At 37.1% G+C, this 119,112-nt stretch overlaps 1 protein-coding gene and 1 long non-coding RNA gene across 2 annotated transcripts; one reads left to right on the forward strand and one right to left on the reverse strand.

Annotated features, from left to right (window-relative positions):
- Positions 1 to 17,031: 17,031 nt before the first annotated feature.
- On the reverse strand, positions 17,032 to 20,563 carry LOC117666330 (uncharacterized). Its single transcript, XR_004591729.2, has 2 exons — positions 20,390 to 20,563; positions 17,032 to 19,396 (listed from the first exon to the last, which is right to left on the reverse strand). It is a non-coding gene; the product is annotated as an uncharacterized LOC117666330 (long non-coding RNA).
- AIG1 (androgen induced 1) lies at positions 19,962 to 89,741 on the forward strand. Its single transcript, XM_034418942.3, has 6 exons — positions 19,962 to 20,380; positions 29,156 to 29,311; positions 35,360 to 35,461; positions 76,998 to 77,113; positions 81,675 to 81,838; positions 85,408 to 89,741. The coding sequence occupies exons 1-6, from the start codon at positions 20,240 to 20,242 to the stop codon at positions 85,443 to 85,445; spliced, it is 717 nt and encodes a 238-aa protein (XP_034274833.1). The 5' UTR covers positions 19,962 to 20,239; the 3' UTR covers positions 85,446 to 89,741.
- The last annotated feature ends 29,371 nt before the right edge of the window (positions 89,742 to 119,112 follow it).

Consider the following 119,112-nt stretch of genomic DNA (forward strand, 5'->3'; position numbering starts at 1 on the left):
GGTGCAAGTAAAATGCTGGAAGATCTAATCTGTTAGCCCATTTCTCAAAATGGACAGCTAAATATTTCCATTAAACCAAATAAACAAGATAGTAAGTTATATCATTCCTCAATGTTTATTCTCTGAGCAGCAGCATCCAGGACTTTATTTCTGCTGTTCTTTTGGTTATTTTAAAACAAAATAGTAGGAATGGTTGTAAGAACTCTCCATAAGATCTGAAATGCTCCACAAATAGATATGTACTTCAAAGAAAAATGTTATGTTATTTTTATATTCTGTAGCAGCATGAATATGAAATGCTATTCCATTTCAGTGCAATATTGGGGATCTTTATATATCAACATTAAGAAGTGCAACTACCTACATAAAAAGATTAGGAGAAAATAATTTAGTCCAACTAAAATACTTAAACCAAGGTAAACTTTGTGCATTTTATATATGCTAATAATTTCTGTACGTGTGTTGTATTTTGATAATTCTAGTTAATCTAAAATTAAAATTCGTATAATTTTACAGGTATGGGTTATCAACTATAAATTCAACTGCCAGGATCTATCTTCCTTCCTTCCTTCCTTCCTTCCTTCCTTCCTTCCTTCCTTCCTTCCTTCCTTTCTCAGACAGACCTAAAACAACTCTCAGCCACATTATCCTAGGGGAGTACTGCATATGGGCGATCTGGAGTGCTTTAACCCAATGTATCATTTTATCTGTTGTTTCTCTTGAATTCATACACACGAATGCAGATGTGTAGATTATGTTTTCCCATTGGCTGCATATGCAGGTTACTTTTCCATACACTAACAGTGATCTGCAGAATCTATAAACTTCAAACGTTTCATGTCCAGCTTTTCTTGTGGGCCAATTTTTATGTGGACATATGAGTTGTCCCTACGTTTTCTAAGAAATACAAAGAAGAAACATGAAAATTGCACTACTGTCCTTATTATTAGCAAATAAGCTGGAAAACCATAGCACTCTGTGATTTCTCAGCTTTATTCTTTTTTTAAAAAAAAAATAGGAATGAAATTAACAGCAATTATAGTGTGCGAAGCAGACATTCTTAGCACCTATATCCTGCTCCAGACAAAACTTGCCAATGCAAAGAGAGTTGGTATACTGGTGTGAATGCTTGATTCACTGTTGGGTTTAACTAGAACACTTTGTATATCGTGCTTAATTCTTTATATCAAAGTTCTAATCATCTTTACCTCTGAAGTGCAAGGCTGCAAAAAATGAAATAAGTGATAATTTGAAAATATTAGAATTAGTTTTATTTCTTGGACTTTTTGAGAGTTTTGAAAGGCCTGGAGTATGATATATGAAATAAAAACAAATCTAAATACTAAGTTTTGTAGTGTGTGTGTGTGTGTGTGTGTGTGTGAGAGAGAGAGAGAGAGAGAGAGAGAGAGAGAGAGAGAGAGAGGAGAGAGAAAACAAGAGAGACTGAGACAAAGAGAGAGTCAGAGAGTGTGAGAGAGAGACAGAGAGCACTTTTATAAGCACTTATATGTATACCAAAGCTGGTATACCAAACAACTGGATTCAGTTGTATCTGTCCACTGATTAAAAGTAAGAAAATAACACAAAAAGCATGAGCAACATCCTGCTTGATCACACCCTTGCCAGAGGTGGGATTCACTTACCTTCCCTATTGGTTTGCAAATGTGAGTGCCCGCACCTCCTCTGCACATGCTCATGGCCTTCTGTGCATGCGCAGTGCTCGTGCATTATGTCCGGGCAGGTGGGCAGAGCCTCTCATCATCGCTGCTACTAGTTCGCCCGATCCAGAGAGAACCGGCTGAATCCCACCTCTGCCCTTGGCCCTTCTAGTCCAGCATTCTGTTCTCATAGTGGCCAACTTATTGCACAAGGAAGCCTACTGGTCTCCCATCTGATCATTTTTAAAGGCAGCAACACATCAAATCTAATAGCCATTGGTCCCTATGATTTACATGAATTAGTCCAATCCTTTTTTAATGGTAAAGAGCCAGTAGAACTTTCCATGACCAAAAATATTCCCTGCTTCCTGAAGCCTGCTATACCATTTTTCCTGTAGTTCCGAAAGATCCTTCCATCCTTCCATTTTCAGACAGAGATCCAAGACAGGGCATTATGTTTATATAGCTCTGTGAATATAACAAAAATGACTACCAAGCCTTTGATGTGCCAACCATGCACTGTGCCAAAAAAGTCCAGAAGACCTCATCATTTCAGTATGCCTGATGATTGTTGATCACACTGGAAAATTTGGCCACAGTTTTTATCCTGAACATTTCATAATCTGGCTTTCTCTGTGTGAAATTCTGGCTCTGCATGTAGAAGAAATTAATATTTAGCAGAACTCTATTCTGTTGTATTTAGTATTACACTTATGCAGCAAAGAAACTGGGAAGTATTTGTGAAAGTTTATGTGCTTGTTTTCAGACTTCATGATCTTGTCTTTTACTTTCATTCCAGCTATATTTAATGTTATCTATTATTCTTCTCATCTTTTCATCTTTCCTATTACCTATTTCTTATGACTATAACTTTGTTGTATGTATCTCATGATTTATGTTGTCTTTATTTAGTATCCTATTATGATTTATGTTTTTTGCTTATCTAGTATCATGACTATCATTGAGTTTGTATCTTATGATTTATGATTATATTTTATGATTGTGATTTATCACTTGTTGTTTGTATGTACGCTGAGAGCTTATGCACCGGAGACAAATTCCTTGTGTGTCCAATCACACTTGGCCAATAAAGAATTCTAGTGTAGTGTAGTGTAGTGTAGTGTAGTGTAGTGTAGTGTAGTGTAGTGTAGTCTAGTCTAGTCTAGTCTAGTCTAGTCTAGTCTAGTCTAGTCTAGTCTAGTCTAGTCTAGTCTAGTCTATATCGGGGAGAAGAATGGCAGGAAAGATAGGATAGCCATGCAGATTCACTTTCTTTCTCCATATGTACGTGCACATGTGTAAGTATGAATAGATAAGCATCTGAATATACACACACATGCATATACAGTTACATACATTCATGCATTGCTTGGGAGTTTGTGTTATGGAAGATTTTCTTACAGGTCCCGCATGTAAGATACATCCAAGATACATCTGGTGGGTCAGTGTAGAAAGCAAGTTATTAGATTTGATGGTCTTTAGTCTAAAAAATATGGATTTCCTTATGTTCTTATGTAAAGGTCAGCAAGAAAGAGAATTCCCAGTTGTTTTGCAGATTCTTCTACTACACAGCATTACAAACGTGGCTGCTTGCCATGCACATTCCTTGTGGTACCTTGCAGCTGAGGTTAGATAACCTTTTAATCTGTTAAAAAAACTGAATGTTTTTTTGAATTAAACCATGAATATTTGTGTTTCCTTGCTTAAGTTTTTTCTGTTGATAAGACATGCTCAGCAAGATAAAATGAAAGAAAATAGCCTTGCTATTTGTACGCAATTGTAAAGAGAATTTATTTCCAGATTATTGCTCGATTCTGCCTCTCTCTTATACGGTAGTATTCTGAATTTTGTCCTTGCTGAAGTACTAGATGTTGGGTTGAATTCCCCCTTTAGCCCCTCCTGCTCTTCTTATTTTTATCCTCCTCATGCTTTAGTGTTTTTCCCAAGTTCGCCAGAATCTCTCTTTGTTATGCCAAAAATGTCATTCCTTTCTATTAAAATGGGGATTCAGAGCTTTGACTTCATAGTGAAAGGAAGAATTATACTACTGTAGTCACCATCATGCAGCAGAAAAGATTACAGAAGTTTATTGTGAGAAAATGCTGCTATTTTGCACTCGGTATAAATGCTTAATGTGCCCATAATTAAGAATACCTCTCCAAAAAAGTTGAAATTGCTGTTTTAAAAAATCAATTACTACAAATGCACTACAAACATAAACAATAATATTTATGTTTATATCCTGCTTTTCCTTAGTTGCCTCCTCTCATTCAATCACTCCTCACCTTTCTACCAACTGTACTTCCAAAGTGCTGTAATATGAGGTATCATTTAGCCAACAGGCAAGTCTTAAAATGTATCATATGTATGTATGTATGTATGAAGGTAGGTAGGTAGGTAGGCAGGCAAGTATGTAGGGAAAATAATAATGGACAAGAATCCTAACAAGATTGCAAGTGACAATGATCACCCTGAGGTGGAAACAACATAACAATAAGGGTTGAGATTCAGAAGGGCAGCAAAATGCACACAATTATAAAAACTGTCTAGGATCATGGTAATATAATTTAACACTGAGCACTGACTTCTTAATTGTGACAAATCAGCCATATAAATAATGATAGAGCTCAAAAAATATGCCAACATTAAGAACTTTTTTCCTGATCTGCATCTTGTTTGGATTCATCATAGAAAAGTTTGTTTTCGCAAGCATGTTTATGTGCTTATAAAAATTAAGCAAACCACAAATGAACAGAAAATCTTACTCTTGCTAAGTGAAATAAAAATGGACAGGTGGCTTAAGTGCTAAAACTTCTACAGAGAGTTATATATCTCAGAGAATCAATGTGTTACAATATCAGCTAGTAGTAGTCATCCAAAGAAATGCCACCCAGGCTGCATAAAGGAAAAGCAGTGATTAGAAAGAAGAGAGAATGAAATGACCCTAAATTAATTTAAATAATTATTGTAGCATAGTAAATGTTAGTCAGGCATATTGGAAAAAATATGAATCCTTTGGGGGAAAATCCACTTATAACCTAGTGCAAATGTCAACAAATACTTTTCTATGAAAAGTATTATTTCACCCTTTATTATTCAGAGTGTAGTTAACAAATCCTTCCCTTCATTGAGACAAGACAGGACAAATCCTTCCCTTCTATCATATTCAAGTGAACAGCTAACATACATTCCCAAGTTACAGCAGTAGGGCAGGAGAGTTCCTACTGACTACAAAACCCAAGCCTCAAAAAAAGCTGAGTTTGAGACCAAGAAGAGAAAGAAAATTGGGGATGTTAAGGAAAGCAAATCACCTGGGAAAAGTAAGGAGGAAAGTCACCAAAGAGAGAGAAATGGAGACTGATAGAAAATTTGAACAAGATGAAAACTAGAAACAACATGATCGTGGTGAGCTAGTTTCCAGGAGAAGCAGATGCTTTGACAAAAGGAACTGTGGTACCAGCAAAGTTGAATATTTCTAGGACTAAACTTGAAGGACTGTGTCACTTGGAGGCAAGAACAACTTCAGATAGCAAGAAATAAACCCTGTTCTAGGCAGGGATAAGGTAGTGAGTCTAGGTCAGGGGTAGGCAATTGTGGCTCTGTTACAACCTGTGGACTTCAACTCCCAGAATTCCTGAGACAGCTTGGCTGTCTCACGAATTCTGGGAATTGAAGTCCACAGGTTGTAAAAGAGCCACAATTGCCCATCCCTGGTCTAGGTAGACAAAGTAAAGTTGAATTTCATGGAAAGAGCAAAGCAAGGTATCTCTGGGCTGGAGATCAGAGATTGTACCCTTCTGTGACCCAGAAATCTCTAGGGAAAAATGTAGCTGTAGACTCAATCTGTATATAATTGGGCAAAACTCACTTGAGAAATGTCTCACTTAACAACAGAAATTTTGGGCTCAATTGTGGTTATAAGTCAAGGACTACCTGTGAATGATACCCTACTATAGCAAAAGCCTGTAAGATATCCAGAACTTGATGTAACATGAATATTCATATGAAATAGGTACTGTAGTTTTAAGATCGATTTGAACCAATATTTCTCATGAAACTATTCACAAGATTAAAAAAGTTCAAGAGATTAAACACCATGTTTTGGTATCAAATTTACTTATTAATGTTTTTAAAAATTCATTGTATATAGAGACTATGCAATGTTATTTATTCATTTATTTAAGGATTTACAGATTGTGTTTCAACCATAATGCACCATGATCAAATAGTAAACTAAACTAAACAGCATCTGCCTTTAGCTGAGGCAGCTGCCTGAATCCTGAGAGAATTTTGCACTGACTGTAATTTCAGTAAGATCTACCCTCAGTGGGGAAGAAATATTACTGTAATGATCTCAGATACCTCCATATGCCAGAATTATCTAAGTGCGCACTGAATTCTGTGTCACACTCGATTTAATTATTTGAGCAATTAATAATTTTACAATGCAAGCATATAAAGAATACAGATAGTGCCAAGTGCCAGGGAAATCAAGAGATCCAAATAGGTTTAAAGATTTATTACTAGCTTAAGCTCTCTACAATCATCTGAATTACTAATGGTTAAAGCAATTTGGTGGTACATAAGGATTTAATGGTGGGCTGGACTTAGATGACTTGTGGGTACAAAAGGACTCATGACTGATGATGCATTTGACCCCTCCCTCAGGCTCAGCCTGATCATCTCCTACATCTAGTCCTCGACTCACGACCACAAGTTAGCCCAAAATTTCTGTTGCTAAACCATAAATTTATTAAGTAAAGTTTGCCCCATTTTATGACCTTTCTTGCCATAGTTTTTAAGTGAATCACTGCAGTTGTTTAACGTCACAGTTGTTAAGTGAATCTGGCTTCCCCATTGACTTTGCTTGTCGAAAGGTTGCAAAAGATGATCACATGACCTTGGGACACAGCAATGGTCATAAGTATGAACCAGTTGCCAAGCATCTGAATTTTGATCACATGACCATGGGAATGCTGCAACAATCGTAAATGTGAAAAACAATCATGTCACTTTTTTCAATGTCGTTGTAACAGTTTGTTTGTCACTAAACAAACTGTTGTAAGTCAAGGACTATCTGTACTATGTATAATTTTGTTCTCTGCAGAAAAGGGCAATCAAAATGAGAAAAGCTTTCCAATCAGGAAAGGGTATAACATAATTGATTTTGTAATCTGGAAAGACATGAGATAAGAAGTAGTATCTGAATATAAAAACAATACATGGCACGAAAAATCATCTATATATAATGCATATGTATATACAAATAATGTCTGTCTGTCTGTCTGTCTGTGTGTATATGATCATAGATATGTAATATTTTTCTTCCTCTCAGACACAGTGAGATTTGGGACCAGTCACTGAAGTTTACAGTAAAAATATTCAGAATTGCTAAAAGGAAGTTTGCTTTTTTATTTAATATAGTAACAGTAGTTATATTGCTGAAATTATGGCCATGAGATGTGGAGGTACCACTGTTTTTTTTTTTAAAAAAAAAACTTGTCAAATTCTAGAAAACTTCTGTCAGTGGTTATCAACCTTATTACATGTTTTCTTAACACTCATAATATGAGTGCTCTGGCATATTGTCTCTGGATATAGTGTATCCAGGGTCAATATGCCAGAGAATCAGTATAAGAAGACTGTTACCCTTATATCCTCATATTACGAGTGTTCACAAAGCATCTAGTTAGCGTCTGGGTAACACAGAATGGTGGTTGGGGAATTCTGGGAGTTGAAGTCCACACAGCTTAAAATTGCCAAAATGAACAAACTCTGCTGTACAGTATGGCAAACATTCAAACTTAAGAGTTTTGTTCCTGGGTTTTTTTTTTCAGGTTGGTTCATGTTCTTTGAATAAAATGATATAATGAGTTTGGCTGCTTTCCATCAGAAACATCAAACTAAGGCAAAAAATCTACTTAAGTTTTGCCAAAATAAAAGAAGAGATTTGCATATGCATACAACATCAAATAGATACTAAATACAGTGGGCTGGCTGAGGAATTCTGGGAACTGAAGTCCACAGATCTTAAATGTTGCCAAGGTTGAGAAAACCTCTTATAATAAATACAGAAATATAATTCATATTACCAAATAATCTATACTGTTCCACAGTCTACAGTGTATGGATCTTATCTACCACCTCCAGGTCGTCATCGACTTATAACCACAATTGAATTTCTGTTGCTAAGCAAGACAGTTGTTAAATCGGTTTTGTCCCATTTTACAACCTTTCTAATCACAGTTGTTAAATGAATCACTGCAGTGGTTAAGTTAGTAACCCAGTTGTTAAGTGAATCTGGTTTCCTCATTGTCTTTGCTTGTCAGAAGGTCGCAAAAGGTGATCACATGACCTTAGGACACTGTGACTGTCATAAATGCATTCCAGTTGCCAAGCATCCAAATTTTGATCAGATGACCATGGGAATGCTGCTATGATTGTTAAGTATGAAAAACAGTCATAAATCCCAATGCCACTGTAACTTTGAACGATCACTGTAAGTCAACGATGGCTGTAAGTCAAGGAGTACTTATATTCTTTTTGGTCAGAGACATTCTACTCAAGGTGAGCTGTAGTTTCTCTAGTCAAAAAGCCAAAGAATAAAAGTTGCTTCCAGCCCATCGCAGCTATTGCACTGGTGATGAATATCCTGTTTGGCCATGGCATAAGTCAGTGCTTGCTGGGTCTTGTGAACTCACTTTCTCCATCTTTAGAAAACGTAAGAGAGACATGAAGATGAGCTTCCTCTCTGCTACACGTGAGAATCTTCAGGGGAGAAACAGTTGGGAGTAGCCAATATCTGCTGCTAACCACAATACATCTAGATTTGGGTGGCTGAGATGAAATGTTGCCTCCAGTCAAGGATCTTTATAATTAGAACAGTATTTTATTTCCAAAAACTTCTTTAATGCTCCAGGCAAGGGTGTTTCCTACTTATAACTGCATTTATTTCCAAGGTTTGCTTCAAAGCTGAAATTAAACTCTTTTCCTATTCAAAATACTATTTTATTTTATAAATCTGCCTCAGGCCAGGGTATTTCCTATACAGAATGGTAATTTATTATTTATTTTTTTAAAATTGCTGTGGGCCTGAAATAAAGCACTTCCCCTTTTAAAAACAATACTTTACAGTATTTCAAAATCTTATTGCTGCATTATGCCTATCCAGAAATCCAAGCAAAAACATCATGAAATTACATTCTCTCTCTTTAAAGAAAAGAGCCTTAGTGGCACAGCAGACTAAAGTGCTGTTAAATAGCACCAGCTATCTGCAATTACTGCAAGTTCAACTCTCACCAGGCTCAAGGTTGACTTAGCCTTCCATCCTTTCGAGGTAGGTAAAATGAGGACCCGGTTTGTGGGGGCAATAAGCTGACTTTGTATAAAAAAGAACACCACTTAGGGTGGGCCAAAAGCCCTACTAAACAAGTATATACAAAAGTATGAATGCTATTGCTTAACGCATTGTAAGCTGCCCTGAGTCTCCGGAGAAGGGCGGCATATAAATCGAACCAATAAATAAATAAATAAATTCTAAAAAGGGAATTTAAAAAACTGTTTCTAACAGGAAATTCATAACTTTTTTTGCAAAATGTACTTCAGACATTTTAGTATATTATAATAAATTCATGATGTATAGAATTATATGTGGAGCATAGAACAAATGCAAAAATTCAGATAAATTTAACATCCTTCCAGCACAGTACAATAATTGGTTCAATCCACATAATAGAGTGGCAAAAAAATGCAAAATTTTTTAACAGTAATTAATAAAGTTTCTGAAAATCAGAAGATAGAATCTCTCACTCATTATTTGGATGCATTTTAGGGAAAGGCTAATCTCACAAGGACAAGGTCTGCATTAGCTCAATTACTAATGTTTTATTTGGATCTAAGGAAAACAGAATGCATTCTGGGAAAGGAAGGGAAAGCCAATAAATAAAAGTTAACCTACTTCTGATCATAAAAAGTTGGTACATAACTGATGATCAAATATAGAGCCTCACTGTTTCTTCTTCCAGTTCTTTATCATAGATTTTAAGTCATGGTGCCTTAAAATATAGGATTGTTTTCATATAGGGGACATATATGGCTACATAAGGTTGGAACCGTATAGTGAGATATCAATGATGTGATGTCATGAACCAGCTTTGGCATACTGATATCTAAGATTTTAGGTAGAGTGAAATAGAAATACATTCCTCTGATGACATAAAGCCCCTAAAATGACCAGATTAGATGAGATACCCCATTTTTCCTCTAGGAATTTAAGCAAAGCGCTGTCTTCCAACTTTTCCCCCAATTTTTTTCCTATACGATGGGTTGGGGTTGTTTTGAGGGCATGATCCAAAGTCATCTAACAAGTTTCCATGGTAGAGACATGGGCAATTGCCTGGGAAGGCAAAGTGGACAAGTGTTGATACATTCAGGATGGTGTCGTGCAAAATTGTGATATGTACCTACACCAGACATTGCTGTACAGGTAAAAATGACAGCATTTCTTGATTAAATCACAATGTGCATGTGGTCATTTTGATGTAAAATGTCTAGGGGTAGACCTGATCTTGGATCTTGCCAGTCCTGGTGAAACATCTTAAATATTATATTACACTGGCTGTTGGCCTAAAACCTAATATATGCAAAGAGCTTGATATCTTGAAACATTTATTACTAAGTGTATTTTAAAGTGTTACAATAAACAACGACGTTTAATCCTGAACCAAAATGTTTATTAAAATGGTATCAGGAATTCTTTCCATGAGAGGACATAACAAAATTGGGGTATCTTATTGACACGGCTCACTTTTTACTCTTAAAATAGGAATAGAGAATGTTTGACTGTGGCAAATTTTATGCACAAAGAGATTGATACGGGAGACATACTCCAATTTTCAACTCACTCGCCTACCCAGTCTAACAACCTTGTCAGGAAAACCTGCATTTTACAGGTTCTTGCTTTTATTTTTCTGTGATGTGGCTCTTCAGAAAACTATATTGGAATATGTATTTATACTGTAGTATATCAGCCCTTCATTTTTTAGCAGATATGGCCAAAGAGGCTTTTCAACCTATCAAAAGGATCAAAAGTAGCCCTGGGACTACCAAAGACTTATCTGTTATTTAGATGAATCATCCAGAGTTTTAAACATTCAATTCTGAATTCAGAATTTGAATTCCTTTTTAAGAGCAGATCACATATAAAGTAATATTCAATCTAGATATTACAGCATATGAATCAGTGTAGCCAGCCTATCTCTCTCTCTCTCTATCCAGGAAATCTGATTAACTAGATAAAGCAAATCATTAGCTTCATAGATAATATCCTAAAGCATTCGAGAAATAAGATAGAACTCACTGAAATGGAATGCTAGTTGGAAGGGTTGAAGTCAGTGAGACAGAAAGGCAGTTTGCAAACAAGTACAGTAGTCATATGGCTATTGACTTGAAAAAACAAGAGGAAAGACCTGGTTTCACCCAAGTCTAATATATATGAAGGGCAAAATTCATTCCTAGATGTTGTAAAATGGAATACTTTTTTAAGGGTGGCTTCCTCATTTTCTGCAGGAAATCTACTTACTGGTACCTAATTTTGAGCTTGTTAGGTAATGTGGAACAGGAGGAAGGTCTAATGATACAAATCTACCAACTCACACGTTGTTGTTGTTATTTATTTATTTTATTTATTTATTATTTTTTCAAATTTCTATACCGCCCTTCTCCTTTCGGACTCAGGGCGGTGAACAGCCAAGTAAAACATTTTATATACAAAAGTTAAAATAGATTTAAAATAATTAAATAATTTGGCCCATAATTTAAAACATTTCAATTTAAAACCAATTTCAAATTTTAAAAACCCATCATAAAATCAGGACAGCCCGGCTAACTGAAAGAGGTAGGTTTTAAGGGCCCGACAAAAAGTCCGGAGGTCTGGGATCACTCGTATCTCTGGGGGTAGATTGTTCCAGAGGGTAGGTGCCACCACAGAGAAGGCTCTCCCCCTGGGGGTCGCCAGCCGACATTGTCTGGCCGACGGCACCCTGAGGAGGCCCTCTCTGTGGGAGCGAACTGGCCAGTGGGAGGCAATTGGTGGCAGAAGACGGTCCCATAAGTACCACGGCCCTAAGCCATGGAACTCTTTCCATCAGCGTACTGATGGAACTCCACCCCAAAACCATGGATGATCTCACCCAGCGGCTTCACATAAATGTTGAACAGAAGGGGCGAGAGGACCGACCCTTGTGGCACCCCACAAACAAGGCGCCTCAGGGTCGACCGCTGCCTCCCTGTCAACACAGATTGCGACCGGTCGGAGAGATAGGAGGAGAACCACCGCAAGACGGTGCCCCCCACTCCCAATCCCTCCAGCCGGCACAACATGATACCATGGTCGATGGTATCAAAAGCCGCTGAGAGATCTAACAGGACCAAGATAGAGGAATAACCCCTACCCCAAGCCCTCCAGAGATCATCCACCAACGCGACCAATGCCGTTTCCGTGCTGTACCCAGGTCTGAAACCGGACAGGAGCGGATCTAAATAGACAGCTTCATCCAGGTACTGGGGAAGCTGTCGCGCCACCACACTCTCAACAACCTTCGCAATAAAGCGAAGGTTGGAAACTGGACGATAGTTAGCCAAAACAGCCGGGTCCAGGGAGGACTTCTTGAGGAGAGGCCTCACAACCGCCTCTTTTAAGGCGGCCGGCAAGACACCCTCACTCAAAGAAGCATTAATAAGCGTTGTTGTTGTTGTTGTGTTAGCATGAAGGAATCCTTGGTTATCAAAGCAATATAAAAAGCTTTGAAGCCTTCCTCTTCCACCCTTAAAATTAATATTCTCACTCCTGTCAAATTAATATTTTGATATGGCTACCTGTCAGCCCTTGACAGTTCCTAGCTATCTTATGGTTTTCAAAATTCTTCTTGAAATCATAACCTGTAACTGTATTCTGAAATCCATTATGCTTTTAAACTCTATTCCCACCTTCTCTTAAGGACTTGCTAGAGCTCCTGCATATAACTTCCCACGCTTACCTCTGGGTCCCAAATTTCTCATCACCAGACATTAGTCACACTCATACCAAAAGTCTCAAATCTTACTTAAACAATAAGTTACAGAAAGATTTGGCATGACTCACAATATCAGGATTTACTTTTGAAAGCAGGACTTACCACCTTAAGATTAATGTTCATGCCTGATAGTTCACACAGTCTCCAAACAAAAGAAAGGTTGTCACCATTATTCTGTTGTAATGATGAGCCTCCCAGTTCTCAATAGTCAAAACCAAGAAGTTTATGCATTTAAGTTTAATAAAAAGAGATGAACTTTTCCCCATTGAAAAGTAATGTACTGAGAGATCCTATGTAAATATAAATATTTCCACTTAAATTTAAGTATAAGGATTCATTAATACATGCATAACAAAGTAGAGGAATAACATTTCTGGAAAATTATACTAAGAGAAATTGAGGATGATAAAGAAAAAAGAAAAAGAAAATGACTTTAAACAAAATCAACATATTTCCTTAGCATTCTTTTTTGATTGAAAGATACTTCTTACTCTGGAAATATCAAATATAAAGTATATAATTGTTTATTAATAAGGTCATCTGTATATTATATTTAAATATAGTTGATTCATACACAAAAGTATTGGAAAACATTTCCATAAAAAATCAGAATAAGTATTAAATACAACATATGGGTTTAATATGAATTATTATTTTTTATTTTATTTTGATTTATATGCCGCCCTTCTCCGGAGACTCAGGGCGGCTTACAAGGCATTAAGCAATAGCCTTCATACTTTTGTATATTTTATACAAAGTCAGTTTATTGCCCCCACAAACCGGGTCCTCATTTTACCTACCTTAGAAAGGATGGAAGGCTGAGTCAACCTTCAGCCTGGTGAGAATTGAACTTGCAGTAATTGCAGGCAGCTGGAAGCTAAATACTACCTTTAACAGTAGCATTAGTCTGCTGCACCACTCAATTAAATACAACAGATCAGTTATATATCAACAGATATATTGAATTTAGAAATCACATGATTCTATATAATTTTTAAAAAATGCTTTGCGCTATTTGACCATTTGTGGCTCTCAAAAAGAGATTGTCAGGGCCAGAATAAGTTTCTTAGATGTTCTCTGTTGTCTCGGGAAAACAGGATGATCTTTTTTTTTTTTTAGTTAATCTCCACAGAGAACTGGGGCTCGACAGATAATTCATCCCACTGTATTCCTGATACTTTTAGTTGTCAGAAAATTAAGACAGAAAGACAGTATTTATCAACCTCTTCAAAAAAGGAAGCTCGTTGAGGAAGATCCAACATGGAACTAAGAAGAAATTTCCTGAAAGACAGAAAAATCAATCAATGGAACAGTTTGCCTCCCAAAGTTGTGATTCTGTGCCACAAGTTTAATGTTTTTCACATACAGCTAGCTTACCCTCCCTCTCAGGGGTGAAATCTATTTACCTTCCTTACCAGTTCGGAAGTCTGCGCGCATCACAGGCACGTGCAGACTTCTGCGCATGCGCAAAACCTTCTGCACATGTGCAGAAGGTAAAAAACACATTACTTCCTGGTTAAAACCAGGAAGTAATGACACCCGGCTGGGTGGGCAGAGCTATGCTCCGCCATCGCTACTGGATCGCCAAACCACCAGTCAAGATCGTTACCAGATCAGGCGATCCGGTCCAATCCAGGAGCATTTCACCCCTGCTCCCTCTCCAATATCCCTGTCTAAACCCTTAAATCCTCTAGTGTTGTATGTTTCTAATATTGGTTCTGAAAAGTAACATCATTAAATAATAAATAAAATAGATTTTAGAAAGTTGAAGGCAGCATTAATGTTGTATTTCAATTCACCATTACCTTTGGTAAATAACTTTTATAGTCTTTCATATTGTTTTAAAATTCAAGCAACTTGCTCGTCTAAGTTCATAATGGGAAAAAGTAAATGGATGTGAATGCCAGAACAATTAAGTTTTTGTATCATATTATTGTTATACTTTTTAAAAACACATGACTTTTCTTTTTCATAGTTAGTCATGTTACCCATTACCCAGCTTTTATTCACTTTTTATTCTTACAAAATCTGGTTGGAGAAGCCAAATAATTTATGTCATGTTAAGGATTCCCTCATTCCTTTCATATGCCAAATCAGGTGAGCATTTTTCGTGTCATAAGGCAATACCGTAGGTTATCCCTAACAAGTACAAACTTGTAAAACCAGAATGAACTTTACAAATAGAAAGCAAGAGTATTGCAAGTCCAGTAATGAGTTGCCTGCAGCAAATTGCAGACAGAAACAGAAAATAATTTATCTCCACTGTCATGTGAGTAGATTTCCATTGGTGCAATAGAAGTATTCTTTACTTTTCTCTTAGCTTATCCCTCAAATCTGCTCAGGAGGGTCTCCCAACTTCTTGGATTAGATCTATGATGGCATTGCATGGGAACTTCAGTGAGGAAGGAATATTCAGGACAATTTACCAATTCTGTCCATTCTACTGGCAGACAGTCTCAGCCCGATACAATTTAGGGAACTGAATAGACTTGAGATATAGAACAGACTGACAGGTATACAGAGAAAGAATGCACAGAGACATACACACAGACATGTATGTAAGAAAAAGTGTTGATATAAACGGTGAGATTGGTCTTTCAGGGCAACCCAGTTTACCCAAATATGGGACCGAGCATACTGTTTCCGCTTTCGCCTTTCAGTCCCAATCCAGGAGCCTTTGCAGACTGTCGCTTCCATGACAACTATTTTGTGTTAAATTTAAATTTACCAACAAAGTAATAAAGGAAAGTATAGCTATTTCAAGTTTTTTAGCTCTCATCAGCTAGCCATATCCTTCTGGGATTCGAAAAGAAATGTTGATATAAACATTTTCAGACCTGAGCACTTTTCAATAGCACATCTGAAAAACAATGTCAGCCTGGACTACTGTTGTTTATATAAACTATTTAATAAAAAGTGAATTCTCAAAGAGATCACGGGGCTAGGATCCTGCACAATTAGATTACAGATTTCTAAAAGCTATTTACTTGCATCGTCCCTCGGATGCTAGGCTTTCACTTATCTGAGGAACCATTGAATCACAGGCTATTTGCAGACATTTGCTTGGAATGTGTCCATAAAACAGGGTATGGTATCTTTTTATAATTTGATAACACATTTAATTGGACCTGATCTATTAAAAACAAAATGCAATCCAATGCAATATTCTCTGAAAGCAAACAGTGGAGCTCACAGAAGTAACACTTGTAATTTGTATTTTCCTTTCATCTATATTTCTTTTCTTTCATGCAAGAAGAAAATACAGATTTTAGTGCTAATGTTATTCATAGAGATATTTGATATGGAACAAAACTTCTTTTGGACATTAGCTTATTCCTGTCGCTTAAATGTTAAAACCAAAGCATATTACTTTATTTAATCTAAGAAAAAAAGAATGACTCTCAATCACATTGAGCAAATAATACTTGAATGCATATGACATCATATATGTGGGGTATTTGAATGGATTAAGAAAAAAAGGAAATGGTAGTATTAGGAAATATGCATGTGGACATACATTGTGACAACAAAAGTAACACATCCATGTGAATAGAAGAAAATCAATGTTTATTAAGAAAAATGTGTTTCTTATACATTACAAAAATTCATATAGGTACCTATATATCTGGTTAGATTGTATTGGTAAGTTATTTTTTCCTATGGAACTGCCAGCTCCAATTTTGATCCATCTCACTAATGTGAAAAAGTATGCATGTTCCTAATTTGTTTAATATCAATGGATTTTCAATTCACCCCCCCCCCCCAGAAGTAACATACTACTATGAAAACTAGACTTAAAAATGTTGAATGAAGAAAAAAATGATGACTTTAAACTGTAGTGCTAGAGAAAATTGTTCAGACTACCTTGGACTGCGAGAATTAATAATTCAGTAGTACATAAAATAAAACCAGTCTCCTCATTGGAAGCACTAAAATTTAAGATAAAATTTAAATATTTTTGACATATAATGTGAAGACAAGAATCATTGGGAAATGCTATGATCATTGGAAAAATGGGGGGAAATGAAAAAGACATGTGGCTTGATATTATCATTGATGACACAAATGAACTTATATGAGTAGTTGATTATTGATAGATGATCTTAGAGATTTGAAGCATCAGAAATTATTTAACAACAGTAAAGGAAGGAGACTATCAAAGTGCATCATGAGACAAGGGGGAGATGTGATCCAAGAGATTTTAAATTGTTTATATCATGCCTAGATGGTTAAGAGTCAACAATGATTTGATGGCAACTACTTAATTTACTGAAATAAAACAACAAAGGATATTGTGGCAATTTAAGGACAACATTTTTATTGCTTATAAAGTTTTCAGGATGTTAATCACTTTTACCAAATGCATGTAACATACAATATTTCAGAAAGAAGTATTATATATTCATTAATTTAGGATGGACAAGGAAATATTAGCTCATAATATAATGCAATACAGGACCTGCAAGCAATGAAAATTGAGTCATTAAGAAATCAGTGGCTGATTATAATAAATATATTCTTAATAAGTTATCTTAAAAGTTTTTCTTAATATTCAGTCAAAATCTTTCTTTCTGACAGTTAAATTCATTATTTCCCCTCCTACACTTTGGAACAATATTGAAAAGATCCTGACATTCTTTTGTAACATTATTTCACATACATGAAGCATGATAAACTTCTCCCTTTTATACCATTCTCCCCTTCTCAAGGCTAAACACTGCCAATCGTTTAATATCAAATTTGTTTGAACTCTCAAAGTGTGGTGCTCAGAACTGGACTCAAGGGATCTGCCCAATACAGAATAATGCAGCACAGTTACTTTTCATTATTAAAAGCTACTTTAAAAGCTTCTCTTCGTGAAGCCAACATTTTCATTTGTTATTTCTGCAGTCACATCACCCTTCAAGTTACACTAAATTGATAATCAACTACTATTCCAAGATCTTTCTCACAAGTACTACTACGTGGAGAATTATCCCGTCTTATACCTATGCATTTGATTTCCGTTTTCTAAGAGAAAGGTTTTGCCTTTGATTCTGTGGGGTTTCATTCTATTATTTTCAGCTCACTTTGTAAGAACATTTAAAGTGAATACTGAACTACAACCGGATACCCATGAGAAAGAGTTTATTGCACAGGACTGATTTTAAATCTGAATGGCTTACCTTTATATGGGTAATGAATAGTATTCTTTTTTGGTTCTTGGGCTTTGTTGATAGATATTTTCTCTATTTTATTATAGTTTCAAAATGTTCACTAGAATTTTTTTCATTGTTTTTTTGATGCGTTTGAACAGAAATGATTGTATATTATTATTGTCTGCTATGTTCTAAACTAAAGTTCAAAGCAGGCAAATATTCACAATCAAAATTGACAAGATCTTGAGAGATTTCATACAAAAACAAATCTTGCAAAATCTAACCACAGTATCTCATGAATTCTGGGATTTATTGGTAGGTAACTAGACATCATCAAAAGAAGACATACAGAATATGGAACAAGAGTTGGAAGGTACCTTGGAAGTCTTCTAGTCTTCATAAATGCACCACCCCTGTCTACTGTATTGCTGCCCCACATTCCCAAGTAAGGAGATGCCAGAATAACTTTCTCAAAGTATGTTTTGTGCATTTGGGAGAACGTTCTTCAGAAAGTCATATAACTCCTTTTGGCATTCTTCACCATCTGTACCACCTCAATATCTCTAAAATGAGGTACTGGAGCATTGTTTAAATAATCCAACTTCCTTATGGTCATGAGTACTCCCCCTTTATCCACCTCACCAAGAGAAGATTGTTTTTGATATTATAGATGGCTCAATCTTCTGCAATCTTAAGAGGTATGAGATAATAATGCTGTTTGCTAAGTACCCATAACTGTCTGAATGCAACAGAATCATTCTGTATAAAACCTTAGGCATATTGCAACCACCTGAAAAGATCCATTTGGAATTCTGCTTGCAACCATTGTGGATATTTGCTCTGAATGGATGCCATCTCCCCCCCCCCTCTCTCTCACACACACACACACACACACAAATATCTCTCTAATTGATCTATCTAGTTATGTTTATCTATATCTATTGCTTTTAACTGCAAGGCATTTTCTACATAGCTGAATTCTTTTTATTCATAAAATAAACTTCTCAACAGTGAAGAATTTTAGGGATGCCAGATACTACCTGGTTCTGTTGAAGAGTTTATTCAGGGAATAATTCACAGCAGGAAAGTACACAATGGAATAAATGCAGATGGCAGTGTCAGCATCTGGGGGAATTTTGAACTACTTTTATATCCCATTAACTGATTTTTTTATTTATTTTAGTAGCTTTGTGAAAAACAAAAAGGGGGGGGAGCTGGTTTTGAGATGAACATGTGCGTTAGAATAATCCCAGGTTAGGAATAATTTAAGAAGACAATCAGACCCAGAAGGTGACTCTGAGAATGTTTCCGAGTCCAGCAATCGACATCACCGTCCACATCTTGGATATTCTCAGGGTTGAACCGATTCTGAAGTCTTTATGACCCCCTTAATTGTAGTCAGCTACTGTAGAGTTTGGGAATGACGATCTATAAGTCTGAAGACGAAGCTTCCTCCTCCTCCTTTGAATAGTGCTATACGCACTTAAACGTGACGTGCAGGTAAGCGCGCTCTCTCTATAAAAAAAATCTGAAAAAAACCCCCCAAAATTTAGTCAAGCTATAAACAGACAACCTCATTTCTCCGGAAGAAGAAAAAGAAAGGATGTTATTGCAATTGATAATGCAATGCAACATAGTTGTGTGGGTGTACGTGCGTTTAGCTTTTAAATAAATGAAATCTGCTCTGCCACTTTCAATGACTCCGATCAGGCTGAAGACATCAGCCCCTTTATGCTGGCGGAAATTGTGGTTTTATTTCCCTATTTATATGGAAAAGTGAAAGCCGGGCGGGAAATGCAGTCCCCAATTCGATGCAAGAACACCGGTCAAGTTGCAGCAAAGATCTCGTACTCCAAACTTCAACCTGCCGAAGCAACCTCCTTCTGTGTTACACTGGGACTAAAAGCAAATGCAAGTGCAACGGGAGCGATAGAAACTACGGACGCGTTCATTTTTTACTTTCCTGCAACTTTGCATTGTCGCCTCCCGGAGGAAGAGGCGGAAGGACCCTTGCCGCCCAGGTGCAGCCCAAGCCTTCCCTGCTGTTTCCTATGGGCAATTCTCTCTCTCTCTTGGGCAACATTAAAGATGGCGTCCAAAATCACCCCGGAAGTGGGGCACAGTGGGTGGATCTACACGCCAGAAGTTAATACACGCCAGAAGTCTATGGCTCCGCTCGCGTTGCTTTCATCCCCCGCGGGGAACACTTGAGCGGCGCCGAACGCGCGGCGACCTTTTTCGCTCGCGCTCCGCTTCCCAGGCTCGGCGCGCGCCCCTGAACCGCGAACGAAGCGCGCGCCCGTCGCTTTTAGCCGCCCGCTTCGTTCGGCGCTCAGGCCTTAATTGGGGGGGGGGGGGAAGGAGACACAACATGGCGCTCGTGCCCGGGCAGGTGCTGCGGGTCGCCATCCTCCTCTCCTATTTTTCCATCCTGTGCAATTACAAGGCCATTGACATGCCAGCGCACCAGACCTATGGAGGCAGCTGGAAATTTCTGACCTTCATTAACCTGGTAAGTCACCTTGCACGCCGCCACCTCCGCCTCCTCTTCCTCGGGATGTGAAGGATGCGATCCCGTATCCCGGGCAAGGAGAGTGGATGCTTTCCCTGTTTAAAATTTTGCCCCGGGGATGAGGCCTCTTTTGCGCGGAAGGACTGGTGACGGGCAGCGCTTTCAAGGGGACGCCAGAAGGGGAGGTGCTGTGAAGGAAGACGCTGTTCATTCGCACCGTCGTTTTTTTTTTTTAAAGAAAGAAGAAAAAGGCACCGCGGTCGCAACGCTGCCGTTTGGAGATGTCTGTTTATTGACTGCGCACATGAACAGTGCTAGGGAAGAGAGTGAAATATATTAGGATTATTGACTCCCCCGCATTTAGAAATAGCGATACGAGGCACTTCTCCAAAAAAATGAAAGCTGCAACTCTGTAAGGAGAAAGAGAATGATAGGTAGCTGCTGAGAGGATAGCAACCCCAATGAATGACATTATTGTACATTAGGAAAAGGAGAAACCCGAAAGTCCAGTTGTCTCTTGAAAAAAAGCACCTTTGGGATATTGTGCATTATATTATCTCACAAGCAAAATGCTTTCCAAAAAGCAGTTCATCAATTTAAAAAGGTTGGCTAGTTTCTTTTCTTTAGAATTGCCACATATTTCGTGAACATCCAAGTTAAAATGTCATTTACATTCTAACTATTTGTTTGATTATTATTTTATTATATTATTATTATTAATGCAAAGTCACAGTTTACCAGTTCTTTAGCTGGTGTTGGCCTTCCTGCCATCAGTTCTTCCCAAGGATCTCGGTCCTAGGATATTGTAATGGCATAATATATGTGTGAATCTAAGCAGCGTGGCCTTTTGCAATTGATAGTTGGAAACTTCCTTCGTTTGCAAGTTTTCTTAGTGCTGGCCAAGATTTTTTTGGTTACCGCACCCAGTGTAACGATTCATTACTAGGCGAAGTTTTCTTCTAGTAGGAACACATAAAAATATTATTCCAGAATTTCCAGCCACGCTAAAGTATTTGAACTATTATTTATCCTGCCATAGTTAGCTCTGCCCATTCTGGAGGAACTACCTGAAATTTTAAAGAACCTTGCCTTATTTTGTAGTCTAAAGGCTGAATTTGAGTTGCCCATAACTGCCCATAGCTGTCACTGCATATTTATGCTGCAAAGGAGTTGTTGGGTAACTGTAGGTTGCAGATAGCTGCAGATGGGCTGACACAAATACTTCCCAAATCTCAACTGTACATTGTGCAAAGGTGCACATCCTGCTGATTGGTTGATCCGACCTCATGTTTTGTGCTTTGCTGTTTGGGTGCCCCCTAGTCAGAACATTACATTTTCAGAAATGCATACTTCCCCTTATGTGTAGTGCTGGAGAATTCTGCTAGAAGATTAAAATTGTGAGAGTAGGAAGGTTTTGTTCATTTTTTTGACTCTGTATGAGAGCAAGATACCATCTTCCAGTTTAGAAGGTCCCACTAAAGTAGAGTGTCTTTCCCCTAAAGATCTGAGACTCAGAAGTCATAACAGTGATTCATGACTCTTGATAGATAAAAAAAGTGTCAAGTATATCTCCAGTGTTTTAGTCTACCTCCTCAAATCGTCAATCTCCGATCTTGGGTACAGTAGGACTGAATATGGATATAAATAAAAAAGCAAATAATTTGCTTCCTTGACCCAAAGTTCAATACTAAATTTAAGCTCAATCTTTTGCATCACAGAGACTCAAGGTTTGGGTAGTTGATCTGCAAGTGATATTTAAAAGTTTGAATTTTCAATCTTTATGTAAAAATATTACCTAAACTTGTTTTAATCAGTTTTTGATGGTTTTTATTTCCGTTATTTATTTGTAACTATTTATTGTTTTCTATTTTTAAGTGTGTGAGTTGCCCAGAGTCATATATATGAGTTGGCAGTTTATATAAATAAAACGGATAAATAAACAAATAAATCCCTTTCTCAGCATTATGTCTATCTTTTCAAGAATGAAAAAAACTTCCAGGTGACCAGGATAGCCTTGTATTGATGTCATGTCTTCTTTTCAATTATTTGAGGTTAGATGTAATACAGTCTCTTGCTGAGAAAGTGATCCATGTTAAATTGTGTTAAATTGTTCAGAAAAAAGGGGGAAAATAACTACATTTCATAAAGATAACTTTTTGCTTTCTCAATTGATGACAGCACACATTTGACCTTGTCTGGCCTTGGAGGCTAAGTAGTATCGAGACTAGCTGATACTTAGGTGACCTACAAATAGTATCAGAGCTGTGGGTAGAGTGGAAAGTCAAAAATACATCCCAGTAGAAAGTTATGGCAAATTGCTTCCAAATCATTATCAAGAAAATTGCATGAATCTCTCAATGGAGTCACAGGGAGTCAAGCTCAGATCAGAGGAAACTTTATTGTACTTTATTTTTTAATATTCTAACAATACATTGGAAGCCTTCATAAATGCTTAGGGCAGAAAACAAATACTTGATGAAGGAAGTATCAGACTGGGCTTTTCCTGTAGAGTTTAATCTCCAATAAATTGTATTCTTTAGTAGAATAATGTTTCCCAACAGGATAAACCAATTTTACATACTTTGTCAAAGAAGTGTAAATTATAGTGTTCAAATCTGCAACTTATGAGAAATCTTCTGATTTGATAGCACTCTTCCTTTCATCATAACCAAATTACACAATTTTATTTTTAGCACATCTTTCTTCATACCTCCAGAGTTTTGATAATTTATAAAATCGATAAATCACTAGCATTTTGCTAAGCACAGTATTTAAGTCTGTCTAGCTAAGAAAGAAGGCAAGTGAGGGAATACAATAAAATGCATAAAATTATGCATGCTGTAGATAAGTGAACAGAGAAATTTTCTGCATTTTGCATGGAATTGTCTATTAAAGCTGCATGTTCAGCAATTTATGACCAATAAAAGGAAATAATTAGAGTTGTTGGTAAAAGAAGTACAGACATAAAGGAAAAGACTATCCGGTATCAAAACTACCATATTTACCTTCTACTTGCTAGGAGCAATGTTGGAAGAGAGCTATTACACTTACTTTACTCATCCCGAAATGCAGCCTCTTGGCCGCTATATACAATAACATAAATTAAAACAATAGAAAGACAAAAACCATTAAAAATGAAAATGAAATTGAATGGAAATGAGTTTGGATAGGTTTGACTTATTTTGGATGGTTTCAGAGGCTCATAGAATATATCCGAAAAGAACATAAATTGTCCCTTTTCTTCTTAAATATTGCATTACAAAGATATTCTGATACAATACATTTATGCTTTGATACAGAACGGAACAAGCATTAGGTTAATAACATCAATTTTGTCTCTCTGGGAATAGGGATACTAAATCTACAGAGTTTTAGAGACATCAACCAAATTTGTAGAGTGCCACAGATCCTGCTGTCTACATTTTGATGTTGCACATTGGGCTTGTATCATTATGCATATAATATAATATTCAGTTATTTGGCTTTATGCTGATTCACAAAGCAACACACTTTAAAATATTTGACCGTGGTATTTTGATTTCATCTGCAGAAGAGATTTACTAATTTTAACAGTTCTTTTGAGATTGCTTTTGAAAAGGAATTAGTTATTTTTGGACACTTGCCTTGTTCAACGTGGCAGTGGCATATTAAATGTCTACATATTTTTAGTAAACCTGGAAGTGCCTTAATTCTCAATGTTACCTCTACCAAATTACCATTCATAGCTGCTTCTTAAAATAAATAAGATTGCTTGAATGTATATATTTGAAGTTCTTGGAAATTAGCGTACTTGGAATTTTCCTAGGTTCAATTTAAAAAAAAAAATTAGTTCAAGTCTAGTTCTCAAATAATGTGTTCAGGCATTCTAATATATACTTGTATTCTAAGTGGAGGGTATTGTATACCTAATTGTATTTATTGTATTGTATTGTATTTCTAATTAAGACAAATAATATCTGATATGGTAAACTCATGTTTAGTTTATTCATTTTATTTTCCGCCAGTTTTCATAATATTTTCTTAGCAACATTTTTTAGAAGTGATTTGCATTGTCTTTTTACTAAGGCTGAAAATGATTGTCAAAGATTACCCAGTTGATTTCATATCAAAGGCAGGACTAACCCTTTCAGTCTTCCAGTTTCTATCCTAGGGTCTGTAACCACTATACCAATCTGGCTCTTGTTTTGCTATTACTGTCTGTTAGAAGAAATATCCTTCTGGGTTCAGCTCCAAGTTTTGTTTTGTTTTTTTAATTTGATTTATATGCCGCCCTTCTCCGGAGACTCAGGGCGGCTTACAATGCGTTAAGCAATAGCCTTCATACTTTTGTATATTTATACAAAGTCAGCTTATTGCCCCCACAAACTGGGTCCTCAATTTACCCACCTTAGAAAGGATGGAAGGCTGAGTCGACCTTGAGCCTGGTAAGAATTGAACTCGCAGTAATTACAGGCAACTGGATGTTAAATGCTGCCTTAGGAGGCATTAGCTTCCTACGCCACTCAGGCTCAAGTGGGGAAAAAGACACTGGAAATATGGAGACTGCTTGGAAAGATGGTTTAATGGTGGACAGGATCACATGGTTTGAGTTCCTGAACAGAAAAAGGGGCTGAGATGCAGTGAGTCCCCGGGTTTTATGCCTCTCTGGCTTTGAACTTCCTGGGGCCCCGAAAGAGTATCCTGATTGGTTGTCAGACTCCCAGGGGGTGGGGTCTTAGCTAGCCTTGCTGACTGATGTAATCTTCCCAGGTGCCATGTGGTGAATTTCTGTTGCTAGATGGGTCTTATTGTGTTGCAGATGATGGTCCATTGATAGAGATAGAGTTTCTGCCTCTGGCCCATTGACAAAGGGTGGGGGCAGGAAGATGGGAGCTGCTTCGTCTTTAAAACATGCTTCGCCATTTCTCATCCAGGGAAACATAATATTCTGTCTTTTTAATCTTTCCCAAAATATTTCATTCCTCTAGGAAAGGGGTGGGTGTTAACTTCCTACATGTCTTTAAATATTAATAAAGTTAATTCAAAACATCAAAACCATTCTGATATGACCAATAAATATAGGTCGAAATCATTCTTGACGCTTTGTGATTGTCTGGAAAAGCCCTTGCAGTTTTCTTAGCTGCAATTTTTGAAATTGTTTGCCATTGCCTTCTTCCTAGAGGTGAAAGAAAATGAATGGCTCAACTAGTTCTATATTATCACTGTTATTAATTTTCTTATGGTCAATTATAATACTTTGTTTTCCATATATGTATGTAGATATTTAAGATGATGATAATTTACAAAGTAGTACTAATAATATTGCTACAAGATGGTGGGAATATATGTATTCATAAAGATAGACTTCAAGTAAATGGGAAAGTTTAGTTCCCTTTCCAGTTTATTTAGCTTTCTTTTCTCTGAGATAATTCTCCCTCTGTCTTTTTGGCTTCTTGAGACCTCCATATTCTCTTGCACTCAAAAACAGGGAGAAGATTGTTGTGGGGATAATAGGAGGAGAAAGGTGCATTGGACCTATTTGCCACCTTTAGTTATTTTTAAAAATAATAAAGGCAGGCTACAAACAAACAAACAAACCTGAAGTATGTTAAGGAAGAGAAGTAAAGTATTATCTACTGTGCAAAAATGATTACATTTTTACAAAGCTGGATTGATCATCTGGATCACAATCATTTGGGATCGTGTTTCATGTCATTCTGCATCAAGTTTGCCTTTGCGGGTAGATTTTGTTTTGTTTCTAAATATATAAAAAAGACCAAATGATTTTTTCCCTAGGATTTCCTCATGGAAATTTCAGTTTAGTTTGTTTTTAAATTGAATCATTTTAATAGTATTGCATCCTTTTCCTATTCAGCTCCATGCATTCTGATATTATAGAAATGGGGACATAGATGAATTTTGTCAGAACAGTCCAAATTATTTAGTACTGTATTTTGCATTTTTTTCAGTTTGGCTAATTAAATATATACATAACATTTTTATTTCCTGATGATATACAAAGTATGGATCTAAAATTCAGAGATAACAAAAACAAAAATTAAATGTATTTGATGGACAAAAATAATAAATTGAAAGCACTTCAAAGGGAAATCTTGCTGGAAACAGTATTTTCAAAAATTACTGGATTAATTAGGGATGAACAGTCAAAGCTTATGATAATTTTTGGAGTCATAACGTTGTAGATACTTTGTGAATGGCTTTAGGAATTCCTTATCATACTCCCAAGGCTAAGAGTCTAGAAATCTGGCATCTTTGGTGTTTCTCTAATTGCTTCTAAAGTTACTTTGATATAATGTCTCAGACATCAGTGGTCTCTAGCTTTATTGGTGTTCTTGTTTATTACTATTTTGTATTTATTCAAATAGTGCAAGGATGATTACATGATTTTAGTAATACCTTATGCTGTATTTATGGTTTATAGTGATTAAGATCTGCATTAATAAATTAATAGAGAAGAGAAGGTCAAAATGAAATTGAGACATAATCCGCAAGCTGAGGTGGGTAAATGAAAATTGAGTAAAAATAACTGAGCAAGAGGAGTGAAGTAGGCCAGAAAGATCAGAAAGGCAACCAAAAACAGTCTTGTAACATAAACAACACACGCAATACTAATGTACTGTTTGAATTGGTGTGCAACTGATGTGTGGCAAATACCAATTAAATTAACCTCCCTTCTCCCCCATAGAATATTGACTTCTGGTAACAACATGGGTGTGTTGTTTCTATATAGTAATGTAGTTTTATCCAGACCTTTTGTCTTCCTAAAGTTATAAAGCTTCTAGGAATATATGAAAAGCCAAGAATCATTTGAATATGACAAAGTAAGGAAAAAATTAATAAATAATAAAATATTTATTCAAACAGTTACAGATTTATTGTAACATTCTGATGTCACAGGGCATCAGAATGCCAATAAGGCAAGATCTTGCCTTCATCTTACTTAACATTAATTAGGAAAGCCACTTTGCTTTGGACCATGTGGTGCATTCTGTATATTTTAGAATTTTCACATAAATAATTTGTCTGGTACTTATCAGAGAAAGATTTCTCTAAATCATTCTATTTTGGTTGAGTGAACTATTTATTTTAAAACATGATAAGAATTTTAATGTATTGTAAACTTAATATATAAGTACAACTTAGTATAAATATCTGCAATAAATGTTTCTTTCCTTGCTCAACAAGTTAAGCCAAAGTTTACCTAGCTTGTTGATGGCCTTTTCTAGTATTAATTGATGGCCTAGGACAGTGATGGCTAACCTTTTTGCCATCACGTGCCAGGAGAGGGGGGCAGGGGAGGGTCGCGCACGCGCGTGTGCCCACACACATGCGCGTACTAAACCCCACCCCCCACCCCGCTCCTGGCACATGATGGCCTGGTAGGCCCGTTTTTCTTTCTTACCTGGTTCCAGATCCTCTCTATTTATCTGGGAAGGGTGAAACAGCCTTTTTCACTCTCTCGGAGGCCCTCCAAAGGCCTGAAAACGGCCCATTTCCCAACGTCCGGTGGGACAGGAAGTGATATTTTTTGCTATCCCCAGCCTCCAGAGCCTCTCTAGAAGTCTCTAGGAGCCTCTCTAGGAGTCTCTGGAGGCTGGGGACAGCAAAAAAGGTCACTTCCTGTCCCACCGGGAGTCAGGAAATGGGCCCTTTCAGCCTCCATAGGGCCTCCAAGGGAGTGGGAAAGGCTGTTTTCACCCTTCCCAGTTAAATAGAGAGGATCTGGAGCCAGGTAAGAAAGAAAAGCGGGCCTTCTCCAACCCCCCTTCCCCAGGCCCTCCAGAGGCAGGATGAAGGCCCGAAAATCAACTGGCCAGCGCGCGCATACACCCCAGAGCTGAGCTGGCGTGCCCACTAATATGGCTCCGTGTGCCACCTGTGGCACACGAGCCTAGGATATATCACCAATCACAACTCTAATATTGTATGTAATATAAAATATATTTAATTCAAAATAATTGTATATGCTGAATAGGAGTCAAGCAAAATTAAACTTTAGAAAAGATAATATGAGATGTGATCTACCGGTAGTAAAAATACATTCCACATAAACACATATTTGCTAAATGGATAAAAATGCCCTGTATTGTAAACAGGACATGGAAAGTAATAAGGACAGATTTTATACGTACAGTTCAGAAGAAGCAGAAGAAACAGCATATAATTTAGAGCTTTTTAAAACAAAAGGTGATGGTTACTTAAGTAGATGTCAGGGTATTTTTATATTTTTCATATATGGCAAAAGTACAAAGATGTTGACAGTGGGGACCAGAAATGAAATGTTGGTGCATTAAGGGAGAAAAACATCCACAGAGACAGATAGTATAGTATTTTTTTTCAGAATGATGCCAGACTGCCCCTGCCTCAGAATTGGCATTAATACCATAATTGAAGAGGAAGAGTTCAGGATAAATGCACATATCCTGTCTATTCTTCCATGCTTGCTAAGCAGCCCTTTCATCTCTGTATGAAGAAATACACTCACACTTGGTAGAGCAGAAAATGAGAATAATACATTTTCATTGCATATTAGAAATAGTGGTTTGACTTATTAAGCCAGAGTTACTCTGGATAGTAAAGATTCTATTCCTCCTATTTTTTTTATAAAGCAAGGTTTCAGAGTAAGCCTGAACAATATCCAGCCTGAGCATTTTAAAAAGCTCAATAAATTCACTGCTGCCAAATGTCACCACCACTAGGAGGGATCTACAGCTAAAAATGATAATATCGAAACCGAGATATTTATGTTTCAGTATGTTTATATTTCTAATGCAGGTGGTTCAAGCAGTCTTTTTTGGGATCTGTGTACTGACTGACCTTTCCAGCCTTCTGACTAAAGGAAATGACAGCCAAGAACAAGAAAGGCAACTAAGAAAACTCATCTCTCTCCGTGATTGGATGATGGCTGTTTTAGCTTTTCCCATTGGGGTTGTAAGTACCATGGAAAGAAAGGAATTTCCTTCCAATTTGGAGTATACCACCCTTGGTTTTTAATCTGTTTTTTAAAATGTCAGGTATTTAAAGGAAAGCTCATAGTCACCAGTGCAATTTTATAGACTAAAATGTGCCATTTATTTACTGCATTTATAGATAATTCTATTTATTCATTTAATGTAATTGTATTAACAAAAATGTTTAGTACATACTGTAAGAGCTGTGGATAATATAGGACTGCTATACAGAAAAAGAAACTATTTCCCAGCTTTAAATGTATAATTTATCTCTATATGCCTCCAAATTCACATGTAGGGACACTTGTAATATAAAAATAATGATTAAAACAATTAAAAGTACTGATAATCAATTTAAAGTGCATTTGTAAGAGAAACAAAACAGCAAAATAGCATAGAGTACTTAAGAGTTTTTGAATTGTTTTTAATTTTCAAAATTTCAGCATTATGACCTAAAACATGATCTGTTCTTTACACAAATCCTAAAACTAAAGAGGATATAATTAAACAAATGAGTCAAAACCATTAGACTTGTTCATTTATTCTTTGAGGAAAATGATCCCAAGTTACATATTTATGTGTGGCAAAAGTATGTGAACTTTTGCTTTCAGTTACTAGTGTGCTCCTCTGCAGTTAAACATTTCCAATTACTGTTAATAAGTCCTGTGCTTTGGCTTGGAGGAATTCTAGTCCATTCCTCCTTATATATAGCAGCTTTAACTCCAGGATGTTGGTGAGCTTCCTCAGGTCAGTTCTAGGATTAAAGTCAGGATTTTGACTTGGCCTTTCCAAAATATTTATTTCTTCTACTTCAATCATTCTTTGGTTGTGCAACTTATCTATTTAAGGTCATTGTCTTGCTGCATGACCCACTTTCAGCTTCACTTCACAGCAGATACCCTGATATTTTCCTGTAGAATTTTCTGATACAATTCAGAGTTCATGGTTCCCATCCCAATCCATTGATATCTCGTGGTCAATGATGGCAAGTTTCCCTAGTCCTCAAGAGGCAGAAAAGCTGATACAAACCATGATACAACCACCATCATGTTTCACAGATAGGATAAGGTTCTTATACTGGAATAGTGTTTGCCTTTTGTCAAACATAATACTTTTCATTCAAGCCAAAACTTTTCTATTTTAGTCTCATCTTTCTACAGAACACTCTTCCAGTAACCTTCTAACTTTTCCACATGGTATTTTGCAAACTGTAGATGGGCAGCAGTGTTCATTTTGGAGAGCAGTGGCTCTCTCCTTGCAATTGTTCCATGCACACCATTGTTATTCAGTGTTCTCCCAAAGGGGGGGGTGTCTCATGATCACTGGCGTTTGCCAATGTGAGAGAGGCTTTTAGTTCCTTAGACCAGCGGTCCCCAACCTTTCTGAGTTGGCAGCCTGATGAAGAGGGGGGGAGAGAGAATGGTTTTGTGCGAGGGACAGATGCGTGCACGCACACAGCTTCATTTGTGTGTGCATGAGTGGGGCTGTTTGTGTGACCCAATTGTCAATGGGTCCAGCAGCCCAGTAAAGGGCCACAGGCCAGGAGATTGGGGACCCCTGACCTAGATCTTACTCTGGGTTTCTTTAAAAACTCCTAGAGTATTACACATTTTGTTCTTAGTGTAATCTTTGGGAGAGGGTAACATTGGTGTTGAATGGCCTCCATTTCTACATGATTTTCCTGATAGTGAACTGGTAGAGTCCAAACTTTTTGGAAATAGTTTTGTAACATTTTACAGCCTAGCTGTTTCCTCAGAAATGTGACTTTGTTAAAGTCACTCTTCTGTATATCTGTATGGTGAAGATCAGACTTGGTTAATGAATAGCCAGAATTCTGTACTTTAAGTAAGGAAAAACTTTCCACACTCATACCTGCTGAACATGCGATTGATTGAAATGCCTGACTCTAATGTCTCCTTAAAATGAAGTCCTAAAGAAATGCAGGCAGACCAGCAGGGGCTACAGATGGGCTGGCAGAGACTATGGGCGGGTGTTAGGGAGCATAAGCAGGTTGGGGAGGGCTGCAAGCAGAGAGATTGCTGCAGGTCAGTGCACAGTATTAAGAGGAGACTGGTGGAGTGGGTGCTATGGAATACGAGATCTCTGGGACTTTGCTTCTGGGAAGCCATCAGGGAAGGTTACCAATGGCGATCACATGATTGTGAGATGATGCAGCTGTAATAAGTGTGAACTGGTTGCCAAATGCCCAAATCCGATCATTTGTCTATGTGAGTGCTGTGACATCCAAAATTTCAAGTACTGGCTTAAGTACCACTCATTCAGTGCCATCCTAACTTTGAACAGTCACTGAACTGGGGATAGCTGCATAACTTCGTATATTAATCATCTTTGTATATGTGATATTACCAAGATATCACTTTGTATATCAATTTTGTATATCTTGCATTATCAATTTCATTCATTATACACATTCAGAATGCACATTTTGTCCATTAAAAGAGTTTTGCTGCATGAAAAGTCCTTTTCTACTTCTTGAGATGAAGCCATAAAATTTAATAAGTGCAGTTTCTTAAAAAACACATTTTAATGCTATCATTGCAATTTGGGGGCAGTTATGTCTGAGTGAACTTTTAGAAAACTATGTTAAAAAAAAATTGAACAAATAATGAAAATATAAGTAAAGAATCATAAATAGGGAAATAGCAAAGACTCAATTAAAACCTTGGCAGAATAAAAAAGGCTTCAAGCACAAGGGAAGGGCACTAAAGAGAATGTATGAAAATCATATTCTGTTTTATTACATTTTTCTAGATTCCTAGAGTTGATACATCTTAAGGAATTGCTTTGATCCAGATGGGATACTATTGAGTTTTAAGAAATGTTGAATGGGCAACTTGACTAAAATTAGAATAATTTGCTTAAGCATGCTTTTTTGAACCTACCTGTTTCATTAAAGAAGTTCTGGCCACCTGGAGCAGCAGATGGTTGCAACCAATTTTGCATACTTTGGCTGACTTTGACGGGACAGATGGAATTTCTTGTCTTTTCCACTTTTACCTCACAAGCAAGGTCAATAAGCTTTCTGTTCTTCAGAAAATATTCAAATACATGTCAGCTTTTTAAAATCTTCCGTTAATATCAGATTTACTTTTTGAAATCTAGCACTGGAAGTTTCTTTTCTAATGCTTTTGTTTAATATGCCAGTTCATCTTGTTTTCTTAAATGAAATATAATCTTAGATTTCATTGATACAGAATTAAGAGACGTAATCTTGACATGGATCATGTGATCAAAATCACTTCATTTTTCAGGAAGTCACAAAGAAGCCCAGGAAAGCATCCAGGGATTTTCAGGGTTAACTGATTAACTAGACTGTGAATTTGATTTGTGGAAGAACACTAATTAAAAATAAGATTCATGGGAAAATAGCAAGTGGAAGCCATAACTCACTAATGACAACATGGATACTATTCTGTAGTTTGCCATAAAGCACATAGATGACCCCATCCTTCATTTTTTATTTTTGATTTTTGATTAATGTTCCAGAATCAAAAATAGAACCATTCAGATTATTCAGGTGTCATTATGTCTGGCAGAAACCAAGTATTTCAATAAAAATATATCTGTTACACGTGGAAGTGATATTGTCATGGTATATGGAATATGCTTTGCTGCCTCAGAACTGGTATAACCTGCCATCATTAAAGAAAGCATGAATTCTGCTTTATAGTTCCACAGGATAATATTAAGTAGTGATCTGCTGTATTTTAAAGTTTGTGTTGATATGCCTTCCGCATTTGTCATCACCTCCTTAAAGAAGCTCCATCTCTTCCTATGCTCTCACAGTATTGGCACAGTATATTTTCACAGGAAAATATACTTTTGATTTAAGGATGCAATATTTCAAACACATACTTTCCTAGGATCATAGAGTTACTATGCAAGGCAGGAAAAGGCACCGCTTTTTTAAGGAAAGTATGACAAGTGTAGTATATGTGCATCTGCATCAGCTCTTAAATGGATTTCTGTCTTGGAGCATAAACTTCCCTAATATCAACTAACCAATCATAAGCTAAAGCATACATGATTCACGCTCTGATTCCAGACATTCAAGCAAGGCCGCAAGAGAACAGAAGAAGAACAAATGGAGTGTTTTAGAATGACAAAGTCAGACTCCGAATCTAAAGTCCACAGAAAACTTAGAGGTTGTTCAGTAGTTTAAACTAGAAAATCCTCAAATGTAACACTGAATTTTGGAGAAATAAGCCAAAATCCTTACCTATCATGGAGTCTTGACAAGGAATATCCTCTGCACTCATATTGTGCCAGTCACCCATATACCTTCCCTGCCCCACACAGCACCTTTTTTGCACACCCTTGTGTACCCTCTATGATCTATGCCTCGCACATCGTCCTTGATCTATATGGTGCCTGGTGCACACCCTTGCGCGTCACTGCATACCTTCCCTGACGTGTAGCACCTGTCATTCACTCCCTCGTATCTTCATGCACTTTCTCTTCCGTGATCCATGGCATATGTCTTGCATACCCTTCTGGACCCTCACTATGCTTCGCATGTTCCCTCACACATTCGCTTCGAATCACCCCATGCCTTTCTGGCTCCCCCCTACAATTTTGTGAATCCTAACCATGGCATGCCTCGCATGCATCTTAGCCTGGGACTTGCAACCTCCTGCAGGCTTGTCCACAGACTTTGATTGCAGGTTGCCAGGAGGAAGTTGCCTCACCTAATAATACTAATGATGGCAACCAAGACTGCGATAATTGCCATTGCTAAGCAGATTTCATTGCTTAACAACAGAAGGCCCAATTCCATTGTAAGTCAATGATTATCAGTACTATGTCCAGCATTGTACTTACTCCCCTTTTATAACATCTTTATAGTTAGAGCCATTGTGGCACAGTAGTTAGAATGCCATATTACAGGTTAATTCTGCCAGCAGTTCAATTCTCACCTGCTCAAGGTTGGCTCAGCCTTCCATCCTTTCGAGGTCGGTAAAATGAGGATCCAGATTGTTAGGGGCAATATGCTGACTCTCTAATCCATTTAGAGAGGGCTGTAAAGCACTTTAAAGCAGTATATAAGTCTAAGTGCTATTTCGATTGCTAGTGTGCTGCTGTCAAGCATATCTCAAGTAGGCAACTCAGCATCTTACATTAGAATATATAGGGTTCGCATATTTCTCAGGGTCATTTGTTCATAGTTACTCTGAGTGTAAACTGCATTGAGCAAGAATAAACTGTGATACTTATAAAGTGTGGTATAGTTTAGTACTTCAAGTATGTCTATTTAGAGGGATGAATCTGCTAAGATTCAGTTAGTTCATGCATGACCCTAAAGGACCAAATCTAATGGGTTATTTGTGGAAACTACTATATCCAAAATATCACTCAAATTGCATATAATATAGATTGTAGTACAGTATGAATACAGATAATACTCGATTTATGACTATTCAAAGTTATGACAACACTGAAAAAAGTAACCATTCATTCAGCAATCATTCAAATTTACCATACCACTGGACAAGGAGACTTACTACCAGTCCTTGTAGTTGCAGTTATTGCAGTGTCCCCACAGTCATGTGACAATGATTCAGATACTTGGCAACTGGCTCACAATTATAAAAGTCGTAGTAGCATCCTGCAGTCACATGATCACCACTTGCAATTTTCAGGGCAAGCTTCCAGCAAGCAAAGTCAGTTGAGAAGCTGGCAGGAGGATGCAAATGGAGGTCATGTGATGCCATGCCTAGCGGCCATGTGGAATTAGCTTAACAATGACAACTGAAATTGCTCCAAGGCAGTTGTCCTTAACTATGGGGTTGCCAGTCCCAATTACCATTGCTAAGTGAAGACTACCCACATATGTATAAGCTAGCCAACCTAGATTTAAACTACTTTGTACATTAAAAGTATACACAACAGAACAATAGTAACTGGTTGATCAGTATCAATTGATATTGATAAAATGTAATTCTTACAATAAAAGTGTGACTTTATATACCTGAATATATATATATGTATTCTTTTCTCTTTGCCCCAGTTTGTTGTGCTAATGTTTTGGAGCATCTATATCTATGACAGAGAACTTGTTTACCCCAAGCTTCTTGATAATTTTATACCAACTTGGCTGAATCATGGAATGGTAAGTATAAAAACAGTGTTGTTTCTTTTAAAGAATATTAAGGGGGGAGGGAATCAATTTTTTCATCTGTAGATAATGAAATACATAATATGAAGTGTCCATGGATGTCTACAGCATAATAGCTGAAAAATGTCTGGTATTTTTTTAAAGGAGTAACTTTTCTACAACAGCTTATTGTCACTTACTATTAATATCAATAGGGAATTAGTTTTGCCAAAATTAAGGCCACAGACATATATGAAATCACAAAGTTATTAGACAGCTGTTAAATCTCCCAAGTTTAAAACATGATTATTTATAAAATATACATAATACATTAGTTCCCATTAATGGCATTATTCCAATTTTAGTATATATGCTGCTGAAACAAGCACAAGTCCCATTAATGGTGACATTAAATAAACAACGTGGTTTTTTTTTTTAAACAACAACTTCATTTCCCTTCCCTCCCAATCTTCTTAAAATTGTAGAAGAAAAGGCTGGATATTTCCCCCAGTGTTAAAATTTATGAAAACTTTATTTCTTCACTGAATATTTTTATTGTATACCTGATTTCATGTATTAACTGTCTGAAATGAATATCTTTACTCGATTTTGAAATATTTTTACGCTGTGTTTTGTTTCTCAATATTAAAACTATTTAAGTTCTTAGTACAAATACTTAAAAATATGTTAACAATTAGCTTCTTACATAAGTATATATTTCTGCATAGTGTCTCAGATTCATAGAGACATGGAATTCCTTTTTTTTTTTTTTTTTTGCCTTAATTCTTCTTCAGGAAGTTTCTGTGATTCAAAATATAAGTTCAGGTAGTCTCAATTTACAACCATTCATTTAGCGACCATTCAGTTACAGTGGCACTGAAAAAAGTGACTTACAACTAGTCCTCACACTTACAACACTCACAGCATCCCCATGGTCACATGATCAATATTCAGGCACTTGGCATGTATTTACAATTGTTGTAGCATCCTGGAGTCATATGACCACTATTAATAATCTTAATTAGCTTCTGACAAGCTAAGTCAGTGTGGAGAGGAAAGCCAGATTCACTTAACAATTGTGCGATTCACTGTGCGCAGTGATTTGCTTAACAACTCTGGCAAAAATCATAAAATTAGATTCAATTCACTAAACAGCTGCCTTCCTTAACAATGGAAATGTTGGCCGCTTTTGTGGTTGTAAATCACAAATCACAATCTGTGATGTTAGGTAAGGCTTTGCGAAAGACTCCAAGAGGATGCATTTTATTTATTTATATATTAAGTCAGCATTTATAATCCCCTATCCCATCCTATAGAATTTGCAGAGATATTATATAGATAGCCTTCATTTAACAACCGTTCATTCAGTGACCATTTGAAATTAGGACAACCATTGCAGCGCTCCCCACGGTTATTTGATGGTGATCTGGATATTCGGTGCTCTGAAGTCAAGTGACGGCTATTTGCAATTTTTCCTACTGGCTTAACCAGAAAGAGCAGAGAAGCTGGCAGGGAAGATCAGAAGTCACTAGCCATCCTGAAATTTCTCCTTGGATTTCAGGACAGACATTTTTCAGTGATCCTTGACGAGAGCACTGCTTGGTAGAGAGAGAGTCTGCCTCACACGGTCTGTCTGTCAGACAGCACTTTTGCTCTCAAAGAGGTTGGACAAAAGTCCCCTGCAAGAGTTAGGGTTATGATATTACTTCAGCTTTCCTTTGCTTTACAGACCTGCAAAGTTAATAAATACAAGGATTAGTTGCTTTTTTCATCACTATTGTAATTCAAATGGTTGCTCTGTGAGGCTTTTGGTAAACAAGGACTATCAGTGGAAGGAATGAAATCTTATTTTGGGATAAATCAAGTAAAACCATCCTGTTAGTGAAGCTCAATTCATGGTCTGTCTGGTGCAGGCAGGTCGCAGGCAGGAGGGTAGTGTAGCAGTAAGAAAGAGCATCATTTTGACAAAAGCAACAAGATTATAGATGCCTATAGTCCAGTGATCAGTAAAGACCGATTTCTAATTATTGTATTTTACCATCCTATTATAACAATAATTTAGATACTAGAGCACTTTTCTGACTACTTTAAATTTACAGGTTGAAAGGCCTTGCTGGTTAATTAATTGCACTATTATGAAGGAAAAAGTAATATATGATCAGAGGATATGTGTTTATGTAGGCTTCAGTCTGAAAGTGTGACATTCCAAACATTTGTGGTGGGAATATAGATGTCTGACATAGCAACTTAACATGTTCATAATTTGTGAGGAGCAAGGAAATGTAATGGAAGGAAAATGGGATTTTCTCTAGACTGGAATTGTTAAAATAATTAGTATATAAAATAATTAGTTTTTCCCTTATTGTCCCCCTCATACCCTGTTTCCCTGAAAATAAGACCCAACTGAAAAATAAGCCCTAGCATGATTTTTCAGGGTGTTCGTAATATAAGCCCTATCCCAAAAATAAGCCCCAATTAAGATCGTCAGCAGACAGAGGCATTTAGTACTGTGTTTCCCCTAAAATAAGACCTAACCAGAAAATAAGCCATAATGCGTCTTTTGGAGCAAAAATTAATATAAATCCCGGTCTTATTTTGGGGAAAACATGGTAACAAATAATTTGAACATTCTAATTGTCCATGTGGGCCTATTATTAATTTTTATATGCAACTCTGTACAAGGCCTTGCTAAAAAAAACTTTAAAGCAAATAGTCTTGTCAATTTTTGTTTTTTCAAGTGTTCCTCTGTCTGAATCACTATGAAAATATTTTGCTGTTGTGGTGTTTCAGCACTGTCTAATGCTTTCTAATGCTTTAACCATAATATTATCTTTACTGTTGATTTTCATTTTAATTTATTCTGATTCTTTGTACATCATAGTAACCCATTTGAGAAAAGGGTGGGGGGATTTCCTAACAGAATGTTTTATTTTTAAAACATTAACATATTAACTTTTTGGAGAGAACCATGATTTTAGAGTGGACTTCAAGAACTTTCATTGTATACTGTATCTTCTGAGATGAATTATAAATCTGAACATAATTTTACATGTGTCTAAGGGACAAATGTATGTATCTAAAAGTTGGCAAGAATTCTATAATTAAAATAGATGTTTTGAGTGCTGCTAGAGTAGCTGTTTTTAGTACTTTAAAAGTATCTCTTCAAATTTAGTGAAAGGACCCCAAAATGGCAAATGCAAGTCAATGTCAGGAAGTATAATGTATATTGAGCTAGGAATCCATGCTTCATTTACAAAATGTTGGGGACTGAACTGTCACAAGTCAACCAACAACAAGCAGATGTTTAGATCACTGGAATAGTTCAGTGAAATAATCTGCACAGTGTGCAGCAGCTGTAAAGAAGCAAATTCTATGGTACGGGTAGTTAGAAAAGGTATAATTTAAAACAAATGTAGATTTGAAGTGCTAGTCTGGCTGATCTCCAAGAACTGTTTAGGCTTATGTGCTTGTTTAAACAGTTTATATGAAAGTAAATTCAGTTGATTTGCAAATATGCTGCCTTATCACCTAAATATTATTGCCATTCGTAACTATTCAAGCAGAAAAAGATATTTCTCCAATAAGGCCATTACATTTATAATTTATATTATTATAACCGAGAAATGTCTGCATGGAATTGATTAAAACCCATTGGCAATTCTTTGATAGTAAATAAATGTGTTTTGTTTTCTATCAATTCTCCCTGGGATACTTCAGATGCTGCTGAGAGGGCTTCAGCTCTCCAAAGCTGGCCTCCAAGAAGCACAGCATGAAGGAAGAAGATCCCCATCTCCCCTTCCAGTTTTAACAGTGCCCATGAATAGTACATTCATGCAGAAAATCTTAATAAATTTGGTCTTAATAAAATGTGGTTAAAATCAGAGAATTAATATTTTAAATTGTGTTACTTTTAAATGCTTTGAACTAAGCAAGCATTTATATCTGATATCAATTATCTAAAATGTACTGCTCTATTGCTTAGTTTTCTAATCTTGCATAATAAGAAAAAGAGAGTAAAATTGAAAAAAATACATAAATAAGATACTGATTTTTTAAGAAATCCAGATAAGATTAATGAAAAAATTAAAATTGAGGACCCAGTTGTGGGAGCAATAAGCTGACTTTGTATAAATATACAAAAGGATGAAGGCTATTGCTTAGGACATTGTAAGCCGCCCTGAGTCTCCGGAGAAGGGCGGCATATAAATCAAATAAAAAAAAAAAAGAGCCCCAGTCTAGTTGAATGAGCAAACGTAATTCATTATTCATTCATTCTAATGTAATTCTACATCCTTGGGGTATGAAGTTTTAGATAAGTGAAGTTAAGAATACACCATAATTATTCTTATATAGATTTATTTATCTAAAATAGTTTCCATTCCCAAATGATGTCATTGATAAAAATGAATAAGTCTGCATTGGTATTTGGTTTATTTATTTATTGTGATACAGCTAGTAACAACAAAACAGTAGAGAAAAAGATGGATTGGAAGAGGCAATGGAAGCACAAAAATAATTTCCTTCTTAATGATAAGTTTTGACTTATCATTAAGAGTTTCAGACTCTCTTAAAGGAGTGGTATTGATTTTTGGAAGGGATTTTTTTAAAAAATGGAACAGTTGGAAGGAATTTGAGACATAAAGGAAAAGAAAACAGAATATGCGAAATTGTTTGAGAGTAGAAGACCTTTGGGCAGTTAAGGAAAGTAGTAATGAAAATGGCAGCCATTTTATACAATTATACTCATTGTAAATAGGTTAATATATGACAAAGAAAGGGTAGCTCATCTTGTGTGCTTGAAGAAAGTAAATGACAGGCTTCAGCAGGATCATTTTAAGAACACCACTCACAGACCTTTTTGAGTACTCTTAAGAAAATATTAGATTGACAGCTGTTTGGAATGCTAAACTTTTGCCTGCACCTAGTATTTCAATAAATAAATTACATGAACACTCTTCTTCTTCTTCTTGTGCCATATCCGTCATCAGACATTGGCGATCATGTTGGCAATCCTATTTTTGTCAACAGCCATATGAAAAAGTGCTGCTGAGTTTTGTCCAAACCAGTCCCTTAGGTTTTGAAGCCATGGTGTTCTTCTGCCTGGACCTTGTTTGCCTTCAATCTTTCTCTGGAAGATTAAGTGAAGGATGACCTCGTTTGCCTTCAATCTTTCCCTGGAAGATTAAGTGAAGGATGCCATATTTTTCTGGGTATCACATCACATGTCCAAAATATTTTAACTTTCGCTTTTTAATGGCTTTGATTATTTCCCTTTGCTTTCCCAGGCGGCTTGTCACCTCCTCATTTGTGATTTTGTTAATCCAGTTTATACGTAACAGTCATCTGTAAATCCACATTTCAAATGCTTCTAGTTTCTTCAAGTGGTTTTCTGTCAGAGACCAACTCTCTACTCTATAGAGCAAGATAGAAAAGATGTAACATCTGACAAGCCTGATTTTCAGTCTTAGCCTTATGACTGAAGACCTTTTTCATTTTGAAGAATGCTGTTTGAGTTTTCTCTATCCTTGTCTTTACTTCACTGATCATGTCCCAGTTTTCACATAAATTAAAACCGAGGTACGTGATCCTTTCAACTTTTTCTAATATTATTCCTTCCAAATTTATGAGTGGTAAATTAATGGGTTATTTGCTGACAACCATGGTCTTGAACATGAACATTCACTGCTCCAGAAAGTTACAAGAACATAAGAACTGTATTGGATCAGGCATGCACATTCTTATCATTTTTCTTCAACTCTCCTATCTATATAAATAGCTACAGAAATCAGCACAATCCTACCTTCCCACTCATGGAAATCAGATCTCATAGAGCATAACAAATACATGCTGTCAATTTTCACAATTTTTTTCAGTCATTTGTGCAAGCCTGATAAAAATTTACTTGTTTTAGGTGTCATATTAAGAGTTTTAAGCACCAGTGGAAATATTTAATTTTTCATACGTATATAGGATCCTGGTTTACTTGTTTATTGCATATTCTGCAAATCATAGAATTGTAAACAATTATAATGTTGTAGTACATTTTACAGCTATATAGAAATGGCCAGGAAGACCATTACTGGAATTAGGCAGAAAGAAAATAAAATCCCTTGTGGAAAAATGCTCTACTGCAAATGTAGGCCTAGAAACTTGATAATTATAGGAATTATATGTCAGTGTATTATATACAATTTGATGCTCTCTTTGTAGTTTACATGCTTCTTTCCTTGCAAGTTTTGTTTTGCTTTCTTCAAGAAAAGTAACTCAAAAACAATATTAAAAACTTTATTGGAATTTAGGCACATAAATGGCCATATGGTCATGTTTTGCACAGAAGAGTAAACAGGCAGGCTTCTGCACACATGGTCTTTGTACTGTATTTTCATTTGATTGTTTTTAAGATTGAGACTAAGAATGCACAGTGTGATGCATTCAGATGCAGCTAACATTATTACTTATGGTCATCAAATTTTACACATTTAATAAATGAAGAAAAACCATGCTAAGAAAAATCCCAATTCACCACTACACCATCACTAAAAATGATTTAGATTGAATTTAATATAGTAGCAATATATAAACAATATTCTTGCTACTCCTAAAATAAAATTCAGTCATCAGATAAACCAAACCATGACTCACAAAGGAATGAATTTGGGGAAGTGGTGGCTACATCTGTACTACTGGCTGATGTTGTGGTCATGTGATCTTCATTTTCATTTTCAATGTCCAATGACAGTTTCTCACCAATCTTGCAATCTCTCCCTCCCTCCCAACCCAGCTGTACCTGCCTGATGAAAAGGGAAAGGAAGGAGGAAGAAATCCCTGTCTATCTTTCTAGGCCCATGGTATATCCCAGTATGCTCCTCCCAACCTGTGTTGCTTCCCATGCACTTCCCATGACCTCCACACCCCTTCTTGACCACTACTGTACTTCTCGCCCTTCTTGCCCACCCACATGCCCTCCCCTCCCCATGTGACACCTCTCAGGCACCCCCACGTACCATTTCTGACCTGTATCCCCTGCCACCTAGTTTTGAACTTGCAACTTCCTGCTGGTTTCCCCAGTGGTTTCTTCCTCCAAGCTTCCCCCCAGCAAAGCAAATGGGGAAGCCAGGAGGAATTCTAGGAAGGGAGAGGGGAAAGAAAGGAAGATAATGATAGAATGGGAGGGAGGGCGGGAGGGAGGAAGTAAGTTTTCTGATGGTCCCTACCCATTTCCTACCAGAAAACTCAGTGGAGAAAACATCAATAACTCAAAAGTTGCTCACACTCCATTGCTTTTTTGCCTACCCGTAGTCACTCTATTTCTCTGTTTAGGTAAGGAACTATCTCTGAAATGATGAGCAAATGGCACAGGTTGTCTTAATTATAAATAATCATATATACTTAAATTGCAAAGGAGAATTGAAAAAGTGTAGGATAAGTCTCTTGGGCCAGTTGGTGGCCAGCACTGTGTTGTATGATACAATTAGAAAATACTCAGTTCTATTGTATTTCTCTCTTATTTGTTTTTGCCTGAACTAAAGATTTATGTTTTGTAACCTTTTTTGATCAAACAATAATATTTTGCCTGCATATTTCATAATATTGCCAGCTAGAGCTGCAGTATATTTTTTGAGATGAAGAAACAAAAACACACATAATATTGAAATGTGGTTACACATCAGTGGTAAAATCTGAACCGGTTTACTGTTGGTTTGCTGGCCGCGCATACATGCCATGGGCCAAACGTATGCTGTGTGCGTGCATGCGCAGTGCATATCAAACACAAGCCATGCACGCGCAGTGCGTGCCAAAAGGAGGCTTGGGAAGGTAAGTAGAACAGTGCGGGGGAGTGATCAACTATTGTGCGCGTGGGAACCTTTTCCTAAACTTTTTAAAAGCATTTTTTACTACCGGCTCGGGTGAATAGGTAGTAAAAAATGCTTTAAAAAAGTAAAAAAAAGGTTCCGACAATTGCGTGGCACAGCTATGATCGTCAGAGCCTTTTTTTTTACTTTTTTAAAGCATTTTTTACTATCCATTTGCCGGAATCGGTAGTAAAATAATGCTTTTAAAAGGTAAAAAAAAAGCTCCATCACAGCTGTGCCGCGCAATCATCGGAACCTCATATGATAGAATTGAGATACAGTAAGATTTAAATTCTACTTTTCTGCAACACAGCTGCAAGAAAAATTTTGGATGTTATCTGCTATCCTTTTTATTAACTCAATTTTTTTCTGAATCTGATAAATTCTGTTTTAATTTTACTGTAATTTTTAAATATAATCTATCATCACATGTTATGTTGGCTTGTTTTAAAATTTGTAGTTTAATTAGAACTTAGCATTCAGATATAATTTTAACATTCACATAAGTGGAGGAGAAGGAATACCGGGGAACATATGTGAGTTGAAGATTCGTATGATTTATTATCACAACCATAATTCGTTGTATTTATTATCACAACCAACCATAATTTTTTATAACATCTAAATGGAGCTATTAATAGTTTATTATTAAACATGAAGTAATCAGTACAGGTTCACAATATATAAAATCCAGATTTAGCTGTTTATAATTAAAGACATGATTCATTTAAATATCGTTATAAGTAACTTACGTTCCGCGAGCAAAACTAGTGAATTGAAGATGGCAGAGTAGAACTAACAATGGGTAACTTTATAGCAGCAAATGTCCAGTAGAAAGGAGTGGGGGAATCAAAGTTTACTGATATGTTGTATTTTGGCCTAAGGGACTTTATGTTTTAAGTTCTTCAAAATGATCAAGAATCTTGATATTCTTGTGATTCTGTATGGTCTAAAAGTAGTATAGTATTTTTTTATTGTTTAAAATAAAGCAGGAATTGAGATTTTTTTTGTGCAGGGTAGCGCTGTAACCTTTTAGTTACATTGACCATCAGGAGTCATCATGTTACCAATTTCACCCTTACTGGGAATGTCAGGTTTGCATCTGACGATTCTCAATAAGGATGAGACTGGTAACACAGTGCCTCCTGGTGGTCTATGTAACTGACCAATACTATAAAAGATACTAAAAATAGAGAAAGTGGAAGTCCTGTAAAACCCCAAACACAGGGGCATAATATAACATCTGTATCTCACTGCTTTTTGAGACTTTTAAGGGAAGGTGGACTTCTCTGAGAATAGTCAGTCCACCATTACATTTGCAGAAAACGGCAAGTGGATGAGTAAGAGTTCCAGCATTTTAAGACTATATACTTCTTTTCTCCTCCTTCCCAGTCCTTCCCTTTTCATAGTCTCTTTTCCTTTCATTTATGCAAACACATACACGAAACTTAGAAGAAAGCACTATACATCTGTAGGTGGAAGTGCTTTTGAAATATAGTATCAAAAGGTGATTAGAAAATTGTACTTTTTGTGAAATTTCAAAAACATTATGAATACACTTTTGCTAACTAATACTTTTGTCCAGTGGTGAGGTTCAAGTAATTTAACAACCGGTTCTCTGCCCTAATAATTTCTTCCAACAACCAGTTTGCCAAACTGCTCAGAAAGTTAACAAAGTTCTCCCAAAGTGGTGCAAACTGGCTGAATCCCACCACTGCTTTTGTCACACACAAAGTTCTCCTTAATAAACTAAAACCTGCTTATTTAAAATTCACTGTGTCTTAATCAGACCACAAATATTTCTTTTTAAGCATTCCAAAGTATTTCATTTATTTGTTTAATTTGTTGCTATAGCAACTGAATTCCATCACGTTTAGCATATTGGTGGTGGTGGTGGATTTTTTTTTCCAAAATCACAACTGTGCAGTATGATCAAGTTGGTTTAGGCTTGGCAAGGAACATTTCTTTCAATTGAAGACATATGCAAAAAAATTCAGCAATCCCCATAAAAATCCTCTGTAATATAATAAGAATTATTTTATAGACTAGTGATGTTTAAATTGCCTTAGTTACACCTGGCTGAGAAACTAAACAAGGTTAGACATGGGCAGTTATACTTATATTGGAGATATCTACATGATTAGATTAGGAAATTGAAACATCTTAGAAAAGGTGAATAGCAAACCACTTCAATATATTTAGTGGGGAAATTGCATTTACAAAACTGGGGGACTTTACTTTTTAAAACTCAAATTAATGCATGGGTTTTTTTGGGATAATGGTAAATTAGAACATTCTTCTGATTTTTGGAATGTTTCTTGGGAATACGTGTATTCTGTATAAAAAGGACTGCATTCAAATATTAAAGAAATTTGAGATGCCCTTGATTCTGCCCCTATCCAGTTTCTAATCATCACTGTTTCTGCGAAGTGCTTGAACTGGCTTGACATTGATCATGTTTTCATGAACTACAGTAGTCCTCAACCTACGACCACAATGGAGCCTGAAATTTCAGTAGTAAGTCATTGTGGCCATAAATTGAGATACCACATGACTGGACTCAAGATTATGATCATCTTTACAATGGTAATAAAGTGGGGCACCATGGTTGTAAAGTGAATCACATGGTCGTTAAAAAAATTATGTCATTGTTTGGTAAATTCATTCTTCCAAATGGTCGTTTTTTAAAATGGGAAACTGGAAAAACATTATTGGAAATGGGAAAAAGCATTGCAAATCATGACTACAGGATGCTGTAACCAGTTGTAAATGAGAGCTGGTTGCCTGTTACCCAAAATGCAATCGTGATTCTAGAAAGTAGGGTGCAGCAGTTGTAACTCTGAGGATGGGTTGTAAATAGCTTTTTTAAAATAACTTCAAATGGTGGTTAAGTGGCTGGTCATAAGTTGAGGACTCCCTATAATGTTTCCTGCCTCACAAGCCTTTCATTTCACAACTTCTTTTTCCTTTGAAATAAATTTTATTTACTAGTCAAGATCTCTGTCTTTCCTTCTTTCTTTCGTCCTCTTGCAGAGAACAAAAGTCAATGACAGCAGCTGCAATTTTTTATTTAATAGGAAGTCAGGGGTTTGGGCAGATATTTTCATAATCTAGTACTCATTAGTATCATGTTGATCAAGAAGGGCCTCAGGAAGTTGTTCACAGATGGGCTACCAACGCTGAAAGGCTGGAGGTCAGAATATACAATAGCAGAATGTTAGTACTCTCTGTCAAGTAAAGGAAGTCTGAATACATTTTGCATTCGGAGCCAATGTAGATGATGAATGGAACAGCTACTGCCATGGATCCATCTGTGGGCCTGATGGTTTGTTCTCACTAAATCTTGTATAATTCAGTTGGGGCATTCCCAGTTTCAGCATATTTACATTCCCTTCATATCTTAAGAAGAAGGAACCATCTATAAGACAGATAATCTCTTTTAGAGTTTTTAAAGTCTTACATTTACACTGGTATAGAAAGACTCCTTTTTGATGCTTAATAAATTAATTAGTGAATTCTGGGTATCATTTTTGAAATAAGATAGATGCTTTTTGGATAAAAAGGATGAATGTAAAAAGAAAAATTATGTATTAATTGATTTAACAATTAGTATTTTTTTATACAGAAATATATAACAAAATTATGCCCTGGTGATAAGAGTGAAGCAGAAACAATGCTGCCCATTTGTGAAACTTTAATAAAATTTCAGTGTTTTGTGTTTCATGAGGCTGTTCCATAAAAATTAATAAATGACTAGCTAATTCTTTTCTTTCTTTCTTTCTTTCTTTTTTTTTGGAAATTTGACTGGTTCATGGTGCTCTGATCCTAGAATGTTTTAATGATGTAGATTTCTGCATTGTATACAATTGTATACAGTGAAACTAAAAAAAAGTGACATGAAACATATCCTATCTAACATAGCCCAAGATGTTAATTGTGCCTTTAAATTACAAGTTGATAATTTAAATAATATTTCATTGGGAGTTCAATAGTTTTGTTTTTTTTTTAATTTGATTTATATGCCGCTCTTCTCCGGAGACTCAGGGCGGTTTACAATGCGTTAAGCAATAACCTTCATACTTTTGTATATTTATACAAAGTCAACTTAATGCCCCCACAATCCTCATGTTCTCTTGAAATTGTCTATCTATTTGCTGTAAATTAAATTTCTTCTATCATAACCAAATAGAATTTTGTGCCTTCTTTTGGATTATTATGAGGTATTTATAAGAAAGATTGAATATGTATGTATAGTTATAATTCTTTGGAGAAAAAGAAGGAATATACAGTAGGTTTTTCATTATATTCATTTCATACTGTGTTTCATGAAGGGGGAGAAAAGCTTCAAAATCTCCATTTTCATTTTTACTTGAATTGTTAAAAATGCTCATTAGATAAGGGCTAGGAAAGCAGACTTTATGAGTAAGTCAATGTCTTTCAAAAGTGAAGGGGGAAGTTTAGGGGGCGAACTAATTAATCCAAAGAAAAAGTATCAAGAGTAATAGCAATGACATCAAATTTTAGTGCTTTAATCTCAAAACAGTCTTCTTTAAAACCAAAGAAAAGAGAATTATGACCTGGAGTAATATTTTTTCTTTTTTTAAAAAAAATAAATAAATATGTAGCTAATCTCATCAATATATTATGCATCTAATAGTCAAAGTTAATTCTTGCTCCAATTCTGTTGGCTGCCATGGTTTAGCATTATGATGTGCTCTGAAGATAGCCCCCTCCTTCACCTAGATCTGAAATAAGGATTCACATAAATACTACAAAAAATGTTTCTTACCTTTTCAATAATAGTGAAAAGTAAATTATAAACTCAATTAAGTGCTTAAATAATATACAGTTTGAAGGCATTGTACACAATGTATTACACTATTCTTTGGCTATTGTGTTGTTTTATAATAGAATCTTGCAAGTCTTGTTAAGCTTCAGCTTCTCCTTTTCTTATTCTCATATAGATTAGAGGTGTCTGAGACATTTACACATACTGAACCTTCTTCTTGTCTTGAACTCAAATTGTGAAAACATTCATCAAATTTGAGGATAATAAATTGAAGTCATAAAAATAATGTCAGTTATAAAAATAATGTCAGTTATAAAAGTTTACATCTACTTTGAAAAATACCCCTTTTCAGATAAGACAGTGTTTATTAGTTATTTCTCAAATGTGGCTTAGTTGGCATAATTACAAATATTCACAGCTGTAAAAATGATATTACTGAGATCACAACAGTAGTCATGGATACCTGCATAGTTTATTACTATATTAATGTCAGATTCATTTTTCTGGAAATAACATTACTGTATAGGAAAATGAAAGGAAGTTCCAGTAGTAGTATTTTATATTTGAGAGCAAGTGTTAACAGAATAAGCTTTTATGTAATTTATGGGTAATATCACTTATATTGCAGGGACAGCAATACATCAAGTGAAAAAGGACCTTCAAAGTTCTTTGTTGTTTTCATTTGATGACTTATCATTAGAAAAATAGGTTGTTTAAATTTTTTTGACACCAAAGCAACCTACATTTCACCCATTTGATTTCCTGTGTCTTTGAATTGTATTTTCTTCCACTTCCTTTCTGTGCTCTCCTCTAGTTCTTTCATTTTTAAATGCTGATTGGAAAAATATCCTATAAATGAAACTTAGTTTTTAGTGTTACAAATTTAATTTCTTTAAAATTAATCTAGAATCAAATAAGGATCTATTAAGCTCTAAGACAGAAGAAATAAATTACCATATTTTAGCTAGCTGGATGTTGGGAAAGTTATCAATGGATATAAAAGTATTATATTTTTTTAAATTAACTATAAAAATTGCCTTTTATGTCCATAATTTTCTGAATTCTTAAGTTATCCCATAAGGATTGAGTTTGGCATTTTCAGTTAATTTATTGCCACTGCCCACTGTCAACTATAGATTTCAGTTCTTACTTGATGTGTAAAACAATCATTTTATGATGAAATGCACAAAGAGGGGTGGATCTTAGCTGATGGGGCCACATAGAGGTTGACAATGTATCTTACTTAATGAATAGTAAGTAGAGATGGGCAACGTATAAAAAACTAAACTAAACTAATAAATAAATAATAAAGATAGTGTCAAAGGGACAGAACCAGTAGAAAAGAATGGTATATCAATACCACTTGGAAAGAGAAGTTGTTGGCTCTTTTCTTCGTTTACATCTCTGTCAGAATTATGTTCTAGATTCATTTTGTTATTCACCTCATTAATGAAATATCAACAGAATGTTGTGTTACAAAAAGGGCATTTGAAAACTAGCTTAGCAACATTGCACAATGTTTTTGCTGTTGATTTTGAAATCTCTGTGATCAAGTATACTAAGAATAAAAAGAGCTTGGTTATTGAAGAGGAAAGAGGAATAATTTAATTTAATTTAATTTAATTTAATTTAATTTAATTTAATTAATTCAATTTATATGCCGCCCCTCTCTGAAGACTCAGGGCAGCTCACAATACATTTTAAAAAATCATTATAAAAACATTTAAAAATTAAAAACATTAAAAACTCATTCACGCCATTCATGGCTGGATCTCGCCAGATCACAAGAGCGAGATCAACGGCCCCAGGCCTGCCGGAAAAGCCAGGTCTTCACCGCTTTTCAGAAGGCCAATAGGGTGGGGATAGTCCAGACCTCAGGAGGTAACTGGTTCCAGAGAGTGGGGCAGCCACAGAGAAGGCCCTCCCCCGCGGGCCCGCCAGCCGGCATTGTTTAGCTGACGGGACCCGGAGGAGACCAACTCTGTGGGATCTTACCGGTCGCTGGGAGCTATGCGGCAGAAGGCGATCTCGAAGATAACCTGGCCCTGAGCCATGTAGGGCTTTAAAGGTAATAACCAACACCTTAAATTGTGATCGGAGACCAATAGGGAGCCAGTGCAGCTCGCAGAGAATTGGTGTAATGTGGGTGTACCTGGGTGTACCCACGACAGCTCGCACGGCTGCGTTCTGGACCAACTATAGTCTCCAAACACTTTTCAAGGGTAGCCCCATGTAGAGCGTGTTGCAATAATCTAACCGTGAGGTGACAAGGGCATGAGTGGCTTGAGTGAATAGAGTTTGATTATTCTTTGACACATATTTGTGTTGTCTTTATCAACAAACCTTCAATGACATTTTGAAGTTAATATTCCAAGCCTTGAATCAAGAAGGATTTTTGTTTGTCTTTCACATTCAGACTCCAAAGTCATGAGCTAATCAATGACTTTGGCCATCCTCTGCTTTTAATCAAGGAATGCTTTCAAAATGCATGATGTGATATAATGTGATGTAATGACCAACGGGGTTATACACATTTCAGTCAGAAAAAGCAGCATAACTTAGTGTCCGCTTTCATGCTTCAGATTTAGTTAGACCTGTGCAATACCAAATGAAATATATGACCACCTGTCCACAATTCCCAGACATCTTGTGCAGTTGCTGGCAGTTGGAAGAATAGGGGGAGGAAGGGAATTTCCTCTGAACTTGATGCCACTGAGCGTGGGTGGCAGGGAGGTTCTTGGTTGCAGTCTGTTTCATAACCCTGATCTTTCACTGCCTTATGTTGCTTTTTGATTTGTATCTTTATTTCTGTCTCTTGTATTTATGAATACGCCTATATTTTTAAGATTATTTATAGTATAATTTGTCATATATTGTATTGATCTGAAAAATCTTTTTCTTCAATAGATTCCCTATGTGCCTGATGTGATTCTTATTTATTTATTTTATTTGTTTGTCAAACATATACAAGATAACAAGTATAGGTATGGACATAAACATGAACATGAACAAAGGAAGTAAATACAGATAAATGGGGACAGTAAGAAGGGACGGTAGGCACACTGGTGCGCTTATGCATTCTTGTCAATTTAGCCATTTATTTATTTGCATCTTTGGATTCCATCTTTCTAGGTATTTCAGGAAGTTAAAAGGTATTTATCTTTTTAAAGTCGTTTACCAAATTAAGATCTTTCGCTAAAATTGACAGTTCAGTTCTGGTATAGCACTTTGTCATCCATCTATACACTCAGGCTTAGCTCATAGGCATCCAGAGAGGGAGAGGGGTGGATACATGATACAAACTCTGCCTGTTTTGTATGTCCCTAGTGAAATTACACACAACGCAGAACTTGAATTGCAACATTGTTTTGTTTTTGTTACATAACTGTTGGATTTTGCAGATATCCATGAACCCAATTGTTCTATAGCCTTATATTAATCATAGTAGTAAAATCAGGTTATCATGAACCTGGATACAAATTAAGTATAGGTGTATGTTGGGCTGTGGAACAGTCCATATCCCGCTTAGCAAGTACTTCCATTTTTTCTATACATTTCAGAAGCTGCATGCAAACATTGATCTACTATCTGCCCAAACTAGGCTTTGAAGAGTATTCACTCTTAAGGACTACTTTTTTTTGATTCTCCCAAGCTTTGGTTGCCATTGTCATATACTGTATTTCTCCTGTTTCTTGACTTTCATTTAGCTTAGGGTCTGGGCAGGGGGAAAAAAACCCAGGATTAATTAATCAATTTAAATAAGACTTTTCTAATGAAATATGAGATAAAATCATTCATCAGAGGACCCCAAAGATTTTGCCTGTGCTAATCTAGTTTATTTTAGATATCAAGGAATTGTGATAGTAAATATAATAGAATTTTCTGTGTCTGGGAGGATAGTTTGCAAAGTATTGCAAGACAGACAATCTGTGCATTCCTTTCTTATCAGGGAAATGGGTGGCAACATTTCCCTTGCATGAAGAAGCAATCAGGCAGAGAATGAGCGAGACCAAAAAGACCCCTCCTTGAAATACTTACTGATTAATGGAGTGCTAAAATTTAAATATCCAGTTTCCTAATCTCTTGTTTTTAATAAATATGACTAGTGAGAATCTTTGAGAAACTTATATCATAGTGCACCTTGTTTCTCTTAAGGAGCTCTAGGAAATGGAAAGAAGACTCAGCAACTATCAGCAGCTTTTTGGGAGGGGTGACCTATTCCCTATTGAGAAAGTAGTCAATCAGTTGTTGCAAGGAACATAGAGGACCTAGATTATCTGTACACATTTCAGTCATATTTCAGGCCAGGGTAAAATATGAGCACAGTGTAGGTCAGGCAGTCCTTCATACTTTGGTTCAGAATGGGCCAATTCACTGCAGCCAACCTGCTGCAACCAACTTGCTGTGGCCAGTGTGCTGCAGGACAACTAGTTTAACTTTTATATTACTCATTTCATTCAGTTTCTTTTATTTTTGTTGACCAAATTTTCATCAAAATTATTTTATCTCTTGTATTTTTTTATTCACTTTTAGATTCACTTTCACTATTTTATTATTATTGGCGATGGATAGAAATTAATTTAAGTTTTATAGTTCACATTTTCAGTTAGTTTTCTAACTGAAAATATCAATTACATTGTGTTGTTTTATGTGTTTTAATTTTAATCTTTGTCCTTTAATTTTATGTGTTTTATTACTTATGCAAACAGCTTTTGGTTTAACTTATCAATAGGGCAGAGAACCAATTTTATGTAGTGGTTAATGATGTCATGGTTAAAGGCAGTGGTGGGATTCAGCCAGTTCGCACCACTTTAGGAGAACCGGTTGTTAATTTTCTGAGCAGTTTGGCAAACTGGTTGTTGAAAGAAATCATTAGGGTAGAGAACCGGTTGTTAAATTACTTGAATCCCACCACTGGTTAAAGGCACTAATTTAGAAATTCTTTACATCTTTAGGCCCCAAAGCCAGCTGACTTTGGGGTAGCCATTTTCTCTCACTCTAGGACAAGGACCATGGTAAACAAATTCTAAAATATTACTAAGAACTTGACAAGGCAATCACCAAAAGACTGATTTAAAGATGCACAGACACACACACAGCAAAGACCTCTACAATGGACTAGGCACTGTGATGGCAAACCTATGGCATGCATGCCAGACGTGGCACACAGAGCCTTCTCTGTGGGTATCCACGCTGTCACTCCAGCCCAGCTCCTGTCACATTTCTCCATTGCGTTTCACTCAATCAATTCCAACTTCTTGTGAAAGAAAAAGATCTCTCAAAATTGGAATTGATTGATTGAACTTTTTCACTTGCGCGCTTCACAATGGGGGAGGCAGGGTCCCATCCTCCTCCTGAAGCCCATTATGATGCAGAGCCACAATGAGACCCATGCGGCTCTTTCACCCCTCTGCTGTGGCTCCCTGTTGCCCTGTCACGGCATAGGAATGAAAGAGCTGCCACCCTGTTGTGTTGGGGGTGATGGGGAGCCTTAGTGCGGGAGCAAAGCGTCCCTGCACTTGCCATTGCGCGGCAATAGCATTCCACCTGTGTCATGGTACATTTACTGTTGCCTCCAGCAAAGAGGGCTGGGAGAGAATGGTGGGGGCGGATCAGCCTGGCCTTGGGGGATGGCCTTGTTGGCAGGGCCAAGAGAAAGAAGGGGATGGCGTGGAAAAACGCTCCCCTCCCCTGGCTGAGCGCTGAGCACAAAAGCCCAGTGGGGGGGTGTGGCTGGCCCAACAGAAACGCTTCCATTGGCGAGTCGGATGGTGGAGAGGCCTGGCCCACTCTCGCAGCTGTCCCACTGTTCATTACTTCCAGATAGGAACTTCCGCCTTTGAAATGTGCCGTGCCTTTGAGGAAGCCGGGCAACGGGGGCTGCTCCCACCCTCCTCAGCAAGCCAGGCCTGGAGGAGCATGGAGAGTTGCGGGCCGAGCACAGGAGCGTAAGAAGGTGCGCTCCCACGTTGCCCCAACACACGTTTCCAGTGCGCAGTCCTCTGTCCCAAAGTGGAATTGAGTGGGGAATAGGGGAAAGGGAGCAGGGGGAAGGGTAGGAGGGCTTCTAGGAGGAGAAGCCCGGCTGGCTTTCTTTTTGGTGTGGGTCGGGGGCCCCATGCACTATTCTCCCATCATTCCTGAGTTGTGCTGTTAAAGAAATCCAGTGCCACCAGGGAGAAGTCAAGTTGTAAAAGAGTGATTGAAATTCCTCACAAAACCTCATTATTCAGGTTAAATTGCCATGTTGGCACTTTGTGATAAACAAATGGGTTTTGGGTTGCAGTTTGGGCACTCGGTCAGGGGTGGGTTCTAATTTTTTTTACTACTGGTTCTGTGGGCGTGGCTTATTTTGTGGGCATAGCTTGATGGTCATATGACAATTATTTAGTATTTAGCAGAGGTACTGGTCTACCAGGCTTTTAACTGCTTGCAGAGCTGTACCGATCTACCCATTTATTTTTGCAGGCACTGGTCTACCCATTTATTTTTGCAGGCACTGGTCTACCCATTTATTTTTGCAGGCACTGATCTACTCATGTATTTTTGCAGGCACTGATCTACTCATGAATTTTTTCAGGCACCAGTCTACTCATTTGTTTTCTTTTAACACTGATCAGCTGTAGGGCGGCCCTTTGAAACCCCGCGGCAAGAGTTTAAACAGGTTTTTTCCTTCTAGCCATCAGCTGGGACTCAGGAGGGAGCAATAGATTGGGGATGGGGCCAAATAAAAGGTAAGAATAACGTGGGGGGGCTGGGAGGGCCAGAACTAGTTCAGTGATGTCATATTGTCACCGCTACTGGCTCGGCGGAACCGGGCGGAACCGGGAGGAACCCACCACTGCACTCGATCCCTAAAAGGTTCGCCATCACTAGAGTAGGGGATTCATGATATCTCTATTGGTTTACTTTTCTGTTAGGTACACTTTTGACAAATAGTATTCCTAAGGGTTTTTTTTTTTTTTTACATTACTAACATTTTGGTAATTCAGGTAAGACAGTCATGAAATAAATAACAAAGCTGCTATCTTGTTGTGACCAATTACCTACTTTTAAAAAATAGCTGTCAATTTATGTTCATACCTTGCAATACGCAAATTTCTGTATATAAGTTAGTGACTTCTTTTTGTTTTCTTCAGATATCATAAAATTGTGTTCATCAGTATCTATGTGTTTGCCTGCCTGCCTACCTGCCTGCCTATCTATCTCTACATCAGAGGTGGGGAATAATGGCTCTTTTATGGCTTGTGTACTTCAAGTCCCAGAATTCCTGATCCAGGAATTGAAGCCCACAAGTCATATAGGGCCATTGTTCCCCACCTCTGATCTACATGGTGTCTCTTAAGCAATCCCATGAAAGGGTGCTAAAAACATTTCAGTTGAAAGCTCCTACAGAAGTGGAAACGGGTGCACTCATTTTTTTTCCTGCATAGCCAGTATTTCTGCTGGTGCCTGAAGTATTTTACCAAACATGATGTGGAACAAAGTTCTAATGCAATTCTGACTCTTCTTGCTGAATTTGGATGTGTGGCTGGATCTTGCTCTCTAGCTCATCCTTAACAACTGGGAAAATATTTACACTGCTTAGTACAGAAAAGGGTAATTTTTTCCAAAGTATTATACAAGATCGGAGTTAGAAAATAGACAATGAATATTTTTAAAGAGTTTGGATTTATGCATCAATAATTTTATTGAATCGTTTTCCAGAGACTCATTAGAACAGAGCATCAGTCTGCACCATATTGTACTTTGGTTAAAAGGCAAGAATTAAAGAGTTGTCACTATGAGATAACTAATTCATTTGGTATGAGCTTCATATAAACTACAAAATATGAATATATACTAGCATATAAACCTAAAAAGAAAAGAAAAGGTATTTGATGTATGTTTCATATTTTGTAATGTAACTTAATAAGTAATATGAGCAATGGAAAAGGTTATGTAAATAGGACAAAATGCATTCTGTCACTTTGCAGTCAATGCATCTTTGTAGGATATATTGCAGGCTGCTGAAAGAAACATAAACACTTCCATCCTAATTCCGAAAGTGTAGCATATTTCTAAATTTTATACATAATTTTTAAATGGCAATATAATACATTTATATTGAGAAAGTCTCATTAATCTCATGTAATTTGTGTATCATATACTGTAAATAGCTATGGAACTGAGCTATTCATTTTGAAATTCTTAGTTCATCTTTTTTTGTCTCTATACTTTCACACAAACAGGTTCTCTGTACACAGTGCAGCCTTTCATCATCCACTGCATAAATCTCCTGTCATCTCCTTTTTCAGGTGCCTAACAGTAGATAAATGCATTCTCACTCAGTAATTATATTTCTTCACTTTCTGTAAATGTCTAAGTCTCAGGCTACATCTTCAGAGAACAGGTTTACATTTACAGCTACGGTGTTTTTGATTTATAGTCCTGAAGTCATCCTTCAGAAAGTGGATGTGCTGTGATACCAAATTATTCCCCTTTGATGGATGCTACTTCTGTCTTTTGTGTCTGGCAAAGGACCCATAGTAGATGCATAAGCTCACTGTTGCCCTTCAGTTGTTGGCAATACAAAATGACTACCTGATACAGGATTAAAGAGGGGGAAGCATTTCCCCTGAATGAGATGCTATTAATTGCTTAGGATTTTGGAGAAATCTTAATCCAGCAAAATGTCTGCCCCATGCTGTTCAGTATATCTAATATATACTTACCAGAATACCATCAGCATTAAGCATTATATTCCATGAGCCCTGCTGTAAAAGGGCAGATAAAGATCTGGTAGAATTTCTTAATTAACTCCATGATTTCCAACAACACTGTTGAAATCTTCTTCAGCTTGATCCAAATGTTGCATGTTAGCTGGTTCTTCAAAGCCCTGCCCTATCCTCCTCATCTGAGAATTCATCAGCACTAAGCAATATTTAGCTTTGATCCAACCTATACATCAATCTCCCAATATTATTGAAATTAGACACCCACCGACCCCTTACTGGTGCTGATCACAGTATGTTTTTTCTTTCACCAACCGTCACAGCATCCAGCAACAAGCTCTTATTTTGAATATTATTTCAGTGCCAATTCTATTTGTGTTTTCTCCAAATATTCTCATAGGATGGGATGGAAACTATAGTTATCTCATTTCTCAATATAATTAGGATCACAATTCCTGGATCATCTGCTACTCAGCACTACAGCTCAAAGGAAGCTAAAACCGTTTTGGATATGATATACCTTAGTTCCACCCCACAGAAAGTTGCAGGATATCTGATTAATCCATGCATCATTTTTTTTACAATTCTCAACTTCCCTATAAATGCTGTTGCAATATAATTTGGCAGTAATTGGGACTTCATCACCATATCTTCCTCCTTGTAGAGAATTAATACGTCCTCAAGATTTTGTATGTCAAGATTTTGTACAATATAGTCCTTTCCCACTATTACCCTTCTTCACAAAGTCACTAGAACAAGTAACTTTAAAATTAATAAAATTGTAGTACCATGAATTCTACCCCTGATATTTCATAATTCTAAAATAGGACAGAGGCATCTATTCCATTTATGAGCTTTGCACCTCAGTTATTACATTGATAGCCAACAGTTCCAGTTGGTGACTCTCAAGTCCACCATCCCACTGCAGGATAGTGGTTTAATCTTAGTCCATCAGTGCATATGCCCTAGTAGTGGCATATCTCCATCACCAGGGATCATGGGTGTTACCCTAAATTGACAAATTATTTCTTGTTTTCTCCAGAAGAACTCATCTGATAGGTAATTTCATTCAGGCTCTGCCATACTCTCTGCCTTTGTGTTCATAAACAATAGTATGTCTTACTCCCCCTCACACTGTCCAGTTATTTAGGGCTGTTCATATCCATGTTGCGGGACAGCTTCCCCAGTACCTGGATGAAGCGTCGTATCTGGATCCTTTCCAGTCGGGTTTCAGGCCTGGATACAGCACGGAAACGGCATTGGTCGCGTTGGTTGATGATCTCTGGAGGGCTCGGGACAGGGGCTGCTCCTCTGTCCTGGTCCTGTTAGATCTCTCAGCAGCTTTTGATACCATCGACCATGGTATCATGCTGCACCGGTTGGAAGAGTTGGGGGTGGGAGGCACCGTACTAAGGTGGTTCTCCTCCTTTCTCTCCGACCGGTCGCAGTCTGTGTTGACAGGGGGGCAGAGGTCGACCCCGAGGCCCCTTATATGTGGGGTGCCGCAGGGATCGATCCTCTCGCCCCTTTTGTTCAACATTTATGTAAAGCCGCTGGGCGAGATCATCCGTGGTTTTGGGGTGAAGCACCATCAGTACGCGGATGACACCCAGCTGTACATCTCCACCCCGGACCACCCCAACGATGCCCTTGAAGTGATGTCCCAGTGCCTGGAGGCCGTACGGATCTGGATGGGGAGGAACAGGCTCAGGCTCAACCCATCCAAGACCGAGTGGCTGTGGTTTCCGACGTCCCGATATAGTCAGCTAATGCCATCGCTGACTATTGGGGGCGAATCATTGGCCCCCACGGATAGGGCTCGCAACTTGGATGTCCTCCTGGATTCACGGCTGTCATTAGAAGAGCATGTGACGGCCGTGTCCGGGAGGATTTTTCATCAGGTTCGCCTGATTCGCCAGTTGCGTCCCTATCTAGATCGGGACTCCCTACACACAGTCACTCATGCCCTCGTTACTTCTCGTCTGGATTACTGCAACGCTCTCTACATGGGGCTCCCCTTGAGGTGCACTCGGAGGCTCCAACTGGCGCAGAGTGCGGCTGCGCGGGTAGTGATGGGAGCGACATGGAGTTCCCATGTGACACCTCTCCTGCGCGAGCTGCACTGGCTCCCGGTGGTCTTCCGAGTGCGCTTCAAGGTTCTGGTTATCACCTTCAAAGCGCTCCATGGCTTAGGACCTGGTTATTTACGGGACCGCCTGCTACCACCAATAGCCTCCCACCGGCCAGTACACTCCCATAGAGAGGGGCTCCTCCGGGTGCCGTCGGCCAAACAATGTCGGCTGTCGGCCCCTAGGGGGAGAGCCTTCTCTGGGGGCACCTACGATTTGGAACGAGCTCCCCCCGGAGATACGTAGGATCCCGGATCTGCGCACCTTCCGCCGCGCGCTTAAGACCTTTCTATTTTATCAAGCTGGCCTGGCCTAAATCTTCCCCCTTTTTAAATGTGGAAATTTTAAATTTTTAAATTTTAAATTCGTCTTTTTATAGGGGTATGGGTAAGGCATTTTAAATTGGGGAGCCATTTTAGATTTAATTCTGTTTTAAACGTATTTTTAATTGTTTATATTGTATGTTTTTAACTTCGGCTGTTCACCGCCCCGAGTCCTTCGGGAGAGGGGGCAGTATAAAAATCTAATAAATAAATAAATAAATAAATTTTTCATGAACACTTTGTTTATTCAAGAGGCTATTGTGAAGAAAACATTTCTGGAAATTCAAATGTCCAAGTAAATAATCATTTGATAAAGGTACAATGATCAAATATGTTGATATGTTTCACATGCTAGCAAAATAATAGAATCATCCAAAACAGATTAGAGCCTTATGGAAAGGGAAGTTGTATGTTGGCTTTTAAAAAGGCTGAGGAACTAGATAATAGTATTGCTAGTGCATGCTGGATAATTCAGAAAGCCAAAAAATACAAAAAAGAATATATAGTCAATATACAATACGTTTCATTGACTATTGAAAGATTTTCACTTGTGTCAATTATGACAAGCTTTGAATTATATTCTTAGAAAAATGGGAATATCAAGACATCCAAGTTTCCTTGTATGAAACTTATAGATAGGAAGCCACAGTCTGGACAAAACATGGCAAAGTAGTCTGGCTCCAAATTAGGAAAATAATAATATAATCTAAGTTAAAATAAGGTATGCTCCTATTTGTTCATCATATTATTTATTTATTTATTTATTATTTATTAATCAAATTTCTATACCGCCCTACTCCCGAAGGACTCAGGGCGGTGAACAGCCAAGATAAAATACAGACAATACAAATATTAAAAATCCCTTAAAATTATTAAATATTTCGGCCGAAACACAGATTAAAACACCCAATTTATAAAATCATATATGCTGAATACATATCGAAGGAAGCTAGATTGCAAAAAAAAAAAAAGACAAGCATGGTTTTAAAATTGAAGGAAGAAATATTAATAATTTTTGCTATAGTGAATCTACTGCTCAGCTGAAAATGGAAATCATCTGCAAGCTCTCATAATGAAAGACAACGAGCACAGTGGAAAAAAAGAAGCTAATGATAATAATTACAGCCTTAGAATTGACAATGAACATATTGAAGTCATAGATGTGATTGCCTTTTAGGATCAACTATCAATCTAAAAGAAACAATGCAATCAAAAGAACAGGCATTAAGTCTTTAGAAAACATAATTAGATGACATGATGTGTCTGTACTTAACAAGGGTCAGAAATCTGTAGGCAACAGTTTTCCCTCTGACACTGCATAGAAGTGACAGTTGATTTTGTGGAAGCAGGATAGCAAAGATATTGATGATTTTCAACTTTGGTGTTGGAGAAAATTCCTGGGAATACTATGATAGTCAAGAAAACAAACAATGGGATTTAGAATAAATCCATAGTTTTCATTTAAGGCATAAATGACCTGGCTCAGATTTTCATATTTTGACATATTACGTGAAGACCCAATTCCCTTGAGAAGTTGGTAATTCTGGGAAAAGTGGGGGGGAAAAGGACAATTAGCAGCAAGGGGATAGACTCAGTTATGGTAATCCTTGGGGGACAAATCTTCCTGAAGAAGATATACTTAGATGCTTCAAAGAGTTAATCCTAACGTGGTGTCTCCTAATCAATAAAAAAAAACTAGATATGTTAGATTATTAAAATAAAATTGTTACAAAAAAGTCAGATTTTTATCAGTCTTTTTGCATTCATTGATAATGAGTATTAAATAATCTTTCTTAGGATTTTAAGTCTTTTGCAGACTACATTTTTATGTCTCTGGATTATTTTAGTGCAAAATATTAAAGATATCTCTAAATATGATAAGCAATTTTATTAAGTTTTCCCATTCCCAGATTAGTTCAGAAATAACTAGTTATTCAAATCTTATGGTTTACAACCAAATAAGTTTATTTGGAGGTTTTGATCTTTTAATAATGTTCTGGCAAAATATAGTCATAGTTATCATTGCATTTGAATGCTCTGAAGTCATATAATATTGTTCTTCTTGCTTGAACTAAAAAAAATTATTTTTTCCTTGCTGCCATTCTAAGGAACAAAATAAAAGTCAAATGAGGTTTGTACAGTGGTTTAGAAAGCTTTTTCAAAAAAAAACAAAAACCCAAACAACACTAACGAGAGTGATGTAATTTTGTGGCTTTGAATGATTGTCTTTTGCAAAGCTAGTGCAGATTTAGCAGCAGGCTGCAAAAGGCAGCAGCTTTTACGTTTTTTAATAAAGTTTAGAGTTTCAATAAAGGCTTCCATGATCATATATGATAGGTATATATTATGAATATCACATTTGGAACATAGGGAGGCTGACACAGATAATAGATGATTAAAAAAATTTGCAAAATGAACAGCATTGGCTTTAAAATTTATTTATAGGTGAACAATGAGATATGTGAAGAGAATTTTTGCTATAATATTAGAGAAGGTTGTAAATTTTGAAATTGTATTTGTCTTGATGAAGGGAGGATTCATTTCTTCATATATCTTTTTTCTTTTTATTGGTTTTTTATTATTTACTATTTCTTAATTTTCCTTTTTAAATATTTTTCTGTACTTTTTATTTTTCTTAGTTCTTCTAGTTTTTTATTTTTATATTTGTAATTGTTAATAAAAATTATTGTAAAAAAGAAATAATGGTTATAAGGATAGAAATTCGGATCATATCTACTATAATATTTTTTAAAAACTAAGCCAGTTTTACCTTTTTGAGCATTCCTTCCCCAGAAATTTGCCACTTGTGATTTATTTCACCAATGAGTTTTTTGGAAAATCAGTTAAAGATAATGGATATATGAAATCAGGATTCTCTACCATTTTCTCTTCATGCTATTTAGAGACATATACCCTCAAATCTTGTGTTTCCTAAATTACATGTGCCATATAAACTATTTTTACCTGCGATTGCTTTTAGTATTGATTCCTAATATCTGCTTCCTAAAAGATGCCCATTTTTGTGAAGGGTTTTTAGAACCACTTTGTTGCTTTATGTGAAGAGCCAGTAAAAAAGCAGTTTGTACAGGTAGACTTCAATTTATGATGATAATTGGGGTTGTAATCTCAGCCGGTGAGCTAAGCGGTCATGCATGAAGGGGAAATCCAGCACCCATCCTTCCCCTCTGCTTGCATTCTTTTCTGCCAGCTTTCCCATTGACTTTCTGTGGAAGGTGGCAGAGAAAATTGCAAATGGCGATCACATGATTGTAGGCACTTGGCAATCATTTATAAATATGAGCCAGTTGCCAAGTACCCTAAATGCGGTCACACTAGAATTACTTTACAATTCTTAAGTTGAGGACAACCTGTAAATGATACTAGTAATTTAAGTGGATTTATGCTGTTCTTTACCACCCTCTCTTCTTGTATCCGCTCATAGTCTGTTAGATATACCTTAAACTAAGCTAGTTTGGCAGCCATACATTCCATCTCTGTAGTTTCCAGCAGCAGGAAGCATCAGTTCATTCTGGCATCCTTAAGCCATCTGTTCCAGGCTACATCCTTTCATGAACACGCACTTTATTTTTTTAAAAGAAAAGTGATTATTGCCAAATAAAATATAAACTACACTGAGGTTTTCTGTGGTGTAATACATTGGAACAGTATTAGAAAGGGTGGCGATGTTTATTACCATTCCCTTATCGTTCTCCTCAGATTTTATTATTTCTTAGAGTTTCTCTGATTAATTTTCCTTCTCTAATAATTTACAGAATAATAATTCTGTAAATTTGAGTTGTATAGGTAAGAAAAATCTAAAATGTAAAGTTGAATGGTGATTTTAGGACGATTTGCCATTTTAAAATGTAGCAAATTATGCAGTAGATTCTGGCTAAGTGTTCATCTATATTGACTGGGCAACATTTTAGTGGAAAGAAAAGAATATTTGGGAAGGTAATACCACACTATTTAGGCCAATGCCATGCAGTGAGCAGGATCTCAAGATAGACTTGATGCAGCTTGATTTGAAATGTCTGCCCTCCTTTTAAAAAAATTCATACATAATGGTTTTATATTTTATTGTCTACTTTATTATATATTTTTATGAGAGATTGGTTTTTTTAGTGAATGATTGCTTTTTTAGAGTTGTGCCAACTTCAGTATCAAAGAAGGCTCGCAGCTGAAAACTGTTCGCAAGCTAGGGCCATGGGTTGTCTGACTCTGTACCTATCATCAAATACATTTGAGTTTAATTTAGACTACTACTTAGAATATTTGAAATCCTTGGAATAAAGGAAAAGAATCATGTACTAAATAAAGAATAAGAAATCATGTGCTAAATATATTGGAAATCATGAACATAATATCACATTATACTAGCAGACTATATATATTTTTTTCCTTCTAGATTCTCTTTAGCAACTGTAGCACATGGCACTGTGAGAACGTAAAGAATAAGGATTCTTTTTAAAAAACTAGAAGCTTTATTTGGACTTTTTACGGAACGAAGATGAAACTGATGATTTATGGCTTTGGGGATTAGTGTTAAAGAGAAAGGGAAAAGAGTAAGATTACAATTATTTGACAGAAAGAAAGGCAGAAGTTAAAATTGTGGGGTTTTTTCACTTCTTTCCTTTTTTTCTTTTTTTCTACCTTTTTCCTTTTATTTTGTTTGATTAATATGTTATACACTACATCATTTATTCTGTCATAGAATTCTAATAAAATATGAGAGGGAGAGGGAGAGAGAGAGGGAGAGAGAGAGCGTGCACAGGACTGGGGAGGGCCTTGTCTGCAACACATATTCAAGTTACAGTTTCTGGCCTGTACTCAAATTTCTTTCTTTGTTTTTGTTGTGGTTCTTCCACCTGTTCTCAAAGTTATCCCTTCTTCCCATTATATAACCCAAAGCTTAAAATCATCTAATGAGGCCCTTCTCCCTGTCACCTCATCAAAGAGATGAGGTGGGCTTTTGTGGGGGAAGTTTTTCTGCAGTAGCATCCTATTTATGGAATTTTGTCCCCAGAGTGGCGTGACTGGCATAGTAGTAGTAGTATAATTTTAGCACTAGGTAAAAACCTTTCTATTATCCCAGCCTTTGTCCCTGGTTTTTAATTGTACTTTAATTATGGTTTTAGTTTTGGATGGCAGCCTCACATTCACCTAGTTTATTTGGTGTTGATTTTATGCACTCTGTTTTTATTCAAATAGTTTTAGTGTACTTTATAGTAGAGAGCTTCATTTATTGGGTGGTTTAAAAATGTAAATAAAAAACTTCTACCTTAACGGTTTGTGCATCTAAAGAGGCAGTTTGCCTGATTTGTTATTTACAATAATTGAAGTTAGGTTGACTTGCCAAAATTCTTCTCTAGACCCGGGAGCCTATTTGGGGATTTCATCTGGGAACACATGTGACATAGAGTCATTCCTGGGGCATTTAAGAAAAGCAACTGCTTGCTTGTACATTATACAGCCAGAGAGATGAGATCATATGGGGGCTGAGCTAAAAGGAATGTGAAATCCAGATGAAGCCAAATCAGAATTACTGCTTTGTTCAGTCATCTGCACCTGTGAATATGGAGGTGGGGAGTTATGAAGCTACTGGACAAGCTCAGGAATGTTCTAGTAATCTTCTTTCTTCCCACCACTTATTTGCCATTCCTTCCAGCATCCAATCTCTTACTCCTGTGTATTTTCATCTTCGAGAAACCTGAAAAAAAAAATTTTTTTACATTCAATCTGATGACTAATTACTGATAGGTACTTGCCTAATACAAGTCCTAGTAGTTGCGGCGGTGATGGTTCATGTTTCCTTCTACTGCAGTTCTGTTGATGATCGTCGGAGTCTAATGATCCTAAAAGCTTTCTGCTATGTTTGGTTCTTTGGAATGAAAGACGTGGCATACCATATGTATTCCCAAAAATGTTGTCCTCAGTCCACCTTATGGTGATTTTTGATTGCTCCACTTTAGGCAGAGACTACATTATCATAAAATCAACCTCAAGTAGTTTGTTTTATGGTCTGAATTATATATATAGCTTTAAAAAGAGGAAATAGTGTTTTTCCAAATAATGAATAAACATTTTCTGACAATTTTGAATTGTTATGTTGGAAGCCCCTAAACTTGAATCACCAGTTCCTTATTCTGCCTACTCTGTAGCAACTGATCTAAAAAAAGTATTTTAAATATTCAAGATGTTACATCTAGAAACCCAGATGTAGTTTTGTTGCACTAGTAAGCACATTTCACACATTATATATAAAAAGATGGTACTTATGACATCATACTGCTTTTGTTATTTTGATAAAAGCCTATACAGAAGTAATCCTTCTGATGCCTTTAACAGCAGTAAATATAGTGTCCTGTTGCTTATTTTGTCTATGCAGGCTCCTGCCCTAAACAAGAGTACTGCTTTAGCTCTCAAACCATCTGTTCATGGTTTGTTAATGGTAAAATGTCTTTCAAACACAACTTGTGTACAAATCTTAGTAGCAACAAACCCTAAATAAAATAAATACAATAGATTCTGAATGGCTTATAAAATCCAAATGCATATTGTGTCATTTAAACATCTTACTCTGCATTTAATCTCTCCAGTTCTTCCTTCCCTATATACTAACATTTGTACCAGAGATTTGGGTATCGTGCTAAGTCACTGTTTGGCTTGTTAGATTTAGTTTTGAGGCTGTGTGAATCCAGGAAGCTTGGGTTTATTAAACAAATATACAAATTAGCATGATGTTTGATGATTTCAAGTCCTGTAGTGCTGCTTCATTGTGAAGAAAGGATGTTCCTAGGAGAGATGAGTGAAGAATGCTGGTGGTATATTTTCCCAGCAGATTCATACAAGGTGTGAAGCAGTGGTGGGTTGCCCCCAGTTCAGACCGGTTCGCAAGAACCGGTAGTAAAACCAGCATGAGGTCCCGCCCACTGCCCCGGATGTCATCATCGGCGATCTGCGCATGTGCAGAAGCTTCTGTGCAGGAGCAAGGCGCATGCACTCGCTTTGCTCACACACGTGCATGATCCCGTTGCGAACCGATAATAAAGGTAAGTAGAACCCACCCCTGATGTGAAGGTCATCCTAGCTTCCAGCTAAAGCAACTAGAGTTCTACATAGGGCAGTAGGGATCTAGGAAGATGTGGATGATCACTTTTGAGACAGTTTCAAAAGCTTAATTTCATACTGACCAAAAGAATCCAATGATAAACCATTCCTGTATTTTATCAAGAAAACACTACAGACAGGAAATATAAAGTGATTAAAATGGCACACAACATGCTACTAAGGAAGAGCTGGGGATCTTTTGCAATACAAATGGTATTTATTTTATTATACAGTATGTATAATTTTATAAAGAATTTTAATTATAATAGTAAAATCTAATACAGGGCTGTCAAACTTGCAACCCACAGGCCAGATGGGTCACACGCTGGCCATGCCCACACCCAGTTTAGCGAAGAGGGGAAAAGTTGTGATACATCACGTGACACCGCTGTGATGATGTGAGTTTGACACCCCTGATCTAATACAAACTAAAGAAAGAAAAAACGATAGAAAGGAGTAAAAAGTACAGAAGAAAGAAAAAAAACTAAGAATGTAATAAAGATAAAAGAAATATATAAAGATCATTTCCAAACTTCATCACAACAAGTATAAACCAATTTAGTAACACTCTGTGTTACACGGTCAAAACAAGGAAAGTGGAATATTGGATTTACCTGATTTGAAATTGTATTTTATAGCTTGTTTTTTGATTTGAATAAGAGTGGATATTGCTGAGAAATAGACTTTCAGAGATAGAAGGATATGACCTGAGATTTGATTGGCATGGATATACCACAAATTTGTGGTACAATAAATTCAAGGTTAATATAGATTTCAGAAATCATTATGGTAAATGTATTATACTGAGAATATGGAATAATGGGCAAACACAGATGGTTAACATATCAGAAGATGCTAGAATTCTGTCAAAGGGAATGTAAAATAACATCAAGAGAGCAAGTGATGGCATAGCTAATGGTTTTCTTATGACAGTTATCAGAAAGATTTAAAGTAGATAAACAACGTACGGTGTTGAACATTGTAAAACTGATTTTGAAACAGAATTGTATACAAATGATGAACATGTGATTGCTAAAATGATAAAATATAATGATTGCTACAATTTTGATTGAAATTTGAAACAGAAGAACAAGATAGGGAAGGTATGATAAAGTAGACTAAAATAGTTGATTCTAGAAGATATTCCTTACTTATTTAGTATTAAAAGATAAAGTTAGATCAATACTCCAGGCATTACCAAATCCGAAAATTGCAGAAACAGATGGAATATATACAGAAAGCAAGCAACAGAAGAAGTATCATTAAAAATTGTTACCAAACTATGGCAGTAAATGTGGAGAATGCAACAGTGGTCAATGAACTGGAAGAAGTCTATATATACCAAAAAAGGAGATTTAACACAGTATGTAAACTATCACACAATTTCCTTAATTACACATGCTAGCAAAATAATGCATAGAACCATTAAATATAGATTATAGGTTTACATAGAAAGAGAAATGCCAGGTATTAAAGCTGGTTTTAGAAAAAGCCAAGGAAGAGGCAACTTTATTGTTGATGCTTACTGGATAATTGGGAAAAAAAGAATATAAGAAAGAAGTCAGTATGTGTTTCATTGATTATAGAATAACTTTTGATTGTTCTGACCATTTCAAATTGTGGAATGTGCTTAGGAAAATTGGAATTTCAGAACAACTCACTGTTCTCATGTAATATCCATGCATAAATCAGGAAGTCATAATCCGGGAGGAACACAGCAAAACAGTTTGGCAAAGGAGGGAAACAAGGCTGTATTACTCTCCTATTTATTCAGTCTTTATGCAAAATATATATTGAGGAAGCTGAATTGGAAGAATATGAAAAAGTTTTATTGTTATGGCTGTTTTTCAGTGAAATCTATCATATTTTATGTGCAAATGGACAGCCTTGGAAATGGGGTTAATATGGTCAGTAGACAATAGACAATAAATTTATTTTAGTAGCTTCATTCAGAATTTATTGAACGCAAGAAATGTCAGCAGAAAAGGTCAGCAAGGACAATGCTGCATTAGCCTTGCCAAAGGCCACTTGAATGTTAGAAAAAGCTTCCTAATGGTAACAACAGTTTGTCAGTGAAATAAAGATTGTAGAATCTTCTTTGCTGGATATGTTCAAGGAGAGGCTGGGCAGGGGGTTGGACTTTATCCCTTAAATGGCATTTTCTGACTCTATGATTTTTGTAAACACAAGTAAGTGTTTTCACCCATTCTGATTCTCTTATATGAGTTTGCTAATTTTAACACTGTTCCTATTTGGCAGTGATAGTTATTAAAGGAATAGAATATCATTCTGGCAGAAGTAATAATACATACTCCTAGATTAGTTTGCATCAGTGTATGCACCTGAAGCCAAAGGCCTTATTACTAAGCATATTAAGTTTCTATTTAACAGGTGGTATTTTCATATTAGAATACATATTGTGTAATTTAGGCTGGTTGCACAAGAGTGACCAAGAAGACTTGATGTTTATCTGGAGTATAACATTTTCAATTGGCAATTAAGAAGTATTCATAACAAACAACAATCAAAAACTCTAAATCAGGATTCTGCCTTGATGAACAGAAAATTTCTTTGCTGAATCGAGTTTAAGGATTTTGCCTTGATGAACCAAAAATCTCTGCCAAATCAAGGTTAAGATGATTTTGGGAGTAACTAAAAATACGTTTAAGCCTTTGTAAACTCACAACATAGGAGTATAACTTGTATTGACAATTTCCACATTTGGTTGAATTAGCTTCTATGCGCAAATCATTCCAGGAACTTCTTTGGAAGATATTGTAAATATTGTTACACTACATTAAATTTGTGGTTGCTTTTTACAATAAATATGTTTAAGTGGTTCTGTACATGTGTAGATGTGAGGGGATCAAAGTTGACATATGTGACACAATACTAGTTAAAAAGAAAACTAGTATTTAAACAGCCCATTCATTCAGTAACTGTTAAAAATTGCAATGATTCTGAACAAAGAAATTTACCTGACCTGTACCTGAAGTTTGCAGGTGCTGCACCACCCCTGCAGTTATGTGAACAAAATTCAGAGCCTTGGCAATCCGCCTGCATTTATGACTGACTACAGGGCTGCTGCTGTGGTCCTACTCCCATCCCACTCAGCCAAGTCCTTTGGACCCATCTTCCACCCAGCTGTGTCCCCACAGGTCTTGGGCCTGCTTCCTGCCCCACTGGGTCCCACATCTTTGAACCTCCTCCTCCCCCCCCCCTTTGCCTCTCTTCACTTACCTTTTCTGAAGATCACTTTTGGGAAGGAGAACTGATTGATCTACATACAGCCTTCATATCCAGAGGGGCATGATGACATCCTGGAAGTAGATGCCATTTTGGGAGTGGCAGAGGTCTCTTCATGACATTCTAGAGTGGACTGACCACAATCTCACAACTGTTATCTTTCTGCCTTTTTGTCCCTGCATGGAATTAAATGATAACAGTTGTTTTTAAATACAAAATAAATATCAATTTTATGAAAATATGCAAGGGTACTTAAAGAATAAAAAATATCTACTTTGTTTGATATCCAGTTCATAGGTTGCCTAACTATTTAATCTAATAATTTGCTTTTGTCGCTAAACGTATTAGTTCATAATGAAGGCTAATTCTCAGATTCACTTTTTTAATTTAATTGCTTTCTGTTTAATTGCTTTCTGTACATGAAAATATAGCAGGCCCAACAGTACATATAATGAATAACAATTGCCTAAATTAAAGTGAAATATCATAATAGCTAAATCTATTATAATTGTAAAAACACAATAATAATAAATCAAACAAGTACAAAGCTAAAGTGAGCCCCAATGAGATTTCTGTGATAAGCAAATATTAACATCACTCCATCATGTTTAATATAACACTTTTCTATACAAAGCCTGCTGTATACATGTCAGTGTAAGTCAATGTATCTTTAACAATAATGGAAGTAGTTGTTTATGGCCAAAAATGAATGTAGATTGTGTCAAGTTCACTTCAGTTCTCCCTCCCTCCTGCTCATGGCAATTTGAAAGCTTTGCAAGTTGACAGATTGATTATGTTTATGAGTTATATTTCCAGCATTGGTGCATGCAGATATATACTTTTTTTTCTGTAGTAGAACCAGAAACTAATATCTTCCTTCCCCTTAGTACCAAATTAATAAAAATGAATGCAACTGAAGAAAATTTATTATTTGGATCTTTTGTTAAGTTCAAACGCTATTCTACCATCCTACAGTAACTGGGATCCTAAACCATTTTTGGACCAAATTCTTATACTAAATTGCGTAGGCTCTGCCAAGATAATCATTATTATTCATGTTGTTATTGGAAAACATTTAATTTAAGCCTTCACAAATATCTCCCAAGTGTCTCATATTATGAGCAATGTTAAAACATTTGGCAAAGTTCTTTGTTTTGTAAAATGTTGATGGGATTGAGAAAAAGAGGCAGAATTATTCTCAGTAGTCTTCAAAGATAATGGAAACCCAGAAAAACATTTTTTGGTATACAATCCAAATGAATGTATATAAAAAATAATAGTTAGCACGGCCAACACCCTATTGATGCATCAAAGAATGAACTGAAGACACATGATAAAGCTTTCATCCAGAAGTTTTTTAAAAAGTTCTACCTGTCAAAAAATGGTCATCATTTGAGAATTTGTGTAAACTACTTAAGGATGAAATTATCTTTCAAATTTTTATTTAGCATTATAGCACCATAAAGTTGAAATGTGCTATTTAGATATCAAATCCATCCCCTTGTTCACTGCGGGCATCCAGATTAAAGCAACTCCAATATACAATTTTCCAATCCTTACATGAAAACCTCTAATGAAAGGGAACCAAACACTTTCTGATCATTGGTTCTAGTGCCCATTCTGCCATTTTGCTTAGGTAGTTTTTCTAATAGTTGGTCAAAATTTACCCCAGTAATGTAATAGTACCAGATAAATTGGAAATGCTTATAAATCCATTTGGGATTGTGGTTGGACTGATACTGTTTCAGAAGTATGCTTTGACAATAACATGTAGAAAGCATTCCATTGAAATGACTGGTTGTCATGCTAGTCATTGGCATGGTGCTTGACTGCCCATCTGTTCTTCTCTGGAATCTTCATCTGTCAAATAAAAAATAATAATCCTTTTCTTTGTTTCATAGGAGAACTACTTAGAAATGAGCATTGGACAATGGGTACATGGCATTTTGGGGAGCTTTACAAAAATGTTGGTTTTTTTTTATATATCTTATGTACTATATGTATAAGTGATGCATGATATGTGTATTACAGTATACTATATATAAAATAACCTACCAATATGGAACATGGGGAAGGGAATTATTAATGTTAATAATACAACATTAATGTTTTTATTGTGGTTTGTTTAACATACTGTCCCAGGCTTGCGATTCTGCGCGTATATTATATAGCATTGCATATGTTTAGTTCTCTTCTGTCATGTTCTCATAAAATGCTAAATAATAATTAATAATTAGCACTGTATAAAATATTATTTAACATTTAATTCTTTGAATGAATATACTTCATGTTGCTGCAATCTTATAGTATATATAAAATTTTACATAATGATATTTGTAATAGGTATGTTATCCTCTGAAAATTGGTCCCCTTACTTATCTGCTTTTGATTATGCTCAGAGCATACCGAAAAACTCCTGTATTAATTTTGTCCAAAACTGAAGCCACGTAGTTCATGCATGAGACTGTCAGACATGAGTAGTTGCAGATGTCAGTGCGTCAGTGGCAAGGAGCCAGGAAGATGGATTAAGGCTTAGTCACTGAAAAATGCATGCCAGCACATCTGAGGCACCAACACTGCGCCACCTCATAAGGAAAATGTGTCATGACCAGAAATCGATAACCTCTTGGAGGCAATATATTTGATTAATTATACTGGTGCATGCTTGGCAGTGTAGCTTCATCTAGCATTAACTTAATACTGTTTGCATGAGGTAGTATTTTAACCACATTCATAAGTCAAAAATAATTTAGCTTTTAAAAGTTCAGCACATAGATATAATAACGTCTCTGTTGCAGGTTTTATTGCATATATTGGTAATTGCATGTTTTTTACTTATGAGCTACAATAGCATTCATTTAACTTAAATTAAAATAGCATAAAATGGTTGCTTTCTAGAATAAAGATGCTGTAACAAAACAAGAACAAAAACATACCATGAAACAAGTTCAGATTGAAGGAATAGCTAGTCTCGCAAGGGGACATCTGTCCATAGTGGACAGCCAGCTAGCAAGTAGCAAGGAGAAGTCCACTCCTGCTTGCATTTTCCATCATAGTTATTCTGAAGTTAAGAAGAGAACCACCGGAATGGCTCTTTATTAAGCACTAAACTTTCCATTTTTCATTCTTTTTTTACTCTGACATTTCTGTTTCATTTGATAGCTTATAAAATAAATGGTAGGTGTTCCATGTTTCAATTTTAGAAATTGAAACATGGAACACCTGAAGCCTTCTAGAGATTGGATGAGAGTTGAACAAAGTGTGGCAACTTATAATATAATTTATCTTGAGATCTGGAAGGCAGGTATTCTGGTTGATGACATTTGTTTATACTTTTCCCCATTTAAACTTCCGTTAAGTATTGAAAACAATTTGCAGCATGCACCATTATAAAAGTCAAAACTTGGCTATTTTGGAGGATATGCTGATTCCTGGACATATGCTTGATCTTGGGGCAGGCAGTGGAAAGCATGAGGGTTGAGAAGTTGCTGAACATTGACAAAGGATGAGGACAGGAACGCCTGTAGGAGGTGTCCAGAAAGTCAATAAAGAATAGAATTAAAAGGGACCTTGGATGTCTTCTAATTCAACCCTCTGCTCAAGCAGGAGACGTTATACCATTTTGAACAAATAGTTGTCCAACCTCTTCTTGAAAATCTCCAGTGATGGAGCACCCATACAATCGTTCAATTAATTAATTGTTTTCACTAACAGGAAATTTCTTCCTAGTTATAGGTTGGATCTCTCTTTAATGATCTTTCACCCATTACTTCTTATCCTGCCCTCAGGTGCTTTGGAATATAGGTTGACTCCTCTTCTCTGACAGCCTGTGAAATATTGGAAGACTGCTATCGTGTTGCCCTTAAGCTTTCCCTGTGATAGGCTAGATATGCTAATTCTCTTAACCATTCATCATACGATTTAGCTTCCTAAACCCTTATCGTCTTTGTTGCTCTTCTTTGCACTCTTTCTAGGGCCTCAGCATCTTTTTCGTATTGTGTCAATCAGAACTGGACTTGGTATTCCAAGTGTAGCCTCACCAGTACAGTATAAAGGGGTATTATCACTTCTTGCGATATTGTTGCTATCCCTTTGTTGATGCATCCTAGGACTGCATTGGCAATTTTAGGAGCTGCAGCACACCGCTGGCTCATACTTAAGTGGTGGTCCACCAGGATGGATACTTCTGTGTGATCAAAGTCCATTCTGAGGGAATGTATTTATATTTAACAAAGTTCTCTTTCAGAGGTTTGTTTTAAGCAGACTACCTACTTTACAATGTGGAATTTGAATTTTGTACTGATAATTGTATCTATTACAGAAAGACACAGATAGGATTTCTTCCTGCTGCTCATAATCAAACTTTCATATCTCACTCTGAACCAGACTAACCTATAGTTGGTCTGCTGTTGATTACTACAATATTTGGTCATCAGCTGATGGGAAAAATCTATTAATGTAAGTATAGGAAGTGAAAGTAGATGAATTGTGAACTGTTCATTCTCTGCTTACCCATCTAGTGTAGCAGCTCCGATAGCATTAGGAATTATATACAGCATTCTAAATTATATCATTATGTATCAATTAGAAAAGGACATCTAAATAAAATTGTTATGAATGGATTCTAGACCTGTTCCATTTCTGATATATTAGTAACAAGAGCTGTTTAGAAGAATGCAAATTTTGTTAGTAGAAATAACAAAAGAATAATGACTTTCCAATCAAGCAAAATAACTCAGCAAAGTATTTTGTAGCTTATACTGCATGAATAATGGACCAGAGGAATGCTGTCAATATAATTTACTTGGACTTCAGTAAGGCATTTGACAAAGTAGACCATAACCTACTACTTGATAAAATAGAAAAATGTGGGTTAGACAGCATCACCACCAGATGGATTCGTAACTGGCTGACCAACCGCACTCAATGTGTAGTCCTCAATGGAACTGCATCTGTTTTAGGCCCAGTACTCTTCAACATATTCATCAATGATTTGGATGAGGGGATAGATGGGGAACTCATCAAATTTGCAGGTGACACCAAGCTAACAGGAATAGCCAACACTCTGGAAGATAGGCTTAAGATACAGAAGGATCTTGACAGACTTGAACATTGAGTGCTATCCAACAAAATGAAATTCAATGGTGAAAAAAGTAAGGTTCTACATTTAGGCAAGAAAAACAAAATGCACAGGTACAGTATATGTGGTACCTTGCTCAATAGTGGTGACTGTGAGAGGGATCTTGGAGTCCTAGTGGACAATCACTTAAATATGAGCCAGCAGTGTGCTGCAGCTGCCAAAAAAGCCAACACAGTTCTAAGCTGCATAAACAAAGGGATAGAATCATGATCATGTGAAGTGTTAATACCATTTTATAATGCCTTCGTAAGGCCACACTTGGAATACTGCATCCAATTTTGGTCGCCACAATGTAAAAAAGATGTTGAGACTCTAGAAAGAGTGCAGAGGAGAGCAATAAAGATGATTAGGGACTTGAGGATAAAACATATAAAGAACGCTTGCTGGAACTGGATATGTCTAGTGTTATGAAAAGAAGAACTAGGGGTGACATGATAGCAGTGTTCCGATATCTCAGGAATTGCCACAAAGAAGAGGGAGTCAAACTATTCTCCAAAGCACCTGAGGACAGGACAAGAAGCAATGGGTGGAAACTAATCAAGGAGAGAAGCAACTTAGAACTAAGGATTTCCTGACAGTTAGAACAATTAAACAGTGGAACAACTTGTCTCCAGAAGTTGTAAATGCTCCAACACTGGAAGTTTTTAAGAAGATGTTGGATAACCATTTGTCTGAAGTGGTGTAGGATTTCCTTCCTAAGCAGGAGGTTGGACTAGAAGACCTCTAAGGTCCCTTCTAACTCTTCTATTCTAATCTTAAACACTTAATTTATGGATTTCTGGAAGCATACATAGAAATTAAATGTACTTAACATTCTCATTAGAAACAAGTATTTGTATAATTATTATTAAAGATATACAGAAACCAGTGATATCTGTAGATAGCTTTATCCTTTATGAGTATGTCCTACCATCTTTTATCCCATCCAAATACTGCCTGTAATGATCTCTTTGTTTGACAAATCACATTAACTGTGTCCAATGAGAAAAATACTTCTGTTCTGAATATCTATCATTAGCTAATCAGAAGAATTTGGATTTTAGTATTATATGAGAAAGGTGTATGTGTGTCTATTCATTTTCTCCAGATGCACATTGTTTTTATACACTTCTGCCATATTCTCACCTTTTTTTCCTTAAACTATAAAACTACAAATATTGTCATTCATCATAGAGAAAACATTTTGATGTTTTTCTGCAACTTTTACCTCTACAAGTAACATTTTTCACACAATATTTCAAGTGTGCTCACACCATAAGATTTGTTAAAAATTATATTGGCAATATTATTTTAATTTCTTGTTAATCCTCAATGTGAAACTTGTAACTGCTCAACACTCCAGTTTATGTGTTTTCACTGAGCAATTGGGGTGGGGGGGGCAGGGTTGTCATAATACCCATTGATATTTACCACCTGCGTCTTGGTTTTTTTTAATCAGCTACCAATGAACCAGAGGACACTTTTCCTCTGATCCCATATATGCTTAATTTACTCGAATGTCTACGTAAGATTCTTATGCACTTGGGACAACAGTAACCCTTTGTTTCTTGTTTACTATCTTTCCTTTCCAGTAAGTTTGTTTCTACTGCTACTTCATACTGCAAATCTTGCAACTGAATCTGTATTTATACTGATTTTTATTTGGTTGCCAACTGTGACTCTAAACATCACTTAAAACTTAATGCTCCTGTATATAATAGTTAACAGATCACACCATGAAACTTAACATTCTGTTTAGGCCCAGTCTTTACAAAAAAAAAGTAGTAATTATGAAGCAGTGTATATAAAATAGAAACATAATTGTTCTTCAGTTTATGTTACTTATTGCATTGCTACTACCAGCACTTTTAAGAGCTGGTGAGCAATTCTATTATATTAAATAACAGGCATTATTTCTAAAAAGTCACTTAACTGCAGCCTATGGTTGCAGAAAGCTGGACGTTGAGAAAGAGCAAGGAAAAGAAGTTACAGTAATTAGTTTCAAGAAGGCCAAATGATCAGCACGTAAAAATTTATATACTTTGGAAAGTTGATGGGAATAGATAATGGAATAGAAGAATGCTTGGCTAGGTTGAAGGAAGTTGAACAAGGGTAAACAATAAATAAAATGAATAGTTGGAACTAAAGGGACCATTGCAATGTTCTTGAGAGAGCTAATTATTATTGCTAATTCAATAATTGCTTAATAAATAAATTTATAGAAAATGCTTGCATGAATTGTTTTCTCCTATCTTGCTTTCATTGTAGCATACAACTGTCTTACCCTTTATATTAATTGAGATGAGAACGACACATCATGAATATCCCAGCAGGACCTACGGACTGATTGCTGTGTGCACTATTTCAGTTTGCTACATATTATGGTAAGGAATGCATTTTCACATTGTGTAATCTAATCACTGCTATCTCAGTCTTACCAAGCAGGATTTGATAAAAAGTTTCACACTGGTTTTTCTGATACTATATGGCATATATTTTTAGGGTCTTCCCCCCCCCACCCCCTTCCATAAGACATTATTTAGGAATTTGTTCTCTGCCCCTCTCTTTTTCCAGCCAACGCAATTAAAAATAACTTTTCTATTTCTCTCATCAATTTTTACCGTTCGGTTTCACAAAAGTGAAGTGTATTCAAGTAAAGGTGGATGCAGAGTTAGCTTGGGTCTCAATGTGAGGATTTACGCAGAAGAGCACTTTACCTCAAAGCAAATGAAACATTGCCCAATTCAAGCTGGTATCTGAATCTGAAACAGGATTAAGAAACCCAAAGTTTTGATCTTCTGTATTAATTAAAATAGGAAAATACAAATTGTAACCTTTGTAAGGCTTTTCGGAAGAAATGAAATCATCAGAGAACAGATGAAAAAAAAACCTTCTAATTTTTAAATGAGAATATTAAGTATTGCATTTTTCATCTCTGACATAATTAGATGACATATGGAGGCAAAACTGTGCTTCTGAGGAGATTTATTGGCCAGTTTCGAGCTAATAGATGCAAATTGGGGGATTGCAAAAGGGCGTCTTTGGTCTTCACAGTTTGGCTGAGGAACTTTTTGTTAATTCCTTTTGTTGCTTAACTGCTGAGGTCTGTAAATGGTGGAAGGAAGGGAAGGGAAGGGGAGGGAGGAAGGAAGGAAGGAAGGAAGGAAGGAAGGAAGGAAGGAAGGAAGGAAGGAAGGAAGGAAGGAAGGAAATCTTCCTTGGAAGAAGGATGAGCTATAGAATCAGGGAGAAGTATAAATAATGCAAGATCACAATTTTGCCCCATTCTACCCAAAGCTAAATCAGTTCTGGAGAAGACTAATATGCCCTTCTAGTTCCAAAGCTATAACCTCTGCTTTCAGATTCTGAAACCATAATATTTCAGCATGTAGGTTTTGTTGCCTTACTTGCCAAAAAGCATTTCTTTTTAGGCCAAGACTATTTTCACAAATCAGGGAATAATCCAGTAGCAAAGTAGGTTTCTTGAATATCTGAAAACAGTTTGCAGTGTTAGTAAATGTTGTTAGTCTATAAGCAAAAGTTAAATTGCTATGATTTCTCTTTTACAAAGAAACAAGAATTTCATTTTGTGTTCCCATATTAAAAGTGAAATATGTGCATTTAAATTCTTTTTTTCCCCTTTTTCCTCTTTGCTTACCTTGACTAGAATTTCAGACCATTTCTTTTTTCCCCTCAGGCATATTCAATATTAAATTGCCTGTTATTTTATAAGACCGGAAAGTGGTAGGGACTCAACCAAATGGCTACAGCATGGGACTCTAAAATGAATTTTAATGCATGTTCCATTCTGCTTATCTAATAATAAGCAGTACAACAATTGTACTGTTGAAGGCATTCATTAGAGTTAATAACAAATAATCTTGTATGGAAGCTTTATGCCTAAGGTTGATCAAGCCATTATTGTGTAGTATTGAGTTAGCATGCATTCAAGGAGGAAAGAACTCGTCAACAGAGGCCATCAGGTAATGTTTCCATGACAGCAGCACTACCTTTTGCAATTCTCTACATAGACATTGCAAGAATATTGCTAATGCCACTCTTCCAGAGAAGAGAAAGATAGTGAGACTAATTGTATACAGCAGATCTTGGCTGGTCTAACTGGCTAGTCATAGATAGTTCTGTCTTTATATTTGATGTAGAATTTAAGTCAGTTATTTTTTCATTGTTAATATGATCTTTCACTTATTTGTAATGTTGCTTTGAGGGCAACAGTGACAATTTATTCAAGGATATAGATTACAGGGTTCAAAGGCTCTAGGATTAATCCTGTACTGCTTCCAGCTAGAAATCTATTCCAAATTCTGTTGAAAAATTGTTCGTAGAGACAATGTTAATTAGAGAATAAGATTACTATATCTTAAAGAAGTGTTCTAAAAAATGAATTCAGCCCCACTATCCTACATCCCTTCAAAATAAGTGCTATTAATCAGAATATTCACATACAAAGCTTCTGCAATAAAACTTAACAAATCGGTAAGTATCAATTTTTGCTGTTGGAAATATAACATCTAAGATAAGAGATGTAGTTTCTCTTGATAACAGCACAATTAAAGGGGTGAGAAATTTTCTACTGATTTCAATAATGCTTTTTCGAAAATATGCTTAGCACATCTATCTTGATTTATTAGGGAGTAGTGAAACAGATGGAAACATTTTCTGAGAGTTTCTCATACAAAGCATTTTGGGACACACCACACTATTTCCCCCCAAAAAACCCCCATATTTAAGGAACATAGTTTCACCTTAAATTTGGAATCACTGTTCACTTATATCTGTATTGTCTAATCCAAAAGTTGTGAATGTGCGATTCCAAACTTGTTTTTTAAACAACAGAGCTACCTTGACCAATTGCAAACTGGTGTGTAGTCTAAAATACAATAAAAATAGGTCATTCTATGCAGCTTCAGGCTGGTTTCCAGATTTATTTTCTCATTATGAACTTTTTGTGAACTGATTCTGTTACACCAAAGAGGGGATCAGGCAGGAAAAAAGAGACACAAAAAGTTATGTGTGGTGGCGCAGTGATTAAAATGCAGTATTTCAAGTAACTCTGTCCACAGCCAGGAGTTTGATCCTGACTGGCTCAAGGTTGACTCAACTTTTCATCCTTCCAAGGTCAATAAAATGAAGACCCAGATTGTTGGGGGTAATATGATGACAGTGTAAACTGCTTAGAGAGTGCTGTAAAGCACTGTGGACCGGTATATAAATCTAAGTGTTATTGCTATTGCTAATTTTGTTTCTATCCATAGAATCTACCATCCATCCATCCACCCACCCACTCACCCACCCATTATCTATCTATCTATCTATCTATCTATCTATCTATCTATCTATCTATCATCTATCTATCTATCTATCTCTGTCTATCTTGTTTTAGTCGCTTGAATTATTTCATTATAGCTTCCTAACTTTTTTTTAGTAAAGAAGTAAAGATTACTTATTGAAATTCTAATGAGCTTACTTAAATAATTTCATTCCTTCCTTTTTGAATGAAGCATGGATGCATGGATAGAAAGAAATGGATCTCTGCAGTGGCTTCAAAGGCAAAAATAGGTTTTAGAGCCTGAGGGAAGTTACACATAATACTTGCACTTGCACTCTCTGAAATCAGATAGCTTTTCTCAGCGCTCAGTGCTGAGAAAAAAATACAGCTGCTTTATGGAATTTCAGACAGGTGTTACACAAGCATCCACACACACGTTTTGGGCTTCAAATCTGAATATATCAGTGTTGCACAGGCCTGATATAGACTGTTCTGACCCAGCCTTAGCAGAAACAAGAAACAGACTCCTTGTCCCGAAAAAACCCTCTTTATTTAACTACTGTGAATTTATGACATTCACACACAGAAAAGTCCAGGCAATAATCTTTCCAAGGGTTAATTGCAATAACAGACCTTATCAGTCCTTGGATAAATGCCAGGGAGAGAGCTTCCAGTCGCAAAGCTGTAAATTAATTCCTGGCAAGAAGTCTCTGAGGCAAGAACCACGATAAGCAAATCTTCTAAAAGAAATAAGAACTGTTGTCTCCTGCAACCACCACTCTCCTTTTGCTTCTATTTTTTCCCCAGCCAGGGAGAGGCCATTCAGTATCCACGTGTGCCTTTCTTCCCGAATCGGCCCCTGTTCCTCAGTTGTTCTCCTCTCCTGATAGCTCTGTGCATACGCACATCTGGAACAGGCCCCAGCTGTTGTTCTTCCCCACTCTGACTCCGAAGGCAGCTGGGAAATGTCAGACAGCCCTGGCTCTATCTCTGCTTCCGACGCAGAGCATCCATCAGAGCCTTCCCCAGACTCCAGGACTGGCCCAAGTTCCTCCCCAACCTCCTCATCATCCGAGACTGGCGGGCCACAACATAGACAACAACTTTGAAAATGCGTCAGACTGTCAAGAATCAACTTCATAGGGAGGCTAAAACTATTTTTATTGAGAGTGGCTATAAACAGAATTTTTGAATTTAATTGTGCTGTTTCTCTTCCCCTTTTTATATTCCAGTGTATTAGGGAGGTGTCTGGGCCATATATATTGGTTCTGTACTTAACTTACGTTCTTCTCCTTGTTTGTTTTGGTAACGAATCAAACCTATCTCTGTTGTGATTATCTTCCTTGCGTTCTACAGATATCTCACTTTTTGTTGCCTTTGATTGTAAGTAATGTAAAATATATTGATTGGAAATCAAACAGTATTACAGTTGATGCATAGAGTGGGTTAGGTCTATAGGTCCTTCTGTGGAGGAAGAGAATCATTGTCTCCTACTCAGGATAGGGTCTATGAAGGCTGTAATCCTATACTAATTTAATTGGGAATAAACCCCATTGTGTGAATTGTTTCTGAGCAATCGTGCATTGGATTGAGCCCTTAGGAAAACTTAATTGAATACTTCATTATTAATAGTATTTTCTGTATGTGTTTTTTCTTAGGGTCTGTTGGATATATCATGTGACTGGGGTTTGGGTATATCCTCTTCTGGATTACCTTGGTTCAACTGCTAAAATTGTCTTCTTTGCCACTGTAACTGTAGTGATAAATACCTTTTACTTGCTGGGTGAAATACTAAACAACTGCATATGGGATACACAAAAATGTGAGTATCAGATTGCGATAAAAAATCGTACTTTAGTTACTTTTATTATATGTCATACTTTTACTATTACTGTTTAAATATTTTTGCAAAGTAACGCTAGTATTTCTTTAAATGTAAATATGATAATTATTTCACATATTATTATTACAAACAGGATTGGACAGCAAATGAGGTACTTAATGCTAGCTCGTAGCTAAAAGCATCTGCCTGATTAGCCTTTTTCCCTTTTTGTTGATTTCTTAACTGATGCTGGCTATGCTCATAGAAATACTAAATCTAATTATTGAATTAACCTTTTTACTGGGTTTGATCAATACTCAACCAGATCCCCTGGGTATATATAATATAACAAAGTCATACTCACCCCATCCCATCCATAAAGTAGAATAGGAGTAGGCTGTATGAAGCCATTTAAGTGTGTTCTGAAGATCTCAAAAGCAAATACAAACATTGGTTTATTTTGGTTGATTGTAATTATAAAAGAAGTAGCAAAGTCTCTCAGTAGGTGGCAAAATCTTGCTGGGCTTAAGAAGGTAAACATCATTGATAGAAGATTTCCATGAAGTAGTAGGGAATAATTTGTCTAAGTATGCAAGAGGAAGAGAGGAGCAAACAACATTTCTATTGTTGCTAATAAAATGACATGAATGTACCAGTGGTGGGTTCCTCCCGGTTCGGCCCGGTTCTCCCAAGCCGGTAGCGGTTACGATATGACATCACTGAACCAGTTCTGCCCCCGCGCCTCCCCACCCACCCCTCGCGCCTCCACCCACCCCCCGGGTTATTCTTACCTTTTATTTGGCCCCATCCCCAATCTATTGTTGCCTCCTGAATCCCAGCTGATGGCTAGAGGGAAAAAAACTGTTTAAACTCTTGCCCTGGGGCTTCAAAGGGTCACCCTACAGCTGATCAGTGTTAAAAGAAAACAAATGAGTAGACCAGTGCCTGCAAAAATACATGAGTAGATCAGTGCTTGCAAAAATAAATGGATAGACCAGTGCCTGCAAAAATACATGACTAGATCAGTGCCTGCAAAAATACATGAGCAGATCAGTGCCTGCAAAAATAAATGGATAGACCAGTGCCTGCAAAAATACATGAGTAGATCAGTGTCTGCAAAAATAAATAGGTAGACCAGTGCCTGCAAAAATACATGACTAGATCAGTGTCTGCAAAAATACATGAGTAGATCAGTGCCTGCAAAAATAAATGGGTAGACCAGTGTCTGCAAAAAATAAATGGGTAGATCGGTACAGCTCTGCAAGCAGTTAAAAGCCTGGTAGACCAGTACCTCTGCTAAATCCTAAATAATTGTCACATGAACATCAAGCCACACCCACAAAATAAGCCACGCCCACAGAACCGGTAGTAAAAAAATCTAGAACCCACCCCTGGAATGTACCCATGAATACATTCAGTTAAGCGGTATCCTAATCGCATCAGTGAAGAGACTGCTTAACTGTATTAACTTTGTATTAACTGTATTAACTTTGTATTAACTGTATTAACTTTGGGGATTGATGTAAAATTTTGGGAAAATATTCATCAATATCTTCTTGCAGATCACACAGAAAGAAGATTCAGAAATATACATGTCAGATAGTGTTTTAAATAGTTTGCGAGTTCCTAACGTATCTTAAAATAATGCAATGTGTACATGCCAGATGTAGGAAACAAGATGACAAAAATAAGAATTCCACAAATGGAAATTCTTAATCTGAACATTTTTTTTTCTTTTTCAAGAGTTATGTTTAAATACCAGAACAGAATAAATTGCAGTTGGTTTTTCCAAAGTAAACCACTAACGTGAGCAAAATAAAAAATAAAAATGCCCTATTCTCCAGGCCAGATTTGATTCACAAGCCTGGATGCTAGGATTTCAACACTGGATCCATCCGCAATGAAATATTTTTTAACAAAGCTTAGATGACCTTTTTATAAAAGGCAAATAAAATTGTGGATATTTAAACCACTCAGTGGAAAATGTTCCTCCAGCTGCAAAGAAAACAGAAGATCAGAAATCGGCACAACTGTAGTAGCCAAAGCCAAAATGTGTTCTTAGAGCCATGCTGTTGTTTGTTTTCTTAAACCTTTGACAACAATTTGATTGTTTTGAGTTTGTCAGTAATACACAGCTCACTGTATTTAAACTATTGGTTTTAACCAACCTCAATTGTTTTCTTATTATGTATTTCATTACTATCAAATTCCCTTGCATGCCTGCGATAATCAAAACCAGAATATGAACATCTTTAAAAAGAGCCCATAGTTATTAGAATTTTAAGATAGCCAACTCTCCACACCTAGCAATTAAAAGGGTAAAGAAAGGGTCACATTTCCTTGCATATTACAGTATAATAATGGCAGTCTCTAGATGATCATTTTTATAATTATTGGGATTTTTCAACTCAATAAAATTATACCAAAAAAAAGTAAAAAGAAAGAATAGCAGTATTAAAATGAATTAGGCTTCATACTATAGCTGCATTTCTATACATATTTATTTCAGAGAAAGCCTCCTGAATAAACATTTCTAGAGTTAGCAAGAAGCCCTGAAATAGAGAACAATTTGGATCAAGGATTTAACTATATCAACTATTTGCTGAATGTTTCCTTGCAGATAAAAGTATGTTGTAGTATTATAACTTAAAAGAATAGCAGAAAATGTACTTATCGTTTGTTAGTTCTATATAATAAGATATAAATATATATATATTTATAAGATATAAGAACATTACTTTTTTTTTTACTTTTTAGAAAAATACATTGTTAATTTTTAAAATCTGAATAAAATGTAGCTTGTTCACAGACGAACCATTCTAAGTCTTACTATTGTACCTCAAACTGTTTCCAAGGGATGCAGGTTAATATATGAAAGAAATATTTTTATTGAAATTTATCAATAAAAATATTTGGTTGGGACCTTTGTATTTTGTTAACATTCAAAAATCAGAGTCTTGGTAGGCACCTTTTTAGATCAACAATTTGATTTGATAAAGTGAACTAAAAAACTTCTGCCTTTTAATAAACTATGTTACTCAGAATGAAGTATCAGACTACTCCCGATTTTTGTTTACCGTAGACCAGGAGTATCAAACTCAAGGCCCGCGTGCGGTCCCCCAAGCTCTGTTTTCGCTGGCAGAGGGCTGCAGGAAGCTGTTGCAGCCGAAAACGGAGCTTGTGAGGGCTGCACACAGTCGTCCCGAGCTCCATTTTTGCTGGCAGAGGGTTGCAAGAGGCTTTTGCAGCCAAAAACGGAGCTCGGGAGCCCGTTTTCGCTGGCAGAGCACTCGGGCCACCACAGGCAACCCCGACACGAGTGATGTCAAGGTGGCCATGCCCACCCTGGCCACACCTACCCCAGACCCCCAAGGTCAAACACAATCCCGATGCGGCCCTCAATGAAATTGAGTTTGACACCCCTGCAATAGACTAACATAGCTCTCCTCATTTATTGGGAAGACCAGTAAATTAAAAACAATTTATGCAGAAGAAAAATAACAATATTCACATTCTTGTTTACACAAGCATTTCAAAAGCTGTTCTTTTGTTGTTGTTGTTGTGATCAGGTATAGAAGAAGGAAAAGGAAAACCTAAATCAGACTGAACACAGGATAAAAGAAGAAAATAGAAGACCTGCTGTTATATGAATGGCATCTCATAACATCAAAAGAAATTTCAAAGAGGCATTTATATTAACAGTGCATTCAAAATACTTTGTTTTTTAAAATGGGATGTTGATTTTATAATCTTCTTAATACCTTTGCTACAACATTGGAAGAATTGGGAAATGGGTATACCTCATACCTGAATATGACATTATTTATACAGAGAGAGGGTGTGAGTGTATGGGGGTCTTTCCGGCAACTGCTTTAAGAATGAAGAAATATCTATTTTGTCTTAGACTTGGAAACATTAGAAAAGTCAATCATTTGAATCATTTGGGTTAAGTCATAAAACTGCATCTGTGAAAGGATGGATAAGCCCCTTTGAACAAATTCAGGACCTTTGATTATGAATCAAAGAGTTCTGAGTTGCTGCCAATACATCTGGATACAGTGGTGTGTACCTGAAACATAGGGCATTCAGGTTTGGGGGTTGTCTGTGAAAGATTTACGAATCAATAAAGATCAATGAAAGATTCCCCTGAGTTATAAAAAAAAAAGGGAGCATCCTTAATTTTTTAGAATCTCTTTTTAAATAATTCATTGAAGAATAATATAACTTCTTCAAGACAAGGAGTTGGTTTAACTCATGATACCAATCATTATATCGTCTGAAAAAGCCACTTTTAATTGAAACATATGCATATTATTTCTTGCATATTAATAAAGAACATATTCCTTTCTCCCGTTACCTAATGGCCAAATGTTTTTCTCTATTTAGGTTTTTATAGTCAGCGTCAGGTATCTTGATGAGCTTCCACCATATCAAGAAATGACAAAGTCCATTCTCCTGAGGCTTTTTTTCATTAAAACTTTTCCTAAATAAAAAATAACTCATGGGATACTGCTATATAGTAGTTATTTATAACTTGGTTTATAATCCATATTACACAAAGAAAACTGGAATGGAGATGCATCTAGTGGGAACAACTGAATTAGTACTGATTCTGGTGCCCAAATGATTCAGAATGACAGAGGGAGCATTGAGCAGGCAGTGTGAGAAGTGAACAGTACAGTACAAAAATTTTGGGAGGCCTTTGTTGTGACCTAGGCTCACTTAGTCATTACAGGACACAATTATTCTCAAACAAAACTATTTTATTATAACATCTGAGAATTACTTCATTCCCAGCTTAGTCCAAATTAATTCCAAAACAAGTCCTTCAGAAAAAGTCATTCGGGCTTATCACAAACCTTTATCTTCTTTGGCACCCTGCCAAAGGCCTTTCTTGGCAAAGCCTCACAAAGTTCAGAAATGCCGATTGGAAAACAGATTTAGCAACGTTGCTTTCCTACAAAGAGCCCAAGAGCCTTTGCTGCTCTTTTAAGCCTTCTGGGAGGGGCCAATCATCTCCTGGCCTTACTCCTGAGTCGTCCTTTTTGCTTTAGCTGCTCTTGCCTTCTGGCAGCTCTGTGCATGCGCGCACTAGGAACAGGCTCCTTCTGTTCCTCTGCCTCTCTGATGTCCAACTCTGGAGGCTCTGGAGTCCGCACATCACTCCCAGATGGCCCTGGCCCCATCTCTGTCTCCGACGCAGAGCCCTCGTCTGGGCCTTCCCCAGACTCCAGGACTGGCCCATGCTCCTCCCCAGCGGCCTCACTGTCCGACTCCGCTGCTAGCTCCACAGGCTGCTGGCAGATCACAACAGCCTGCTGTAAGATCCCAGGAGAAAAACAGGCAACTTTTATAGTGTTGTACACTAGATAATCGGTTGAAATGTTCTAATTGTGCCAGAAGTATGGTCCTTGAAATGGACTGCTCTAACTGCATGTTGATTCAAATTAGTATTAATAACTTCACAATTGTAAAACAGGCTGCTTCCAACACACAAGCAGCACGTGTGTGTGTGTATAACGTTTGAATGTAACATTTGAAAGTACAGGTAGTCCTCAACAACAGTTCACATAATGATGATCAAAGTTTTAACAGCATTGAAAAAAGTGACTTATGAGTGTTTTTCACACTTACGACTGTTATGGCATCCTGGTCACATGATCAAAATTCAGATGCTTGCAACTGACTCATATTTATGACGGTTGCAGTGTCCCAAGGTCATGCAATCCCCTTTTGCGACCTTCTGACAAGCAAAGTCAATGGGAAGGCCAGATTCACTTAACAACCTTGTTACTAACTTAACAACTGCAGTGATTCACTTAACAACTCTGGCAAGAAAGGTCATAAAATGGGGCAAAATTCACTTAACAACTGTCGCTTAGCAATAGAAATTTTGGGTACGATTGTGGTCATAAGTGATGGATTACCTGTATATGTGTTTTACTTGCCAAGGAAATTTTGTGGAAAATTCTGATGAGACCAATACAATTTGGTGTGGCAATAGTGAGGAAAGTGGTGGCAACTCTGATAAACGATCACATTTGCCAACAGAACTTCCTATTACAAAATAATTATTTTTCATCTAAGGGCATCCCCTGAAAAGATTATAGTAAATCATTGGAATGATTCTCCTAGACCTCCTAGAGCTAGAAAAATATTTAGCAACAATAGCTCTAAACAAAATTCATGGTGGACTAGAAAAGAACTAATAAAGTACTGAAACAAACATCCTGAAATAAAAGGAAATAGTCAGAAAGGGCAACTTTGAAATACATGCTTTTAAAGACAAAAATGAAAGAAGAAGTAGGTAACACTCAACAAGATGGGAAGAGCATCTTGTGTACCAAAAATGAAGGGTTGGTTCAGTTAATGGAAAAGCTTTAAAATGAGGAGTAACCAAATTTATACCATAATACAGTTTTTCCCATATAACTGAGGGATTTATGATATAAACCTATTTATGTCTAAGTGAGAGATCGGAATGCTGTATTGGGGCTTTTTCCTTGGTAAGTGGCTTATGACTGCATTTACTATTTGCAACAACAGCTGAAAGATCTCAGTTGAATCACATATTATTTATCAGGAAATATTTACAGATGCTGTAAATTGAAGATATATAACACTTCACTGGTACAATGTAAATTAAGGCTTTGTTGTCAACAATGTAAATTCAACTTGATAAAAAATAAATGCCTGCAGTTTTGTTAATAGTACTCAAGCATGTTCATATGGCAAGGCTTACATAACTCATTTTTTTGCTGCTGGTACTTTATGTCTGTATTTCTCATTCTCATTGTTTTATTCATTAACTAAGTGTATCTTCTGAGTTCTTGTAGCAACATCGCTCCTTCCTTCCTACTTCTTGTTTCCAAGGAAGTGACTGATGCCTAGAAACTACAGTGTGAATTCTTATTACTGGCCTGAAGTCTCATGTTTATTTTGCTGATAAGGATAATGTGAGGATAGGTCCTTAGTATGCCACAGCTGACCAAAGGATGTACAAATAGCCAGTTACAAATACCACCACTTGATAAGTGGGAAGGGTGGCCACCAGTGCCCCCCTCTTCAACAAAAGAACAGATTACAGCTATAATCTCAGTAAATTTAATAGTAAATCACTTGGGAACATTTTAAGTATTAAGATTACAAAAGAGCTGGTACAAAGTAAAGAATTATGAATGAACTGGATATAAATTTCAATAGATCTATTTTTGTTTATAAACTGGACCTTTTTCTTATTTTAAAAACTGGTTCAGAGTAGCTTGTTTTCTATTTAAGGGGGAAAGTATTGGACTTCGGTAACAAAACAATGTTTTCTGCTTTACAGAGATGCTTATGCTTTCTTACAAAATATCTCAAAAATCAGTCCAGATACGAGTCTATAATTGTAGGGTCTTCTTCTAAAGATTTATATAAAAATTTATGGTGATTTGGTCTGTCAAACATGCTAAAATAATACAGGTTTAGATTTAGTACCACTCCATGAACAGCAGCTTTCTTGTCAACAAAAAAGCAGGAACAAAATCTGGATCAAAAACATATTCTTTTGCTGAGCTTTCCCAAGCTAAGACTAACCTTTGTACTTGTCATGTTTAGTCTGTAAATAATTGGCCAAGATTGAAATGGTTAATACACATATGTGCAAATGTATCTTGTTTGTGAATTTCAGTTCAATGTGATAAGATTTTTTTAAAGTCTGTTTAGATACCACTTTAAGTAGAAATCATGTCATTTACACATATTTTTAAAACACAGTTTATTAAAATGTTAAACCTTTACCACATGGATAATATTGCCCAATCTTTCCATTGCACAGTCCATAAGCAGAGAATGAACACAAGTCAAAGATTTTATGTTGAGGGTGACACTGACCTTCCATCATAATAAAATAATCTTTGCTATACTTTGTGCTTTCTAAATTGAAGTTTTTCATATATCGATGATGTCTACATTTTCATTTTACAGTTCAGCATCAGTATCACTGAATTTTGACTAAAACAAGAACCAAGACCTTGCCATCATAGCAGATGTTTATGTAATAATCAGGGTTGGGATTCAAAACCCATCGCTACTGGTTCGCTTGTGGGTGCGCGCGTGCTTGCGCACACTGCTGCGCATGAACTGCATGCGCAGAAACTTCCAGGCAGGTGGGTGGAGCCTCTCGCCGCTGCCGCTACCGATCCAGGGTGAACCGGTAGCAACCCACCAATGGTAATAGTATCCATAAAGGTCTTAAAACTGATTACTTGGATTCCCAAATAATTTATCAGTCTTTAAAAGTAGGGGCTGTAGCCTCTTTTTTTATAGGGTTTTTTTTTTTGTTTTCTTCTCTATTATTGTATGTTAAAGCATCTTTTTAAAAAGTAGACAGAGACAAAAAGATTAGAAAATTAATACATTTCAAATATTAACAAGAGTTCCTGATTATTTCTTCAGAAATCTTTTTTTCCTTCCCTAATGCTCTAATGTTTTAAGAATCTAGATCCTTATCCTAAACATAGATCCTTATCACACATTTTTGGACTGAGTACATTAGACTCTAATATTAGATAAACATCTGGGAAACTCCCTACAAAGCAGGTGTAAGAACAGTTCTTTTGTAGCATTGGATAGAAATAACATCTTCATTATAGCAATTCTTTCTCTCCAACTTTTCCCCAAATGACCAAAGGAATGTACTCAGCATACTGATGACACCTCCCTCTATGGCAATGGATGAGCTCACCCAGTTAGCTTGCATAGATATTGAATAAGAGAGAGCACCGATTTCTGTGGCATCACACAGGGTAGGTACCAGGAGTAGGATCCCTCCTCCCCAATCACCACCAACTAGAATCAACCCCAGAAATAAGAAATGAACCAGCACAACATCATGCCACCCAGCCCGAATCAAGAAGGATCCTGTGTTTGATGAATTGAAGGCTGCCAAGGGGTGAAGTAAGGCAAGGATGGATGCACTACCACCATTCTGCCCATGCCAGATATCACACAAAAGTGTGACCAATACCATTTCTATTCCATACCCAGTTCTGAAACTTGACTGTAGAAGATCCAGATAATCTGCTTCATCAGGATCTTCTGAAATTGCTGCACAACTACCTTCCCAAAAAGGGGAGGTGGGATGTATTCTGGGATCTAGTGATGGCTTCTTGAGGAGGATCTGAACCAAGGTCTCTTTAAGAAAGAAAGGAACAACTCCCTCACTCAAATAATTCTTCACAGCTAGGACCCTGTTATATGACACTCCGTGGGCTGCTTTCACAAGCCAAAAGGGGCATGGATCTAAGGAGCTTGTGACTCAGCTCACAGTCCTAAAGATTCTGACCACTTTCTCGGGTCCAACAGGTTCCTGAGATAACTGAAGAAGACTCCCTCTAAGAGCTGTGGAGACACTGAGGTTAGAATTCAGTACAGCGCAGGCTAACTCATTGCTCACCATCAGGAGTTTGATTTGGACTGGCTCAAGGTTGACTCAGCCTTCCATCCTTCCGAGGTCGGTAAAATGAGAACCAGATTATTGGGGCCAATATGCTGACTCTGTAAACCACTTAGGGAAGGCTGTAAAGCACTTTGAAGTGATATATAAGTCTAAATGCTCTTGCTCTTGCTCTAGGCATCTCCTCTGAACCTGCAACAAGGCAAGCATCCAACTGCAAGAAAATCTGGAGCAATTTTGAGCAAATCCCTCCACACAGCCCTACAAAAGTTTTCTCGGGGTCCCATAACCCAAGATGGCTCATACCACCTTAAAAAGAGCTGTGGGGTGGCCATCTGAAGATGCAATAAGGATGGAGAAGTACCGCCCCAAGATAGGCCATAATAGCATCTCTCACCCATATTCAGCCATGTTTGATATGTGTTCGTCCTTCGTGAGCACCCTAGATATCTCTTCTCCTGTTACATCTCTCTCCGTAAACCATGGGAGTGACAAGATGCATAGGAGCAATCCAATCCAAAGCCTCAGCAGCCCTTTTTGTTCCAAGCACTATCAAGGATTTGCAGCAACATGCAGCAGACCAGCAGGAACAACACTCAGCTCTCTCTGGAACAGCAAATTAGCTGTTGTTTTTGCTAGAATATATAATTTATCAGTTATAGAGGAGAAAATAAATCATCTGTGTAACCAAATCATGCATCTCTGGTCAGCATCAGACACTCAAATCGGAAGCGAAAAGTACTGTTCAAAAACGGAAATACACACAGGTCCAGAATATTTCTGCCTTTCAAGGCTTTAAACTGAGTAAAAATTGTTTTAAGTTAGATGATGTAAAGGAAACTAATAGCAGTTTGGAAAATGTAAAGCAAATAGCACCAACTTTTGATTCTATGATATCTGAATTCTGATCAAGCCTGTCAACTGCTTTTTCAAAGATTCTTCCTATAGATTCTAGCGAGTATAGAAATGTTTCAATAAAAAAATGGTTGTACAACACTCTTTCCAGGTAAATGTCATCATGTTGGTAATTAAGGAAAAGGTAATTTAATACCCTCCCCTCAAAAAGTCCAAATACAATTAGCTTATCTAAAACCTTATTGGGGACAAAGGTATATGAAATATTTGTGAATAAAAGTATCATTAAAGTTCAGTAACCAATCTGGTCCTGAATGGAAAAAAACTAATTAATGTATAATTAATGTATAATATTCAGAATAAAGCTAATAAACCCCAAGAAGCTAGAAATATGCCCTAGTAAAGTCTTGAGTTCCCAGCTCTCCAAGACCCTCTTCACAGGCATACATGATTTCTCTTTCCAAATAAATCTTAGATTAAAAAGAAATCCTTGTGTTCAGGCAATTATTCTGGGTCAAACTGTACATTAAAAGTTAGAATTTGAATGCTTAAAACACTTTATTTCGGTCACTATCTTTTTGCTGAACATTATATGAGAAACCTGAATTTAATGTCTGCATCAATACTACCAAATGTCATCAGCTGCATTTTTATTTCTCCCAGTTAGTTGTTTCTAAAATACCCCTATGCAACAGAACATGGTTAAAAACAGAAGGACCATGCATGGATTGTTTCAGCAACTTGTACTATGAATACAAACTATAATTGCATTTCATGTGCACCTCCACATTATCCTTTAAAGCAGTGTTTCTCAACCTTGGTAGCTTGAAGATGGGTGGACTTCAACTCCCAGAGTCCCCCAGCCAGCAGCGCTGGCTGGGGGCTTCTGGGAGTTGAAGTCCACCCATCTTCAAGCTTCCAAGGTTGAGTAACACTGCTTTAAAGTGTCAGCAATTCCATAATGTAAACGGTGAAAAGTGTATTGCCCTAAGCAATTTTACTTAAAATGTTCAATTTCAGTTTAAATATTTATGCATTTAAAATAGGATAAGACGGGAATCTTCCGGGATGTATTTTGCATAATATGGGATTTCTGTCAGGAATTTGAAGTTGGAGATATGAGGGTGGCACAAACCACTGTTAAGATTTCAGCAGGGTGGAGATGAACCATGGAAAAAGAAGGGAAGATGCATTTATGGGTTTGATAACATAGTAATATGAGAACATGTAAATTCTTTGAACTACAGTATTCTCTTTTACATGTATAAATGCAGATGCTTACAACGTGGAAATTTGTGACATTGTGTGGGAGGCTTGTTCAATTGCATGTTCTCCTATATAGGCGCCAGGAAAAAAAAATGTTGTCATGGTAATTGTTTCTTTTGCTGAATATTAAATAAATGGAAAAGCAAGACACTTTATATTAAAATAATATTATGCCAACCTGATTCAACCAAAATTGGTTAGGACATCAAGGCCAAAGTCCTGTTCCGCTCACTCACTGGACTTTTGAGTAGCTGAAACTTCAAGGGTTGGTCTTTCTCCTTCCTTTTTGCCGTTATCACCAGCAGCAGCCCACTGGTGCATTTGACCAGCAATCTGGAAAGACCAGATCATGCTTATGGCAATGCCAAAGCAATGATCTAGGAGAATTAAAAGCCTCCTGGCTTCTTCCTTTTACCCAAGGCCCCTGCTTTAAGCTTCTTAGCTTTCTTTTTCATCCAATCAACACTGCTTGAGGAACATCTCTAGAAGAGCCTTCTTTATTGCTTTCATGCAACTGTGGCAGAGGTGGCATTCAGCAGGTTCTGACCAGTTCTGGAGAACCAGCAGGGGAAATTTTGAATAGTTCGGAGCACTGGTAAATGTCACCTCTGACTGGCTCCCATCTATTCTCTGCCTCCCGAGTCTCAGCTGATTGGGAGGAAATGGGGATTTTGCAGTATCCTTCCCCTGGAGTAGGGAAGGAATGGAGATTTTACAGTATCCTTCCCCTGCCATGCCTACCAAGCCACAACCATCAAGCCATGCCACGCCCACCAAGCCACACCCACAGAACCGGTAGTAAAAAAAATTAGCCTCACCACTGAACTGTGGGTGGCAAAACACTGGTACTGCTTTTCCAAAAATAAAAATTTTGGCTTTGAGGGAGAAGTTTGGGAACACTTAAAGAGGCAGGATGCTTAACCCTTTCCCCACAACCTTTTCTCTGCTCTATCTCATCCCCAAGGATCTCTGTAGAAAAGGGATGAGCAACTCTGGCCCCTTTATGACTATGAATTCCTGAGCTAGTCATGCTGGCTCTGGAATTCTGGAAATTGAAATCCACAGATTGTAAAGGGAGCATAGTTGCCCACCTCTGCTGTAGAGTTCCAAATTTACTCTTTACCTGCTATTCCTATTTCTGGCAGATGTGCTGGATTATAGTACCCATATTCCTTATGTATTTAACCCAGTGGCAAAGAATTGTAGTTCAAGATACTTAAAAGGCACATGTGCCTATTTGTCCTAGCATTTCTAACTCCAGTGGAGGGTGGAGGCTATAGATATGAACCATTTGGGAAATGAAGAAGGAAGCAGGGAAAGTAGTAAGTTGCCCATTCTATATGTTTTAGAATTTAGAATTTTCTTCTATAAAAATGTTTAAGGCTCCCAACACCTCTGATCACCTTTGATTCACATATTATATAACTCCCTTAGGAACTCTGAATCAACCATACACATAACTCTGCTGCATTGAAAGGAGAAATGTTTAATTTAGTCAAAAACAAATTCCAACCCACTGTTGCTAATGAAGTGAGTCACAATTAGTTGTCGATAATTACAAAAACAACCATCTAGGTGAAGCCAGACATAACGGTCCCATACAGTACTGCATTTCCTTTAAAGCCCAATTAAGGTTTGGAAGTTTTGGAGAATCAGGCTGAGCTACATGAAAACTATTTTAGGGTGTTTTACAGACTTGTCTCAAAATAGCAATTTTCAACACATTTTTGAAGGAGCTTTTGACTACATCATCCTAATAAGCAGGGGGTCTCCTACTTCCCCCTCCTCCTATGCTGCAACCCATCATCCTTTTCTACCAATCACTGTCACATGGAAGAGTCAGTGTTGTGACATGGATGGCCATATAAATCACTTAAATAAAATAGTGCAAAAAAAAAAAAGTTAATCCCAGACTGCATAGCTCCTTTCTGAATGGTAACCTCTTTCAGATGCCTTGTCTCCTGGATCTTGCTGCTTCTTTCTTCTTTCTGTGTTTAAGAGCCTGATGTTCTTAAACAAGGCTGAAAGCAACAAGTAAAAAATATATTTCTTGGCAAATATTTGAAGTACACTGGTGTTGATTACTGACATTTTTTTGAAAACCTTAACAAAATACATACTGTGAAATCTCTCTTGAAATCAACATTGTTCTTGTTAATGTTCAAAGCTGTAATTGTGTGGATATTGCACAAATACTACAGACTAAGCAGAGCAACAAAACTGTTTTCCTTCTTCAATGATCTTGACGCTATTCCTGCAACTTTCCGGAACAGCAGCATTTGTAATGTAAATGAACCAACAGGTGTTTAACATTTGCGCTATGCTTTGACAAAATCAACACAACTCTGTGTTTGTTCAGTGATGTCCAGATGGCTGTCAATTGCAGTCTGAACTCAGTGGGTGCCGTCTCTGAATAAACATCCTGACATTCACACATACATATGGAAACATCGTGGTGACCCCTCCTGAGGGAAATACGCCTCCTCAGGTGTCTTGTTTGAAACCAAAGTCACATTTGCTCTCCATAATGAGAATTCAGACTTTTTACTTGCTTTTTTTTTCTCTTACTGAAATGCAAACAGTCCAAATGACAATTTTGCATTTGGTCATCAGCAGACTTACAGAACAACTCAAACCCAAGACAGGTTTTTAGACAGATCCTTGTTAAAGTTCAATCAAGGCAACCAAAGGAAAACAGAAAAACAGAAAAATAGGACCTGCCATCCTTACACACATCATGTTTCAATAATTGTGGCAGATCACTCTGCTAACTTGTCACTAAGGAAGGCCACCTTACTACCAGTCCAGGAAAACTGTAGCCGTCTGGATATTAGCATACTACAGCTGCAGAAAATCCCATTCAGTAAGGTTTATGGAAAGAAATGCAGTAGAATAAATGGGCACCAGCTATTGCTAGAACATAAAAAGTGATGCAAGGTGAATCCATGGGTCTGTTTATTGGATGTTCATGCTGCTTCATAGTCCTTGCAAAACTTCCTGTCTCAAATATTTCCCTCATAGAGCAAGTCTGGGTGGTGTACAAATAAACATAAAAGCAAAAGCCATCTATAAATAATCTAATTGAATAAAACACTTAAAAATAAGAATAAAATAATTAAAATTTTAAAGGTGTGGGTGGGGCTTCAGGATGCTAACCAGTCCCTCGGCGACATGCCCTTCTGTGGGCTCTAGCAAGTCAGCTGAGCCAGGTCTTCAAGCATTTACAGAAGGCCAGGAGAGTGGGGGCTTGCCTCACCTTTTTATGGTAGTGCGGGGAGGGAGAGGGAGGGAGGTTGAGGATATACAGGAACACTAGACTAAATTGTGGATTAAACTATTTTTTTCCCGTGCAGCAGCTTAAATATTCTCATCAGAACAATATGAACAACTTAAAAGCTCAGCAATGTAGTCATGGAAACAAGCACAAAGTCAGTGGTGGGGGGGAGGACTTGCAAGTGGCTGAGGCCAACAGCTGAATCATAAAAGGATAACTAAGAAACCTGTTACATTCTGAGGGAAGCTAAAACAAATCTGTCCAGTTTCAGGTCTGTGGAAAGAAAACACACCCATTGCTGGTTATCTTCAGAGCTGTCAAGGAGGAGGAGAAGAACGAAGATATGCTCAAAGGATTCTAGATGGCCAGAAATAATGGATAAGATGCCCTGCAAATCATGCACCATATATGTGTTGCAACTATTAATTACTTTTTTTCAAATAGAGTTTTTTATTATCTTCCCTGTGAAAATCACAGCCTTTGGAAACTCTTTAGACATTACCCCCATCTGCTGAATGAATGCTATTAATTTCAAAACCGGAAGGCAATTTTATGAGATGCTAGTTCCACAATATATGGTTTGGCACAAGGAGTGCATTAACATAACATCAAGAATCTGGCTTAAGTGGAGACAAATACCATCACCTTGGAAATTGTAAAGTTAAGCTTATCGACGAAGTTCTCTGTTCTCGCTCGATACAGTTTGGCATTACAGATGATAGATCTAGGTCAATTACTGAACCCTCCACAAATGGCCGAGCTCCATTTGACTCAATGTTTTCAGGGAGGTAAAGAACGAATACCCATTTTCATCTTGTTTGAGTTGCCATGGAAAGGTTCCAGCCCTTCAGAAGGTTACCGTAAGTCAGATGTTTCAGTCTTTTTTCAAAAATATCTGTGGCTGGAAAAAGATATTTTTTTTCAAGAATTAATACAAACCATTCAGGACTTTAGCGGTATCACTGTTGTCCGCCAGCAGCTTGCGCAGCTGGCAACGGAATCGGACACTGAGGAGGCTGGGGAGGAACATGGGCCAGTCCTGGAGTCTGGGGAAGGCTCGGACGAGGGCTCTGCATCAGAGGCAGAGATAGGACCAGGGCCACCTGGGAGTTACACGCGGACTCCGGAGCCTCCAGAGTCGGACATCAGAGAGGCAGAGGAACAGGAGGAGCCTGTTCCTAGTGTTCACATGCGCAGAGCTGCCAGAAAGCAAGAACAGTTAAAACAAAAGGGATGACTCGGGAGTAAGGCCTGGAGATGATTGGCCACTCCCATTTCTGCCAAGGAGTTCTATCTGGGCACATCAGTTTAAATTTATATATTGCTGCATCTATTTTGACATGGTCTGATGCATAGGTTCTGTTTATATGGATACGTCTAGACTTCATGATAGCCCTTGTGAGCCATAAGGATTTGATACTGAAGAAAAAAAAGCAATAGCCAAACATAAATTTCTAGAATTTTTTTTACTGTATTACACATTCTATTTTTTTTTTTTTGCAGTGTTAGTTACAAGTTACAATGGCACAGAAAAAAAAAGTGAGTCCTTGCAGTTATAACTGTCAGACCATCCACATGATTATGTGATCAAAATTTGGGTGCTTGATGACATCATTAGTTTGTAGTTTCTTTCCCAAAGTTTTTGCCAATTGTCAACAACATATAAAGAAAACCTTTACAAAATGTTCTACAGATGGCATTTGCCACCAGCAAGAATGGCAAAGATGTCCCAAAACATTTCCAGAGTGCTGGAAATGTAAACAGATACCGGGTTCCTATTACAATATGTGGTGGACCTGTCCAATGGCAAAAAAATATTGGTTAAAGATAAAAAGGTGGTTAGAAGAAATGACAACACAACAAATAGATTTAAAACCAGAATTGTTCTTGCTAATTATATTACTGGGAAAATATAATAAAAGAATTACATATTTAATATTACATGTGATAACAGCAGCGAGAATTATGTATGCACAAAATTGGAAAAACAAAAATATACCTATAGATGAAAATGTAATAAAGAAAATATTAGACTGTGCCGAAATGGACAGTTTAACGATGAAAATTAAGGATAAAGAGGAAACAGAGTACTATCTAACTTGGGACCTATTTTATAAATGGTTAGAAAATAGAAGTAGAAGTTAGTTATTCATAATTAAGGACAATCAATAAAATAAAAGTAAATATATATCTAAACAATAATACCGTAAGCAATATTATCACTGGATTATACTAAATTATAGATTAAATTGTATAGGGCAATTAGAAAGGAAGATTATATTGTATGTATTATGAGGAAAATGGCTATAATTATGGTGTGCATAAAACTACATGTATTTAAAATAGATTTGATACAAACAGTACACTGCCGTTGCAAAAATGGAAACATTATGGAAAAGGAAAATACATAATAAAAATAATTTTTTTATAAAATGTGGGTGCTTGATGATTGGAAATTCTGGTCTCAGTTGTAGTTGTAAATTGAAGACTACCTATATTGAATCTATCTTTGAGGACTACCTGATTAGTTCTCAAAGAACCCAGCATTCCTTAGAACAGAATTTGTAAGCCATTGGAAAAATATACATGAAATGCAAATAGATAATATAAATTAAAGCAGTACAACAGGAGTATGCAATCTTGTCTTTAAATGGAACTCAACTCCTGATGAATTACATTAATAAATCCATTCATTTATATTTACAGTTGTCTTCCAGGATGGTGTGGTTTTGTTGTTTACTTCCCAGTCTTCAATGCAAAAAGTCTATATTGAAACATGGAGAGGGAGCTTTGTGGCAGTTATCCATATAATATTACATAAAATGTTCAATGAAGATCAAGAGATTAAACATTATTGACATCCTATTCAGGGGTGGGTTCTATTTACCTTTACTACTGGTTCGCAGCGGGACCACGTGCACGCTCTTCTGCGCATGCGCAAAAGCGTTTTGGTGACATTGGGGTCGGTGGGCGGGGCCTCCCGCCGGTTTTACTACCGGTTCTATAGAACCAGTGCAAACCGGGGCAACCCACCACTGATCCTATTGGATATCAGCATTTCACATCGGGGAACAAATCTACCAAGAACTTCTAAAATCAAATATTCCACCTCAGCAGGTGATCAGCACTGGCAAGAGCTAGCATCAATTATCTGTTTACCATAGAGATCTCCTTTTTTTCCCCAGATAAGTCCTGTGCAAATATATTTCAGATGGATCAGTCCATGAAAAGTTATTTTTAGAAGGCTACCATAAATCACAATTCAGCTTAACATGGGGAGATTCTGGAGAAGAAATATGTGAGATGCATTACCATTCCTCCTTTCCCAAATTAACAACTGACAAGTTATGTTCTCTAGGGTTATCAGATCTCAGTTGACCACTAGAGGGAATTTCTGTGTCTACTTTTGTCAAGCAATTGCCTGACTTTGTCCAGCACGGATCTGCCAGCTAGATGTACCATCCTGCTACATTACACCAGTGGGTTGCCCCCGGTTTGCACTGGTTCTATAGAACTGGTAGTAAAACCGGTGGGAGGCTCCGCCCACTGACCCTGACGTCATCAAAATGCTTCTGCGCTTGCGCAGGAGACTGCGCACGTGTGAGTGAAGTGAGCACGCACACGCAGCCCCGTTGCGAACTGGTAGCAAAGGTAAGTAGAACCCACCCCTGCTTTACACCTTAGTGTTTTCATGAATATTGAATACAGAATTGCCTATTAATTGTACTTAATTGTGTCATGGAAGCACAGTGATTAAAAAAAAAAGAGGGTAATGAGTTACAAGACGTTTTCTTAACAGTATGGAAATGATTGCCACTGTCACTTTCTGTAGGAAGTTGTTTCTTTTTTTTGAAGAGGGGAGATTTCACAATCTAGCCAAAATTCCCAGGTGATCTCCCACCCATGTCTGATCCTGATCAGTTCCCAAAGTCATCCAGTGTCCTCCCACTGGATTCCTTTGCCCTATAGAGACGGTCTCTACTAGAAGCTACCACTGCTAAGTTAAGCCATTTTAGGGTCTCAGCTGAGGAACTCTTGTGAATACACTTCAACTGTCCTCCCTGAGGGGAAAAAATAAAAACTACTGTATTTTCCGGTGTATAAGATGACTTTTTAACACATGAAAATCTTCTCAAAAGTCGGGGGTCGTCTTATACGCCGGGTGTCGTTCTCCTGTAACCAGGCAGACCAGTCCAAAAGGCTCTGACGAGCCTTAAATGGTTCTGGCGATCCAAGCTCTGACGATCCCAGCTGAGTTGCCTGCTAATCAGGCAACTCAGCTGGGATCGCCAGAGCCATGTAAAAGGAAAAAAGTTTTTCCCCTCCAGCTTGCTTACTTTAGCTGCTAGTCGCAACACTTGCCTTGGTTCGCTTGCCTGAATCCATTCCATCAGCAAGCCACTCCCTGCCTGCAATCAAGCAGGCAGGGAGTTGTGGACTTCAACTCCCAGAATTCCTCAGCCAGCAAAACAAAGCTGGCTGAGGAATTCTGGGAGTTGAAGTCTACAAGTCTTAAAGTTGCCAAGGTTGGAGACCCCTGTTCTATTGGTTAAGTTTTTTTCCCCTTTGGGAGCTTTAAAAAAAATAGTTTTGGGGGTTTTTTTAGTTGTTCTTTTTTAGACCTAGCCATTTAAAGTTTAGGAAGTTTTAAATTTAGCTTTCATATAAAAATAAAAATAAAATAAAATAAAATAATATTTGTGCAGCTTTCTGAGATTTACTGTTTCTGTAGTGTTTCACTCTACACAAACACACAAAATCTCACAAAGCTGTATGTGGAATTTTGTGTGTGTAAAGTGTGAAAGTTGTTTTTTGGGGCTTTTTGTGGCTGTGTGAGGTTCCTGCTTGTTGCAGGGGCCATTTTGGGTCTAGCACAGCTGCTTTTACATTGTGGGTGAGCCAGTTGTGTTGTGTTGTGTGTGTGTAAAGTGTGAAAGTTGTTTTTTTGGGGGGCTTTTTGTGGCTGTGTGAGGTTCCTGCTTGTTGCAGGGGGCATTTTGGATCTAGCACAGCTGCTTTTACATTGTGGGTGAGCCAGTTGATGTTTTTTTAATTTTTATTTGGTGTGCGTTGGAAGAGGGGTAGTCTTATACGGCGAGTATAGCCCAAACCCTATATTTTAACAGGAAAAGTCGGGAGTCGTCTTATACGCCCGGTCGTCTTATACGCCGGAAAATACGGTATTATAAAATCAACTGTTATTAAGTTTCAGCTCTCTGCAGGACAAAACCATCTAAGCCACCTGGGAGATACTTTCTCTCTCCCACTCCTGTGCATAATCATTCCCTTTTCCCTTTTTTTTCCAGGCCAGTAATGAAGATAATGTACAAAATTTCAGGTTTATAAATTTCTAAATAGGCTTCTGAAAAATAACCTGAAACCTTTAATATCTCTGAAGAAAACAGCTTTACAGGTGTCTTTATATGAATTGAAATAATAGAATAACGTGGAACATTAAGCACTTAAGAGCCATTATCAGCTCTTCCTTGCTTTTAGCTGCTGTACTTGGGTTGATAAATATACTGTGACGTATCATTGCTGATGTGTAAGGCAAGTATGACTTTTTCAGCATATTAAAATTAAAATTGGATGTTAGAAGCATCCATCTAGCTATGAGGAAGAATTATGTTAAATAAAATTAGGACAAAGGAAGCATACTTGGGAGGTGTGAACAAGTTTGAGAGTCACTGCTAAAAATTTTTACTAAAAAATAACTCTGTTATTTGAAGCCACAGTTGGACTCTCCAACCCAAGTTACAGAACTCTCTTAGAAAAGGAAAAATTTCACCAGTGGCTGCCTTGTTATGGTTACCAGACCTGAAATGCAAAATTCTGGATACCTATTAGCTGGCCACAAAAAAGAGATAGCCAATTCTAATTCTTTGCTGCCATTTTATATTTGTGAAGGAATTTTTGCAGTCCTGTTGTAACCTTCCTCCTCCTCCTCCTCATACCAAGAGAGGGGAAAAAAACCATCCAAATGATGTTTCTAACAAAAGGCAAACACAAAAGCAGAACAGCAGAGAGCAGCTGTATGAATTGTGTTGTCTTTGAGAGTAGGAAGGAGAAATTTATCCAAATGCAGCCCACAGGACTCTCAAAAAATGATGTTTACAATTTGCTTTTCAATGCAAGCTAGTTAAGACACAACCAAAGGCAGAATTAGCAGGAGGTTGTTTTGTCAACACTTTCCACATAAGACTTTCTACCCTCCATATTTGCAGGGGTGTGTGTCAAGCGAGGATGCTCGCTTTAAATTGCAAGTGCCCCAGCTTTTCACAGCTCATGAGTTTTGTCGTTAAAAAAACCCCATGTGCATATCCCCATAGTTCTCTTTCTTTTTTTCCCCATAACTCTTTTATAACTCTTTTCAAAACTCTTTCATAGTTTTCTTTTTCTTTTCTTTTCTTTCTTTCTTTTATTTATGTACACTGAGAGCATATTCATCAAGACAAATTCCTTGTGTGTCCAATCACACTTGGCCAATAAAACATTCTATTCTATTCTACTCTACTCTACTCTACTCTACTCTACTCTACTCTACTCTACTCTATTCTATTTCTATTTCTATTCTATTCTAGTTCAGCTGCATTTTGCTTTCCCAGCAAGGCATATGGCACCATAATTCAATTGTACTTCTTAAGACACTGAGCTTGTCGATCAGAAAGGTCAGCAATTCGGCGGTTCGAATCCCCAGTACAGGTCTCCTGCATGAGCAGGGGGTTGGACTAGATGACCTCCAAGGTCCCTTTCAACTCTGTTACTGTTAACTTAACCTTGACACAGAGAGCTCTGACAATTAAGTCATGTGGTCATGTGAGTGATTGAGGGGTTTTGTTTTGTTCTGTTTTGTTTTGTTTTTGCAGTTTTGACTTGCTTTGTTACCTAGAACAGAACACCACATCAGGGTCAGCCTTTTCTTAGGCCAGAAAAGAAGGTGGAAGCCTTCAAGCTCACCCTTTCTCTTTATCCAGCTGAACTGCCAACAAAAACAATCTGGAAAGAAGAGGAGGGGGGAAACAGCTGGCTGATGTGGAAGCGGCATTTCAGCACAGCCTTTGACTGAAATGTGGGAGGTTGCAGGCATTTCAGTTCGGCTCCAGTTATTGAGTATAGGGGTGGTTTCTGGATATCCTTGGATTCTCCCTTGCACAGGAATGAACAAAGGGCAAATTAACTTGCTTGCTGGTAGATGACAAGATGATCTGCAAGAGATTATCTACAATCTCTTGCTCCTTTTCCAGCTATTTCTCTTTTGTTTGCTTTTTTGCCAAGCAATGTTGTCTCTTTGAAACAATTTTCGAGTCTTTGACTATCTGCATGGAAGCTTTTCTTAAGCCTTCAGCAATCTTTGATGCTTAAAGCTGCTCGACTGATCCAGGCAAAGGGTGCAGGACTGCAGAATGGAAATCTCTTCTCTTGGGAGAAGTTTGGTCCATGTCATACCCGCCTCTCTTGTACATAATATACATAATGTGTCTGAAAGCATACATATGCATCCTATATTTGTGTGTTAAATTTATGTTTTACCGACAAAGAAATAAAGGGGAAGCAGTATGCTCCATCCCATAATTGCGTAGACTATATAGGTTGCCCTGATAAAAAAACACTTCGTGCATCCTATATGCTCACAATTATGCAATATCTACATATAGAATTCTACAGTGGTAAAAGTAACATTCTTCCCCATATAAAATATGGACATGTGTTTATTTATATAAATACATGTCCATATTTCCACACTTGACACAGAGTATCACCTAAGGCCGTGATGGCAAACCTATGGCACGCATTCCAGAGGTGGCCCACAGAGCCCCCTCTGTGGGCACATGTGCCATAGCCAGCTACTGTTCCGGTTTCTGGTGCACCAGCTGGTCTTTATATGCGCCAGAGCACCAGAAAACTGCCTGAAAACAGCCAAAAAAACAGCCAAAAAACATGTCATTTTGGGACCATTTTCAGGCTATTTTCTGGGCCATTTTTGGGCCAAAATTGGCCCCCCAAACAGCCTGAAAATGGCCTGAAAAACAGCCTGAAAACAGCCCGAAAAACGGCCTGAAAAACAGCCAAAAACCAGGCATACGCATACTGACCAGCTAGTCTTCAGGTTTCTGGCGCTCCGGTGCACACACATGCATGTGCATCCATGCGCGTTTTGGTTTGGGCACTTAGTGCCAAAAAGGTTCGCCATCACTGACTTAAGGGAAACATTTAAAAAACAAGTACTGTAGTTGGGCCCAGGGCAAAAAATAAAGTTTATTTGATTAGATTTTATTTACATTTATATGTGATTAAATTAAACCTAGCTAATATACTACCAGCCACATATTTAATAATAATTTATCTTCCATTTAAAATGTCCATTTGATAACTCTTTGAGGCTTCAAGTCCCACCCTCCAAGGTGTCAGGCCTGGCCCAGTTGGCCCCCTCAGGAAAACAAGACTTTTGAACCCATTGAATTGAATCAAAAGAACTTTTACTGAGAGAAACTAGATTCAGTAAAGTCAGGCAGAATCTGAGGTTTCCGCACAAAGTAAAAGCAATTCTTTTGGTTTCCCAGGCCCAACCCTCCCAGTCCACCGGCAGCCAATGTGATGTCGAGAAGATGTTTTGAGAATGCTGAGGTGCTAGGCAGATAACAGTTCATTATAGTGAAAACAGGCTGGGAAGGAGTCAGTCCCGTCTCCGAAGACAGTTGCCCTCCCTAATTCCCAAACATACAGCAGAAGCAGAAAAATCTCAAGTATGCCATCCCCCCATACCCCTTAGCATGATGGTGGACCTGACAAAAGATTTGGGGGGGGGGGAAATGTTGTCTTTGAACCAGAGTTCCAGCATTTCACTTCTACTCTTTAGACAAAAAGAGTACTCTAAGACTGGTTCCGAGGATGCTTAAAAATCAGTAAAAATAAAATGATTCCCTTATTCAGAATTTTTAACAGAAAAAAGGAAGAGGAGAAATAAGGAAAACAGGCACCCATTTTCAGATGAAATGTTTCTATAAAAGTAGTTGCAGTTGCTCAGAGCTCAAGGGAAGGCTTCAGTGGCCATTCCAGCATGGTGATAAACTGGATGCAATATTGATCACTGCAATCCCTCCATCTATTACTATACGACTAACACACGTTGTGGTTGGCTCATATATTAAGCTAAACCATAATGCAGCTTTGGCCTCTTAAGCAAAAGGAGATCACCAGGAAGTATGATGGATATTTGTGAATGTGGAAGAACTGGATCATGGGTTTCCTGCTCTCCAAGTGGGGATAAAGGTAAGGAGATCTAGCTTTTATACCAGGAATTGCTTGTGGTGTAAGAGATTTGATCAAGGAATGAGCTTATTTCTCCCTACAACCTCCACCACTTCCAGTCTGCACAAAACACATTGTCCAATTTGTTTGGATTCAAAAACTGAGGCAATTTTTCTGAATTAGGCAACTAGGGTTTGGCTCTATTTTGTTATTGTCTGGCGTTATCATGTTCTTCAGCCTAACTGTTTCTGTCAGCTACATGACAAGTTGGGTACGACATCAGTCTGACACTGTTCCTTCCCCCCTCCCCAAAACAGAATGTTCCCTCGGCTGTCCTAGCCAAGCGGGACTCTTCTACAGCGTCAGCAGGCCCTCTCTTCCAAAGGCTGTCTCTAGAAATTGTACATCTTTATTTATTTGCTTGGATTGAATTATGCCTTGTTTTTCCTCCTCAAGAGAGCACTTGGAGAAGCTAATCAAAAAGCTTCAGAAATATGATAATTGAAGCAATGCTAAGAAATTAGGATTTGAAGGGCAAATGGTGATACTCTTTATATATTAAGTATTAAAAATAGATAAATAGATTAAGTATTAAAAAATAAGATATAAAAAAATAGAAAAAAAATTATGGCAGAAAATGAAATATGTAAGTTGTATCTGGAAAAAACAAAAAAGAAAATTGGAATAGATTATAAAAATCAATATATAATTATGTTATAAGTTGTAAAAGTTGTGACCCGGTCAATACTTTGTTCATGAAGTATGTATGTAAAAGAAAAATTTAATAAAATTTGTCTTTAAAAAAAGCTTCAAAAAAAGCAATGCAAATGATTAAAATATGGCAGGAATACTAACACCAGCACTTGAGAAATGCTCTTCCCTTGCATTGCTCCCTGGCTAAAGGGTGCCCTTAGCCTTTGTGCCCTGAGAATGCTTTAGCCTCGGGGACCTGCATGCCAGTGGTTGAATTTATGACAGCAGAGGCATCTTCAAAAAGGCTCAGCCAAAGAGCTGGACAGGTTCGTAGTGGGAAAGGCAATTCTTGTCACAGGCAGGCCCTAAGGGGTTAGGACCTGAAAGGTCAATGCATCCAATATCTTAATGTCTGTGGCCTACTAATTGACCACCAGTGCAGAACATACCAGGCAGGCCTTCTGTGACCTCTGTCCCTTGGACCAATTAGCAGCTCAACAGCTAATTGCTCCCTTTCTAAAAGAAACTCCATATCGAATGAGCTGTGTTGAAAAGAAGACAGCTAGTGGAATCCTCTCTCTCCAGCAACATATGCTACTGGGTGAATAGAGATGAGCTTCTGCAAGGAGAAAAGGTTTCAGATGAAGACTTCAGACCTTTTCCTGGATTTCTGTCTACAAGTCTCCAAGAACACTTTTAAGCCTAATGCTTAAAAAAGGAGGTCACAAATCCTAGGATTAACGTTGCTTCCTTTTTCCTATGAGGTAAATTCCTTTGGACTCAGCTTGTGGGTCCCTTTCAGAGGTGAGTTTCAGCAGGTTCTGACCAGTTCTGGAGAACCGGTAGTAGAAATTTTGAGTAGTTCGGAGAACCGGTAGTAAAAATTCTGACTGGCCCCGCCCCCATCTATTCTCTGTCTCCTAAGTCCCAGCTGATCGGGAGGAAATGGGGATTTTACAGTATCCTTCCCCTGCCACGCCCACCATGCCATGCCATGCCACGCCCACCAAGCCACACCCGCAGAACCGGTTGTAAAAATTTTTGAAACCCACCATTGGTCCTTTTCCAAGTCAAACTGATTTCATTGAATACTGCTTGCTATCTAATCTACTAAACTTCACAAATGTATTGAATTGTGTGTGTGTGTTTGTTCTCAGGAATGAAAGGACAAACATCACTAATATATCATAGTAGTCTTCTTTCTAATAAAATTGGTGGTCAGATTCTTCTAAGGTCCAGCCTGAAGCCCTAAAAAATCCTATAAAACCAGTAGGACTAGAAATCATAAACACCAACATAATGGCAGTCAGTCATAATATGCATGCTACAGTTTTAAAATACCACCTATAAATCCTTAAAAAAAATAAAATTTTGCACAATTCCCCCTCCCCTTTCAGTTTTAAATTGGAGTTTGTTCTTATTTAATCTGTGAACCCCATGAAAATATAAAGAAGGAAGATATGGTACAACCTGGTGCAATTTAGAAAATGATTTTCCTTAATAGATGGCTCTATTTAACTATTCTGCCAGGGAGAGGATTAGAAATTGGAGAGCCTTTCTTGGATGACCCTGAAAATCGTAACCTTTTCCAGAATATAAGTGTTCCAGAGGGAAGTAAATCTGGAGAGGGTGTGGGTAGGAGTGCAAGGCATATATTTTAGACAGTCTAAGGAGGAATAACTGAGAAATTAATCCCCAAGGATCAGGGAAAGAAGCAAGCTGCAAAAGAAAAGAACTCCCATCCAAAACAAAAGAGCTATTTAATATACACAAATATGCCACAATTGGCCTGACTCACATATAAAGCTAAGATATGAACTGTAATTTCCACAATGGTTAGTTTCACATAGGATGGATGGATACGTAGATAGAAAGATAGACACTGGTAATACTGTAGACCAGCAGGTGCTAAATCAGTAGAGTCAGCTTCTGTGGTCCTTCAGATCCACTTGAACAGCTCCCACAAGCTCCAGCCAACATAGGCTAGATACAAATGATACCAAATGCTAGCAACCATTGATTATCAAAATATCCAAAGTATAGCTTTGCTACACATCATTAATTCTGTTATTCAGGGCCAATTAAGTTTTGTAGAAAAGACATTGGCTGGATGATGAACCATAACATGACTTACCTAGTTTTAGCTTAGCACATACCGGTAGTTTATTGCTTTAGAACTGCATAGCATTATACGTGTGGCTAAGGCCAGTTATGGCTTAATTAATGGTAAAACAAAACTATTTTAATAGGATGAATAAATTGATAATATTCATATTATTATTATATTAATATAAAAAGTAGCAAGAAGATATACGTATGGAGGGAAAAAACCTGATACGCTAATATTTTTATGAAGGGTCAATAATAATTTTGATTGATTGAAAAGCTTACAATAGCTAGGGTTAAATTTAGCTGCATGAGAATATGGCTACCATGTCTGAGCTATCATCTAGAGGTTTTATTGTTTATTTATTTATTACATTTATAATAATGAATGTAATTCCTGTCACTGATAAGGTGATTCTTGGCACTTTTTCCTGCCCAAATGACCACTGAATCCTGGAAACTAAAATCTAGTAAGGGGAAGCACTGATCCTCTGATTCTGAACAGTACGATGGGCCGAAATGCATTTTAACCTCATTCTCTGCTGAACTGCTAAACTCACTGAGTGGTTTGGGTTCAATGTTGTTTCTGAGCCCAACCCAAGATTGCTATTATGGAGAAAAAATGGAGAAAGAGTACTGAATATGCCACTTTGAATTCCTGAATGAAAGGGGTGTTAGGCTAAGAATGGATATCAATTTAATAAATTTCATTAAATTTAATTTAATAATAATAATCAATTTAATAGATCCGAGGTGGCACAATGGTTAGAGTGCAGTACTGCAGGCTACTTCAGCTGACTGCTAGCTGCAGTTCAGCAGTTCAAATCTCACCAGCTCAAGGTTGACTCAGCCTTCCATCCTTCCAAGGTGGGTAAAATGAGGACCCAGATTGTTGGGGGCAATATGCTGACTCTGTAAACCGCTTAGAGAGGGCTGTAAAAGCACTATGAAGTCTAAGCACTATGAAGTCTAAGTGCTATTGCTATTGTTAATAACATTATTATAATAAATTATAATAAATTTGATTTATATGCCACCCTTCTCTGGAAACTCAGGGCGGCTTACAATGCATTAAGCAATAGCCTTCATACTTTTGTATATTTTTATACAAAGTCATCTTATTGCCCCCACAATCTGGGTCCTCATTTTACCTACCTTAGAAAGGATGGAAGGCTGAGTCAACCTCGAGCCTGGTGAGATTTGAACTTGCAGTAATTGCAGGCAGCTGATGTTAATAACTGTTAATAACAGTGCTTTAGTCTGCCGCGCCACCAGGCTTGTTTTAAATAACTTGTTTTAAGTTTTAAATAACTTTCAGCAATTATTTTCTTGTAAGAGTAGATATTCTAATTATTAGAAATGGGCTGCAAAAATCTGCACAAGGGGACAACAACTGCAGCCCTCATGTGGGAGTCCTAACTCATGAATAAAATACATCTCAATTTTATATGCTGATCTACACAGAATGTACCACACTTTGGAAAACAAAATGAACAAATAGCAAGGCAAGCATCTGTAAGCCCATGATGCAACAGACCAGGACGAAAGTTCATCAAGTTCACATTCTCTTTACTAAATTAATCAATCTAGTATTAAATTCATTGCTTATGTATATTATTTCATTATTGTTTATATACTGTGTATTATTATTTTTATTATCTTTTACAGAAGTACATGTCCTCTTTTTAATATATTTGCAAGTATCTTTGAATGTAATTAATAAATGTACAATTATGACATTATTGATTTATGTGTCCATGTGTAGGTGAGGGGGCCCATATTAGTCTTGTTTCAGCACTTAATAATCCTCTTGGCGGCCCTGCTCTTTAGAACCTCATTAGAAGTGGAAGCTGTGAGAAGTTCTGCAGGATCTGATTCAAAGTCTCCCAAGCACAACAACAAAAAAAAGCTTACAGTCCTCCAAAGTGTAGATCTCATAGGAGAAGGGGAAAAAATGAGCCAAGGCTATAAAATCCTTAAATTCTTAGTAAAAATGACTTTCCAATTGTCTTAGCACTCTCTTCCCTTATAAGATTTGAGAAAGATTACTTTAAATTAATTTGTAAAGTTTGTTTATACCATGCTCATCTGCTTCAGCATCTTCAAATGAATTCAAGTGTATCATCAAACAACATTTGCCGTTAGATTCATATGTTCGGTTTTATCTTCACATAAAAACATGTGGAATCACTGAAAGTGGAAATGAAAATATTCCAGAACTTCTCACATTTTGCAGTTCTTGGCTTTTATAAAAAAAAAAAAAAGTGGTTACAGGAAGACTGCATTTAAGACAAAGTGCTTTCTCTATTTTTTTTTCCCTCATAAAAATGATGATGGTTGAGAATCGATTGAAATCTCGTACCTCTAAAATGGTCTGATTCTTTGCAAGTTGTTTGTATTACTTTTCATTACTGTCTCGCCTGCTTAATTTATAGACCAGTCCTCTGATGTTTGCTGGGGAAACTTCAGCCTTGTTGCTGTGTTATAAAAAAGACTCAACAACAGGCTTTCAACAAAGATTTTTCAACCAGACCTGAAAGTATAATTAATTCAACAATTAATGGCACTGTGCATATTGCCCATCTACCTATGTTTTGTCCTTTGAAGTCTTTCAGCTTAATCCGTAGCTTCCCCAGGGTTAAGAATCACTAACTATAATTTGACACCAACCACTAGCCATAGATCCAGCTTCCAGGAAGTGCCAGTTGGAAAGGACAATCAGGCAACAGGTTTTCACTTTAAGAGAAGGCACATTGTTAAAGGGCCATTAGGACAGAAGATAACATGATATGACAATGGAGTCCCAATGACACTTAAACTTTTGGAGGCTCACTTATTGTGGGATAATGTATTGTGGCATCTAAATTATCTTCTTCAACTGATTAAGAATAAGCATACAAGAATGGGAGTAGAGCTATAGATGAGACTCAAATGACGAAAAAAAGGTCCAGATTATAAAGGCTAAACACATGTAAACTGACAAGAACACACATTGTAATTTTTGCACATTGTTACTCATCTCTCCTAAGTGTACAACATGTCCACTACTCCTCTGGTATTCTGCCAACTGAGATTAACGTATCATGCATCTAACACTATGGACTCTCAGCTACAAAAAGTTATGCGGTAATAAAACTGTTGGGCCTTGAAGTAACACCTGACTTTTTCTGAACTTGAAGACAGATCTGCCAAATTCTGCAAGATTTATTCCTAAAATGTGCGCCCTGGACTGAGACCTCAGCCTTTCTGTAATATGAGGGGGTTAGCAAATCTAAATAATAGTCTTGTGATTTTATAGCAGACCTTAAATTTTTGTTATCTCTAAACTGCAGCTGGGAGGCATGATTCTGCAAGGGAGGACAGGCAGATTATTATAGTAATTGTGTATTTTGAACATTTTGGCAAAAGTGGTTGAGACTTCTGCATTTATACTTTTTATAAATAAAACTGTATGAATTAGAAGTGTACATCTGTTGAAAAAGTAGGACCAAATAACAGAACAGCTTTTGAACAGATTATCTTAATTCAATCAACCTGTTATCTAAAGCAGCAACAGCAGACTTCTGTTTTTAGAAGGAACATGTTTACGGCAGGAAAGTACCTGACTGTCCTTGAGAAGGCTTTGCAAACAGGTAAATAGATCATCCTATTTTTTTAAAGTCAGTTGGATTTGCTGAGTGATTTACATTTTCAATATGACATGTTCTTAAAATAGCCACTCAAGGTTTGTCAACATACTGAAAAAAAACTCATCGTTTAAATACAATCAGTGTGGTGCATTGTGTAATGATGAAAATGTAAATCACTCAGGAAAGCAGATTGATTTTTTTTAAAAGGAAGATCTATCCATCTACCTACTTACTTGTTTGTCTCTAAAGATTCCTTCAGGCAATTTTCTGCTGTAAAGAAATGGAATGTCCCTTCTAAAAATATAGAAATGTGCTGTTATTGCTTTAGATTCTCCAATTTTGGCAACTTTAACTTGTGGACTTCAACTCCCAGCATAGCTGGCTGAGGAATTCTGGGAGTTGAAGTCCACAAGTCTTAAAGTTGTCAAGTTTGGAAATCTCTACTTTAGATGATGTGATGTTAGAGTAGGGCTGGGAGACCCAGGTCCAAGTCTACCCTTGCTATGAAAACTACTAATTGACTTTGGGCCTATCTTCCTTCTTCAAGTGCAACCTACTCACAGAGTGGTATTGAAACAATAAAATGGATAATCCATATAAGAGCTGGTGAAAAAGCAGAATCTAATTCAAATGAACTTTTTTTTCTGTACTCATATCAGAAGCACCAAGGCATTTCCAGGTTGAAAGGATAAGCCCAGGGAATGCCCAGTAGGGGGCTTCTTCCATGTTCCTGGCAGGAGCTGGAGCAAAGGCCAGGAGCTCAATCCCACCCCATGGCAGCACTCGGCTCTCGAACATGGGCTTGCTAACTTCCATCCCAGGTTACTAACTATGTAAACCACTGTGATCCTTACTCAAATGAATGCAATGGAGTAACTACAGTAAAACCCAAAATCCTTTCCCGAACTCATTCTGGGAATATTTCTGGAAAAAGCATTGTTTCAAACTAAAAAGAGTAACAGTCATTTAGGACAATTTGTGTTTTTTTATTTATTAAGAAAATTTATATGGCTACCCAACTCAACAGTAACTCTGGGCAGCTTACCAAAATAAGCCTATTGTCTTCTTATTACCTTCCTATTTGCAGATGCCAATCACTGTCAGTGCAAAGGTTATCAAATGAAGTGTGGTCGAAGGCATTTTCTTAAACTGCTTTTTTACTGTTCTACAACACACAAACACAAATCCAAAAATGTAAGCTGCCTTCTGATCACTTATCAAACACGTTAATCTAATTACAGAGCCTCACTATTTGATCTAGGTAGCTAGGAGTAAGAGAAAGAGTTGGATATGAATTCATAAAAAGTAATTTCATTAGTAGAATGTAAAGTGCATCTATTTGGGGTCTTCTTAATGATTAAAAATATCTAGATTTAAAATGCATACACTTAAAGCAACCTTGACTGACAAAATTGCAGATCTGAAACTGGCAAAAATGATCATTGGCTAGTTTTCCTTTTAAAAATCTAGGACTGACCGTCTTGCCAAGATAATATTGGAGTATTTTCTGGAACTAAGATCTAATAGAGAAAGGGGTTGATTTATCGACTGTTGGCTTTCTTTGGCAAATTGCTGCTGAGCCAGAAAGCAGGGAAGAAAAACTACATCCTTGCGGACTACGATCCTCTCCGGTGCAAGAAGATTCAATTTTAAGAATCCAAGCAGTCAAATTTGCAGACATGCAGGTCAGAATTTGCTCTCACGTACATTTAATCACATATTTTAAGGACAAAGGGGGAAGAGAGCACAGCCCTGAAAAACATCCAGGGTCTCTATGGAAACACAGGAAACACATTTCCTCTCAGACCAGTGTTTAACATCTTCTCAGATCATACAAAGCCTCTTGAGGCTCTGATAGATGTTTAACAATAAATTCTAGGATGCCAGAGAAAGCCTTTGGCAGTTCTTGCCCCCTTCAGACTTATGCAACCAGCCCTAATTTAGCAGAGATGGCCTGATTGCAGACATTTGAGTCTGGCAACTGTAATTTCAGGGCAGGGAATTAGTCTAATGTTCCTCTATCCACTACGTCACACTGGCTACCAATACCAAACACAGCAGCCAAATGTTTATTTTTGCAGAAGTTTGTTGCTAAGGGAATCTTTGGTCTGTAGCAGCATCATGATTACAGCTTTGCCCACTCCTGTTAAACAGATTTTTTTTCCCCTTCCCGGCTTGCACACTGTATAGTTATTTTCCCCACCAAAGCATTCTGCCAAAAAACTTATGTGCGGAAAGCACATTTTGAATATCAGGTTCAGATGTTTAAGTGGAGGAAACAGGGAGGTAAATTTCATTTTCCTCCTTTTTCCCTTTCCATCAAAAGTGCTGAGTGGCATTACTGCTGCTTTTCCAACCAGTATACGTAAAGCTCCAGCAACTACTCAGACTTATGGAATGATGTGCTGCTTCTTCCAGAAGTATGAACATATAAAGCCCTCGTGGGACCATTTAGGCATCTTCTTAGGATTATAGGTTCCAGCGGAATTATTTGTTTTCTGACTCATGATAATCAATACATCATTTATAAGACAGCTTTGAACAAGGCAGCAGCTGAGAAGCATCAACTTGATTTCTTTATCTGTTAAAATATTTATAGCAGGCTCAATATTGGAGCAAATTATAATCCACGAAATAATACGATAAAATGAAAAAAAATATATATGTGACGCGATTACAAATGAAATGAGTTTAAACTCCCAGATCCTGGGGAAAAGAGGAATGATTTGATCTGGCATCTAAGAGACGCCACCAGAGCATATAAGGAGGGTCTGCTCAAAAAGTTAGGAATATTTGCTTGATTCTCTCCCCTGGACCCACTCAATTTCACTGAAGAAAGGGAGAGGATGACATACTCAGAAAAGATCCTGGAAGGCTTAGGCAAGAATGCACAGAAGGGGCTACTTTGACCCCAAGCCAGCCCAAGCTTGCATCATATGACTGTATCACTCAATTCTAGCTCTGCTTTAAAAAAAAAAAAAAAGTTCATTCCATAACTCTGCTTACTTTATGATAGATGGTATTTGTAAAATTCCCAGATATGTAAAAAGAGGGATCACCTTTCCACAAATGTGGTTTAAAATCCATTTCATCAAGTTTATACCTACAACCGCAGTCATATAGAACAGGGTATCTGTAAAATTTATACCTATTAGCTGCAATCATACATACTATATGACAGGTGTCCAGCCTTAGCAAATTTAAGACCTGTGGACTTCAACTCCCAAAATTCCCCAGCCAGCATGGGGAATTCTAGGAGTTGACATTCACAGATCTTAATTACCAAGGATATCCCTGATATAGATGCTTCTCAGGGGACAAGTCCCCTTGAACACAGTGGAACCTAATTCTGTGCTCACATACATTTATGCACACTTGCAGCGTATTTTTCTATCCACACAAGGAAGACATTACCACCAGAAAAACTCAGGGCAAAACTGAAAGATTTTTTTTTAAAAAAAAATAGTTCTTCTGAGTAAGAATAATTTCCTAGACCTGCTATGCAAAGATTTGTGACCTGGTCTCCTCACTAGTAAATATAGGTGTCATATTGTGACTCAAATCAATTTAAAAATAATCTCTATCACTCTGTAATCCTGTACAGTTTGAAAACCTGTAACACATGCACTAACCTGACAATAAATTCTATTTAACCAAACGGAGTTTGCTTTCGAGTGGATCTGAAGAGGATTATGCTACAAGAGCAATAGAAAGGCAATCCTATCCTGCTGCTGTTAATTGTATTAATAACACAAAGGGGTACCAGACCCTATACAGGTAATGCTTGACTTACAACAACAATTGAACCAAAAATGTCTGTTGCTAAGTGAGACAGCTGTTAAGTGAGTGTTCCCCCATTTTATGATGTTTCTTGCCACAGTTGTAAAGTTACTCACTGCAGTTGTTAAATTAGTAACATAGTTGTTTAGTGAATCTAGCTTCCCCATTGACTTTGCTTGTCAGAAGATGGCACACTGCAAATGTTGTAAATATGAACCTGTTGCCAAGCATCTGAATTTTGATCACTTGGCCATGGGGATGCTGCAATGGTCGTAAGTGTGAAAAATGGTCATAAGCCACTTTTTTCAATGCAGTTGTAACTTCACATAGTCAGTAAATGCATGGCTGTGTAAGTCAAGGACTTATATAGTCCATAATGAGATAAGTTTTAGCTAAGAAACCATACAGTCTATGGCTAAATATTTATTTATTTATTTATTTATTTTATTAAATTTGTATACCGCCTTTCTCCTGCTGGACTCAGGGCGGTGCACAGCCAAAATAAAAAACATCCCAATACAAAATTTAAAATTGGTTAAAAGAATTACACAACTTTGGCCCAAAATTTAAAACATCCGACTAAAACCCATAGACAATTAAAAATCTAACATCTTAAATATGTTTATTAACAATCCTTACCTCAGTGTGGTAAACTATTTTCTGGAATCACACATGGTGGCTCTAGGACCAATTCCGAGTACAGTTAAAAAAACACACACATTTTTAGCAATCATTTCAAACTTCTGACAAGAATGCTCTATGAGTGCCCCCACTTCACAAAAATGGAATCGGGGGCGAGAGAACAGCTATTGGAATCTTGCGCCTCCTATCACTTACTTCAGTCCTCCTACTGGTGCATTTGAAGTCAATGGGAGATACCGGTAATTTTAAGCTTAACTGTTGAAGACCAACATGCTAGAACAGCTGCTTAAAAGCTACCAATTTGTTTTCCTTCTTTCTGCATACGGTATGAAATTACTACATGAAGAAAGACAGCCAGGATGATGCATATTAGAAACACACATCTTGATTCCTATGTGTGTCCAATTACACTTGGCCAATAAAGAATTCTATTCTATTCTATTCTATTCTATTCTATTCTATTCTATTCTATTCTATTCTATTCTATTCTATTCTATTCTATTCTACTCTACTCTACTCTACTCTACTCTACTCTACTCTACTCTACTCTACTCTACTCCAACAAAATACTGGGGGGGAGGTTCAATACAACCCGTAACATTAAAATTCAGGAGGCACAGGCAAGTGTTTAATTATTGCTGAAATATTTATTTGCTCAGCAAGCACATTTTGGGAGAGCTTCCCTTCCAATCTTCCTGAACTATTCATTGGTGGAACACTGAGGTCCTCTTCTGGATGTGCCTCACAATACATCTAAAAATAATTCAATAAAGTTTTCAAGTGTGAGTTCTGAAACTTTGGCTTTGTGTTTCCTTGTTGCCCGTCAATCCTTTTGATATGGGCCAGGTCAAGAAACAGACACTGCAAGGACTGTCAGAACTCTATTGTTGTAGAGTATAATAACAAAGTCTTGAAAGCTCTCAAAGTTACCTTCTTCTCCCTCTAACACTACCCAGAATCAAGGTGAGCTTACACTCCCTCCTTTCTCAGGGATGACATTTATGGTCTTTTTTTAAAAAAATAACTTTACAGTTCTGGCATTCCTTCACCATATTATCTCTATATTCCTCTACACCACCTCCATGGTCTGCCTTTTACAAGCTAGGATGTCCCATGTGAAATGACTACAGGCTCATTACCCCCACCCAAGCTTAGTGGTTCCCACTAAGGTCAACAGACCAATCTTACTGCACAGTCAGATGGAAAAACATCCCTGTATTTTCTTCTTGTTGCACAGCAACCAACCCTGGAGAGTATATCGTGGCAGAAAACAGGAAATTCCCTTCATCCTGGAATTTGTTTACTGGATCACCGATGACCCGCTGGGTCATCCTTTTAGAAAAAGATAGTGCAGCATGATGGAAGAGTAATTGTAGTGGCAAATGAACTTCAATAATACTTACCTAAAGAGATAAACAGAATGACCACAGGTGGCCAAAACAGCAGTGGGAAGTAGGAGTGATTTCTAACTTCCTGTCAGCTTTCCCATTGACTTTGCTTGTAGGAAGCTGACAGGACGTGTCATAAATCACATGGCCTCAGCTGATGGAAGAAGTACAGCAGGGCTGCCTACATAACTACATAATCCTTCCAGTATACCTGGTCTGAAGGTCCTTGAAATTTCACTTCCACAGGAGTAATGGATCCCAGAGTTTGTATGCGTTCTTTAAGGCAGCAGATTTGAGGTTATCTTGATTCAAAAATTATTTCACTATGATGTACCATTTCAGCTAACTGAACTTGACAATTAATAGTAGTGTTTTAGTAGTATACACATTTAGTAGTTATAGATAAATCTATAGTATGTACTATAGATTTACGTATATAGTAGTATATAAATCTATACTATATAGATTTAGCAGGTCCCAGGGGCAAGGCTTAGGTGGGAATTTCACATGGAAATGATGTATATCTGACATAAGATATAGATATCTGCTGTAGTTTCCCATGACTTCTCAGATTCAGGGTAGCCCTTATGGTGAACCAAATATTCTAGGCATTTTCCCCCTGGACCTACAATGCAGAATGTGCCAGCTAAGATCTGGGTCTCTAGCTTAGTTAAATTAGATCTTTAATTATGAGACAAATAGTTCCTTCCTCCTCCCCCCAAAACATCAACAAACTCCACATATTTTTTTTCTGGCATAGGGAAGGAGAAGAGGGAGAGGGTATAAGAAGGAAGCTCAAAAATGGTGCTGTTGACAACAATGTATTCCTTCAGTAACATTACTTCTGCTGCCTTCTGTATGGCCCTTTTCCAAATATTGTATTTTGGCAATATAATTAACTTCCTATACAGTCATTATTAAAATGACTGAATTTAAGACTGGGCAACACTAGCATA

The sequence above is a fragment of the Pantherophis guttatus genome, chromosome 1 (assembly GCF_059756535.1).
Source record: "Pantherophis guttatus breed Tessera chromosome 1, ASM5975653v1, whole genome shotgun sequence".
Taxonomy (NCBI): domain Eukaryota; kingdom Metazoa; phylum Chordata; class Lepidosauria; order Squamata; family Colubridae; genus Pantherophis; species Pantherophis guttatus.

Coding starts and splice junctions, on each gene's coding strand:
- AIG1 (XM_034418942.3), top strand. CDS start 20,240: ATGGCGCTCGTGCCCGGGCAGGTGCTGCGGGTCGCCATCCTCCTCTCC. Junction 35,462..76,997: donor CTTGGCTGAATCATGGAATG/GTAAGTATAAAA, acceptor CTTTCATTGTAG/CATACAACTGTCTTACCCTT. Junction 77,114..81,674: donor TCAGTTTGCTACATATTATG/GTAAGGAATGCA, acceptor GTTTTTTCTTAG/GGTCTGTTGGATATATCATG.